The 134,006-nt window shown below is 43.6% G+C and overlaps 1 protein-coding gene across 3 annotated transcripts; it reads left to right on the forward strand.

Annotated features, from left to right (window-relative positions):
• Positions 1–37,248: 37,248 nt before the first annotated feature.
• Positions 37,249–103,943, forward strand: LOC147026848 (sulfotransferase 1B1-like). 3 transcript variants are annotated; one of them, XM_085882697.1, is made up of 14 exons: positions 37,249–37,381; positions 50,213–50,373; positions 66,367–66,504; positions 66,592–66,726; positions 73,373–73,470; positions 74,579–74,705; positions 77,815–77,909; positions 78,029–78,209; positions 90,077–92,751; positions 98,206–98,290; positions 99,302–99,634; positions 101,270–101,360; positions 101,626–101,737; positions 103,694–103,943. In XM_085882697.1, the coding sequence occupies exons 3-9, from the start codon at positions 66,420–66,422 to the stop codon at positions 90,187–90,189; spliced, it is 834 nt and encodes a 277-aa protein (XP_085738823.1). In that variant the 5' UTR covers positions 37,249–37,381; positions 50,213–50,373; positions 66,367–66,419; the 3' UTR covers positions 90,190–92,751; positions 98,206–98,290; positions 99,302–99,634; positions 101,270–101,360; positions 101,626–101,737; positions 103,694–103,943. The 3 variants fall into 3 exon arrangements, with proteins under 3 accessions (XP_085738823.1, XP_085738821.1, XP_085738822.1); XM_085882695.1 differs by lacking the exon at positions 66,367–66,504 and having other exon boundaries at positions 37,268–37,381; XM_085882696.1 differs by lacking the exons at positions 37,249–37,381; positions 50,213–50,373; positions 66,367–66,504; ... (4 more) ...; positions 78,029–78,209; positions 90,077–92,751 and having other exon boundaries at positions 92,763–98,290.
• Positions 103,944–134,006: the final 30,063 nt, after the last annotated feature.

A 134,006-nucleotide genomic window follows, 5' to 3' on the forward strand; every position in this document is an offset into this window, starting at 1 on the left:
CCCTTATCATTGAGTTCAATCAAATCAGCGGACCAGATATAATCAACTTCCTTGGAATAAACTTTCCTTCTCTGAAACTTTGTGAATATTGGTTTATGTAATTCATCAGCTAATTGCTCTTCAGTCTTAATGACATCATTAGAGCCTATAAGTTTTTTGAATTTCCAAGTCCAAGTTTCAATTTAGCACTGATCATCTTCTTCACAATGAACCGATCAACTTTTTCTCTCAAGGTTGGATTTTGTATCAGAGACAAATTATACAACATTTCTCTGTCGGCTTCATGTTTTTCTTCCAACGTTATGGTATTCCCATCATCAATACGTGCCTCATGCACACTTCATCAATCCTATTGATGGGTTTGCTCCATGGTTTAGGATTGTCTGCCTCATCTAATCTTTTATCCAAGTTTGTGTCTGGACCACAGAAAGAATACCCTGGTAGATGTAATTCCCCCGATATTCCAGTAGTTGTAAATTTACTTCCTGATAAAAACTTTTGTATATCTCCTCCGAGTTTGTGTTTGGAGATAAATTGATTTTTTTTTTGAACCACACACCAAACATATACCTTTTTGTATAACCCTGTTATTTTTACTTTTAAAATACGAGATATTTTTAGTATCAGTTTTCTTTTTACATTCGAGACAATAACTCATTTATTTATGAGAAAAATTCCGACAGAGATCGAAAACCTTTTTAGTTTCCAACATGCACATTTGAATCTTAATTTTTAAAACATAAAGAATCATTAGAAATGCCTTCACTCTCTCCTCCATTTATTTAAGAAAAAAAAATAACCTTTAATTAACATCAATATCCTCTCCCTGAAAACGATGTCAAAGGTGTTGTCGAAAATACTGCTAATAGACTTGTCAATTCTTTGTTTTCCTCCTCGGTGGGTTGAGTTATTTTCTGTAATACCACCAATCTTTTTGTAATCTCACTGGTTTCCATATTTATATATTTATTCATTCTCACTCTTTGCTCCCTCTCCTCCTTCCTATCCTTGAATCGCTTACACCCCATAGAATATCATACATATATTCATCGGGATTTCTTGTTATTCCTGTATCCAAAATAATTTTTTTTACAACAGGAAACCAATAAAATTTATTTTGAATTTCTAAAAGAGCCTTACGTTTTCTTAACTTTTTCATTATTTAATATTCTAATTAAATCTAAAGTTGTCGGTTTATCAACATAATGCCAATCTTTTATTGAAATATACCTCATTCTTATGTTGTAGAACTCTTCTTCTTCTTCCTTCGGCTGCTCCCGTTATGGGTCGCCACAGCGGATCATCCGTATGATCCGCATAGTTGTAGAACATATTTATTAAAATACCGAATACCCTTTTCTTGAAGGTATGCTTGGACACAGAAATGATAATTTTCTTGAAGCCTTCTTGCTGTCATTTATGTATTAGAAATATATGATAGAATAATATTATGACACGAAACACCTCCCCATCCATCCATCCATTAGGACCATACTCTGTGCAGAGCGTTGGTGCCGCCGAAGCAGTCTCCTTGGCTATTGGGAACAATCCTGGACAGGTCGCCACTCCGACACAGGATACCAGCATGCTGGCACTCATTTTGCTGACCTCGGAAGGATGACAGGCAGAGTCAACCCCACCTGGTGTTAATTCAACAGCTGAGCGGGATTTGAACTCAGGACCCTAGGATCCCAAGCCCACTACCTTAACCATTAAGCCAACACCAGGCATACCTCCCCATAGTTAAATCATTTTGTATTTCCTTACTTATTATATATAATCCTGTTTTTTTCTGTTTTCATGATATAAACTAGGGCAAAACCATTATTATATTTACCATTATTAAATTCTTTTATTTGTTGTTTACTAATCGTGCTTCCACAAAACTCATTCTCAATACCAAGTGGATAATATTCTTCCTTACGAGACTGATTTAATTGTTCCAGGTCTTCTAGGTCAATTTTAAATGACCAATTATACCCTAAATCATTCATATCATACCCCCATTGTTCTATTCTCATGCAAACTATAAGCCCTTCTTTATAAAAATTTATTTTAATTCGAACTGTAAATTCTGTATGACCTGGAGATAAAATCAACACTTCTGTATCTTTGGAATACACGGCCGTTTTATTTAAGGATATATATATATATATATATATATATATATATATATATATATATATATATATATATATATATATTGTGATAAATCACTTAATCTCACCAAGTCATTCGCGTCAGTAGGGGTTGGATAATTTTTTTAATTTATTAGCATTTTTCATATTAATATTTTTTGGTTATATTATATTTATGTCATTCAGCCTGTGCCTTTGTGTAATAATTTGATAAATCAATATCCAGTTCTTGGGATACACCAAAGATAGAACCATCTTTACCAACATAAGTCATTTATATTAGATTTTAAATAATGTCATAAAAAAATTATTTTTGTTGAGTTGAAATAACACATTTCACATAATTTACCACAACACTTGGAATTTAATTCTTGGACTTGAAATGTTTGATAAATACCATTCTGTAAGAATTTTATGACTTCAACAGGTGGTGGAAGACCATAACTATCAAAATAATATTTGTCTTGATTATTAAAAATACAAACCCAATGAGAACCGTTCCCATTATTATCTTCTAAGTTCATAATAATATTCTTTGTATGTTTAGGCACGTTTGTCAATTCATCTCTCATACAAATAACCATATTATGAATTTTTAATTTCTTACAATATTTGACAAGTTGTAAATTTGATGTTGTATTCTTTTCAAATTCTTTAAACCACTCATCAATGCTCATTTATTTATTAGAAAGATATAATCCATTACCCCTTTTAGTTAATTTTACACTTGCTTGTGCGATAGAAGAAAGTATATCTCCAACTCACAATCTCGCTTCATCAGGCAGACCTTCAAGTTTTTCAGCAAAATCTACAATTACACCACTTCCACTAATTTTGTTTCTCCAACTCTTTGTGATGTCTTTCCAATTATTTTTGAGCCTTGCTTTCGTTGGCAGTTTTCACCGCTGTTGAAATACCACCCGTCAATGCTCCAACCGCACTTAAACCAGCAAATAAAGGAATTAGAAATGGGAGAAATCCTCCACTCGTCTCTCTTATTGAATATTTTTTCAACATTGGTTTTGTCATTTTAATTTTAAGTGGGCCAGTATTGTTCAAGATTTTAACCTGTTCTCTTGTGAGCAAAACATCAATTCTTACTGCTCCTTTTCTCTGAATTGTATTAACGTTAATCATACAAGGCTTTTGATTTTGAACACAAGGTGATAGTTTATGAAGATTGATTTGATTAACATATACCCCAGCTGGTACTTTGCCACTCATTTATTGAACAAAAAATTATGTGAGACTAATCATAACACTATTATCTGTATTAATCTGCAATTCTGTTTCTTCCAAAAGCAAACAATATGTATCAACTTCTTCACTCTCTCCTCTTTCAATGTACAGGGAAGTATCCACTCAATTAGACTTTATAGTTTCCTTTTGAGCGCTCAGATCAAACGCATAGGTTGTATACAAACTTTTAAATGCTGTCATATCCAAAATAGGTTCTTTATTTCCATTACTTTCGCACATCTTTTGGTAAGACTTGTATGCTTCAGCAAAATCATTTTTTTCACAATGAATTTCCAATCTATCTCTGGGTAAAATGTTCCATCCAGAGAAACACGATGTTTTCACCTTAGCATAATCACTCAATGCATTATTCTTATCAGTGGCAGTATCACCATCTGCCTTTTTAAAAGTGATCCACAGATATCATGGCTTTCCTTCCAGAACACCCAAATTCCAAGTGCAAGTGGTGGTTTGGTTGAGTTTAATGTGTTGACATCTTAGTTTGAGGTATGATACACTGAGTGGTTTCTTTGAGTTAAGTCTTCTATTCAACATCTCTTCTGTTTTAAGATTAGGAGTATATTCACTAATATACCAACTCATTTCATCAATTACAAATTTATTCTGATCACCAAAAGCATGAGCAACACCAAAAAGTAATCTATTTTCATTATAATTCCTTTGTAGTTGAAATCTAATTTTAAGACCATACAGAACTTTATAATGATCACAAAATCCAAATATACCTTTAAGAGGAACTGCCACAGTAAAACTATTACCTGCTTTTGTATCATCATTATACATTCCTTTCCTTTGATTATATCTAGGGTCTGTGTTTGTTCCCGTTAACATATCAGGAATAAACCTTTGACAGCCCCCTTTCCCATTCTATCACCGAATGAATATTGTGTAAATTTCATCATTTCAGATACAGCAGAGACATAATCAACCGATTCAACTTCTTGTGTTACAATATACAAACGATCACTATCAAATCTTTTCCAGAAGAAATCATTTACGAGTGTAGCGTTTGTGTTATTCCCAACCTTAGTGAATGTAAATTTACACAAGAAACTCTCGGATAGATTCAAATTCTGATTCTGATTAAAGAAGGAATTCTCACGAGAGAGGAAATTCAAACAAGGAATGAAATTCAAAGTAAAGAGAAAATTCTTACAAGTCAGGGAATTTATATTTATGATTATATGGATTCATTTATGAGATTTAAAGAAACACAACTTCCTTCAAAAGAAAGTTTCTATAACCTTTATGAAGAAGAGATAAGTGATAAGGAATATAAACATGCACAAGAAATTTGGAAAATATTTAAGATAAAGAACCTTGGAGAATATCATGATTTGTATCTAAAAACAGATGTTTTATTGTTAGCTGATGTGTTTGAAGCTTTTAGATCACTCTGCCATAATAAAAATTGTTATGGATTAGATCTTGCCCACTATTTCACAGCTCCTGGTTTAGCTTGGAGTGCAATGTTGAAAATGACAAAACAAGATATTAGATTTAATCAGTGATGTAGATATGCTTTTGATGATTGAGAAGTCCAAGAGAGGTGGAATATCACAAGTTTGTTAAAAAAGATATGCTAAAGCAAATAATAAATATCTTCCAAATTATGAGTGAAAAAGATAGTAATTATTTGATGCTAATAATTTGTCTGGATGGGCAATATCTCAATCTCTGCCTTATGGTAAATTAGAGTGGGTGGAAGAAAAGGATTATGAAAAGGCTTTGATGAATATTGTTATTTCTTCTCAAGAGGAATTGAATGAGGAAGAAGAAGGTTATTGTACTGTATGGGCGTAGCCCGGGTTGCGGTTGGTGGTGGTCACGTGGTTGGGGCTTCATATGTCACGACTTGCCCACTGGGGGCTTGTAGCACGAGTGGCATCGGAAGGAGCCTGTATGGCCATTAGCAGTGGCCTGTGGGTCGTGTGCCTGTAGAGTGCATCAAGTACGTAATAAAGCGGAGTTACGGGCATCGTACGCTCACACTCCCGCTCGTGGCAATAAAGCAGGGTTGTGCTATCCCCTGGCTCGTGTCTGCCTTGGCGCACCTCTACCATGACATTACAGTTATTATTTTGAAGTTGGTTTGAGGTACCCGAGTGATCTTCATAATAAGCATAAATACCTTCCTTTTGCATGTGAGAAAGAAACCCCAAAGAAAGAATGGTTAAGTGATTATCATAAAAGTTTTAATATTAAAGGTAAATCAACAGAAAAGTAATTAACAACATTCTATGATAACGAGGGATATGTTTTGCATCAAAGGAACTTGAGACAATATTTATCTGCTGGGTTGAGAGTTGCTAAAATTCATCGAGTTTTAAAATTTAAACAAAGTCCTTGGATGGAAAAGTATATTAAATTCAATACAGATATGAGAGCAAATACAAAAGTAAAATTTGAACGGGACTTTTATAAATTAATGAATAATGCTGTATTTGGAAAGACTATGGAAAATGTTAGAAACAGACAAAACATTAGATTCGCAACATCTTGGAAAGAAGCTTCGAGATTGATAAATAAACCAAGTTTTGAGAGAGAAGAGGTTTTTTCAGAGAACTTTTCTGCTATTCATATGAAAAAGGAAAGTATTGTCATGGATAAACCAATTTATATTGGAACAGCAGTTCTTGATTTATCAAAAGATATTGATGTATGATTATTTGTATCATGACTTAAAGAAAGAGTATGGTGAAAATGTTTCATTGTTGTATATGGACACTGATAGTTTTATTCTAGATATAAAAACTGATGATGTTTATAAAGATATGAAGAAAAATATTGGAGTATATGATACAAGTAATTTTAGTAAGAAGAGCGAGTTATTACCAAAAAAGAATAAAAAGGTTATTGTTAAGTTTAAGGATGAGTTCGGTGGAAAAGTAATGAGTGAGTTTATTGGATTGAGAGCAAAGGCATATGCTTATAAGTATGGTGATCAGATTGATAAAAGGTTAAAGGGAATAATGAAATCAATAACTTTTAAATTATAATTGTTATTATAATTGTTACAATCAATAAATTATTATAATTGTTTGATGAATCAGAAAGAAGAATATAGGAAAATGAATACAATAAGAAGTTATAAACATAAGATATATCGTGAAGAAGTAAATAAAAAGGCATTAGGAGCCTTTGATGATAAGAGATTTATTTTAGATAATGGAATAGATTGTGTTCCATATCGATATTGTATGATAGAGTATATAGAATAGATTGTGTTCCATATGGATATTGTATGATAGAGTGAATAGAATAGATTGTGGTCTATATGGACACAAGTTTTAATGATGGGAAGATGGGTTAGGGTTTTTAAGGGCTACTGCTGCGTTTTTCACAATATATAAATGGTCGAAGCAAATATTAATCAAACTAAAGAGTGGAGAAAATCTCAGTCTTGGTATATAAATGGAAAACGTAATGAATGTGAAAAAATAACTAAAACAAAGGTAAATAAAACAATTAAGCGAATCAATTTAAAAACCAATAAGTTGGAGGATGTAAAGAAAATAATAAATATCCTTGAATGGACTGAAAACTTTGATGGTTATCAATTGAACAATGGAAAAAATAATTTACTACAATCTCAAAATGATATGCAACTCAGGGGGTGGTCAGATGAGATCAATGAGAAGTTTATCATTTCATAATGACACAAAAGGGGTATCTTGAAAAATATAAAGATTCAAAAGTTTTATTTTTAAATATTTTAGATGGAGATTATTGTGCAAAGAAAATTAAATTATTGAAGGAATTTGAGAATCAACAAATCTTTATAGGTTCAATGAGTGAGCTAAACAATATGCATTGGTTATTTGAAAAAGAGTGTCCCTCGGCTTACATGTTTCAGATATTTATTGAGAATCACCTTTAACAAATCACATTACTACTTTGCTACTTGAACAAATCTTTATCTTGTTGCATTGGTTATTTGAATAGAGTGCCCCAAGGTTAAAAGGGGAGACAAATAAATACACCTTGGGCTAAAAAGGGGGTTTTTTTTTTAGGGGAAAAAAATGAATCGCTGAAAATCCCCCATTCACTTACATGGGGAAAAGTGAGCCAGAATCAGAAAACTGACCCTACTTTCTGTATTTTCATCAGAAACACATGCTATGCTTCAGGGAAATTTGGGTAAACAAGGAAATCCAACACAGGTGGAGGCCATTCAGCCCGTCATGCCTGCATGAACACAACACTAACCCATTCATACAAGATCCAAGGAATAAAATGCAAAAAAAGTTTTTAATGAATGAAATAAAAAAAAATTGTGTTTGCTTGTTTTTTTTGTAGTTGTAGTTTTTCTATTTATTTTTCTTCCGCTCAGGGGAGGGGGCATGAGCTTGGTTAAAAACACACATCAACCACACAACCCCTCTTGACAAGACTCCCAACAAGACCCCACTCCATACACATGTACACAATCACCCATCAATGCTCAAACTACTGAAAAGTCCTACCAACTTTTCTGGCACTGAGAACCCTAGTAACTTCCAGGAAACTATCCAATTCCAATTTAAACTTATCTACTTTTTCTGCTGCCACTCCCTTTCCAGGGAGGCCATTCCATGCATTAACTACTCTCTGAGTAAAAGCCCCCTGCCTTACTAACATCTTAACTCTCCTCTTCTTTACTCTCAGGATATGGCCCCTGGTCCTATCACTGTCTACTCTGTTGAATAATTCATCTGCACTTATTTTATTTATACCATTCATTATCTTAAAGTGCATTTCCACAGCGCCGACACAACAAAATACACAAAACGCTTTCGGACTGGAAACTTAGCTTTAGAAGGACTGGAAGGAGAGCTCATCACCCAGTCATCCACGTGCGCCGATCTCTGAACCAGAAGTCTGGAAGTGACGTATCAACATTTATTGATGTTTGTATCAACACTAGTGCATGCCCGTAGGTGCGTAATTCCGAACACCCATCACAGATTTTGCAACCAACAGATTTTGAAGGATCTGATGGATGACGTACCTACGGGCATGCCCGTACGTGAAAATCCCCCCCCCCCAAAAAAAAAGAAAAAAAAAAAGAATTGTGACGTCAATCGTGACTTCATAGCACTGTGTCCTGTCATTGGTTTGCTAAATAAATGGCCATAACTTTGGAACCACGTCCGATTAATATCAAACCTTGAAAAGGCACATCCAAAGGGCCCCAGCAATATACCTGGCAAGTTTCAATTAGATCGGACCAGCGGTTGCCGAGAAACAGCGGTCGCAGATACACAGAGATTGCTAGAATTATAGATAGATCAAACGAAGAAGTGACGTCAATCGTGCAAAAAAAAAAGAAAAAAAGAAGAAGAATTGTGACGTTAATCGTGATGTCATAGCACCGTGTCCTGTCATTGGTTGGTAAATCAATGGCCATAACTTGGGAACCACTTGTCCAATTAATATCAAACCTTGAAAAGGCACATCCTCAGGTCCCCAGTAATATACCTGGCAAGTTTCAATTAAATCGGACCAATGGTTATCGAGAAACAGCGGTCACACACACAATTATAGATAGATAACATATGGGTGTTATTCATTTATTCCTACATGCAGATTTGCTTAACCCATTTTATCTTGATGGGGTGTGGCCAACACTCCTATGTTCATTTCCATCATTACCGCAATTGTCACTATGTACAGTAAATTGTTCCCACAGTAGTTTCTTTTACGAGGGAGGGTGTCACTGCCCACGCCTGGGAATCAGCCTTAGTGGCTTGGAGGGAGACACAGAATGAAGTTGCCCCCGGTGTTTTATCATCACAATTATTAATACTAGTACGTGCCCATATGTGCGTGGAGGTACGTGCAAAAAAAAAAAAAGAAGAAGAAGAAGAATTGTGACGTCAATCGTGATGTCATAGCACCGTGTCCTGTCATTGGTTTGGTAAATAAATGGCCATAATTTGGGAACCACTTGTCCGATTAATATCAAACCTTGAAAAGGCACATACTCAGGGCCCCAGCAATATACCTGGCAAGTTTCAATGAGATTGGACCAGTGGTTGTCAAGAAACAGCGTTCACAGACACACACAGATTGCTGGAATTATAAACAAGTACGAGCCCATTCGTGCAAAAAATAAAAAAAAAGCTTTCAAACCGCGTGCCAGAAACAACAACCACACAGGCCGTTCCTTCGCTCTCGCGTGCCCGTACGTGCAAAAAATAAAAAAAATTAAAATAAACCAATGTCACCCGCAGGGTGACCCGTATCTTGCCAAAAGGTGACCATGTGTGACTTCTTTAAGGTCACACTGAGGTGAACAGTGCTGCTATCCACCAGGAGCGACTCCTTGACGAATATCTGCCGACGAGAGATTCCGATGAGAATCGTTCTACAGAGTAACCATGAAAAATATGCGTTTGCCTCATAACATCACCAAATGACGTCATAATGTCTCAAGCTTGACATATCTAGAAAGCACTCATCGAGGTGTTCAATTTGAGGTACTCCATGATATGGTTCCTAAAACTTGAAAATTTGACCTTGGGGTCAAATATGTTTGACCTCAGGCGCTAACCATGAAGGTCAAGGCCAATCGCCACCAAAAATTAATGAGCTGAGCGCCAGACCATGAACTATATTCCCATGAAGTTTGAAGACGATCCAATCAAAATTACTTTAAAAATAAGGGTTTCGTCGACTCCCCTGATTTGCGACAAAGTGACCTTGATGTTCAAAATTTTATGCGCTGAAAGGGACCTCTATAGGCCTCTGATATGCGAAGTTACAAACATTTCCAATGATAACTGTGCTCTGCAGAGTGATTTATACGTGATTACAGACCAAAACAAAAAACAAAAACATCTGAAGGTCAAGGGCAATCGCCACCAAAAATTAATCAGCTGAGCACAAGACCATGAACTATATTCCCATGAAGTTTGAAGATGATCCGATCAAAATTACTCAAAAAATAAGGGTTTCATCGACTCCCCTGATTTGCGACAAAGTGACCTTGACCTTCAAAATTTTGTGCACTGAAAGGGACCTCTATAGGCCTCTGATATGCGAAGTTACAAAAATTTCCAATGATAACAGTGCTCTGCAGAATTTTTATACGTGATTACAGACAAACAAACAAACAAACAAACAAACAAAAAACATACAAGCTGACTAACATACTTTGCAAAAACTTCGTTTTGGCAAGATAAAAAGAAGAATTGTGATGTCAATCGTGATGTCATAGTACCGTGTCCTGTCATCGGTTTGGTAAATAAATGGCCATAACTTGGGAATCACTTGTCTGATTAATATCAAACCTTGAAAAGGCACATACTCAGGGCCCCAGCAATATACCTGGCAAGTTTCAATTAAATCGGACCAGTGGTTGTTGAGAAACAGCGATCACAGACACACGGACACACAGACACTGCTGGAATTATTGATAGACTAGTGCGGGCCCGTACTTTCAAAATAATAATAAAAAACTTTCAAACCATGTGCCAGAAACAACCACACAGGCCGTTCCTTCGCTCTCGCGTGCCCGTACGTGCGTGGCCGTACGTGCGTGGCCGTACGTGCAAAAAAAAAAAAAAAAAAAAAAAAGAGAAAAAAAAAGAATTGTGAAGTCTATCGTGACGTCATAGATCCGTGTCCTGTCATTGGTTTGGTAAATAAATGGCCATAACTTGGGAACCACTTATCCGATTAATATCAAACCTTGAAGAGGGACATACTCAGGGCCCCAGCAATATACCTGGCAAGTTTCAATGAGATCGGACCAGTGGTTGTCGAGAAACCAGTCACAGACACACAGACAGACAGACAGACACACACAGAGATTGCTGGAATTATAGATAGATGTCACAAAAAATTGAAGTAATGATTACAGGCCTCAATTAGGTCCCATCCAGGTCCTGGGGTAGTTACCCCGCCTGCCTCTCCCTCTCGGCACCCCAGCACTGAGTTCTGCATCCACCCTGCACATCATGGAGACAAAGGGAAGTCCCACCTGCATCATTGTCTTGTTGTACGATTGTGATTTCTGGCATCCAATGGGTTAGGTTTTGCAATTCATTTCTTCTTCTTGCACATAAGTTTGCATTTCCCCATTCTCCTCTCTGCGTCTTAACTCGCTTGGTTTGTTCCATTTATTATAGCGTCTTGTCGACCCTCTTTCCTGTACTTTACTTTTCAAATAAACCCTTTAAAAGGTAAGAAAGCGTCTTTCAGTCATTTGCTTTCCGTATGTGGTTGCCGTCAATTTTTGGTTAATTTGGGTGACCTTGGAGAACAGTAAAGTAGAGAAATTATTGAATGCAGTGCCATAAAAGACCGTTTTGACAATCTCTCAGGAGAAAAGGTCCCGACTCTGAGGAATCCTGTATTAACAGGTACTGGATGGGATAGTCCTTCGGTATAAATAAGAAAAAACTGAATTGCTAATTGAGATGTCAGTACCCAACGATGTTTGCCAAAACAACAGAAAAATCAAGAAAATGACCAAAATATCAAGACCCCAAAAATGAAGTGAAAAAATCCTGGAATCTGAAGAGCACCAAAATTGTACCAGTGATCATTGGAGCAACGGGAATGATGAAGAAGAACCTGATAGAGATCTTAAAAACCATCCTTGGGAATATTAATACAAATGAACTGCAATTGGAAGCTATCCGGGGCTCGTTGATAATCCTGAAAAGAGCCGGCGGAACAAAACTTGAGAAAATAAAATTTCACAGCTTGTTCCATGAAATCCCCCCACCCCCACCCCTTTTACTTAAATGGAGGAAGATACTTCCAGACCTGGGAGGACTCCACATAAAACCAGAGAGTTGGTGTCAAAGCCACCCAATGCTCCCCTGTTTATACATTTATCGTTTTTAAAAGACGAGTCTAATAATATTTTTTTATAAAGCATTGCAGTGAAGTCTGATCCAAATAATTTTAAAGCAATATATGTATATCAGTAAAAAATAGTGTGGTGGATAAAAACATTAGAAAGGAAATAAGTTGCACCAAAAACTTTAACATTTTCACGCTCACGCTGACACTCAAAGACTAGTCTAATATTTTTTTATAAAGCATTGCAGTGAAGTCTGATCCAAATAATTTTAAAGCAATATATGTATTTGTATATTGTAAATCAGTAAAAAAAAAAGTGTGGTAGATAAAAACATTAGAAAGGAAATAACTTGCACCAAAAACTTTAACATTTTCACACTCACGCCGGGGGTATCGCTCTTGCTCTCTGTTCTTCGAACAGGCGAGCTAAAAAACCAGAGTGGTGTCAAAGTCACCCAATCCTCGCCTGTTTATACATTTATCGTTTTTTAAAAGACTAGTCCAATAGTATTTTTATTAAGCATTGCAGTGAAGTCTGATCCAAATCATTTTAAAGCAATATATGTATAACAGTAAAAAATAGTGTGGTGGATAAAAACATTAGAAAGGAAATAACTTGCACCAAAAACTTGAACGTTTTCACGCTCACGTCGGGGGTATCGCTATAGCTCTCTGTTCTTCAAACAGGTGAGCTAAAAAACCAGAGTTGGTGTCAAAGCCACCCAATGCTCGCCTGTTTATACATTTATCGTTTTTAAAAGACTAGTCTAATAATATTTTTTTGATAAAGCATTGCAGTGAAGACTGATCCAAATCATTTTAAAGCAATATATGTATATTGTAATCAGTAAAAAATAGTGTGGTAGATAAAAACATGAGAGAGGAAATAACTTGCACCAAAAACTTTAACATTTTCATGCTCACGCTGACGCTCAAAGACTAGTCTAATAATATTTTTTATAAAGCATTGCAGTAAAGTCTGATCCAAATAATTTTAAAGCAATATATGTATTTGTAATCAGTAAAAAATAGTGTGGTAGCTAAAAACATTTCAAAGGAAATAACTTGCACCAAAAACTTTAACATTTTCACGCTCACACCGGGGGTATCGCTATAGCTCTCTGTTCTTCGAACAGGTGAGCTAAAAAAACAGTGGTGTCAAAGTCACCCAATGCTCACCTGTTTATACATTTATCGTTTTTCTTTTTTTAAAAGACTCGTGTAATAATATTTTTTATAAAGCATTGCAGTGAAGTCTGATCCAAATCATTTTAAAAGCAATATATGTTTATTGTAATCAGTAAAAAATAGTGTGGTAGATTAAAACATTAGAAAGGAAATAACTTGCACCAAAAACTAACATTTTCACACTCACGCTGATGCTCAAAGACTAGTCTAATAATATATTTTTTTATGAAGCATTGCAGTAAAGTCTGATCCAAATCATTTTAAAGCAATATATGTATTTGTATATTGTAATCAGTAAAAAAATAGTATGGTCGATAAAAACATTAGAAAGGAAATAACTTGCACCAAAAACTTGAACATTTTCATGCTCACGCCGGGGGTATCGTTATAGCTCTTTGTTCTTCGAACAGGCGAGCTAAAAACGAGTGAAATTAATTTTGGGTGAATTTTTCAATCATTTTCACCTTCTGTTCAGCTATCTTTCGCTTTCCAGTGCCATTTGGGGTAATTTCGTTTCATCTGGAGCTGTGGCTGACAGGATGGCTTGAAGGTATGCACACTCCCCTCCAAGTTCTCTCGCCTGGGTTTGAATCCTGACCCTACTATAAACCGTCATGCTTGCGTTTCACACACAGGATGATTCATCAATGTGTGTCGCGGTCTCTCGGAGGGATATTAAACGGGCGTCCTATCTGCCAGCATCCGTTGGTGGATGTTAAAGATCTCACGGTGTCCTTTGTGAAGAGTGGCACCTTGGCTAAATTCCAAGTTACTGCCCTGAACCAGCAGAGGGCACTGCATCAGCAGCACAGCTGTTCTCATCTCAACCAATGATGCTTCTCTGCAACCTTACGCTGTGTGCGAATGAAGAAGAATCTTTGTAGCTGCTCCAACACACTTTTTTTTTTAAACTCAACGTTCTGCCGTGACGCACGTGGGTTAGTCCATTCACTCATGAGGGGGTTGTTTTGTTGATCGTTCAGTGAATCGTGCTGCGGATTTGCTCACCAATGTCGTTTTATTTCGACATTAGGCGGTTTCCTTATTTTATTATCATTGGTGTTGCATTTGTCAACATTCAAGGCAGTTATTATTACACTTAAGCTGCTTCATCTACCAATCTCACTACCGAATTTTGTGATCGTCTTGTCCAGTTAAACAACAGGGGAAAACTTTTTTTTTTCAGATTCATCACGTGACATTCTTTTTCCCCGACTTGGAGTGTTCCTTTGGTACTGTTTAATACCCACTCACAAGTTGATGCTTTTTTGTCAGCAAAGTGAGAGCCACCACCATCAGGGGTGTCCCATCGAGAAAGATTGTGTCCCACAATCGGTCACATGGGGGCCGAGCGCCACCTTTATACACACACACACACACACACACACACACACACACACACACACACACACACACACACACACACACACACACACACACACACACACACACACACACACACACACACACACACAAACACACCCCTTCATGATGATGCAAACTATTAACATGTAATATTTGATTAAATTCATTCTTTGTCTTCAATCATTAAGCAATTAACGTACTTCCAATTGAATTGTTTGAAGACCGTTGTGTTGAATGTATCATGATCTCACTCCCCACATCGGCGACCGGAGTCTCCAAATCCAAGACTCCCACCACCTCGGTTCGGAGATCCCAGGGAGGATCACACACCACCTCGGTTCGGAGATCCCAGGGAGGATCACACACCACCTCGGTTCGGAGATCCCAGGGAGGATCACACACCATCTCGGTTCGGAGATCCCAGGGAGGATCACACACCACCTCGGTTCGGAGATCCCAGGGAGGATCACACACCACCTCGGTTCGGAGATCCCAGGGAGGCTCACACACCAGCTCGGTTCGGAGATCCCAGGGAGGATCACACACCACCTCGGTTCGGAGATCCCAGGGAGGATCACACACCACCTCGGTTCGGAGATCCCAGGGAGGATCACACACCACCTCGGTTCGGAGATCCCAGGGAGGATCACACACCACCTCGGTTCGGAGATCCCAGGGAGGATCACACACCACCTCGGTTCGGAGATCCCAGGGAGGATCACACACCATCTCGGTTCGGAGATCCCAGGGAGGCTCACACACCACCTCGGTTCGGAGATCCCAGGGAGGATCACACACCAGCTCGGTTCGGAGATCCCAGGGAGGCTCACACACCACCTCGGTTCGGAGATCCCAGTGAGGGTCACACGACTCACACACCACCTCGGTTCGGAGATCCCAGGGAGGCTCACACACCAGCTCGGTTCGGAGATCCCAGTGAGGGTCACACGACTCACACACCAGCTCGGTTCGGAGATCCCAGGGAGGCTCACACACCAGCTCGGTTCGGAGATCCCAGGGAGGCTCACACACCAGCTCGGTTCGGAGATCCCAGTGAGGGTCACACGACTCACACACCAGCTCGGTTCGGAGATCCCAGGGAGGCTCACACGACTCACACACCAGCTCGGTTCGGAGATCCCAGGGAGGCTCACACGACTCACACACCACCGAGTTGGTCCCCAGAACTGCACTGACGGCGACGAGATGGGCACTTTAAAACCGATAACTCACAACAAGGAATAACAAGGAATTCCAACACATGTGGAGGCCATTCATCCCACCATGCCTGCGCGAACACCACACCAACCCGTCCACACAAGATCCAAGGAAGAAAATGCAAAAAAAAGTTTTTCATTAATGAAATAAAAAAATTATTTTTTGTTTTTGTTTGTTTGTTTATTGTAGTTTCTGTAAAAAAAAAAATTCCCTTTCTTCCCCTGGAGAGGGGGCATGGGGTTGGTTAAAAACACACATCAACCACACAACCCCCCCTTATCAAGACCCCCACCAACAGCACTCCATACACAATCACCCATCAATACTCAAACTACCTAAAAGTCTTATCAACATCCCAAGACCCCACCATCTCCATAACTTCCAGGTAACCAATCTAATTATAATTTAAACTTATCTACTGTTTCTGCTGCCACTACCTTTCCAGGGAGACCATTCCATGCATTAATTACTCTGAGTGAAAGTCCCCTGACTAACTACCATCTTAACTCTCCTCTTCTTTACTCTCAGGCTTTGGCCCCTGGTCCTATCACTGTCTACTCTGTTGAATAATTCATCTGCACTTACTTTATCTATACCTTTCATTATCTTAAACATCTCTATCACATCTCCTCGTAACCACTTCCTTTCTAGTGAATAAAGCCCTGTCTCCTTCAACCCCTCTGCTATCCACCTAATACCTCCAAGCTTTGTGTCATCCACAAATTTTGAAAGCTTACTCTTTACCCCATTATCTAAATCGTTGAAGTAAATAATGAATGCTAATGGTCTGAGTACTGATCCTTGAGGTACCCCACAACTTACATCCTCCCAGCAAGACATCCTCCCACTCACAGCCACTCTTTGCTTCCTACCACTGAGCCAATTTGCAATCCAATTAGCTGCCTTACCAGCCACTCCACAAGCCCTCACTTTGGCCAACAACCTCTGATGTGGTACGTTATCAAATGCCTTCTTAAAGTCTAGATATACTATGTCCACTACTTTTCCCTCATCCACCCAATCAGACACTGCCTCATAGAACTCTCTAAAAGATTTGTTAATCAGGAACTACCTTTGGTAAACCCATGCTGACTACCTTAAATTAGTTTGTATTTATTTGAGTGGTTCCTCATCTGGTCCTCAATTAATATCTCCAACACCTTCCCCACAACTGAAATCAAACTAACAGGTCCAGAGTTTCCCAATTCTTCTCTGGATCCTTTCTTAAATAATGTTGTTACATTTGCTCCTCTCCATAGCATGGAGTTGTTGCATAAAATGGCGGTGGTGACGCATCGTGAACGCAAGTGGTGATTTGTAACATTTGTAAACGAGTTGAGGCCCAGCAACGTGGGCTGAGAGGAGCTCCAAATGTTCAGGTGGGGATGTGGTGATGTGATGTGTTGATGTGGTGATGTGATGTGGTGATGTGTTGATGTGGTGATGTGGTGATGTGATGTGTTGATGTGGTGATGTGATGTGGTGATGTGTTGATGTGTTGATGTGGTGATGTGTTGATGTGGTGAAGTGTTGATGTGGTGATGTGGTGATGTGGTGATGTGATGTGGTGATGTGTTGATGTGGTGATGTGGTGATGTGATGTGTTGATGTGGTGATGTGATGTGGTGATGTGTTGATGTGTTGATGTGGTGATGTGTTGATGTGGTGAAGTGTTGATGTGGTGATGTGGTGATGTGGTGATGTGATGTGGTGATGTGGTGATGTGATGTGGTGATGTGTTGATGTGGTGATGTGGTGATGTGTTGATGTTTTGATGTGTTGATGTTTTGATGTGTTGATGTGTTGATGTGTTGATGTGGTGATGTGTTGATGTGGTGAAGTGTTGATGTGGTGATGTGGTGATGTGGTGATGTGATGTGGTGATGTGTTGATGTTTTGATGTGTTGATGTGGTGATGTGTTGATGTGTTGATGTGTTGATGTGGTGATGTGTTGATGTGGTGAAGTGTTGATGTGGTGATGTGGTGATGTGATGTGGTGATGTGTTGATGTTTTGATGTGTTGATGTGGTGATGTGTTGATGTGGTGATGTGGTGATTTGGTGATGTGTTGATGTGGTGATGTGTTGATGTGGTGATGTGGTGATGTGGTGATGTGTTGATGTGTGATGTGGTGATGTGTTGATGTGGTGATGTGGTGATGTGGTGATGTGGTGATGTGGTGATGTGTTGATGTGGTGATGTGGTGATGTGATGTGTTGATGTGTTGATGTTTTGATGTGTTGATGTGGTGATGTGTTGATGTGGTGATATGGTGATGTGTTGATTTGGTGATGTGTTGATGTGGTGATGTGGTGATGTGTTGATGTGGTGATGTGGTGATGTGGTGATGTGTTGATGTGGTGATGTGTTGATGTGGTGATGTGTTGATGTGGTGATGTGTTTATGCGGTGATGTGTTGATTATGGTGGTGTTGAAGTGGTGATGTGTTGATGTGTTGATGTGGTGATGTGTTGATGCGGTGATGTGGTGATGTGGTGATGTGTTGATGTGGTGATGTGGTGATGTGATGTGTTGATGTGGTGATGTGATGTGATGATGTGTTGATGTGGTGATGTGTTGATGTGGTGATATGGTGATGTGTTGATTTGGTGGTGTTGATATGGTGATGTGGTGATGTGTTGATGTGGTGATGTTGTGATGTGGTGATGTGTTAAAGTGTTGATGTTTTGATGTTGATGTGGTGATGTGTTGATGTGGTGATGTGGTGATGTGATGTGGGGATGTGGTGATGTGTTGATGTGTTGATGTGGTGATGTGTTGATGTGGTGATGTGGTGATGTGGTGATGTGTTGATGTGGTGATGTGGTGATGTGTTGAAGTGTTGAAGTGTTGATGTGGTGATGTGTTGAAGTGGTGATGTGGCGATGTGGTGATGTGTTGATGTGGTGATGTGTTGATGTGGTGATGTGTTGATGTGTTGATGTGGTGATGTGTTGATGTGGTGATGTGTTGATGTGGTGATGTGTTGATGTGTTGCTGTGGCAATGTGGTGATGTGGTGATGTGTTGATTCGGTGATGTGGTGATGTGTTGATGTGGTGATGTGGTGATGTGGTGATGTGTTGATTCGGTGATGTGGTGATGTGTTGATGTGGTGATGTGGTGATGTGTTGATGCGGTGATGTGTTGATACGGTGATGTGGTGAAGTGGTGATGTGGTGATGTGTTGATGTTATGATGTGTTGAAGTGGTGATGTGTTGATGTGGTAATGTTTTGAAGTGTTGATGTGGTGATGTGTTGATGCGGTGCTGTGGTGATGCGGTGATATGGTGATGTGTTGATGTGTTGAAGTGGTGATGTGTTGATGTGGTGATGTGGTGATGTGTTGATGCGGTGATGTGTTGATGTGGTGATGTGTTGATGTGGTGATGTGTTGATGTGGTGATGTGGTGATGTGGTGATGTGTTGATGTGGTGATGTGATGTGATGTGATGTGATGTGATGTGTTGATGTTTGATGTGTTGATGTGTTGATGTGGTGATGTGTTGATGTGGTGATGTGGTGATGTGGTGATGTGTTGATGTGGTGTGGTGATGTGTTGATGTGGTGATGTGGTGATGTGGTGATGTGTTGATGTGATGTGTTGATGTGATGTGATGTGGTGATGTGTTGATGTGGTGATGTGGTGATGTGTTGATTGTGGTGATGTGTTGATGTGGTGATGTGTTGATGTGGTGATGTGTTGATGTGGTGATGTGGTGATGTGATGTGTTGATGTGTTGATGTTTTGATGTGTTGATGTGGTGATGTGTTGATGTGGTGATATGGTGATGTGTTGATGTGGTGATGGTGATGTGTTGATTTGGTGATGTGTTGATGTGGTGATGTGTTGATGTGGTGATGTGGTGATGTGGTGATGTGTTGATGTGGTGATGTGTTGATGTGGTGATGTGTTGATGTGTTGATGTGTGATGTGGTGATGTGTTGATGTGGTGATGTGGTGATGTGGTGATGTGTTGATGTGGTGATGTGATGATGTGTTGATGTGGTGATGTGGTGATGTGATGTGTTGATGTGTTGATGTTTTGATGTGTTGATGTGGTGATATGGTGATGTGTTGATTTGGTGGTGTTGATGTGGTGATGTGGTGATGTGTTGATGTGGTGATGTGGTGATGTGTTAATGTGTTGATGTTTTGATGTTGATGTGGTGATGTGTTGATGTGGTGATGTGGTGATGTGATGTGGTGATGCGGTGCTGTGTTGATGTGGTGATGTGTTGATGTGGTGATGTGGTGATGTGGTGATGTGTTGATGTGGTGATGTGGTGATGTGTTGAAGTGTTGAAGTGTTGATGTGGTGATGTGTTGATTCGGTGATGTGGTGATGTGTTGATGTGTTGATGTGGTGATGTGGTGATGTGGTGATGTGTTGATGTGGTGATGTGGTGATGTGTTGAAGTGTTGAAGTGTTGATGTGGTGATGTGTTGATTCAGTGATGTGGTGATGTGTTGATGCGGTGATGTGTTGATACGGTGATGTGGTGAAGTGGTGATGTGGTGATGTGTTGAAGTGGTGATGTGTTGATGTGGTTATGTTTTGAAGTGTTGATGTGGTGATGTGTTGATGCGGTGATATGGTGATGTGGTGATGCGGTGATGTGATGTGGTGATGTGTTGATGTGGTGATGTGGTGATGTGGTGATGTGGTGAATTGGTGATGTGGTGATGTGTTGAAGTGTTGAAGTGTTGATGTGGTGATGTGTTGATGCAGTGATGTGGTGATGTGTTGATGTGTTTAAGTGGTGATGTGTTGATGTGGTGATGTGTTGATGTGGTGATGTGGTGATGTGTTGAAGTGGTGATGTGTTGATGTGGTGATGTGTTGATGTGGTGATGTGGTGATGTGGTGATGTGATGTGATGTGATGATGTGTTGATGTGTTGATGTGTTGATGTGTTGATGTGGTGATGTGGTGATGTGGTGATGTGTTGATGTGGTGATATGTTGATGTGGTGATGTGTTGATGTGGTGATGTGATGTGGTGATGTGTTGATGTTTTGATGTGTTGATGTGGTGATGTGTTGATGTGGTGATATGGTGATGTGTTGCTTTGGTGATGTGTTGATGTGGTGATGTGTTGATGTGGTGATGTGGTGATGATGTGGTGATGTGTTGATGTGTTGATGTGGTGATGTGGTGATGTGTTGATGTGGTGATGTGGTGATGTGTTGAAGTGGTGATGTGTTGATGTGGTAGTGTTTTGAAGTGTTGATGTGGTGATGTGTTGATGCGGTGATGTGGTGATGTGTTGATGTGTTGATGTGGTGATGTGTTGATGTGGTGATGTGGTGATGTGTTGATGCGGTGATGTGTTGATGTGTTGATGTGGTGATGTGTTGATGTGGTGATGTGTTGATGTGGTGATGTGTTGAAGTGGTGATGTGGTGATGTGTTGATGTGGTGATGTGTTGAAGTGGTGATGTGGTGATGTGTTGATGAGGTGATGTGGTGATGTGTTGATGCGGTGATGTGAAGTGTTGAAGTGTTGATGTGGTGATGTGTTGAATTGTTGAAGTGTTGAATTGTTGAAGTGTTGATGTGGTGAATTGTTGATGTGGTGATGTGTTGAATTGTTGAAGTGTTGATGTGGTGAATTGTTGAATTGTTGATGTGGTGATGTGGTGATGTGATGTGTTGATGTGTTGATGTTTTGATGTGTTGATGTGGTGATGTGGTGATATGGTGATGTGTTGATTTGCTGATGTGTTGATGTGGTGATGTCGTGATGTGTTGATGTGGTGATGTGGTGATGTGTTGATGTGGTGATGTGGTGATGTGTTGATGTGTTGAAGTGGTGATGTGTTGATGTGGTGATGTGGTGATGTGTTGATGCGGTGATGTGTTGATGTGGTGATGTGTTGATGTGGTGATGTGTTGATGTGGTGATGTGGTGATGTGGTGATGTGATGTGTTGATGTGGTGATGTGATGTGATGTGATGATGTGTTGATGTGTTGATGTGGTGATGTGGTGATGTGGTGATGTGTTGATGTGGTGATGTGTTGATGTGGTGATGTGTTGATGTGGTAATGTTTTGAAGTGTTGATGTGGTGATGCGTTGATGCAGTGATGTGGTGATGTGGTGATGCGGTGATGTGAAGTGGTGATGTGGTGATGTGTTGATGTGGTGATGTGTTGAAGTGGTGATGTGTTGATGTGGTAATGTTTTGAAGTGTTGATGTGGTGATGTGGTGATGTGGTGATGCGGTGATGTGTTGATGCGGTGATGTGTTGAATTGTTGAAGTGTTGAATTGTTGAAGTGTTGATGTGGTGAATTGTTGATGTGTTGATGTGGTGATGTGCTGATGTGGTGATGTGTTGAAATGTTGAAAGGTTGTTGTGGTGAATTGTTGAATTGTTGATGTGTTGATGTGGTGATGTGTTGATGTGGTGATGTGTTGATGCGGTGATGTGTTGAAGTGGTGATGTGGTGATGTGTTGATGAGGTGATGCGGTGATGTGTTGATGCGGTGATGTGAAGTGTTGAAGTGTTGATGCGGTGATGTGTTGAATTGTTGAAGTGTTGAATTGTTGAAGTGTTGATGTGGTGAATTGTTGATGTGGTGATGTGTTGAATTGTTGAAGTGTTGATGTGGTGAATTGTTGAATTGTTGATGTGGTGATGTGATGTGATGTGTTGATGTGTTGATGTTTTGATGTGTTGATGTGGTGATGTGGTGATATGGTGATGTGTTGATTTGGTGATGTGTTGATGTGGTGATGTGGTGATGTGTTGATGTGGTGATGTGGTGATGTGTTGATGTGGTGATGTGGTGATGTGTTGATGTGTTGAAGTGGTGATGTGTTGATGTGGTGATGTGGTGATGTGTTGATGCGGTGATGTGTTGATGTGGTGATGTGTTGATGTGGTGATGTGTTGATGTGGTGATGTGGTGATGTGGTGATGTGATGTGTTGATGTGGTGATGTGATGTGATGTGATGATGTGTTGATGTGTTGATGTGGTGATGTGGTGATGTGGTGATGTGTTGATGTGGTGATGTGTTGAAGTGGTGATGTGTTTATGTGGTAATGTTTTGAAGTGTTGATGTGGTGAAGTGGTGATGTGGTGATGCGGTGATGTGTTGATGCGGTGATGTGTTGAATTGTTGAAGTGTTCAATTGTTGAAATGTTGATGTGGTGAATTGTTGATGTGGTGATGTGTTGAATTGTTGAAGTGTTGATGTGGTGAATTGTTGAATTGTTGATGTGGTGATGTGGTGATGTGATGTGTTGATGTGTTGATGTTTTGATGTGTTGATGTGGTGATGTGTTGATGTGGTGATATGGTGATGTGTTGATTTGGTGATGTGTTGATGTGGTGATGTGGTGATGTGGTGATGGGGTAATGTGTTGAAGTGGTGATGTGTTGATGTGGTAATGTTTTGAAGTGTTGATGTGGTGATGTGTTGATGCGGTGATGTGGTGATGTGTTGATGTGTTGATGTGGCGATATGGTGATGTGTTGATTTGGTGATGTGTTGATGTGGCGATGTGGTGATGTGTTGATGTGGTGATGTGTTGAAGTGGTGATGTGTTGATGTGGTAATGTTTTGAAGTGTTGATGTAGTGATGTGTTGATGTGGTGATGTGGTGATGTGTTGATGTGTTGAAGTGGTGATGTGTTGATGTGGTGATGTGGTGATGTGTTGATGCGGTGATGTGTTGATGTGGTGATGTGTTGATGTGGTGATGTGTTGATGTGGTGATGTGGTGATGTGGTGATGTGATGTGTTGATGTGGTGATGTGATGTGATGTGATGATGTGTTGATGTGTTGATGTGTTGATGTGGTGATGTGGTGATGTGGTGATGTGTTGATGTGGTGATGTGCTGAAGTGGTGATGTGTTGATGTGTTGATGTGGTGATGTGTTGATGTGGTGATGTGGTGATGTGGTGATGTGATGTGTTGATGTGGTGATGTGATGTGATGTGATGATGTGTTGATGTGTTGATGTGTTGATGTGTTGATGTGGTGATGTGGTGATGTGATGTGTTGATGTGGTGATATGTTGATGTGGTGATATGGTGATGTGTTGATGTGGTGATGCGGTGATGTGTTGATGCGGTGATGTGTTGAATTGTTGAAGTGTTGAATTGTTGAAGTGTTGATGTGGTGAATTGTTGATGTGGTGATGTGTTGAATTGTTGAAGTGTTGATGTGGTGAATTGTTGAATTGTTGAATTGTTGATGTGGTGATGTGGTCATGTGATGTGTTGATGTGTTGATATTTTGATGTGTTGATGTGGTGATGTGTTGATGTGGTGATATGGTGATGTGTTGATTTGGTGATGTGTTGATGTGGTGATGTGGTGATGTGTTGATGTGGTGATGTGGTGATGTGTTGATGTGGTGATGTGTTGATGTGTGATGTGGTGATGTGTTGATGTGGTGATGTGGTGATGTGGTGATGTGTTGATGTGGTGATGTGGTGATGTGTTGATGTGGTGATGTGGTGATGTGATGTGTTGATGTGTTGATGTTTTGATGTGTTGATGTGGTGATGTGTTGATGTGGTGATATGGTGATGTGTTGATTTGGTGGTGTTGATGTGGTGATGTGGTGATGTGGTGATGTTGTGATGTGGTGATGTGTTAATGTGTTGATATTTTGATGTTGATGTGGTGATGTGTTGATGTGGTGATGTGGTGATGTGATGTGGGGATGTGGTGATGTGTTGATGTGTTGATGTGGTGATGTGTTGATGTGGTGATGTGGTGATGTGGTGATGTGTTGATGTGATGTGTTGATGTGGTGATGTGATGTGGTGATGTGGTGATGTGTTGATGTGTTGATGTGGTGATGTGTTGATGTGGTGATGTGTTGATGTGGTGATGTGTTGATGTGTTGATGTGGTGATGTGTTGATGTGGTGATGTGTTGATGTGTTGCTGTGGCAATGTGGTGATGTGGTGATGTGTTGATTCGGTGATGTGGTGATGTGTTGCTGTGGCGATGTGTTGATGTGGTGATGTGTTGATGCGGTGATGTGGTGATGTGTTGATGTGGTGATGTGTTGATGCGGTGATGTGTTGATATGGTGATGTGGTGAAGTGGTGGTGTGGTGAGGTGTTGATGTGGTGATGTGTTGAAGTGGTGATGTGTTGATGTGGTAATGTTTTGAAGTGTTGATGTGGTGATGTGTTGATGCGGTGATGTGGTGATGCGGTGATATGGTGATGTGTTGATGTGTTGAAGTGGTGATGTGTTGATGTGGTGATGTGGTGATGTGTTGATGCGGTGATGTGTTGATGTGGTGATGTGTTGATGTGGTGATGTGTTGATGTGGTGATGTGGTGATGTGATGTGTTGATGAGGTGATGTGATGTGATGTGATGATGTGTTGATGTTTTGATGTGTTGAAGTGTTGATGAGGTGCTGTGGTGATGTGATGTGTTGATGTGGTCATGTGTTGATGTGGTGATGTGGTGATGTGTTGATGTGGTGATGCGGTGATGTGTTGATGCGGTGATGTGTTGAATTGTTGAAGTGTTGAATTGTTGAAGTGTTGATGTGGTGAATTGTTGAATTGTTGATGTGGTGACGTGGTGATGTGATGTGTTGATGTGTTGATGTTTTGATGTGTTGATGTGGTGATGTGTTTATGTGGTGATGTGGTGATATGGTGATGTGTTGATTTGGTGATGTGTTGATGTGGTGATGTGTTGATGTGGTGATGTGGTGATGTGGTGATGTGTTGATGTGGTGATGTGTTGATGTGGTGATGTGTTGATGTGTTGATGTGTGATGTGGTGATGTGTTGATGTGGTGATTTGGTGATGTGGTGATGTGTTGATGTGGTGATGTGATGATGTGTTGATGTGGTGATGTGGTGATGTGATGTGTTGATGTGTTGATGTTTTGATGTGTTGATGTGGTGATATGGTGATGTGTTGATTTGGTGGTGTTGATGTGGTGATGTGGTGATGAGTTGATGTGGTGATGTGGTGATGTGTTAATGTGTTGATGTTTTGATGTTGATGTGGTGATGTGTTGATGTGGTGATGTGGTGATGTGATGTGGTGATGTGTTGATGTGGTGATGTGTTGATGTGGTGATGTGGTGATGTGGTGATGTGTTGATGTGATGTGGTGATGTGATGTGGTGATGTGTTGATGTGTTGATGTGGTGATGTGTTGATGTGGTGATGTGTTGATGTGGTGATGTGTTGATGTGTTGATGTGGTGATGTGGTGATGTGTTGATGTGTTGCTGTGGCGATGTGGTGATGTGGTGATGTGTTGATGTGGTGATGTGGTGATGTGTTGATTCGGTGATGTGGTGATGTGTTGATGTGGTGATGTGTTGATGCGGTGATGTGTTGATACGGTGATGTGGTGATGTGGTGATGTGTTGATGTGGTGATGTGTTGAAGTGGTGATGTGTTGATGTGGTAATGTTTTGAAGTGTTGATGTGGTGATGTGTTGATGCAGTGATGTGGTTATGTGGTGATGCGGTGATGTGAAGCGGTGATGTGGTGATGTGTTGATGTGGTGATGTGGTGATGTGTTGAAGTGGTGATGTGTTGATGTGGTAGTGTTTTGAAGTGTTGATGTGGTGATGTGTTGATGCGGTGATGTGGTGATGTGTTGATGTGTTGAAGTGGTGATGTGTTGATGTGGTGATGTGGTGATGTGTTGATGCGGTGATGTGTTGATGTGGTGATGTGTTGATGTGGTGATGTGTTGATGTGGTGATGTGGTGATGTGGTGATGTGATGTGATGTGATGATGTGTTGATGTGTTGATGTGTTGATGTGGTGATGTGGTGATGTGATGTGTTGATGTGGTGATGGGTTGAAGTGGTGATGTGGTGATGTGGTGATGTGATGTGTTGATGTGTTGATGTTTTGATGTGTTGATGTGGTGGTGTGTTGATGTGGTGATATGGTGATGTGTTGCTTTGGTGATGTGTTGATGTGGTGATGTGGTGATGATGTGGTGATGTGTTGATGTGTTGATGTGGTGATGTGGTGATGTGTTGATGTGGTGATGTGGTGATGTGTTGAAGTGGTGATGTGTTGATGTGGTAGTGTTTTGAAGTGTTGATGTGGTGATGTGTTGATGCGGTGATGTGGTGATGTGTTGATGTGTTGAAGTGGTGATGTGTTGATGTGGTGATGTGGTGATGTGTTGATGCGGTGATGTGTTGATGTGTTGATGTGGTGATGTGTTGATGTGGTGATGTGTTGATGCGGTGATGTGTTGAAGTGGTGATGTGGTGATGTGTTGATGAGGTGATGCGGTGATGTGTTGATGCGGTGATGTGAAGTGTTGAAGTGTTGATGCGGTGATGTGTTGAATTGTTGAAGTGTTGAATTGTTGAAGTGTTGATGTGGTGAATTGTTGATGTGGTGATGTGTTGAATTGTTGAAGTGTTGATGTGGTGAATTGTTGAATTGTTGATGTGGTGATGTGGTGATGTGATGTGTTGATGTGTTGATGTTTTGATGTGTTGATGTGGTGATGTGGTGATATGGTGATGTGTTGAAGCGGTGATGTGTTGATGTGGTAATGTTTTGAAGTGTTGATGTGGTGATGTGGTGATGTGTTGATGCAGTGATGTGGTGATGTGTTGATGTGTTGAAGTGGTGATGTGTTGATGTGGTGATGTGATGTGATGATGTGTTGATGTGGTGATGTTGATGTGATGTTGATGTGATGATGTGGTGATGTGTTGATGTGGTGATGTGGTGATGTGGTGATGTGATGTGTTGATGTGGTGATGTGATGTGATGTGATGATGTGTTGATGTGTTGATGTGGTGATGTGGTGATGTGGTGATGTGTTGATGTGGTGATGTGTTGAAGTGGTGATGTGTTGATGTGGTAATGTTTTGAAGTGTTGATGTGGTGATGTGTTGATGCGGTGATGTGGTGATGTGGTGATGCGGTGATGTGAAGTGGTGATGTGGTGATGTGTTGATGTGGTGATGTGTTGAAGTGGTGATGTGTTGATGTGGTAATGTTTTTAAATGTTGTTGTGGTGAGGTGGTGATGTGGGGGTGCGGTGGTGTGTTGGGGAGGTGATGTGTTGAATTGTTGAAGTGTTGAATTGTTGAAGTGTTGATGTGGTGAATTGTTGATGTGGTGATGTGTTGAATTGTTGAAGTGTTGAATTGTTGAAGTGTTGATGTGGTGAATTGTTGATGTGGTGATGTGGTGAATTGTTGAATTGTTGATGTGGTGATGTGGTGATGTGATGTGTTGATGTGTTGATGTTTTGATGTGTTGATGTGGTGATGTGTTGATGTGGTGATATGGTGATGTGTTGATTTGGTGATGTGTTGATGTGGTGATGTGGTGATGTGTTGATGTGGTAATGTGTTGAAGTGGTGATGTGTTGATGTGGTAATGTTTTGAAGTGTTGATGTGGTGATGTGTTGATGTGGTGATGTGGTGATGTGTTGATGTGTTGATGTGGTGATATGGTGATGTGTTGATTTGGTGATGCGTTGATGTGGTGATGTGGTGATGTGTTGATGTGGTGATGTGTTGAAGTGGTGATGTGTTGATGTGGTAATGTTTTGAAGTGTTGATGTAGTGATGTGTTGATGTGGTGATGTGGTGATGTGTTGATGTGTTGAAGTGGTGATGTGTTGATGTGGTGATGTGGTGATGTGTTGATGCGGTGATGTGTTGATGTGGTGATGTGTTGATGTGGTGATGTGTTGATGTGGTGATGTGGTGATGTGGTGATGTGATGTGTTGATGTGGTGATGTGATGTGATGTGATGATGTGTTGATGTGTTGATGTGTTGATGTGGTGATGTGGTGATGTGGTGATGTGTTGATGTGGTGATGTGTTGAAGTGGTGATGTGTTGATGTGTTGATGTGGTGATGTGTTGATGTGGTGATGTGGTGATGTGGTGATGTGATGTGTTGATGTGGTGATGTGATGTGATGTGATGATGTGTTGATGTGTTGATGTGTTGATGTGTTGATGTGGTGATGTGGTGATGTGATGTGTTGATGTGGTGATATGTTGATGTGGTGATATGGTGATGTGTTGATGTGGTGATGCGGTGATGTGTTGATGCGGTGATGTGTTGAATTGTTGAAGTGTTGAATTGTTGAAGTGTTGATGTGGTGAATTGTTGATGTGGTGATGTGTTGAATTGTTGAAGTGTTGATGTGGTGAATTATTGAATTGTTGAATTGTTGATGTGGTGATGTGGTCATGTGATGTGTTGATGTGTTGATGTTTTGATGTGTTGATGTGGTGATGTGTTGATGTGGTGATATGGTGATGTGTTGATTTGGTGATGTGTTGATGTGGTGATGTGGTGATGTGTTGATGTGGTGATGTGGTGATGTGTTGATGTGGTGATGTGTTGATGTGTGATGTGGTGATGTGTTGATGTGGTGATGTGTTGATGTGGTGATGTGTTGATGTGGTGATGTGTTGATGTGTGATGTGGTGATGTGGTGATGTGTTGATGTGATGATGTGGGGCTGTGTTGATGTGGTGATGTGGTCATGCGTTGATGTGGTGATGTGGTGATGTGATGTGTTGATGTGTTGATGTTTTGATGTGTTGATGTGGTGATGTGGTGATGTGTTTATGCGGTGATGTGTTGATTATGGTGGTGTTGAAGTGGTGATGTGTTGATGTTTTGATGTGTTGATGTGGTGATGTGTTAATGTGTTGATGTTTTGATGTTGATGTGGTGATGTGTTGATGTGGTGATGTGGTGATGTGATGTGGTGATGTGGTGATGTGTTGATGTGTTGATGTGGTGATGTGTTGATGTGGTGATGTGGTGATGTGGTGATGTGTTGGTGTGATGGGGTGATGTGGTGATGTGATGCGGTGATGTGGTGATGTGTTGATGTGTTGATGTGGTGATGTGTTGATGTGGTGATGTGTTGATGTGGTGATGTGTTGATGTGTTGATGTGGTGATGTGTTGATGTGGTGATGTGTTGATGTGTTGCTGTGGCAATGTGGTGATGTGGTGATGTGTTGATTCGGTGATGTGGTGATGTGTTGCTGTGGCGATGTGGTGATGTGGTGATGTGTTGATTCGGTGATGTGGTGATGTGTTGATGTGGTGATGTGGTGATGTGTTGATGCGGTGATGTGTTGATACGGTGATGTGGTGAAGTGGTGATGTGGTGATGTGTTGATGTGGTGATGTGTTGAAGTGGTGATGTGTTGATGTGGTAGTGTTTTGAAGTGTTGATGTGGTGATGTGTTGATGCGGTGATGTGGTGATGCGGTGATATGGTGATGTGTTGATGTGTTGAAGTGGTGATGTGTTGATGTGGTGATGTGGTGATGTGTTGATGCGGTGATGTGTTGATGTGGTGATGTGTTGATGTGGTGATGTGTTGATGTGGTGATGTGGTGATGTGATGTGTTGATGTGGTGATGTGATGTGATGTGATGATGTGTTGATGTTTTGATGTGTTGATGTGTTGATGTGGTGATGTGGTGATGTGATGTGTTGATGTGGTGATATGTTGATGTGGTGATGTGGTGATGTGTTGATGTGGTGATGCGGTGATGTGTTGAATTGTTGAAGTGTTGAATTGTTGAAGTGTTGATGTGGTGAATTGTTGAATTGTTGATGTGGTGACGTGGTGATGTGATGTGTTGATGTGTTGATGTTTTGATGTGTTGATGTGGTGATGTGTTTATGTGGTGATGTGGTGATATGGTGATGTGTTGATTTGGTGATGTGTTGATGTGGTGATGTGTTGATGTGGTGATGTGGTGATGTGGTGATGTGTTGATGTGGTGATGTGTTGATGTGGTGATGTGTTGATGTGTTGATGTGTGATGTGGTGATGTGTTGATGTGGTGATGTGGTGATGTGGTGATGTGTTGATGTGGTGATGTGATGATGTGTTGATGTGGTGATGTGGTGATGTGATGTGTTGATGTGTTGATGTTTTGATGTGTTGATGTGGTGATATGGTGATGTGTTGATTTGGTGGTGTTGATGTGGTGATGTGGTGATGAGTTGATGTGGTGATGTGGTGATGTGTTAATGTGTTGATGTTTTGATGTTGATGTGGTGATGTGTTGATGTGGTGATGTGGTGATGTGATGTGGTGATGTGTTGATGTGGTGATGTGTTGATGTGGTGATGTGGTGATGTGGTGATGTGTTGATGTGATGTGGTGATGTGATGTGGTGATGTGTTGATGTGTTGATGTGGTGATGTGTTGATGTGGTGATGTGTTGATGTGGTGATGTGTTGATGTGTTGATGTGGTGATGTGGTGATGTGTTGATGTGTTGCTGTGGCGATGTGGTGATGTGGTGATGTGTTGATGTGGTGATGTGGTGATGTGTTGATTCGGTGATGTGGTGATGTGTTGATGTGGTGATGTGTTGATGCGGTGATGTGTTGATACGGTGATGTGGTGATGTGGTGATGTGTTGATGTGGTGATGTGTTGAAGTGGTGATGTGTTGATGTGGTAATGTTTTGAAGTGTTGATGTGGTGATGTGTTGATGCAGTGATGTGGTTATGTGGTGATGCGGTGATGTGAAGTGGTGATGTGGTGATGTGTTGATGTGGTGATGTGGTGATGTGTTGAAGTGGTGATGTGTTGATGTGGTAGTGTTTTGAAGTGTTGATGTGGTGATGTGTTGATGCGGTGATGTGGTGATGTGTTGATGTGTTGAAGTGGTGATGTGGGTGATGTGGTGATGTGTTGATGCGATGATGTGTTGATGTGGTGATGTGTTGATGTGGTGATGCGTTGATGTGGAGATGTGGTGATGTGGTGATGTGATGTGATGTGATGATGTGTTGATGTGTTGATGTGTTGATGTGTTGATGTGGTGATGTGGTGATGTGATGTGTTGATGTGGTGATATGTTGATGTGGTGATGTGTTGATGTGGTGATGTGATGTGGTGGTGTGTTGATGTTTTGATGTGTTGATGTGGTGGTGTGTTGATGTGGTGATATGGTGATGTGTTGCTTTGGTGATGTGTTGATGTGGTGCTGTGTTGATGTGGTGATGTGGTGATGATGTGGTGATGTGTTGATGTGTTGATGTGGTGATGTGGTGATGTGTTGATGTGGTGATGTGGTGATGTGTTGAAGTGGTGATGTGTTGATGTGGTAGTGTTTTGAAGTGTTGATGTGGTGATGTGTTGATGCGGTGATGTGGTGATGTGTTGATGTGTTGAAGTGGTGATGTGTTGATGTGGTGATGTGGTGATGTGTTGATGCGGTGATGTGTTGATGTGTTGATGTGGTGATGTGTTGATGTGGTGATGTGTTGATGCGGTGATGTGTTGAAGTGGTGATGTGGTGATGTGTTGATGCGGTGATGTGTTGAAGTGGTGATGTGGTGATGTGTTGATGAGGTGATGCGGTGATGTGTTGATGCGGTGATGTGAAGTGTTGAAGTGTTGATGCGGTGATGTGTTGAATTGTTGAAGTGTTGAATTGTTGAAGTGTTGATGTGGTGAATTGTTGATGTGGTGATGTGTTGAATTGTTGAAGTGTTGATGTGGTGAATTGTTGAATTGTTGATGTGGTGATGTGGTGATGTGATGTGTTGATGTGTTGATGTTTTGATGTGTTGATGTGGTGATGTGGTGATATGGTGATGTGTTGATTTGGTGATGTGTTGATGTGGTGATGTGGTGATGTGTTGATGTGGTGATGTGGTGATGTGTTGATGTGGTGATGTGGTGATGTGTTGATGTGTTGAAGTGGTGATGTGTTGATGTGGTGATGTGATGTGTTGATGTGTTGATGTTTTGATGTGTTGATGTGGTGATGTGGTGTTGTGGTGATATGGTTATGTGTTGATTTGGTGATGTGATGTGTTGATGTGGTGATGTGATGTGATGTGATGATGTGTTGATGTGTTGATGTGTTGATGTGGTGATGTGGTGATGTGTTGATGTGGTGATGTGTTGATGTGGTGATGTGTTGATGAGGTAATATTTTGAAGTGTTGATGTGGTGATGTGTTGATGCGGTGATATGGTGATGTGGTGATGCGGTGATGTGAAGCGGTGATGTGGTGATGTGTTGATGTGGTGATGTGTTGATGTGGTGATGTGTTGATGTGGTAATGTTTTGAAGTGTTGATGTGGTGATGTGGTGATGTGGTGATGCGGTGATGTGTTGATGCGGTGATGTGTTGAATTGTTGAAGTGTTGAATTGTTGAAGTGTTGATGTGGTGAATTGTTGATGTGGTGATGTGTTGAATTGTTGAAGTGTTGATGTGGTGAATTGTTGAATTGTTGATGTGGTGATGTGGTGATGTGATGTGTTGATGTGTTGATGTTTTGATGTGTTGATGTGGTGATGTGTTGATGTGGTGATATGGTGATGTGTTGATTTGGTGATGTGTTGATGTGGTGATGTGGTGATGTGTTGATGTGGTAATGTGTTGAAGTGGTGATGTGTTGATGTGGTAATGTTTTGAAGTGTTGATGTGGTGATGTGTTGATGCGGTGATGTGGTGATGTGTTGATGTGTTGATGTGGTGATATGGTGATGTGTTGATTTGGTGATGTGTTGATGTGGTGATGTGGTGATGTGTTGATGTGGTGATGTGTTGAAGTGGTGATGTGTTGATGTGGTAATGTTTTGAAGTGTTGATGTAGTGATGTGTTGCTGTGCTGATGTGGCGATGTGCTGATGTGTTGACGCGGTGATTTGCTGATGTGGTGACGTGGTGATGTGTTGATGCGGTGATGTGTTGATGTGGTGATGTGTTTATGTGGTGATGTGTTGATGTGGTGATGTGGTGATGTGGTGATGTGATGTGTTGATGTGGTGATGTGATGTGATGTGCTGATGTGTTGATGTTTTGATGTGTTGATGTGGTGATGTGGTGATGTGGTGATGTGTTGATGTGGTGATGTGTTGAAGTGGTGATGTGTTGATGTGTTGTTGTGTTGATGTGGTGATGTGGTGATGTGGTGATGTGGTGTGTTGCTGTGGTGATGTGATGTGATGTGATGATGTGTTGATGAGTTGCTGTGTTGATGTGTTGATGTGGTGATGTGGTGATGTGATGTGTTGATGTGGTGATATGTTGATGTGGTGATATGGTGATGTGTTGATGTGGTGATGCGGTGATGTGTTGATGCGGTGATGTGTTGAATTGTTGAAGTGTTGAATTGTTGAAGTGTTGATGTGGTGAATTGTTGATGTGGTGATGTGTTGAATTGTTGAAGTGTTGATGTGGTGAATTGTTGAATTGTTGAATTGTTGATGTGGTGATGTGGTCATGTGATGTGTTGATGTGTTGATGTTTTGATGTGTTGATGTGGTGATGTGTTGATGTGGTGATATGGTGATGTGTTGATTTGGTGATGTGTTGATGTGGTGATGTGGTGATGTGTTGATGTGGTGATGTGGTGATGTGTTGATGTGGTGATGTGTTGATGTGTGATGTGGTGATGTGTTGATGTGGTGATGTGGTGATGTGGTGATGTGTTGATGTGGTGATGTGGTGATGTGTTGATGTGGTGATGTGGTGATGTGATGTGTTGATGTGTTGATGTTTTGATGTGTTGATGTGGTGATGTGTTGATGTGGTGATATGGTGATGTGTTGATTTGGTGGTGTTGATGTGGTGATGTGGTGATGTGTTGATGTGGTGATGTGGTGATGTGTTAATGTGTTGATGTTTTGATGTTGATGTGGTGATGTGTTGATGTGGTGATGTGGTGATGTGATGTGGTGATGTGGTGATGTGTTGATGTGTTGATGTGGTGATGTGTTGATGTGGTGATGTGGTGATGTGGTGATGTGTTGATGTGATGTGTTGATGTGGTGATGTGATGTGGTGATGTGGTGATGTGTTGATGTGTTGATGTGGTGATGTGTTGATGTGGTGATGTGTTGATGTGGTGATGTGTTGATGTGTTGATGTGGTGATGTGTTGATGTGGTGATGTGTTGATGTGTTGCTGTGGCAATGTGGTGATGTGGTGATGTGTTGATTCGGTGATGTGGTGATGTGTTGCTGTGGCGATGTGGTGATGTGGTGATGTGTTGATTCGGTGATGTGGTGATGTGTTGATGTGGTGATGTGGTGATGTGTTGATGCGGTGATGTGTTGATACGGTGATGTGGTGAAGTGGTGATGTGGTGATGTGTTGATGTGGTGATGTGTTGAAGTGGTGATGTGTTGATGTGGTAATGTTTTGAAGTGTTGATGTGGTGATGTGTTGATGCAGTGATGTGGTTATGTGGTGATGTGGTGATGTGTTGATGTGTTGAAGTGGTGATGTGTTGATGTGGTGATGTGGTGATGTGTTGATGCGGTGATGTGTTGATGTGGTGATGTGTTGATGTGGTGATGTGTTGATATGGTGATGTGGTGATGTGATGTGTTGATGTGGTGATGTGATGTGATGTGATGATGTGTTGATGTTTTGATGTGTTGATGTGTTGATGTGGTGATGTGGTGATGTGATGTGTTGATGTGGTGATATGTTGATGTGGTGATGTGGTGATGTGTTGATGTGGTGATGCGGTGATGTGTTGATGCGGTGATGTGTTGAATTGTTGAAGTGTTGAATTGTTGAAGTGTTGATGTGGTGAATTGTTGAATTGTTGATGTGGTGACGTGGTGATGTGATGTGTTGATGTGTTGATGTTTTGATGTGTTGATGTGGTGATGTGTTTATGTGGTGATGTGGTGATATGGTGATGTGTTGATTTGGTGATGTGTTGATGTGGTGATGTGTTGATGTGGTGATGTGGTGATGTGGTGATGTGTTGATGTGGTGATGTGTTGATGTGGTGATGTGTTGATGTGTTGATGTGTGATGTGGTGATGTGTTGATGTGGTGATGTGGTGATGTGGTGATGTGTTGATGTGGTGATGTGATGATGTGTTGATGTGGTGATGTGGTGATGTGGTGATGTGGTGATGTGTTGATGTGGTGATGTGATGATGTGTTGATGTGGTGATGTGGTGATGTGATGTGTTGATGTGTTGATGTTTTGATGTGTTGATGTGGTGATATGGTGATGTGTTGATTTGGTGGTGTTGATGTGGTGATGTGGTGATGAGTTGATGTGGTGATGTGGTGATGTGTTAATGTGTTGATGTTTTGATGTTGATGTGGTGATGTGTTGATGTGGTGATGTGGTGATGTGATGTGGTGATGTGTTGATGTGGTGATGTGTTGATGTGGTGATGTGGTGATGTGGTGATGTGTTGATGTGATGTGGTGATGTGATGTGGTGATGTGTTGATGTGTTGATGTCGTGATGTGTTGATGTGGTGATGTGTTGATGTGGTGATGTGTTGATGTGTTGATGTGGTGATGTGGTGATGTGTTGATGTGTTGCTGTGGCGATGTGGTGATGTGGTGATGTGTTGATGTGGTGATGTGGTGATGTGTTGATTCGGTGATGTGGTGATGTGCTGATGTGGTCATGTGTTGATGCAGTGATGTGTTGATACGGTGATGTGGTGATGTGGTGATGTGTTGATGTGGTGATGTGTTGAAGTGGTGATGTGTTGATGTGGTAATGTTTTGAAGTGTTGATGTGGTGATGTGTTGATGCGGTGATATGGTGATGTGGTGATGCGGTGATGTGAAGTGGTGATGTGGTGATGTGTTGATGTGGTGATGTTATGATGTGTTGAAGTGGTGATGTGTTGATGTGGTAATGTTTTGAAGTGTTGATGTGGTGATGTGGTGATGTGTTGATGCAGTGATGTGGTGATGTGTTGATGTGTTGAAGTGGTGATGTGTTGATGTGGTGATGTGGTGATGTGTTGATGCGGTGATGTGTTGATGTGGTGATGTGTTGATGTGGTGATGTGTTGATGTGGTGATGTGGTGATGTGGTGTTGTGATGTGTTGTGATGATGTGTTGATGTGTTGATGTGTTGTTGTGTTGATGAGGTGATGTGGTGTTGTGATGTGATGGTGTGGTGATATGTTGATGTGGTGATGTGTTGATGTGGTGATGTGAAGTGGTGATGTGTTGACGTTTTGATGTGTTGATGTGGTGGTGAGATGATGTGGTGCTCTGGTGATGTGTTGCTTTGGTGATGTGTTGATGTGGTGATGTGTTGATGTGGTGATGTGGTGATGATGTGGTGATGTGTTGATGTGTTGATGTGGTGATGTGTTGATGTGTTGATGTGGTGATGTGTGATGTGTGATGTGGTGATGTGTTGATGTGGTGATGTGTTGAATTGTTGAATTGTTGAAGTGGTGAATTGTTGAAGTGTTGAAGTGTTGAAGTGTTGAATGACGGCCCGGCGAGCTGGGGAGACTGCGCATGCGCAGAATGAACGAGTCCTCCTGTGGTGTCGTTCCACAGAGCGTGTGTTCTTCACTCGGGGCGGAGCGGAAATGAAGGAACCAAACGTTTCAAAAGAGGGTGGACGGCTCGAAGTTCAATGAAAGCGGAGTTCGAGTTCGAGTTCATGGAGACGTAAGTGAAGTTTTTCGTGTAATCTCATGATCGATATCATTCCCTTTGTAACCGCGGGAATTGTAAACGTGATCTTCGTAAACTCTGTGAACTTCATGAACGTCCGAATCGGTATTGTGGACACGCAAGCCCGTCGCTGGGGGGGGGGGCATTTGGGTGCAATGCCCCCCCCATGGCGCATCTGGTGCCCCCCACTTGTACGCCACCCATTTATGCCCTGTTGCACCCTGTGAACAGCTTAGTGTTTAAGGATGAGCGCCCACTGTGAACTCCTTGCTGTTTAAGAGTTCACCTGTGTGAACTAAAACCCTTATTCCAGATGTTCAACGTGGTGAATAATAAGGCCTTGTTGGACAAACTGTTCTTTAATAATATCCTTCTTTGAATAACAGTCAAGAGATAAGTGTGCGCTTCCCAGTGCATCTCCAAAAGCAATTGGCAAGACAATACAGTCCAAGACCACAAGATAAAAGATAATAACGCAAGCACCAACGCCAGCAGCCAAGACCTCGTGTTGAATGTCGATGTTGTGGGTGGTTTTATTTATATATATATATATATATATATATATATATATATATATATATATATATATATATATATATATATATATATATAGTGGATCATTTAGTTTTAAGGAATAGCCAATCAGCGTATTCGATATGGAGACCCTATTGAGCAGGTTACCTGATTGGTTGTAAGTTAGGTATAAATGTAATATAGTCATAATATGATTAAGGAAAAGACATAAATTTACATAATTAAAGATGAAGTGCACGTGCACCACGTGACCTTCACAACCCGTCAACCCTCCATCTTACAAAAGTAATTTTATAATAAAAATTAAAAATATGTGTGTTTGCAATCGTGCTTACATTAGAAATGATGCAGATAAAACCTGTTTTTGATGGATGGATAATTTAATAAATAAAACCGTCAACCGTCAAATGTCGCGGGTCACGATGGACCAATCACAGAGCACGAGCTCGCAACAGGAGAAAAAGACGTGGATGATGGACATACGAAAATGGCTCAGAAAAGGAAAAAATGCAACCGACGAAAATGAAGAAGATGATGAAAGACATGTTGTGGGAGGAGTTGGAGGAAGAGGAGGAAAAGACGATCATGTCGATGAAATACCGACAGAAGCTGGCCAACCTGGCCAAGCCAGCAACGTCAGCCCTGCGGCTGTAGCCCCAGCGCAGACAGCCGAGTTTCCACGCTCGGCGGCGGCCTCGGGGTCGGGTGTGACTGTCAAGCCGCGTCCCGATGATCTTGGAAGTGAGAGACCGAATCAAGTTGTTCTACAGCGGTACCCTGGCCATCTGTTGCAGAACAAGAGTCGCTCGTTTGTGTCCTCGTGGTACCAGACTAATGAATGGCTGGAATACAGTGTGCAGACAGATGCAGCATTCTGCTATCCATGTAGGAAGTTCAACACTGCACATGGCCCAGTGGACTATACTTTCACAGTGCGAGGCTACCGGAATTGGAAACATGCCGTTGAGAAATGCAGGGGGTTTCACAAACACGCAACTTCAAAGGAACATTTAACTTGTGTTTTGAGGTGGAAGGAGAATGAGAGGCGCATCGATTGTGGTGAGATTTCCACACTCCTCAATGCTGACCAGCTAAATAGAAACCGGTACTATGTGTCTGCTCTTATAGATGTTGTGGGATTTCTCGCCGAAAATCAGATACCTTTTAGAGGGAGCCTTGATAATTTTGAGGATATGTCAGATGGGCACAGTGGGCTCTTCCTCTCGCTTTTAAACTACACACTCAAAAAAGACACCGAGCTGGCCGAAATAATAAAGCATATCCCACGAAACACAAGCTATACTAGTCTGGAAATGCAGAATGAACTGATCTGCACATTGAGTAATGTTGTGACGGATGCCATCATGGAAGAAGTCGGCACATCGTGGTTTACCATCAAGATGGATGGGACGAGGGACCCCACTGAATGTGAGAACATATCAATCATCATTCGCTTTGTATCCGCATCAAATGAAGCAACAGAGTGTCTACTCACAATAGCTACAGCCGACGCTGGAGATGCAAAAACATTGACCTAATAATTGCAGAGCTGACAAAAACAGGACTTGACACGTCAAAAATATTAATTCAGGTGTACGACGGGGCTTCGGTAATGGCTGGGAAGCAAGGTGGGGTGCAAAAGTTGTTACAAGAGATATTGGAAAGAGAAATCCCCTATGTGCACTGCTAAAATCACCAACTCCATCTGGTAGTTATCCACGAACTGGCAGCAGAGAAAGCTGTCACTGATTTCCTCGAGGTTTGTTGTTGCCTGTACAAATTCTTCAGAAAGCTCACTGTTGCTGCACAGTATAAAGGGGAGCGGTTAAAACGACTTCTTGATCAAAGGTGGACGGAACATTTAGCCACCGTGTCTGTGATCATAGGATCTTTTAAGGATATCACATCCTTACTGTCGGAGATTGATGCAGAGCGCGCCTACGGTGCAGAGATGAGGATGGAGGCTATTGGGCTTTTGGGGGAAGTCTCTGGGCCTGCCTTCATGTTCATTGCTATCTTTGTACAAAAACTGCTGATGTTGTTAGATGGCCCTAACAGACTCTTGCAGGCAGAGGACATGGACTTGCTAACGGGGTTGGAACTGGTGGCGAGTGCTACAGAGTGCGTGAAGAAACTCCGCTCTGAGGATGAGTTCACTGATTTGTGGAGCAAGGCCAACGATGCTCACACTTCTACACCTGCACCACCAAAACGGAGATGCACAATGCATAAGAACTTGGAACAGTTTGTAGTTTTGGAGACTACAGGACAAACAACGACAATGACAAGACGGAACTGCAGAGGGTTTTTTACAGCACAATTGACACTGTGCTTGGCGAGATCGCTCAGCGCTTCAGTGAGTGCAACACACACAACTCGTCCGTTCACTCGCTGCCTTGAATCCTGAAAATGGCACGTTTTTGGATCCCCACTTGCTCCAGCAAATCATGACATTAACAAAGTCAACCATCAGTGAAACAGAGTGTGTGGTTGCAAAGCAGTTTATTCGCTCACAGACAGAAAAGCAGCCAAACGAGAGATGGACAACACAAAAACTCCTCTCAACATACCACAAAACGCTGGAAGCCATGCCAAGTGTAGTGACTGCTATGAGACTTGGACTAACATTTGGTGCGTCCACTGCCATGTGTGAAAACTCATTCTCAACATTGAGGAATGTCTTCACTGACCATCGACGGTCCATGCGCCATGTACGCAAGGCACAACTGGTACAGCTGGCCTTCGAGAGAGACCTCACACGTAAATGCCTGAATGAATGGAAGGAGAAGGTCCTCACAAGATTCCACACCGAGACACGTCGCCTGCAGCTCTTCTGACAGCGAGTACAGTGGTATAAAAACTATACGAGGAGTTCAGATTGTGTGTTTGACTGCTGGTGATGCGTGTGTGATTGTGGTTGCAGTGTGGTTGTGGTCAGCACCCGCCGTGGTCAGCTGCTTTGTACTTCTGATGTTGAAGTTAAATGTTGTGTTTGGTGCTTTGCATATCCCATATCTAGTGCTTTGTGCATAACCTTACCTCTGTGTAATTGACTGCTTTAAATGCGGACTTTGTGCTATCTTCAGGCTGGTCGTATTTGCTGTTGGTAGTTCAACGTGATGATCGCAGGTCATAGCCTACTGTATCTTATTTCAAAGTGCACTGATTCTGGTGCCAACCTCCCCCGTTTAGTCAATGTATCTCTGGTGTATTAATTTTCTGATGCCAATTCTTGACAACACCTTGTATAAGTACACCCGAATTGGTGCCAATTGTCTAATCATTGAATATCTGCATTGTGAATGTGCCAGTTTGTTGCGGCTCTCCTGCATTCGAATAATTTTAGGCCAGAAACATCGGAACATATTAAATCTTGCTGAGATCAATTTGGTTAGTTTGTGACGGCAACCTCAGTATAGATGTGTCAATGCTGCATGAATACAATAGTATACCGGCTTCTCAAAAATATTAAATATAATAATTGTGCCCCCCCCCCATCCAGTTTATATGCCCCCCTTAATGCTGAGCCCTGGCTACGGGCCTGTGGACACAACAGATCGTTGTTTGTACATGTACCAGGCTGGGTCTGAAGGTTCTTGTGTGGAGGATCACTCGATACTCTTACCATGGCACGTCTCGGGGGTCGTATTTCAGAGGTAACACCTGAATTTGAACTCGTGTCGGTGAGATTTCTCCCAGCCTTATGTTGTTTACGATCGAAATACATCTGCGGGTTATAAAGTCCATCGCAACCGGATGTTGCAACACAAGTAGTACCGCCCTTGCGTGAAGCTGGATATCCCTCCCTGTGCGAGAATTGATTAGTGAACGTTAAACATTAACATGTGGTCTCTCGTGAAGGGAAGGCGAGTTATCACCGGCATCCGGAACAATCAATCAATCAATATTATATATACATACATACATACATACATACATACATATGATATGATCGTGGGCATCGGCGGCTCCTTAAAAGTGGGGTGGAGTAGGGTTGGGTAGGGGTAGGGGATGGTGGGGTGGAGTAGGGTGGGGTGGAGTAGGGTTGGGTGGGGTGGGGTGGAGTAGGGTTGGGTAGGGGTAGGGTAGGGTGGGGTGGAGTAGGGTTGGGTAGGGTGGGGTAGGGTGGGGTGGAGTAGGGTTGGGTAGGGTGGGGTGGAGTAGGGTTGGGTAGGGGGAGGGTGGAGTGGGGTAGGGTGGGGTGGAGTAGGGGAGGGTGGGGTGGAGTAGGGTTGGGTAGGGTGGGGTGGAGTAGGGTTGGGTAGGGTGGGGTGGAGTAGTGTTGGGTAGGGTGGGGTGGAGTAGGGTTGGGTAGGGTGGGGTGGAGTAGGGTTGGGTAGGGGGAGGGTGGAGTGGGGTAGGGTACGGTAGGGTGGGGTGGAGTAGGGGAGGGTGGGGTGGAGTGGGGTAGGGTGGGGTGGGGTTGGGTGCTGTTAGGGTGGGGTGGAGTAGGGTGGGGTAGGGTAGGGTGGGGTGGAGTAGGGGAGGGTGGGGTGCAGTGGGGTAGGGTGGGGTGGGGTTGGGTGCTGTTAGGGTGGGGTGGAGTAGGGTGGGGTAGGGTGGGGTGGGGTTGGGTGCTGTTAGGGTGGGGTGGAGTAGGGTGGGGTAGGGTGGGGTGGGGTTAGGTGCACATTGAAAGTGAAAATCGCGGAACTAGTAGTGATGAGCCGGGAAGTCTATCCACTACAAAATTGAGTTGTTCCGTTCAACCGCTTTGTAAGGCGCTTTGCAAGCGATTTTAAAAGAGGTGCTTCGTCCTGTTAGCATAATTAATTGACCGTAGCAGTCGGATTCAAAACAACACCACAACTCATAAAATGTTCAGAGAATCAGAGAGAGGCATACCCGACCCTCGTTAGACAGACGTATGTATAGTATACTGATAATATTGTTGAAATGCACATTTCATAATTTTTTGTGACTTGGAAACGTGACAACGACGAATTGATTCCGTTTTGGTGAAGATTCGAATCCAGATCTTGAGAGGAGAATATATATTTTTTTAAACTTGATCTTCACCATTGAGAGATGCGGTTAAAAACTACGTGTCGCATGGTCTCAAAAAGTTGTGCATGCATTCGGATGAGACTTGGTGGAAATGTTGGGAGTGTGACAAGGACGAATTGATTCAATTTTGATCCGGATCTGGAGAGGAGAATTTTGTTTTTTTTAAAGTGATTCTTCACCATTGAGATATGTGGCCTAAAACTATGAATCGCGTGGTATCTCTGAAAGACAATGAGGAATTGATTCGATTTTTTTGTGAAGATCCGAATCCGGGTATGATCCGAAAATTGTTCAAGTGATTCTTTACCATTGAGAGATGGGGCCGAAAAACGATATATCGCACAATATCACAAAAAGGTTGTGGATGGATTCCGCAGCAAGTTTGTGTCCAGGTTAGGAGTGTGACAAGGACGAATTGATTCAGTTTTGATGAAGATTCGAATCTGGATCCGGATTCCAGAATTTTTCAAGTGATTCTTCACCATTGAGAGATAGGGCCAAAAACTACGTATCGCATGAGATCTCAAATTGTGGATGAGTTGTGACAAGACGAGGTGGAAGAGTTGGTTGGGTGACGAGAACAAGCCGATTCGATTTTGGTTCAGGTCGGGATTCAGATCCGACCTATCGGTGGCATACGAACTGAAAACTGTTCAGCCTGGTGGAGGTATGTTCTACACCGAGTGCTGTTCCGTTTCGCCAAGTGTTGCTCTGAATGATTTTTCATTTGTCTGGCTGTCTATCTGTCTGTCTGCCTCTCATTTGTCTCTTTGTTTGTCCACACACAACTTTTGTGTTTTTATCCACAACCGCTTGTCAGATTGAGACAATTTTCATCATAAGTGCGAATATTCATGGAGAATGTTTTAATCATAACTGACATCATAGGTCATGTGGTGTGGCAGCCATGTTGGAAAGACGGAAAAACTTTTAACCCAAATCTCTGAAACCGCACTGAGGAAAAAGTTGAAACTTGGCACATAGCAATTATTCCTTATAGGGAATGTGATTTTTTTTAAATGACGTCATTGGTGCCTTCTTTATGACGTTACAATTGCATATGCAGAACGCTACACCTCATACATACAGAAAATTTTTGAGGGTCATCTTGGGATAAAATGGTCCACAGAAAAATAATTTAATGACGTCATCAGTCACGTGATTCGGCAGCTTTTTTTTTCTTTTTTTTTCTTAAACCTTCAAATATAATCTCTGAAGTGGCTGAACAGATCGACGCAAAACTTCACTCATGACAGCTTATCCATTAGGAACAAAAGATTCACACATATGACATAATAGGTCACGTGGTTTAGTAGCCATATTGGATTTACCCTAAAACCTATAAGAATTCTTCTCTAGAACAGCTGCACAGATCAAAGGGAAACTTCACACAAATGTTCCCCAAGCCTTGGGTGTACAAGTTTGTTGAGGAATATTTGATAGGTCACACGGTTTTGCAGCCATATTGGATTGAAGAAAAATATTAAATAATGCTTTCTATGGAACCATTTAATCAATCGACATGAAACTTCACAATTATGATCTAGTTGTAATTGGGAATACATGTTTTAAATTTGTACTTGATTGGACACATGGCCTGGCAGCCAGAATTATTTAATATTTTTGATATGGGTTCCTTTTGATTTTTTTTTTAATCCTTTTTTTATTTCTTCCTTCTTTCTTCGAATGTGTGTGTGTGTGTGTGCGTGTGCGCGTGCGCACGCGTCTGTTTTTTTTGTGGAGTTCTACTGGGGCTTTCTGATATGGAATGTGATGTACCAAAATGATCATCATGATCTCCTGAGTTGATTAGGCTAATTCACTACAATGAACAAAGAAGAATTCCTATGTTTTAAACTAGGGTGTGATTTGAGGTTGGGGGGGGGGGGATTTCCATGTTTTTTGTTTGTTTGCTTTTCCCCAGGGCACTGCTTTTGAAATTGCCATCCCAGTTGTTGACTGACTTTGGAGGCCAGGTTGGAAATGTGGCTTTCACAGGAAAGATCATAGCAGATAGTGAGACCTAGAAGCTTGAATGAAAGGATTTCTTCCAGAGGATTGTTGAGAAAGTAGATGGGGGGGGGAGGGGGTTTCTAAACGGTCCTTTTGGAGAGACATAGTGTGAGTTTGAAATTTGTCAGGATTGAGACATGTTCCACGTGTTGGACCAGTTTATGATTTTACCCAGATCTGCAGAGAGCGAAGAAGCTGCGGCTTGTTGGTCTGAGGGATGACAGAGGGTGAAATCATCAGCAAAGACATAAACAGGATTTTCCAGAGAGTCGAATAGATCATTGATGAAAACCAGAGAAATAACAGGGCCCAAAACGCTGCCTTGAGGAACTCCAGCCTGGACAGGAAGAGGGGATGAGAGAACTCCATTTAGGGCCACACGTTGGCTGCGACAGGAGAGGACGTCTGCGAGCATGAGTGGAGATGGCCTTGAATACCATAGGAAAAGAGTTTGGTGAGCAGGGCAGGGTGCCAGACCATGTCAAAAGCACGTGATATGTCCAGGGAGATGGCTCTGATTTCACGTCTGGCATTGAGTACCTCCGTCCATTGTTGGGAAAGCAGAAGCACATATCCAGGGTAGAACGACCTGGTCTGAAATTTTTGAAGGAGTTTATGCGATATTCGAAAATATTTACTTCGCTCACAATTTTGACACACTTCCAGTCATGTGAATGGCATGACCTCTGCAATTTAACATAATGACCCTGTCTTAATGTAACCCAAATTTGGTAGCATTCTAATGGGTGGGTCTGGAGAAGAAGATTTTTTTTATAGGAATTAATGCTATTTTCCCAAAAGTTGACTAAATTGGCCATTTTGACACACTCCCGGTCATGTGATCTGCATGATTTCCACAATATAATTAACATCCCTACCCGACCATAATGTTTCAACCCAAATTTGTTAGCAATCTGACAGGTGGGTGGAGAGAAGAAGATTTTGGAAGAAATCGAATCTGTAAGTAGCCGGGTACCTCAGGCATCAGTACTCAGACCATTACTCTTCATTATTTACATAAACGATTCGGATAATGGGGTAAAGAGTTAGCTTTCCAAATTTGCACATGACACGTCCCTAGGCTGGGATGGTACTATTCTCCTAGATTTAAGCTGCAACTTCAGAGTTGCTTCCACAAGCCTGTGCTCAGTATTGAGGAACTCAGCACTCCGGTAGTCCCCGCAGTTCTGGATCATCCTCCAGTGACCATCAACGAGCACATGGTCAATCTCCTTTGCCACACTGATAGCGTTGGGATACCAAGTCCAGCGATAAGCCTGTAGGTGTGAAACCATGAACCAGCCACCCTAAGTTCATGACTTCTTGCAAAGTCAAGGAACTTCATGCTATTCTGGTTCACAGTTCCAGACCCATGGGGACCAACACATGTCTCATAACCATCCCTATCGGTTCCAGTCAATGCATTGAAATCCCCAAGACCAGAAGAGTATCTCACCTGGGGCGCTGATGAACCATAGACTCGAGTGTGGCATAAATCACGTCCTTCTCGTTGAGGTCACTCACCTCAGTCGGAGCATATACAGAGACCAGGGAAATGACACATAAGGAGTGACGAATCCTTAGTCTCATCATATGCTTGTTGACTGGTGTTACCTTATTGGAGTCAGCTTATTGGACACAGCAACAGCAACTCCTTGGGCATTGTAACCATCAGAGCTACCAGACCAATAGTCGGTGCAACCACCCACCCTGATCTCAACGCAATCGGGTCTGCGAACCTCAGAGTGCTGCAATACCGATATCCAAACACTTGAGCTCAGATGATAACAGAGAAAGGTGATCATCCTCTCTTAGGGATAAGACATTCCAGGCACCCACCCAATGGAACCGCCTCAGGTTAACCCAAGGAGACCGCCGTCTGGTGGATGACACCTCAGCACCACCCTGACACTCACTCCCGCAATTTGACCTGGGAAGGTTACCCCATGGTTATTCTTCCTATCATCAAAGATTGGGGGTCCCGAAGGCTTTGCCCCAATTCCGTCATCTGGTGAGCTGCCCTGCGAAGGGGCAGCTCCATGAGAAGGGCCGCTGCACAGGAGGTACTCCCATGGAGTGGGTTTTCATATTTTGTTTTTTAATGCTTTTGGAATGTTTTGCAGAATGAAGGGTTTTTCGGTGGCCGGAGTGCAAATCCTGCTAAAAACCTCCTTATAAAAAGTAACCCAACTGCAGGAGGATGTCCGCAGACACTGTTGGCACTATATATGGCTGGCCGTTGGCTCACAAGGAGCTCCTCCACTCTTTGATAGGTTTTGTTCTTCATCCTGCTTGGTGTCCATGTCATTCGCCCTTCTCACCAAGAAACTTGGTGGGGGAGACGGTTTAGTTGCTGACAATCCTACCATGGAACAGGTTATTACAGGTTTACATGTTACCTGTAGCAAGTCACAGATCTAACCTGACCTGACCTGACCTGACACAAATGTGAGGAGGGCTGCCCTGAAAAGAGTTAAGAAAATCCCTGTTGATTCAAGATGACATTGAGTTTAAAAGGAGAAGAGCGCAAGCCCTTCAAGCCATCAAACGAGCCAAGACTACTTCTTGGCACTACTTCTTTTCATCCATCAATCAGGACGTTTCTCTTCAAACCATCTGGAGATGGTTAAAATGTATGAACAGAAGGCCAAGATTGAGGGAGAATCATCCCCGTACTTGTCTGCACCAACCAAACCTGTCTGAACAGAGATGAGGCTACCGCCCTGGGAATACACTTCTCTCACATCATTGGAGACACGAACACTGGCTGGAGTTCAAAGTGAATAGGCATCATTTTGACAACCAACATAAAGATATTCTCAATGATACCTGTGCTGTGAGCTCTATGGTCAACCTGGCCTTCACTTTGGGAACACAAGCAAGCCATTCTGAAGTCCAAGAATAGTGCGCTTGGTCCTGATCACCTAACCTCCTCTTTGTTCATGCATGTGGATGATAGGATAGTGGGAGTGTTTCTTGAACTCATAAACAAGGTTTGATATTCAGGAAAGCTTACTTGTGACTGGAATCACTCCACTGTCCTACCCATCCACAAAGTAGGAAAAGATCCCTCAAACCCATCCTCCTACCAACCAATTGCATTCATCTCTGTTGTCAGCAAAATTATGGAGAAGATGGTCAATAAATGTCTTATCTTCTTCCTGGAAAAGAACAACCTATTGTACAAGTACCAGAGTGAGTTCAGAAAGGGACAGTCTAACATTAACCACATCACCTCACTGGCCAATGACATCAGGAAAGCTTAAAGAAAAAAATATCATGAGTCATTGTTTGGAGTATTCCTTAATATCCACAAGGCCTATGACTCAGTCTGAAAAATAAGGCCTTCTTTACAAGGTATACTGATTAGTAATCGGGGATAGAATCTTCTGGTGGATCTGGGACTTTCTGTCCAACAGATCCTTCCAAGTGAGAGTAGGTCAATTCCTGTCCACTGTATTCCTCATGGACAATGGTATTCCTCAGGTCAGCTGTTTAAGCCCCACTCCATTCAACATCATGATCAATGATACAGCCTCTCCTTCAGCGCTCCGTAGAAGAATATCTCTGTTTGCAGTTGACATTGCTATGTGGACCCAGAGCTGAAACCCATATTTTTAGCCAAAAAAACTTCAGGCTGATGTTTGTAGAATCGAGCAGTGGGCCCTAAAATGGGGACTTACTATTTCTGAATCAAAGTCCAAGTTCAAATTTTCACCCGTAAAAGGAAGGCCAAAGACATATTGATAAGCCAATAGTACACCCCTTGAAGCCTCCTTGGAGTTTCTGAGTTAGTTTTGACAGGGGTCTATCCTGGAACCCCATATCAAAAAACTATGGAATTTCAGTGGGAGACCTCCACCAAGGGGAGATGGTGTAATAAGGTGCACCCTTTGATTGAATCCTCCGTCTCCTTTCCCCCGACTCTCCTGAAGAGACCAGGTAATCCTCTACAGGCTCAGACTCAGACATTGTGCTCTAAACTCCTATTTACATACAATAGAGTATCACCCAACGTGGCTTTGCGAGCGGTGTAAGGTTCCCGAAGATTTGACTCACGTCTTAACACAATGCCCTTGGTACGGGGGACCCAGATCAAACCTATTCCACTCTGCCTGAGAGATGGGGATCAGCTGGTCGGTTGTACCAGACACATTGTGCCGAATGAGCCGGAAGCATCCTCAACTCTGCAAATTGTTCTTGAAATTTATATAAGAAACGGGTCTAAGAATATAAAGTCCCCCATACTTGGCAGCTCCAGCCGAAGTGTTTAGGTGTTTGGCGTATATAGAGCCTCATGGCTCTGAAAAGACCATTAGAACCAAAAGAACAACAGCAAGAAGCACACTGGGCTTGGTGAAAGGCAAGCTAATGCTTTAGCAGTATGGCAGGCATGTATGCTGCAAAGCCATGAAGACCAATGAAAATTTGGTCCAATGGACCAAAGGGCTACTTGTAAACTAAAAATGATGGCCGGACAGCATTTGTTCGAGTACCACGTGGGAATGCATTGTTTATATGGAGACCACCATACATGTTGTTACTATGGTGCCGAGCACTCCTTTCCATTTGAGTGCTTATTTGAGCTTTTTGAATCAAGTAAGTGATAGCAAGCTGCTTGCTAATGGAACACACCCCTGGTGTTGGTACAGCGCAGGCATGATGGGCCGAATGGCCTTCTCCTGTGACGGATTTCCTTGTTAAATAGATATAATTGTAAGCGTTAATCTACTACATTAATCCATTGATCGTTTATCAAGTTGGTCTGAATGGATAAACACCAGAGGTCCTTTTGACACTGGAGGATGCTCAAAACATCTATTCTTGCTGGAGAGGACTGCATGTGGATCGTTAGCCAAATGGTTTTCTCTGAACATCATGACCTGTTTTCACAGGTGGCAATGTCCCTTTGGACTTGTGATGTATACTAATAGTTATATAGATAAATGGTGGGTTGTTTTTCATGTGATGAAATGTGTACACCGATTACAGTGGAAAGATAATTTGAGATAGTACCAGCAGTTCCCTACACAAGCAGATTTTGAGATGTAAATTCGGACCGGGCACATCTATCCTACACCCCATAACTCTTCAAACAATCCATTAATCCCACTGAATCAAGATAGAACACAAAATGATTGGGTGGCTTCCTTGTTTGGCAAGTTTAATCCTGCAGAGAATCCTTGGTTATCCTCATTTCAACACAAACCTAATTTCTCATCATTTGTTTCTTCTTTAAATTCAATTCTCTTACACCCATTACGTGTTCAGTGCAACAGATCAATCCACTCCTCCCTTCGTGCCTCCTCGAGCCAAGTTGGTTGATCTTGATGGCGTTCCCATGAATGAATATTTTGCATCCAATTGGGAGAAGAAAAGCAACTTTCAAGCTCGACCGGATGACGTTCTTGTGGTCACCTATCCCAAATCAGGTGAGCTTCCAATTACTCATTCTCCTAACACTTGAACGTTTTAATTTATAAGAATAAAGCATGTATTTAATATCCTTTGTTCATAGATCAAAGACATGATAGCATGATGAACTGTTTGAATGCTGAATCTTTCCAGGATGCAAAACGAAAATATGGTATTTGTTTTTCAGGCAAACTCAATAAAATGTAAGAAGTTCGTTATTACCCTCGCCGGAGGAGAGAGTATTGCATTTGGGTCCGTTTGTTTGTCTGTCTTTGTTTGTTTGTCCGCACAGAACTTGTTTTTCTCCGCAACCGCTTGTTGGATTGAGACGAAATTTTCACCATTGGTATGACTACTCATGTAGACTGTTTTAATAATTATGACATCATTGGTCATGTGGTGTGGCAACCATGTTGGAAAAACGGAAAAAAACTTTTCACCTCTGTATCTCTGAAACCGCACCAAGGAAAAAATTGAAACTTGGAACATGGCAAGTACTCCTCATGGGGAATGTGTGATTTTTATGACATCACAGGTGCCTTTGTTATGATGTCATAATTGCACATGAAGAATGCTAAATCTGATCAGTATGAAAATTTTTGAGGGTCATCTAGGGATAAAATGGTCCACAGAAAAAAAAATTGTTGACATCATCGGTCACATGATTTCGGCAACCATATTATTTTTTATTTTTTTATGAACCTTCAAAAATCTTTTTCTCTGAATAGTCTCGTCAAAAAAATGAGATATGTAGCTAAAATAACATGCAAGAGGCATTTATGAGTAAAAGCTGGCAACCAGTTAATTTAACCTAATTTGGGTGTGCTGAATTCAAATTTGCTGTCTGCCAAGCTGTATCTTGACCGCTTGACCCTCAAAATGACGTAATAAGCCACGCCCCTTTTTTGCCGAATGCGAAATATAATTCTCCTTAAAAATGGCATCAAAACGATCATGTGTGGTATCAAATTAAAGCTAATGACATGTACATTGCATTCATACTGTCAATTAATTAGTTTTGTATGATCTTTGGTCAATGAAATGTAAAAAAGGTCATGATTTGTGTGAAATATACAATCAAAATTAGATACACATTTATGATCCTGTCATGAAAAAAAAGAGGAAAGTCAACTTCTACTTTAATTAAAAGTTGGTCAGGTTTTGATAAAAAAAAAGGATTAATATGCATTTAATGTTGTTTGTAAGTGTGACCCATCTTGATCTCTGAAAAAATATATAGCTTCTCCAGAGGGCGCTAAGTTATCATATTGTGGCTACAGGCTGTCTCTACTGCACACATCAGCACATGTAATTGGACAAAAGTTACTCCATTGTTATCTCAACAACCTTGTCAATTATATACTATTGTGGTAAGTTTTTAATATTTTGAGCACCAGTTTGATATTTTGTATGCAACAAGGCATCTGTGAATGCAATTATTCACATAATATTTCATGAATTTGAGTCCTTCCCTTGTATCACGTAATAAAATAACAGTTGCACCAAACACCACACTAAGTTGAGATTTGTTGTGTTGTGTTCATAATTAACGACAAAATCTAATACCCAAATAATTATATCAGAGTGTATAAAAATTAAAAAAATAGTAGCTCTCGGATACAAGATAGACTGGTTATGTCAAATTTTAAAAGTACAGAAGGCCTTATAAAACAAATGTGATGACATTTTTAATATCAGTTGTAATGGTTACGACAAATTAAAAAAAGTACGGAAGGCCTTATAGACCGGCAGCCCAGAGGGTTTTGATCATATGAACGTGGTACCAATATCTGAGTACAGGGGTTTTTGGGAGTAACCTGACGTATGCAGATATGGATTTCTGCCGGGCACCACCTGCTGCGTGTGGCCCCTGGGGACCCTCAAAGTGGCCCTTAAAATGGGCTAGATCAAACATTGGAGGTACCAGTTAAAACCAGGTTTAAATGAACAAGTACATCCCCCAGAGTGTAGAATGGCCCATGCAAGAAACTTTGTCCACTGCATAATGGTCGCCAGAAGCCCATAAAGGGTCCAAAAATTTGTGCTAGATCAAACATTGGAGGTCCCAGATAAAACCTAGTTTAAACCTGTTTTGGGTACCATTCTAGCATTCCACGCACTTACGGGAAGTGATACTACCTCGTACATTTCAGGCCACAGTAAGAAAACAGCCTGGATGGTCTTCCAAGAGCACCATGAGCTGCTGCAAAACCTAGGAAAAGGTGAACTCGCAGATGAAATTGCCAAGGATGCTGAACAGTTTGTTTGAAGGGTGTACAAAGACCAAAATGTAAACACTGTTGATGAGGCTCGACCAATACTGTTCATCAAGTCTCATGCACCTGAGTCCCTTCCACCAACAAGTGACGCTTTATCCTTCTATGTTAAGTGATCTCACTACCAGGCAGCAGTGTGGAGGCAGGCACATCTGAACTATCCTGATCTACCATCCCCAGAATCAATGGACTGGAGGTATGAGGATGACTTTCTTGTTCCAGTACTTATGTCTTTGTCACCAGTTCCCGATGCCTGCAGAGAAGTTGTTTCTTGCGGCTGCAACACAGGGTGCGGGAACTTGTGCTGCAAATGCAGGAAGTCTGATCTGATATGCACAGGAGCTTGTAAATGCAGGAATGTTAATGATAACTGTCGCAATACCTAAGAGCAAAAGACTGAACATGAGACTGAAGTAATCCAAAATGACATTTGGTTTTATAAAGGTATGAAACACGTGTTCGAGGATTACTTCTCAATGCATTCAAAGGCACAACCTTTTTATGAAGCTAGAAAACATGGCAAGTTTGTGACGTAGAAGAGACAAATTTCAGCAAGATTGTTACTGTTTTTAAAAATTCCGGTAATGGTTCTTATAATGACTAAAGAATAAGATTCATGTTATTTTTGGTCAAATTAATTATGTTGATTCCCTTTAATTTGACCTTCCTAAACAATATAGATTTACTTCAGTCAATTTGTAATTCATGATGTTTTCGTATTGTATCAGTCTTGTGTAGCCTTTGGAACTTCTACTGTTACAAACAGCCCTGAATAATATCGTTTTGTAACCTTAACCCTCAAGCGTACCTGGGGTCAATTTGACCCAACATGCAGGTTTTTTGTGTGTAAAAAAAAAAAAAATAGCCCGATATCAGCCCATGGTCTCTGTTTATCCTCACCCCATATATGTATGTTATCGCTGTAAAATTTAGCGAATATAGGATAATACATATGGGAGATATTTGCAGGAGAAAATAGTGGGATCTATATGACCCATGCTGGGAGAACTCCCAAAAAACATTTACATTCATAACTATGAACACTTTATCCCGTTTTCTTTTCTGGAATTGTTATGATTTCTCAAATAACAATAAAGGTGTTTCCCAATTGTTTTCATAGTTATAATCTGTATCATTCTGTGACAAAAAGGGGATTGGAACGGTTCCGAGAATTGCTCTTTCCTGGAAATGGGATATTCCAGAAATCAAAACTGCAGTTCATAACGCTAGTTTATTAGCATTTTCCTTCAAACCATGGCCAACCAACGGAGAGCACGGTATTCTGTTGCTGATGTTCTTAGACAAATATTAGAAGATGAATGTGACAGTGAGTCTTTATCTGATCCAAGCGATGATGATTCCTTCATCCCAGATCACGCTGCAGTCCGTGATGCATCAGATGAAGATCAGGTTTCTGACGTTGATGAACAGCCAGATGAAATATCTGCTGATTCTGGACATTCTTACAATCAGTCTGATAATGAGAATGCTCAGCAAGGCCAGGCCATAGCAGAAAAGCCACGTGGTCGCAGTCGTGCCAGGGGTTGAGCTGTGGGCAGAGGTCGTGCTCCTGGTCGTGCTGAGGGTCGTATTGTTCAACCAGCTGCCCCTACTGATAACCATTTGACAGGAAAAAATGGCAAGGTTAGTGTACCATTTTGTCTAGCTAATTGGCATCTGAGCCTAATTGTGTTAATTGGTTTGCGAAAGTTTGATTGACATTTTGTACGTCGAAATCTTGTGTCATATTGAATGTGATAATTATGGTATTTTCAGGTATGGGATGTCAATCCACCTGCACCACATAGACGAGAATTGCAAGACATTATAGTCCAAGAGCATTAGGTCAAAATAGGCCCTAACCTGGACATTTTTGGTAACAAGCTGATTTTTTCAGGATAGGTCCAGGAATGTGTGTGAAATAACATACTAAAAGTCCTCATGAATCCTCCTTGAGCGTTTTCCGCAATCCAAGATGGCGTCCAAAATGGCCGCCTCTTCTGTTTTTCTCATAACTTTGCAAGCAGGTTTCCCCAAAACACACTTTAAATGTCTACATATATGTTTTGAAGTATGAGGAACTCATTAAATACATCTTAAGAGATGCTGAAGCACGCAAGTACCAATAAGTACGCAAGTACCCCACCCATCAAACGCACAGTGAAATTGCAGTCGGCTGAGAAGGTTGGAGCATTTGGGCATATTCCAATCAAGACATACAGCAAACCTGCTGTTCCTGGCTTGCGGTCTGTTGTAATAGATGAAATGAAGACGAGAGAAGAACCTTCAGAGTTTAGGCTTTATTCCATTTGATTGAAGCCGCTTCTACGGGCACACCAGGAAATACAAACGCAGTATGGAGTACAAGCAGTAAGGTACACACGCGCAACTAATCACCGCAAAATAAATCAGTATTATATATCAATCAGTGTTCTCACCATTCAATGAGCACCAAGTGAGCCGGCGACATACAACGGCAATGCCCCAGGGACAAAACCCCGCGGCCGAGCCGAACCTCAGCTTTATCTCTTCTGTGCTCGAGCCGGGCATCACGTGGTCACACGTCACGACCTTCCATTCACCACATTCTCTCCGTCTTTAAAATGTAACTAGAGGCCCAGCTAACGCACCAGGATTACTTCAGCGCTACAGGAGTATACATTTCAAGCAATGCGAACTATCTAATCTACAGAAGCATACATGCCAAGCAGTGAGGATTATTTGGAGTTGTAGGAGCATGGTAATGAGCATCGATATATTATGTAATGAGCATATAGGGGCATGAGCATCGAGGATGCCGATAATCCCCTTTACAGATTGAGCCGGCGAGGGGGTATTATTCGCCGGCCTCTCCGGGAGTAGATGGCGGTTTCACTTGAGGGAGGCTTCCGATCCTTTTGGTGAGCCTCGACTCGAGCCGGAGATGACTCCCCGATCGCCCCCGGGTGGAACGCGGTAGCTCCGCCATCACCCTTCTCGGGTGGAGTCCCTGGGGGGGGGAAACACCTGGGGAGGGAATGTCAGAGGGAGGTGTGCCAGATGGTGGTGTACCGGCGGGGGGAGTACCTGAGGGAGCCAAATGACGAACCGACACAGTGGTCTCCCTGCCATCCGGGAGCCTGACATGAGCGTATTCTGGATTAGTATCGATGAGTTCGACCTCTTCCACCATGGGTTCATACTTGCTTTGTCGTACCGGGCATTTCATGAACACTGTTCCGGGATGGGTTAGCCAGTCGGGCACCGATTGGCCGTCAACATAACGTCGTTGGTGAGTAAACATTCGTTCGTGAGGAGTCGCATTGGTGGACGTGCAGAGCAGAGAGCGTATGGAATTCAGAGCGTCGAGAAGGGTAACCTCCCACCGCTCGGGCCCCAGTCCTCTTGATTTCAACGCCAGAGTTACGGCTTTCCAAATAACTCCATTATATCGTTCTACCTGACCATTACCTTGTGGGTTGTAACCCGTCGTTCGACTAGTTGCGATGCCGTGCTCTAATAGGAACTGTTTTAGCCCGGCCGACATGAAACACGGCCCTCTGTCTGAATGTATGTAGGAAGGTTTCCCAAACATAGCGAAGAGGTCAGACAGACATTTCACGACAGTGCCCGAGGTCATATCCGAGCACGGAAACGCGAAAGGGAACCTTGAATACTCATCAACAACAGTGAATATGTATCTGTTGTCTGTCTCGGTCGGCAGGGGCCCTTTGAAGTCAATGTTTAGTCTCTCGAAGGGAGAAGTGGCCTTGATCAGTCTGCCAGAAGCCGAACCATAGAATCTGGGTTTTAGTTCAGCACAAACAGGGCATGAAGCATTCATTTGTTTAATATCTTCAATAGAATAGGGCAGGTTCTGTCTGCGTACGAAATGTGCCATTCTGGTTACCCCGGGGTGGCACAGAGACACATGGAGGTCTTGCAAAGCCCGACCGATAGCGGCCGAGCAGTAGACCCGCGAGAAGGTGTCTGCAGCAGGGTTTTCCCTCCCGGGCCGGTAAACAATGTCGTACCTGTAGCAGGCTAGGTCTATCCGCCATCTCATAATTTTTTCATTCTTAATTTTCCCGTTATTTTTCCCATCAAACATGAATGCCACGGATCGTTGGTCCGTAACGAGCGTGAAGTGGTTTCCCAGTAAATAATGTCTCCACTTACGCAGCGCTTCGACGATGGCGTACGCTTCCTTCTCTATCGCTGAGTGTCTCTGCTCGCTTCCAGAGAGAGTTCTCGAGAAGAACGCGACGGGTCTCCCAGACTGATTAAGCGTAGCAGCTATCGCGTGATCTGAAGCGTCGGTCTCCACCACAAAGGGCACCGAGCTATCGATCGATAAAACCACGGAATTACTGATATCGTCTTTGAGGTTGTGGAAAGCTGTTACAACAGCGGCATCTGGTGGAAAGTTTTTGCAATGCACTAGGGGATGTATTTTCTCGGAGTATTGCGAAATCCATCTCGCATAGTAAGCAAACATGCCGATCACCCGGCGCATTGTCTGCAGGTCCTGTTGTGGGGGTAGCTCACGAAGTGGGCGCAATCGTTCAGGATCAGGCTTAATTGTGCCGTCGGCTATCGTGTAGCCGAGAAGGTCAATTGACCTTGCCGAGAATACGCATTTCTCGTAGTTGAGAGTCAGATTATATTTTCTAGCAATGCTCAAGAATCTGTCCAGATTCATATCATGTTCCCCCTGATCCCTACCGCACACTGTGACATTGTCCACGTAAACGAAAGTGTCTTTGAGGTTTTCATCTGAGATAATGTCGTCCATAACCCGTTGGAAGCAAGCTACCCCATTCGTGACACCGAAAGGTATTCTCCTGAATTGGTAGAGGCGCCTACCTGCCTGGAATGCAGTGTAAGGTTTGTCTTCCTCTCGGATGGGAATTTGGTGATAGGCGCTTTGCAAGTCGATGGTGCTGAATACCTTATAATTGGCCACGCGTTCGACCATCTCGTCTATGCGCGGCAGGGGGTAGGCATCGAGTTGGGTAAAGCGATTGACCATTTGGGAATAATCGACAACCATTCGTTTCTTATGGTTCTGACTGCTGGTTACTAACACCTGTGCGCGCCATGGCGAATCGCTCGGTTCTATAATTCCTTCTTCCAGTAATCGCTTGGTTTCTGAAGTGATGAAATTCATGTCAGCAGTGGTATATCGCCGCGATTTGATCGCTATCGGTTTGCAGACCGGCGACAAGTTAGCGAACAGCTGGGGGGACGTTACCTCGGCGGTGGTCAAAGCATTTAAAATTAGACGAGGTTTGCTTCCTCCAAAGGGTATTTCGACGCTCGTGTGCTGCTTGAGGACATTATGACCCAGAATTACGTCTGCGCACAAATCACGAAGCACCAGTACCTTTACATCCCGATGCGTGTACCCTTTTGCGTCCAATTCGACTTTGCAGTACCCTCGTACGCGGGACTGTAGTGAGGTGGCGGCCATGCATACCGTATTGTCTGTCGGGTGGATTATCCATTTCCTGCCCTTCACTAGCGAGCTGTTGACGAAACTTTCAGAGCTACCGGTATCAATCAGTGCCTCAGCCATATGCCCGTTAATTCGTACGTTGATGATAGCCTTGGATAGATTCCCCGGGGAGGCTGCAGTTAATTTATTTTGCGAGTAGAGAGCCGCAGAAGTGGGTTTATTTCTCCTTCGAGTAGATTTACATACCCTGGCATAATGCCCTTTCTTGTCGCAATTCATGCATGTGGCATCTCTGGCGGGGCATCTTTGACGGGGGTGCCTTTTGTACCCACAAAAGAAGCATTTACCAACCGGAGTAGCTGTTGGAGTAGCAGCTGAGGAGTTTGACGTGGCCTGTGTATCCGGCTCCTCGGGTGTTTCTCCATCCCCTATGTCTGGCTGTGTCTGTGCCAGTGGGGTTCCTCGAGTTCCCATCGTAGCAGCGTTCATTAGCAGCATCGGTGTCCCAAATGACTCAGATTGCTGCTGTGCTGTGCCGAGCATCACTCGAGCCTGATCGACTACCTTGTCAAGAGTGGGTTGCGCTTTCTCTAGTAAGCGTTGCCGTATGTGGGCTGATCTGAGTCCTTTGATGAATGCCTCCCGTGTCGCTTCCTTTCGGTGTTCCTCGGCGCTTACGGCCCGGAAGCTGCAGTCTTTTCCCAGCTGATTCAGAGCTTGCAGGAACTGATCGATTGTCTCCCCGGCAGCTTGCCTGCGTGTGTTGAGAAGATGTCGTATGTATACCTCGTTCTTGCGCTTCACGTAGAGCGCCTGCAGCACGTCGATCGCTGCTTCGTAAGTGTCGCACTCCGAGAAGAGCCTGTACACGCTGGGCGAGACATGATTCACGAGAGCGGCAAATTTGTCAGCTCCCTCTTCGATGATGGTCAGATAGTGTGAGAAGGAACAGAACCAATGCGACCATTTCATTTCTGCGTCAGTCACGTTTGGGTCTGCGTCGAACCTCTCTGGTTTGTAGATCTTGTCCATCGTTGGTTGAGAGAGCCGAGAAAACCAAATGGAATAAATTGAAATGAAGACGAGAGAAGAACCTTCAGAGTTTAGGCTTTATTCCATTTGATTGAAGCCGCTTCTACGGGCACACCAGGAAATACAAACGCAGTATGGAGTACAAGCAGTAAGGTATACACGCGCAACTAATCACCGCAAAATAAATCAGTATTATATATCAATCAGTGTTCTCACCATTCAATGAGCACCAAGTGAGCCGGCGACATACAACGGCAATGCCCCAGGGACAAAACCCCGCGGCCGAGCCGAACCTCAGCTTTATCTCTTCTGTGCTCGAGCCGGGTATCACGTGGTCACACGTCACGACCTTCCATTCACCACAATAGATCCCCTCAAGATACCTGACCAGGAGCTCCTATCTCTCAGAACCGCAATTGCCATAGACTCCCTCTGGGTGGCTGGCTACGTTCTGGAACTAGACTTGTGCCCTTCTTGGAGTGGTCTCATGAAAGTTGCCATGCAGACTGACCAGTACGAGAGGACAAGAGTAGAAGCTCTCCCCTTCATTAATTTGGACCCGTCCAATCCAAGTACCATCTACACGGCACTATGCTTTGCACAGTCACAATGTGAAAAGCATGACTTGAAAATATGTGCAGTAACATTTGACCAGCCCTTGTACATCAAGGCAGCAGAGATCGTAGCTTCCTCACAAGACCTAGACAAAGTAATCATTCGTGTTGGTGGATTTCACCTCCTCATGTCATATCTTGGTAGCATAGGCCACATCATGGACGGAAGTGGACTTGTAGAGCTATGGGAGACAGTGTACGCCAAAGGGTCTGTCATTCATATGCAGTCCGGTCATGCATTTTCCCGTTCTCTTCGTGCTCACATTCTTACTGCAGCTGCCCTCATTGGAGTGTTACTGGATACACCTGGCATCTTAGACCGCATAGATAAAGACCACTTAGCGAATCTTTACGTTGCACTTCTCAACCAGGACAAGAAGGCAACTGATGTAGCTGAGGAGGCGTGTGTGAAACAGCTAAGTCTGATAATTTCACAACTCCTTGACCAGGCAGCAGGACAAAGTAGAACAGGGAAGCTTTGGGTGCAGTATATCAGACAAGTGACTCTTCTGCAACGTTTCATTCGAGCTGAAAGGACAGGTGACTGGAATCTCCATCTCAGCTGCGTGAGGGACATGATACCGCATTTCCATGCTGCAGGACATCTTCCTTATGCCAAATCTGCCAGGTTGTATTTGCAACAGATGGAAGCCCTAGAGCAGACCATGCCAGGAAATGAATACACACTGTTTGCAAAAAAAGGGTACTTCACTATCCGCCGTGCTGACTCATTCTGGGGTGGAAACTTCTCTGATCAAACCATTGAACAGTTTCTGATGCGGCAGCTGAAAACATCTGGAGGACTGACACATGGACGTGGAATCACAGACAGTACGTTGGCAAAGTGGGTTCATGCTCTTCCTCGCTGTATTCCTATCTGTGATGCACTGGAACAGTTCACCGGAGTACACACTGGTACATCAGAGCAACATAAAGACATACGACAAAGTACCAGGTCAAGAGACAATAAAGACAGATGCATCTTTGTTGGATGGCTGCAGGCACATCCGCCATTTGCTGGGTATGAAACTGATCGCCTGGTCTCCCTGTCAACTGGTATCGTCGCTGACCCGTCTGTCGATTGTGATAAAGCTGTAGAGATTGGCCTTGCAGCGGCATCCGAAATGAATGGTAAGAAGTTCACAGATATCAAGCTACATCGAAAGGACAAGGTGAAGACCATTGGTGCCAAGAGTAAGACAGTGAAAATCAGGGGACAAAGCACAGAAGTCAACTCAATGCTACTCTTCAATAGAATCACATGCGTCCTGAATAACAGCACTGAGATGGAATTTTGGACGCCATCTTGGATTGCGGAAAACGCTCAAGGAGGATTCATGAGGACTTTTAGTATGTTATTTCACACACATTCCTGGACCTTTCCTGAAAAAATCAGCTTGTTACCAAAAATGTCCAGGTTAAACCCTAATGCTCTTGGACTATTATTCGCAACCCACCTGGTGTTACAAGAGCAGGTACCGTCCAGGAAATGGAGGCATCATATGATCTTTTCAGAACACCAACTATTTTGGATATCACCATGAGAGAAACTAATAGGGAAGAAACTCGAGTTTATGCTGAATGGAATGCTGCAAATCTCAATAATGTGAAACAGTGGACGCCTCTTTCAATCCCTGAGTTGAAGGCCTTCATTGAGTTGTTACTCGTTGCTTGTCTACACCAAGCACATATGGAACCGAAACGTGAATCATGGTCTCCTGAGAGTGGAAGACCCATTTATGCTGCGACAATGTCTCTAAATCGCTTCAAAAATCTCTTGAGATTTCTGCGATTTGATAATAAAAACACCAGAGCTGTAAGGAGAGCAACAGATAAGTTGGCCGCATTCCATGATATATGGGAATTATTCCAGGATCGTCTGAAGTTATGTTACATTCTTGGACCAGATATGACGGTCAATGAGCAACTTGTCCCATTTAGAGGTAGATGTCCTTTTCGGCAATACATGCCAAGCAAGCCTGCAAAATATGGTATAAAAATATGGTGGAACTGTGACGCAGAAACCTCTTATCCACTAAAGGTCGAGGTATATATTGGTCGACAACCAGGTCAGGCCAGACAAGTTGGTCTCGGTTCAACTGTGGTGTTGAATACTACTGGCCCTTGGCTTCACAGTGGCAGAAATGTTGTATGTGATAACTTGTTTACGTCCATTCCTCTGGCGGAAAATTTGCTTCAACAACATACCACAATTGTTGGAACTCTGCGCCATTACAAAGCTGAAATACCACCTGAAATGCAGCCTGCAAATAACAGACCCAAGCGTTCGTCTTTGTTTGGATTTGCTGGTAATCTGACAATCACATCATATGTTTCTGCTAAAGGTAAGGCTGTTCTGGCATTATCCACCATGCATCACGATGAAACTACAGAAGGGGAAAAACAGAAGCCATCCATCATCCTTCACTATAATGCCAAAAAGAGCGGCGTGGATACAGGGATCACATGGCGACATTACTGTCCTGCAAGCGCAAATCAAACCGATGGCCTATGGTCTTGTTTTACAACCTGTTGGATGTGGCTGGAGTTGCTGGATTTGTCATATGGATGTCTCTAAATCTTGAATGGGCTGCAAATGACAGAAAGGGTCGACGTCGTAAATACCTCAAGCAGTTGGCATATGGCCTCACCAACGACTGGATTGACTTGCGCACTCAGAATGTTCATGTTCTCCAGCCGGCTGTAGTGACCGCATTACATCAACTTGGAAAGGTTGCTGCAGCAATCCAGAGACCACGCCAGGCTAGAAATCCTGCCAGGTAACGATGCCAATTATGCAGAGGGCCACAGGACAATAAGACCTCAACTGTCTGCTCAAATTGCAACAAATATGTTTGTGGTACTCATTCAACCACTGTTACTACTTGTACAAATTGTGAAGAGTAACTAGAACAATGAACCTCATAAATCTCGACACTACAATGAAAAATGACTCGTATTGCTTTCATTATTATGGAAACTGCCATATTTTAGTTTTGTATGTTATGCTGTTGCTGCTTTCTGTGTAAAAAAGTTAATTAGTAAAATGTGTAGCCATTCGCAAATTAATTTCCGATTGTTTTTGTTTCGGATATCACTAGATATTGAATACATTTCATATGTATCATCAACTTCTCAATGTTTTACACTGTTTTGTACTAACTAGGTATGATATATTTGACGAATGTTGCAACATTTGGCTTGTGTATCGACCAAATCAATGACCGTTTTGAATGGGGTCAAATTGACCCCAGGTGTGCCAATGTGTGAGTTTTGGTATGCGTGTCGTTGAGGGGGAAACAAATTAACAAATCGAAGAGATACTATAAATCTAACTAGTTCCACGTCATCAAAATTAATGATTAGTCATATTTTTAAGACCATCAAAGTTGTTTTGCCCCACTTCCGATTTTATTACTGGAAGAGGGATGGAGGGATCAACACTCTAACAAAACTAGTTACATTTAAAGGACTTCATAAATCTTTTGATTTGTTCCCTACCTAAATTATCCAAGATAATGCAATACATACTTCTTATCAATGAGTTGGCAATGTTGAAATCTTGCCATTTTGTATGATACCAAACATGATTATTATGTTTATCTTCACGAAGAAGGTAACCTATGGAAATGGGTGTGGCTTATAATGTGATGTCAGGATACAGCTTGACAGAACTTTTTAAAATTCAACATATAGGGTAATGTAATTTATCTACCATGTACACCAAAATTTTTTTGTCATATTTTTTTTTCATATTAACAAATTATGCTTCAGGATAAGCCGGCAAGGCCGGAGCAGTAGGGGAGTTCTGACTGGTATTTTGACGAGAAGCTTCTCGATTTTAATCTTGATTTACATTAAAATCGAGTTGCTCCTTGTCCAAACACTTGTTAGATCACCCCAACGCTCCCATCCCTGATGGTTTGTACTGAATAATTATTCCTAGGAATGAAAAAGAACGATATGAATTTAGTCCTGAATTGTCTTTATAGAGCTATGTAGAATTACGTAATATGATATTATGACCTCATTTGACCCAAAATGACCTCTAAATGACCCCACATGATGTAATATTTATTTATTGATCATGTTTTAGCAATGTTCATGTCATTACCTTTCATATGATACCACACATGATATATTTACAGTAAACTGTATTGCAGAATATGCAAAAAAGGGGCGTGGCTTATTACATCATTTTGAGGGTCAAGCGTTCAAGATACAGCTTGGCAGACAGCAAAATTGAAATCAGCATACCAAAACTAGGTGAAGTAAAGTGTTTGCCAGCTTTTCCTCAAAAATGCCTCTTGGGTTGTTATATTCAGAAAACTTGACTAGTCTACGATGGGTGTTTACTTTGACCTCCATCTCTTACCATAGCAAGAGCGGGCGTCAACTCCCACATCAGCTCAATGGCTCTTAATACCAGAAATTTCAATGGAGGAATCAATCCCGTAAATGACTCCTCGGCTCTCCCTCAGAGACTGAGGAATCTGGCTCAAGACTCGAACACCACCAAAATAAAAGGCTCTCAGCACTCTCCCGTTGGGCGACTGATTTTCACTCGATTAAACAGGTCCTTTTAAATTAATGAATCTGAGCTTTTTGTCACTGGAAATGTCTCCGAATTATTTTTTTTGATCAATAATGCCATCTTGATTAGGTTGTGGGGCTCAATGGTTTGGAGCCGTTAAGAGTTTGGAATGGTGCTCTTCTGGGATAGGCAGGGCCTAAACTACTTTGGGCAGGTCCGACTCATCAGTACTCTCCCACCAAGGCCTGCCCCTCTTCCTAGCTCGCTTAGTAATTGGTGATGGACCTTTGTCGTCTTCACCAGACAAGTTGTCCATCATCAATCACCTCCTCCTGACACCCTGGAGAATTAGATTAGGCTACATTTGATCAAACGTGGTACAAGTAGGATAGAATACAGAATAGCAGAAGAATGGCGAGACACTCTCGACTCTCAAAACCGTCCTGATTGGCCAAGGATCCGTCACGTGATCTCTCCCCAGTTTTCCATCCATCAAAGCTTTTAAAATCAAGTACGGTCTGTGTTTAAGGATTGTAAAAACTTTTCTTCGATTTATTGGTGATAAACCATTTTTGTTTTGTTTTCCCGATGTACCAGTGTATTCAGAATTTCAATACCGGTATATTGATATGTCGCTGGACCCCAATCCTCTAAGCCAATTAAGCTGGTTAATCACCAACATCTGCCTGACATCGCCATCAAAACGGACAGGATAAGTCTATTCTTTCTAACCATGATTTTTACTGAAACAACACATGTATTTGCAGGCAGATTCACAAGAAGTTTACAGTCGTATGTGTGCAGGCATGTATACAATTTCCCCTAATTGACACACGCATGCCATCGGATCCTTGACTATCACTTAGCACCCTACGTTAACGAGCACCAAAATGCATCCAATTTGAAGAGAGAGAGATGGGTGAGGGGTAAGATGGAGATGCTAAATAATGATGGACGAAGACCGAGATAGGATGAGCTCCTGCACAGCTTGAGCCTTTGCATCGCTTGAAAATAATATGAGCCCGTGCACCGCCCAAAAATTCTGGCTCCAATGTCATACTCGTCCGGAACCCCCCACATTCCACTCCAGTCCTGCTCTCTGCATGGTCATCGTGCTGATCCTCCCCATGTCCTCAATGATGTCACGAGCGGCACAACCTGGGCGCAAATTTTGGTGGGAACACATGAGCGATGATGTGACGAAGGGGGTTTGGTGACAGCCAGATAACTCTGGTGGAGTGAATGTGAAGGCGAACAAGAGCAGAAGGTGAAAGGTGTGTGAGGAAAGTGAAGCATCAGAGAATGAAAGGGAAAGTGAAATATACAGAACAAAAGTAAAAAGATTCAAGCAAAAGGTGCAATGGAACAAAGTGAAGGAACAGCGGAAGCCAAATGAATGAAAGCCCAGACTGCTCGACTCCAAAACGAAGAAGCAAGAATTCTGAACAAGACTGCAGAACTGAACTGAACCCGAAGTAAGACTCAAGACTGAACTTCCTCACTCATGTGTCCCTCTTTTATCCTTCACTTTCCCTGCCCGGCAAAACCCCCACCACTGTCATTGGTGGCTTACCGGCCCAGAGGACTCCTCTTCTCTGCCTGTCATTAGAACCTTTGCCAACCTGCTGCTCACCAACAATCTGGAAGTGGTTCCCCATGAGTTGGGTGTGGTGTGATGCCAGGAATTATTTTGGTGACTTGTCATCCCAACAATGATTGATGGGGTCACCTGGCATGCAGTCCTTTTACATGGTGATAATCAGCTGGTTTGAAGCAGTTTCGGGGGTGGGGGGCTTCCCTAGGAGGGTCGGGATGGAGGGCAAGGCTGCTGCGCTGATGGCAGGGAGCTGGCAGGCCGCAACCCTGCGCATATCCCCACACTGACCCACCGGCCCTTGCAGCCCCCATGCCCGCCTACCGCAAGGAAGCAGCATGTATCATGATGAATCGAGGTTTTCACACCCTGTACATGTGAGTATATATGTATATATTTTGTCCCTCATATTTTTTTTCTTAAAACAAAAAAATATATATAATTAATCCTTTTTTTTCTTGCTTACAAATCACCAAGTAGCATCTCTTGCATGACAACTCAAATAAACATTATAGTTTCACAGGTCACCATGACAAGTCACCAAAATAATTCCTGGCATCACACCACACCCAACTCATGGGGAACCACTTCCAGATTGTTGGTGAGCAGAAGGTTGGCAAAGGTTCTAATGACAAGCAGAGAAGAGGTGTCCTCTGGGCCGGTAAGCCACCAATGACATACATTGTGTTATTGATGTCTTTCTGCAACACAGTTGACATTTTATTTAAATGGATGTTTCTGGCTGAAGGCACAACGTGGATGCAAGAGATTGCTGACTTGGTGCACTTCAATGGTGACATAGAGTTTGCAAAGCGAGCACCAATTCAAATACGTGTGCCATTTTTTGAGATCACACATCCAGATGTGATAAAAAGACCAAACGGTAAGTTTCACTCTGTTTGAAAATTGCCTGTTATTGGGGGGGGGGGGGAGGACTGTGGTGAGATAAGCGTATCATAATGGAGTAACGCTTTGCTTGCTTCGTTTTATTTCTAATTTTTCAGGACATTTTCTTGCTTCATTATTTACTATTTTTGTTGTCTTGCCCATTTGACGACTTGAGAATGTACTTTTGTCACTAATCTTGGATGTAATATGTGAACCGAACTCCGAGAACTTCCGAATTATTTGTTTTTCCATTTGGTCTCCTTTACACCATTTCAGAACCCTTCAGACCATTCAGAGTTTCGTTTATATACTTTATAACCCTTTAGACCTTTCATTTGCAATCAATGACCTTTCATTTATTTGTGAATTGGATTCTGTTCCACACAAATATACACCAGACTGTTATTAGTCTCGGCCCAAAGGGGTTGCGAGATTTTTGGTGTGTGTGTCATTGGTTGTCATCTCCACATGTGGATTTTAGAAAGTGGAACAGAGCCCTTCCAGATGGTTGTTTATCCATGGTCTATCTTTTTCAAATGCTTTGGGTCAAGGAAGGAAGGAGAAAGTACCATTCTACATACCTTTTGTATGACTCTACTGGCGTTCGAACCACCAACATTTCAAGCTCAGAGTGAACACTTCAACCATAACATCACTGAGTCTGGCAGAAGACACGACATTTGAGATTGACTCCTGACCCGACTATAAACTGTCAGATTGGTCCTTCGTGGACAGGGTGTTGAATCAGTTTGCTGGCTCTTGAAGGAACTTTAAGCCATATTATCTATCTGCTATCATTATAGTGTGGAAATTGAAGATCATACACTGTGCTTCATAAAGAGCAGGTAAGTTATTGCTGGTACCCTGAACAAATTCCAAATTCCTGCCCCTACTGCGGGCAGCAAGTGGTCTGGTCTTCTTGGATTTGCCTCAACTCCAGGTTGCACTGCTTGCTGTCTCAGTGTGGTGTATGGGCTACACATCATTCCTGATGAATAAAGCCACCACCTAGGTGTTCACATGTAATATGTGAATGGCCATCTTTGATTATGAAGGGTAAACCAACAATAATTCAGTGTTCCGCCTCATTTGCTACCATCTTCATTTTCAACATGTGCATTGAAGAAAGAAATCTGAGATTTTCCGCATTGGTTACTGTTATGGATTAATAATATGCCACATGATTGGAAATGTCACCAAGTATATATTGTGGAAAAGGCAAGTTAAATTAAATAAGAATTGTGGTTTCTGTGTGAAAGGACACTTATGCCGACACCTGCATGCACATGTGGCGCTCAGCAGATTGCTGTAATGTCAGGATTGCGTTGTATCAGCTAAACTGTCCACGTGGCTGGACAAATCAACTTATACAAAGTAGTGCTTGGATTAATGTGTTCAAAGTCACTCCTACATGAAAAAGGAATGGACTGGGAGAAAGACTTATTATGGGACATGTTGATCCAGGTCATGTACAAGCCTCTGCACAGCCAATTAATGCAGACCCCTTGTCGCCAGGCCTCAGAATGCGCTTGTGTACAACATAATTAAAGGTGACACAGAGTCATACGAGAGGAGAGGGAAACTCAATTTGAACCAGAGACAGAGAGGAGGGAGAACGCGATGTGGACTGTGAGAGATGGAACAGCTGCAGCATGTAATAGTTCATTTTATGAAATCGGGCTCAAACCAGCAATGAGGGTGCTGCAAGGGTTGCATGTTGACCACAGCCCCAATTCAAACTTGTTGCATCTTTGCAGATGCTGGTTTATCTTACCTGCTGGCCAGTTGGTTTCTCGACGAACCTATATTATCCTGCTGCGGTTACAGGGCTGACATCCAAGCAGATGACTTTATCCTTCTGGTGTTACAGAGCCGATATCCAAGCAGACAAACCCTCTCTGGGCATATCGACAAAACCAAGGTCAAGTTCTTCCTCGTCCATCAACATTGCTGGATGCAGCATGGTCCTGAACGGTGAGTGGACATCACCAGTTGGTGTCACCATCACCATCACCATGGCCAGTTGGACATCACTTTGTGCGAACTCGTGCACTTATCGGAGCAACAGAGCCTGCTTCGAACAAGAACGCAACCGACGTTGACACCAAGTCGTATCCTAATGGCTTTTTTAAAATTAAAATACATGAGATAAGTTTCCTACTTTAAAGTCGTGAGTTTATTCAAGGCTTCATGGATATTTGTGCGTATAACTATGGCTCGTTTAAAAAAATCATTGAGTGTTTCTTTTAAAATCATTGTGATGGAGCACTCCGTGGGTGTCATTTTCCTCGTGTCTGCATATGCTCCGACTGAGGTGAGTGATCTCACCATGAAGGACGCATTCCATGGCACTCTCAAGTCTGTGGTTGATCAGTGCCCAAGGCGAGATACTCTTCTAATCTTGGGGGATTTTAATGCATCGATTGGAACCGATAGGGATGGTTATGAAATGTGTATTGGTCCCCATGGGTCTGGAACTGTGAACCAGAATAGCAGTAATTTCCTTGACTTTGCAAGAAGTCATGGATTTAGGGTGGCTGGTTCATGGTTTGTGTCCACAGGCTCATTGCTGGACATGGTATTCCATCGCTGGTGGTGTGGCAAAGGATATTGAGCATGTGCTTGTGGATGGTTGCTGAAGGATGGTCCAGAACTGCAGGGTCTATCAGAGTGCCCAGTTCCTCAATACCAACCACAGGCTTGTTGGAGCAACTCTGAAGTTGCAGCTTGTATCCGGGAGAATGGTCCCATCCCAGCCAAGGCTGGATGTTGGCAAGCTCAATGATGAGAGGGTAGCTGAAGCGTTTGCGAACAGGCTGAGTGGAGATTTGGGAGGTCTCTGTGCTTTGGGGAATCCTGAAGAGTTGTGGAGTGCCTTCAAGACCACCGTCCTTGATGTTGCCAGTGGATGTCTTGGAACTCACCGTAGGGTGAAGAAGAATTTTGTCTCTCGGGACACTGGATACCATTGACCAGAGTCACAGAGCCAGGCTGAATGGCTGAGCTGAGCTGTTCAGGCAGCTGAGGCATATAAAACTGTATCTGTGCTAAGGGTGGACAAGGAGGACTATGTGCAAGGAATCTGTGAGGGGGTAGATCATCACCTGTGGTCAAGTGATTCTCATCCTGCTTACAGCGGAATTCATGCATTGCATTCCTCAAAGCCCATCCCTCAAGGTACTGCAGTTAGAGCGGAGGGTGGTGGGCTCTTGACAGAGCAGTCCGAAGTGAAGGCCCGGTGGGCCGGTTATGTTGAGCGGCTGTACCAGACTGATCCACCCGCTGTTGAGTTGTATGTCAGGGGTGTTACTATCCCTCTTGTTGACCCTCCAATCAACTGTGATCTGCCTTCGTTTGTGGAAGCACAGGCTGCGGTGAACCGGTTGAAATGGGGTAAGGCTCTTGGGATCTGTGGCATCCATGCTGAATTTCTCAAGGCTTGTGGAAATGCTGTATTTGTGTTGATGCATGCAGTTCTCTGCTCTGCCTGGAACACAGGCATCATCCCAACTGACTGGAAGAGGGGCCTTGTTGTCCCTCTCTGAAAAGGGAAGGGTGATCGCCAAGACTGCAGCAACTACCGAGGATGACGCTGCTCTCAATGCTGGGCAAGGTCTTTGCTCAAATAATTCTTGATAGGGTTCGCCACCATCTGCTTGATCACCAGCGTCCAGACCAGTCAGGCTTTACACCAAAGAGGTCAACGATTGACCGTATCCTTGCTCTTCGGGTCCTCACCGAATACAGATGAGAATTTTGGCAGGGGCAGCTTGCAGCTGATATTGATGTCTGCAAAGCGTTTGACTCAGTGAGTCGGGATGCCCTCTGGAGGATTCTTGGTCTTCGTGGGGTGCCACCAAAACTGATCAATCTGATGTCTGAACTATAATGTGGTACTGAGAGTGCTTTGAGATGTGGTGATACCATCTCTGACTTATTTCCAGTTGTTATTGGAGTTCATCAGTGGTGTGTGCTGGCCCCCACACTTTTCAGCACTTTTATGTACTGGATTCTGGGGAGGATGACTGAGAGATCAAGCTGCGGTGCATAGTTTGGGAATGTCAAGATCTCTGACCTTGATTTCGCAGATGATGCAGTCATCTTTGTGGAGACTTGAGATATCCTTTTGGGGGCCCTTGAGATGCTAAATCGGGAGTCGGAGCCGCTGGGATTACGGATTTTCTGGGTCAATATTAAGATCCAGGCTTTCAATGACATCTTGGATGCAGCTGTCCTGTATGTGCCTGTTTGTGGTGAGGATGTTGAGGTCATGGAGAGATTCACTTACCTTGGCATTGATATTCATGTCTCTGCTGGCTGTGAGTCAGAGGTCAACAGACGTCTTGGTCGAGCCTGGGGAGTCATGGATTCACTGGATCATGGGTGTGGCACTGCTGGTACCTGTGCGGGAGGATGAAAGTCCAAGTCTTCAGGTCATTGGTGCTTCCAGTCTTGCTCTACAGATGTGAGACTTGAACTCTGACAAGGGATCTGAGATGGCGACTTAATTCCTTTGGTACCAGGTCTCTTCAGAGGTTCCTTACCTTTCGCTGGTCGGACTTTGTGTCCAATGAGCGGTTGCTGAGAGAGACTCAAATGAGATTTGTTGCCTGCATAGTCCATGAATGTCCTCTGCGGCTGTATGGACATGTGGCTCATTTTCTTGACGCTGAACCGGCTCACCAGATGCTCAGTGAAGGAGCCTTGTGAGTGGAGGTGGCCAACGGGCTGACCACATCTCTCATGGTAGCAGCAGGTTGATCAGCATCTCAAGGAGATGGGGGATGGGCTCGGCATTTGCCTGGGGTTCGGCCAGATGGATGCCCCTGGAGTTCCGGTGCAAAGTCGACGCAGTGACGCCCTGCTCTGGCGCATGCTCCCATACCTGACCCTGGCCTGATCTGACGTGATGGAGTCTTATTAAATGGTATTGGCGTTTGAAAGGTAAACAGTAGGGATGAATAAATTTCATATTAAATATCCTGTTTTGTGTCGTGTGCTGGTTTCACCGATTAGACTTTTCTGCCATGCTCCCCTTTGTGTAACTGGGGCATTCTCTCTGGTGCATGGAGACGGCATGTAATATTACCAACACTGCAAAAAGCACTTGCATTCTAAAATGATTAGTCTATACAAAGGGTGTTTCAAAAGTTACAGTGCATTGAACAAAATACTTATGTCATGTGTTTGTTAATGATAAAACTAAAATTTATGGTTGTTTACTTGAAGGTACGTATCATTGACTCACTGAAGTGAGATAACCACCAGTTGAGACAATGCAAGTGAATTTCATCTTGCCAGATGTTAATGATTTATTCCTCAGGCAACCCATAAAGAATGGTCCTAACATTGGAGGAAAGAGTGTTTTTGCTGCAGAATGTTTTTCGCATTAACGAGAAGTATACTATTGAGGTGCAGATTTGTTTTTCGAGAAAATTTTTGAAGGATGATTGCCTCATCGAAATTGTTTAAAAACATTGATTGAAAAGTTGTGCGAAACTGGTAGTGTTGCAGACAAGTCTCTAAGTGGTCAGCTGATGTTATGACAGATGTGGTCTTGCAGGATATTGGCAACCTTTTGTAAAAAAGCCCAAGAAAAATCACGAAGGTGCTTGTCATAACAAGTAGGTGTCTTACTAATCTCCATACAGAGCTGTATGGAATAAAATGTTTGTTCTTGAGAAAGTGCATGTTCTTCATGAACTTGCACTTGGAGACACAGAAAAGGGGGGAATTTGTCAATAGCTCCAAATTTCATCACGGAAGAAGGGGATCAAGTGTTAAATTGCACGTTCTTTACGAATGCGGCATATATGTCTGGCTATTTGGATAGCCAGAACACCAGGATTTGTGCCACAAGGAATCCCCATGCATTGGTGTACGGTGCACCCTTTCAAGAGGTGTGTTATTGGGCCAATATATTTGAAGATACCATAGAATCTGAATGGTAGATTAATGATATTCCCCAGAAGTTTTTCAACGAACTAACTAAAGAAGAGCAACGGGATGGATGGTTCCAGCAAGATGGTGTAAACTGCGCACATAGTGCGCACATGCAGTCAGTACAGTTTTTGAATATACATCATTTATCAGGGCTTGTGGCCACCTCGATCTCCCGACTTAACCCTCACAAACTTTTATCTGTGGGGAACGCTCAAAAACACTGTCTATGCAAACAATTCCCAAATGATAAAATAGCTGAAGGCTAACATTCCAGAGTCGATCCATGGCATCCCGGCTGATGAACTGCAGCGAGTATTTCAAAGCATGCGTTGTATTTCAAAGCATTTTATATACGCATCTAACATTGCTTAAATATGAATAGTTCACACTTTCAACAAGTGCTATAAATTTTCTGCAACTGTTCAATAATTTTCACAATAAATCAAATCTTCTATTACCTCTGATATGTCATTGTTTTTGACAATAAATGCTTTTATCTGAAAGACTTGTCTTTTTGCATAAGAGATGTTAAGTTTTGACTGCACTGTTTCTTTTGAAATGGTCCACTACCCTTCCCTTCCTTTTATAGACTAAAGCCCACATCACATTTGAACCACTGTTATAATAATAATAATATACAACGTATCTTTCCATCAGCAATGCTTTTGATTGTTATTTTTCTTTGTATGGATTTGCAGGATTAGATTTGATTGCCGAGATGAAACCCCCACGATTTATCAAATCACATCTACCATACAAGCTGCTGCCAAAATCATTCTTTGAGAATGATTGTAAGGTAAGGGTTCAAATTCTAACCTTGATAAGAACTCGCATTTCTTTCTTACTCGGCAACTTATGAAAATCATTTTTGTTTTTTCAAACTCTGAAGGATGAAATGTCTGTCGATTTTTCTTGAAGAGAGAGAACTTTTCCTCGTTTGTTGTGGTCCAACCTGTGTTGTGACGAGAAAAGCCTCTTGTTAGAAATTCTACTTTTTCCTTCTTTGTAGTGAATGTACATTGTGAAATGAATTGTAATAAATCTCTTGCTCAGGATAAGACTTCTTTCCACTCTGTGGTTTAATCTGCACTTTTCCTTAATAATTATGGTAGTAAATCACAAAACGACATCATCATATTGCTGGGGCAATCAGGATGGCCTAGCTCGAGGTATGCATACTCTCCTCTAAGTTTACTAGCCTGGGTTTGAATCCGAATCTAGCCAAAAACTGTTATCAGGTTTCAGAAGCAGGGTGATTCATCAATGTGTGTGCCGTCCTTCGGATGGACGTTAAACTGGACGTCGCATCTTCCGGCATAAGTTGGTGGACATTGAAGATCCCATGGTGTGTTTGTGAAGAGTGGGTGAGCTATCACCAGCACTGTGGCCATATTACAAATTCCTGCTGTAACCTACAGAGGGTACAGCATCAGTGGTATAGCCACGCCTTCAGCCTATGATGCTGCGCCACAGCCTTGTGCTACACACGAAAGAAGAAGTATATATTGCTTTCTATATCATTATATAGCATTTTAAAAAGTGATTTCTAGACCATGCGTGTGCCACTTCCAACTCTCACGTCCAACTCAATAGGACAATCCACGAGCACACTCACCCTCCATGATACCACACATAACCCAATCGCTCAATCCGTGAGTGCATTCATCCATTAAGACACCAATTCCATTTGCCCCAGAACTCAAATCAAACCTGGCATCCACTTTCACGGGAAAGGGAAAGGTAAACAGGAGGGTAAGGGTGTGTGTGAGGGTGTTGAGGCACATCACAGACAAGATATCAACAATCACAACAAATAAGGATTTCGTTTTATTTGGGGGGAGGAAAAGGTATCTTATACACTCGACCCTTTTTGGTGTGACAACATATGTCATGTTCTTTACCAGATCATATACGTCGCTCGAAATGCAAAGGACGTTCTCGTGTCGTATTACTACTTTGAGCGAATGTTGCAGTTTGAACCGGACCCTGGGACCTGGGAAGAGTTCTTCATGAACTACCTAGCTGGACGCGGTATGTTAAAGCTTGCACTGCTCGTACTCTTGTCAATTTGTCTTTGTTACATTTTTGTACAGGGTTTGCTTTTACCGCCCTTTGCATTATTCACGAACAGAGGAAATTGTACAAAATAACTCGAAGAACCATTAATTTGGTAAGCCTGGTGTTGGATTAAAGCGGAACCAAAATGCTCAGACCACCTTGATTCCAATCTTTTCCTAATACCCAATGAAATAGATATGATATCTTTTTCCAATTTAAAAGTAGGTAATTTTGTGAATAAAAGTTGAAATCTTCACACTTAGCCGTAATGACACACCTCGAAGTTGACTGCCAGATTTGTACCGTCTCTGGGTTACATCGCGGTACAATTTAACTCAAACTTTCGATTTTACACAAATATGCCGAGTCGATGCATCCTTGGTGGTTGCAGTAATATAAAATGAGGTGGTTTCATGCTACACCAATAGCCGAAAGAGCCTAAGTTTGCCAGAAATTGGACGAGGTTTGTCCGAAATACTCAAGTGTGGATCAGGCTTCGAAAATGTTTGCTTTAGCGCTCGGAACATTTTACAGAGCACCATTATGAAACAACAGAGATTGCAAAATGTTGTGGTTAACCACCACAATTGAGAGGGGATGCCATCCCCATGATTATGTGGAAGAAACAGCCACCACTCAAAACTGTAAGACCATCTATATCCAGCTACCAACACATGTACGTGGACAATTTGAGCGGTGAATCAAACATCTGTTGCCATTGCCCGGCAGTTACCACAAGAGCACCTGGAAATAATTATCCATTATCAACACAAATATCTGCAAGTCAAATGAACCACAATCTATTTATATTGGAGAGAAAGTATGTATGTAACATCTATTCCTCCAAGAGGATGTGACTGGGGATGCTGAAACTTTCAGGATCCTCCCCCTTCCACTCCTCTTTCCCCTCCACAATCCCCCATCAACCATCACCCCTACAATATCCACCATCATCCCACACCCCCCCTCTGCAATATCCCATCAACCATCATTCCCACAATGCACACCACCACCCCCCCCCTCCACCGAGCACCACTCACCCCATCCACTGGGGCAGGACATTGACACCGCATGGACATGTCACGACCACAGACACAAATGGCGTCCCAGGAAAGTATGAAACGGGATGATCCATAACATACAAGACAACTTGTCAGCCTGCGATGGTAGGATAAAGCATTCATCTCCCATTTTGCCGTGGTGTCCGTGTCATGCCTTGCCATGCCGTGTCATGTCTCTGGTTGAATAGTATAACTGATTTATTAATTGATACAATAACACTTATAAATCGTCAATTGAACAGCAAAACAAAAACCTACCAATCTGTAGTGAACATGTGACCGGCGTTTTCGCCTTCACTAACACCACCATTATTGCCATATTCGCCTGAATCACTCACACACGGCTCAAAATGATACGGCTCCATAATTCTCCCCAAAAGCATTTCCATCACTAATTTTGTTTCCAATAGTTTCTTCCAAATCCCCCTTATCGGTTTCAACATACTGAGAACCTTCAGAGTTGCTAATGATGGTGGAATCGGAATCTGAGCTTGAAATACACCGTTTCTCTCTGCAAGCCGCCATTTGGATCAAGGTGGGTTCAAGGTGACGTCACTGACGAAAATCGAAAATCGACACTTTATGGCTTTTTTTCAGCACTTTGTGATTGGCAAAAAAAAATCATGAATAATGAGTAGGTGGAGATGAATCACAAAAGTACCAGGGGAAACATAATGCTAATTAGCTGAGGGCTAGTTGGGGGGGGGGATGGAGGGCTGGTGGTTTCCATGATGACTCAATGTTGACTGTGGTGGAGTTGTCACACAGTCAAGCCATCATTGTCAGAATAGATATAAAGTTCGGACAAATTTGAGCTTTATATCTATTCTGACTACGATGGCTTGACAGTGTGACAACTCTACCACAGTCAACATTGAGTCATCACGGAAACCATCACCACCGTCCCCACTGGCCCTTAGCTAATTAAAATTGTTTCCGCTGGTACTTTGGTGATTCATCTCCACCTAATCATTAAAAAAAATTCCCTCTCTCAATTCTCTCTGGTGAGGGCTTCACCACCTGGTATAGATTCACGTTCCAATCATTTGCATTTTATATATGTACTCGTATTACAATCGTAAGTACTCCATAGGGACTTGCTGGGATTAATTATTATTATGATTAATGGTTTTTAGAAAAAAACAAAAAAAACAATTTGCCTTCCCCTTTAACGGTTACGGTGGCTGGCTTAAGATCTTACGATCTTCGGGTGTTGAGTTCAAGCCACTGATGAGCTATTCATCATGTCATCCTTCCGAGGTTGGTGAAATGAGTACCAGTTTTCTGGTAACGGGGGGCATTGCATCATTAGCACATCAGCACCCCCCAGAAAAATGATGTAGCCAAGCAAGCAGCCACAGGATGCATACAAATTAATTAATTTACAAAGTGCTGAGGATTTTTCATTCATGTTGTTATGTTGTTACCTCTGCCACATAAGGTGGTGGTGGTTATGTTTTCACCCCTGTCTTTTTTTTTTAATGTGATTTTTTTATTTTTATGTGATTCTTCACCATTGAGAGATCGGGCAAATATTATATACAACAAGATATATCAAAAATTATGGACAAATTTGAACGAAACTTGGTGGACTGATTAGGTTTATAACAAGGATGAATCAATCAAATTTTGGTGAGCATCCCAATCCGGATCTAGACACGAGAATTTTTTTGTGATCCTTCACCATTGAGAGATGGGGCCAAAAACGATACATAGCATGATATTTCCAAAAAGTTGTGGATGAGTTTGTTTAGGTGACATGAACAAGCCGATTCGATGTCGGTTCAGGTCCTGATCCACATCCAACACATTAGTGGGATCCAAAACATTAATTGTTCAGCCTGGCAGAGGTATGCACCCTACCGAGTGCCGTGGTAGTTTTGAAATGTGATCACACCTTTAACAGAAATCAAATTTTCACTTCACTTGCAAAACCCATTTGGTGATCTTCCTTTTTTCCTGAAATATTTTACCATGTCCATGGTAAATTTCACTCTTATGGAGAGAGCACTGTTTTGCAGTTAATTACGGCTCATGGTGGGACCACGTGAGAGAATGGTGGGAAAACAAGGAAAAGCATCGAGTTCTTTTCATTTTCTTTGAGGACATGAAAGAGGTTTGTGTGAACAAAAGTCTGGGAAAGCTAATCGGATGCGATGACTGGTCATAATAATAAATATAAATCAAATAAAAGCAATCCTAACGATAGTTGTAATATATCTGTTTTCATACCAGAATCTTCATAGAGAGGTGACGAAGGTGGCAAAGTTCCTGGATAAGGATCTTTCGGAGGATGCTCTGGATCGAATCGTTCACCACACAAGCTTTTCCAAAATGAAAGATAATCCAATGACCAACTACAAGATGGCACCTTCTTGGGTCATAGACCACTCTATTTCATCCTTCATGAGAAAAGGTTTGGTCAAATGAACTTCCTTTCTTTGTAATGTCACTAAAGCGTTCATGCATGAGTGACTCAATCTGTCTTAGCTGTATGTGGTGGTTGGCAATAACTGTTGTAACTGTGTGAGCAGCACCATCTTCGAAAGCCTGGTGTTGACTTAATGGTTCAGGTGGCTGGCTTAATATCTTAGGGTCTTGAGTTTGAGCCCTTTTTCGTTTATTAACAACGGGTAGGTTGACTTGGCCTGTTATACTTCCAAGGTTGGCAAAATGAGTACCACCTTACTGGAAATGGGGCATTGCATCAGCAGCTCAGCCACGCCCCCAGATAATGATGCAGCGAAGCGGCGACAGGCTGCATGCGAATTACTAAATAAAACAATCCTAGATGTGTAGATTTAACAATAAGTTGTTTTTTATTATTTTATTTTTGTACACCTAGTCAAGGCTCTTGGAAGAGCTAGTACTATTGCACTGAACACATTAGAATGAAACAGACCAAAAGGAACAGTATAGAGAGGGGGAAACACCAACAGCAGAGTTGAAGGTCGAGATAGAGACAGACTTGGACAAACAATTTTGTTTGGGGGGGAATGGGGGGCAGGGGAGGATGCATGTGGCAGACAAGACTGATACAGAAGGGAGAACTGGAAATTTGGAAGGAGGAGGAATTGGGGTTAGGTTAACGAGGGTAGAAAAGATCATGCTTTTGGATTGGTGACGATTTGAGATGGTGGTTAACAGCTGTTTTGAAGAATTGGAGGGAAAAATGAGATTGAAGAGAATGTGGAAGTTGGTGCCACAAGTGGGGAAAAAGAGTTACGAATGAGTGGAGCTGATCAGTGATCCTGGATTTTGGTAGTTTCACAAGAAGGGGTTGATGGTAGACCATGTGTGCTCTGCAGAAACATGGAGGGGGGGGTCAAAGCCTGGAAAGGGCAGAGGGTGCAAGACCAGAAAAGTGGTGGTAGATGGCAGAGGGACCACCTACTTTCCTACCTTCATTACTTCCTTCCTTCCACATAGGTGCTGCTTCATCAGGATGATGATTACCGCACTGCCTGGGATGGCAAAGTGATAAGCCGATAGACTCTGTTTCATCGCGGGCGATTCCAAGACCATGGTTTCCAGGGCATCAAGCTGAGCAAGGTGTGAGGCAGGGGAGCCAGCCCAGAGGGAAGAGCAGTGCTCCATCAACCTGCAGACGAAGGCCTTACTGGTGGATAGGGGTTCACGAGTGCCACGACGGAGAACGCCCAGTCATTGTCTGGCTTTGGAGGCCAGCTTTGAAATGTGGCTTGCCAAAGAAAGATCATGGGTGATAGTGAGACCCTGGAGTTTGAATGACTGAACTTCCTCAAAAGGATAGTTAAGAAGGTAGATGGGGGTTGCCAGATGGTCATTTTGGAGTGAGTGTGAGATTTGTCATCCAAGTGTTTCCAAGTGTGATTTTGGAAAGCCCACATTCCAAGTGTTTGACCAGCTTGTGATATTGTCAAGGTCTGAAGTAGGCTTGGGCGAAATAATCGATTCCCTCCATCGGAACCAGCATCAAATCCTAAATTATACAGTCAATTACCCATCTGTAGTCCAGTAGATTAAACAAAAATCATTCAGATTGTGAAAATTGGCATACATGTCCATTTTTACATGTTCTACCATACAAGAGCAGGACACACCTGATCAGAATACATTTACGGCCGCCATCTTGAATTTCAAAATGGCCACCACCGAAAATAATAATTTACGATATCTCGGTTACCAAGAGACCGAGCAAAATGAATAAAGAGTCTAATCCAATGTTTTCACACACAAGGAATCTAATAAACACACTTAAAATGCTCTATTGTCAGTCTTTCTGCTTTAAAATGACACATTCACTGTCCCAAGTATAGTTCATCTGGTCTAGATACAGTTCTGACTTCAATCTGTCTGATAACATGTTCCTGCACAATGGCAAAGTTCAGTGCACGGGAGAGATACACAGAAACATTTGCATGGTGGTCTGCATGCCTTTTTGCAGCCGCATTTGATAAGCTCTGTGCAGGATTTGGCCGCCTCGGCAAGTGCTGTCCAGAAAGGTATTCACTGTTCAATGGCGTTCTTCGTCCATCCCCAGTCGCATGGCCTTGGAAAGTGCTGCTTAGATATCAGCGCTTGGCCCCAGATGTGTCCTGCCTGGTATGTCGACCTCTTGATATGTTCCGTGAGGGCTGCCTTTGTGGAGGGTAGGTGATCTATTTGTCTTCCTTTTGCGAACACAAGCTTCCTTGCCTGATTCACCTCGGTGCATTCCCTGGTTCTCTCATAAAGACGTATGACGAACCTTTCCAGTTGACACACATTCTCATCAGAGACTGATGAAGGCTCTTGGGATAAACTCAAGGAAGTGTCCGTTATATCAGGGAAATTGGTCCAGGTGTCCCAAGCAGTTTTCTTCCCAATAGCACTGAATGACGACAACGTGTCACAGCCAGTGAAGGCATGGAAGAACAGAAGAGCTTTGGCCTTATTTTTCACCAAGACTGTTTGTAATTGTGTGAGCCAGTATTAACCTGTCGTGTTTCTTGATTCCATATGCAACCCATAGTTCGTCAAGGGATAATATAAAGCGTGAAATGTGACAATTGCGAGGACAACAATGTCAGGTGTCGACTGACCTGATCAGGATTCTGTGATGGCCATTTTGTGCACAATGGAGAGCATGCAAGAATAACCTCGTATCGGCTTCTTCATGGTTGCATGGAGCGAGAGAAGATTCTATGTTGCACTCTTGGGAAGAGATGACATTGGTATCTTGTGTGCTATATAGCTCCTTCTCTTGTGTGGATAACTTAGCGACGCACTGTGACAGGAACTAAGTGGATTGCATCATCATCATCATTGTTGGAGCAAGCTATTTTAATCGCTTCTCCAATGTCGGAATTAAACATGAGGACCACATCTCTTCCTTGAGTTTGAGCTCTCATATCTGGGATTAAGCACAACAGTCTCTCCTTCAATCGTGTTGTATTGACCTTTCCAGAAAAGTCTGGATCTTCTTCTCTTAATATGGACTCGTAAAGTCGACCCATATCTGACAATCTGAAGACTGGCAACGTTTCATCTTGGCAGAATTCTTTTATTTACGAAACTAGCTCACCAGGTATTAGACGATCGACTTTCGTGCTTTGGGTGTCTCTTACATGCTGAGCATTATGTTTTCGCACACTGTTGGTGACTGAAGTCAGACATGATAGATGATACCTCGCATCTAAGGCATGCATGTCACCTTCGGAGAGCTTTCCCAACAGTTTCCTATCTTGTAACACATGTGCATATCGACGAACTCGAATATCAATTTTGTCAGTCCTTGCATCATGGAGATACTCTTTTGTATCATCTTCTTCACAAATAAACAATTAGATGTCCTTGCCATTGAACCCACGCTGCGTCGCCTGGTCTTATCAGGACTTGTCTCATATTCCAGGTTTTCTTTTGACTTCTTTTTCTGAGCACGTTGGAGCTTTTGTTTGTCAAACCTGTTTATGCAGCTTTTTTGCCATACTGCCTGGTTTGTTCTGAGCGTGGCTTCAATGCCATCTCCACTGTCCCACTTCACAATGTCAATATCCTCTGGTACGGCATCAATTTGATGAAACTCCAAAATATTCTCAGCAAATAGTTTGTAGCCACATTCTTTATCACTTCCTCTATATTTAGCTATGCTGGGATTAACAAGCTTTTCTTCAGTGTCCTGTTGGCAAATTGCACACAATTTCCAGTCAATCAAGGCTGTTTTCTCTGGGCATTGTCTTTTAGAAGATGCACCTTCACCAGCATCGATTATCTTGCACTTTTTGGACATCGTTATAGCATTTCAGTGCAATGGTATCACCGTATCAAATGTCCTGAAAAAAGGGGGAAAAAATGTTAGTCCACCACCATTACAATTTATAACATATATTTCTACTTATACACATCTATATATGCATACATCTCATTATTTTCAGACAGCAACTGATTTTTAGTGCATCAATGGCAATACAGATCATATTCATGCATGCAAAGAGTGATAGTGATTGACCCACGCACAGGGACGTTCTCTGGAACGCATGGATTGACTGACAGCTGGAACAACCGCTGACCATAGTTTCAGAGCGAATGACAGACAGACTCTTATAATTATAACACCTTTCAAAACATTATATTGGATAAAGCCATTTCAACACGCTCATAGCATTTGGATATCAAGCATCGAGCAAACACTTTAAAGTATTTAGTTGTTTATGAAAGGGTCTCATTTTGATTTTAAAGCAGAAAGACTGAAAATGGGGCGTTATAAGTGTGTTTATTGGATTCCTTGTGTGTGAAAACATTGGATTAGACTCTTTATTCAAGTGCTTAGGCCTCTTGGTGACCAAGATATTGTAAAAATAGTTTTCAGTGGTGGCCATTTTGAAATTCAAGATGCCGGCCGTAATTGTAGTCTGATCATGTGTGTCCTGCTCTTATATGAAAGAGCATATAAAAGTGGTCATGTGTACCAGTTTTCACACTTTTTTCACATTTTGAACGATTCTGGTGAAATGTTGACTTGATCTCCTGTACTACTGTAAAGGTTCCAAGTCTCCGGAGTCCATTCCTACTCTGCCTTTTCTTGCTTCGCCCATCGAGAATCTGTTTGTTGGTTCAGCAAATATCAAAAAAGCTTCTCCTGTCATTCTTAATAAAACAAACAGACAAGTCCGTTTTTTTGTGTCTGGTTTGTTCAAGTTGTGAAGAAAATGAGCAGACATGTACTCATGAACATGTCTCATGAACATTCTCCTTCTGGCATCTGACAGACACCATTTATGGCTATAACATCTTTATAAAGTATTGTGAAATTCCAAAATCGTCTTTTTGTTTTTAACTGCAAAGACATCACGGCATATTTCCTTACTGCAAATAAAAAAGTCTGGTGTGATTGAGGAGCAATCTGTTGCCTTATACTGTACACCGCCCGGGTAAACCGGGTTCAATTTTTATTTATTTAATCTATTTGAAAAAAAAAAATTACAATTTCCCTGGAGGTTTGGATTAATTCGAAGCAACTTTATTTAAGTCACATAATTTATATAACTAGTGGTCCTGTTGGTCCATTGGACCAAAGTTTCATTGGCCTTCACAGCTCTGAAGCATACCTACTTGCCATACTGCTTGAGCATTAACTTGTCTTTCACCAAGCCCAGATGTGCTTGGGCCAGGGTGGGGATTATACGTTTGTTATTGTTATTGCCAAATTATACTACAATTATTGTTGTTAATATTATTACTATTTAATATATGCTTTGTTACAATGCTGTCATTGTTTTTGTTGTTTGTTTTGTAATTAGAATGCCATGCCGTGGAAGGACCTATTAAGCTGCTGTATATACCTTAACATGGTGTACAGTTAAAACATGGGAATTCTTCCTGATTCTTTGTAGTTAATTAGCCTAATCAACTCAGAACATCATGACTATCATTTCGGTGTATCACAATCCACATCAGAAAGCTCCATTAGAACTCCCAAAAAACACACACACACACACACACACACACACACACACACACACACACACACACACACACACACACACACACACACACACACACACACACACACACACACACACACACACAAATATTGTATTTATAAGAGCCTTCACAGCTCCCATAGCTCTCTCCTCCCCCACCCACTACATGATTAATAATAAAAATAATCATTTTAAACTTACCCAGTACATTTTCAAGTCCCAGATATGTCCTACCCTGTTCACATGTAACATGTGAACCACCTGGTCATTTTGTTTAGGGTGCTGAAGCTGCTGTCCAGACAGTAACCACACTCTGAGATAGCAAGAGACGTAACCTGGTTTCGATTAACGACCAAGAATACCACAACACTTGTTACCTGCAGTCCAGGCAGCATTTGTAATTTGTTCAGGGTACTGGCAATAATTCACTGACTTTTCATATTTTCTTGTTGATTTTGATTCAGCCAATCACTACATTTCTAATATGCAACTAAATGCTCCACTTGTGGGCACTTTGACATCAGGATAGGACATTTGACATGTCATCCAATAATCTATCTCCCAATTTAAAATGTGTGGGTTGGATGTTTTCCATTCAAATGGAAGTTTCAACAAGGAATGAATAATGAGAAGTATGGAAACGGTAAATGATGAAAAATCCTTCCATTTCTCCAACAACCTCATCTCAGATCACCAATTTGGTTTCAGACCAGGTTACTTCACCTTGGACGTGCTGCTTATACTCACCCAATGGATGGAGGCACTCATTGTCAAACATGAAATCAGGGCCATCTCTGGACATATCTCATGCTTTTGATACAATCTGGTATCCTGCCTTACTCTCCAAACTATGGCATCCCAGGCCAACTCCACAAATGGTTTCCTGACTTCCTCTACTCTTGGAGCCAATGTGTGGCTCTCAACAGAATCCCTTCTTCTCCTCTCCCTGTCAAGGCTGCAGTGCCACAAGGCAGTGTTCTGGGCCCCATCTTATCCCTGATCTTCATCAATGATCTCACTGACTGGAAAATCCTATATTTGCTGACGAATCCACCCTCTAACACGACGTCCCTCATCCTTCAGAAAGGCAGGCTGCAGCCTCTTCCCTCTCTTCAGACTAGGCGTGGGCGATTCTTAAAATTTGAGAATTGATTCTGAAAAGAATCAATTCCGATTCCTCACCAAAATCTAATCAATTCAACCTCATCACACACCCAACTTGCTCAACCTGTCTCATCTGAATCCGTTTATAAAACTTATTGAGATATCTTGCACACAGCCAAACGGGTGAAAACATGCTCTCTGGTGGCAGAGGGAATAACGAGAAAGAACTTGAGCTTAAAATTTCTGTTCACTAGTAAATTAAATCAGTGGCATGATATATCGACTATAAATGGACAAGGTGTGTGTGTGTGTGTGTGTGTGTGTGTGTGTGTGTGTGTGTGTGTGTGTGTGTGTGTGTGTGTGTGTGTGTGTGTGTGTGTGTGTGTGTGTGTAACATTGCACGAGGGTGTTCGCCAAAGCCTGACAGTACTGGGTCACCAAGTCCCATCCAGCTGCAGGGTCAGGCCGTGTCTCAAATGCATGTCGAACGGCATCATACCGGGTGCCTTGTGTGCACGTTGTCAAATAAAAACTGCCATTTTCAGCTCTGTCTTTACTGTCTTTGTAACTGATGTATTTGACGTGGCCCTTAGTCCTTCTATCCCAGGTGAGAGGGGTGCAGCAAATCATGCCGCCGTGTGTGTGTGTGTGTGTGTGTGTGTGTGTGTGTGTGTGTGTGTGTGTGTGTGTGTGTGTGTGTGTGTGTGTGTGTGTGTGTGCGTGCGTGCGTGCGTGCGTGCGTGCATGCGTGTTTGGTCATAAAGCATAACATTATCCTTCCTCACTTACCCCTTCCTCGCTCCACCATTCCGATCTCTCTCTCTCTCTCTCTCTCTCTCTCTGTCTCTCTGTCTCTCTGTCTCTCTGTCTCTCTGTCTCTCTGTCTCTCTGTCTCTCTGTCTCTCTGTCTCTCTGTCTCTCTGTCTCTCTGTCTCTCTGTCTCTGTCTCTCTCTCTCTCTCTCCCCCTCCTTGTGGAGCGTGTAGCAATGTGATTTGATGCATCGCTGTCCCCTCCTTCCTCACCCCTTCCTTGAAACCCCATTTCCTAGCCCCTCCTCTCTCTCACCCCTCTTCTTTCTCTTTCCCTCCTCCCACATCTTTTCTCTCTCTTCCCTCTCTCAAACCCCTCCCTCTCTCTTTCTCTTGCTCACTCCCCCAGAGATGTCAATAGGGGGTTGAGAGGGGAGGGGGTTTGGGAGGAGGTAAGCATGAATTGAGGTACAGGGAAGGAAAGGTGGTGTGAGGGGTGGGGAAGGGAATGTAGCATGAGGGGCAGGGAAGGGTGATAAAACTTGCCCAAACTGCAACTTTTGTTTTTTTAACCACCAGGTTCTACATAAAACTGGGTGGGAGCATTTAAAACCAACGCCATCTACCTGGAAAAGGCCTGCCTGCATGCCCGCACATTCAGCGACCTTTGCATTCCTCCGATTGGCTCAATCCGAATCTGATTCAGATACACGACATGATGGCGAAGCAGGTTATAATTCAAAACAAAACCATCAGTCCTTAACAGTCAGAGAGAGAGAGAGAGAGAGAGAGGAGCTAGGAAGGGGAGAAGGGTGAGGAAGGGGGGGGGTGGGTGGGGAGAGTGACGCTTCACCAAATGTTGCTATACACTTCGGGAGCAAAGAGGATGGGAGGAGAAAGGAGGGGGAAGTGGGGAGGGAGAGAGGGTTTGGGAGGAGGTAAGTGTGTGGGTAGGGATTCTCAACTTGCATTTGGTTGTGGGACATGTTGAGAAAAAAGGGGTGGGGAGGAGTAGTACAGGATTGAATGAAATGGGGTAAGTTAAACCAGCACGTTAATGCAGCATGCAGAGACCAGCGTGAGATGTCCATGGTGGGGTGGAGAGTGGAGGGGGTTTGGGAGGAGGTAAGAACTCGAGCAAGCACTGCAATTAAATGGTTGATAAGGAACGGCTGGCTTGGCAAGCGATTAGTGAGGGGAAGGGGAGGGAAAGCAGTGTGACGGGAGGGGAGGGGAAGGGAAGGGTGGTGAAACGTGCCCAAATGGCAGCATTTTCTTTTTAACCACCAGGTTTGATATAAAATTGGGTGAGAGCATTTAAAACTCGTGCTATCTTCCTGGCAAAAGCCTGCCTGCATGCTTGCACATGCAGCAACCTTTTCACCCCTTCAATCAGCTCATTCTGAATCCAATTTGGACATGCTACATGATGGAGAAGACCTTTTAAATTCAAAACTAATCAGTCAATCCTTAACAGTCCACTTAATAGAGCAGGAGGAAGGTGGGGGAGGGGTGGGTAGAACGAGGGCATGGAGAGGCGTGGGTAAAGCGAGTGGAGGGGGAGAGATTCTGGCAGACGTGACATTGATGAATCGCCCTGCCTGTGAAACACAGGGATGACAGTTCATAGTTGGGTCAGGATTCAAACCCAGGCTAGAAAGCTTAGAGTGAGTGTGTGTACCTCTTGGCTATCCTGCCATGATGTGGAAATTCATTGCTTTGTAACGACTGAAAATATGTTTTACTCATTGTAATCAAACTTATTTTGCCTTCCTAACTTCGGGAAAAATAAATCCCACGTATAACCGTGCATCGGCATCGGCATCGCCATCGCCATCGCCATCGAAGGTTGAAGAGCACTTGCCAGGGTGGCCAACAAGTACACTCAAAGCAAGTATTCCAATGAATGGTTGAAGGAACATTTGAAAATGAAACTGATCTATCTACAGTATGCTGAAGTGACAGGTCGTATAATGAAAGATCGTACACAAAGTGGAAGCGTGGTGTAAAATATAATTGCACATTTTCAGCCAGCAATCACCGTCTGATGCACTGCACTGCCTAACACTGGCGAGTGGGCCTGGAACTTTGTTCAAGTCGAACAATATATTCAGTGACATTGCGAATATTGTAGAGTACTTGCTTAAGTGTAGAGCACAGGTGGCTTTAGCACTCGAGCAAGCACTGCAATGAAACGGTTGATCAGGAACGCTTGCGTGGCAAGCGATTAGTGATCGGCAATCGGTTATTTCAACACCACACACCTGGAGACGCTCAGAATGTCAGGCATTGTCCGAATTGGAAAATGAACACTTTTTTTTTTTTGGTAGCACTCAGAACGACTGCTGAAGTCAATAAAGAAGTTTAAATTTTGTAATTTGGCATAGATCTAAATAAGCATTGCAATGTATCCAGCGATTTGTACGTATGATGATCGGGCATTCGATGATGTGAGTGAGGAAAGTGTTAAAAAAAAAAAACTGTCATTAAGAAATCATTGTGACCTATTCCAACTTGAGGCATTATTGAGCAGGCCCCCAAAAAATGGTGAATTAAGACCAGAGCGAGGGAGAGCAGGTTGGCCAAGGATAAGCCTTGATAAAGGATAATTAAATAAGGCCGTTAATTATCTTCAAAAGGGGTGTTTAAATTAACCCAAACACCCAATTTTTGTCATGCACTCCCCTGGAGCTTCCTTAGTATGTATACAAAGTGTCAGGCTGCTATGTTTCATGGTTTTGGAGTTATGGAGGACACACACACTGACTGACTGACAAACTCTCACATTTATTAGTATAAATTGCTCATCCATTTATTTGGCCAGTGTATTTCCCAGACCGCTAGGTCGATCATTCTTGAAAACAAAATAACCCGGCTTATGTACATGAAGCAAAAACATGTCCACTGCTCAAGTGAATTTATAATATATCGTGGTTATATAGCTCTGACAATTCAAATTGGCGTGATAACAAATTAGCCACTTTTGGTAGAAGCTGCTAATATGTACTGAGTAGGTCATCACATGGTAAAACTGGCAGACATTCCAGGAACCCTACAATGGGTAAATACAATATTACCTTGTGGGAAATCCTCAGTGTGATGATGCAAGTACTGTATTTTTAAGTCGAGTTTTGAATTGAATCAAGTTTGTTTATATGCACTTGTGCAGTGTGTGCCAATAATAGAAAGTGATGTTACATCGATGGATGAAGGCAAGCCTTGTAAAGGTTTCTGATGCTGAAGTTGGGAGTAAACGTTTTCCTCGAAGCACAATTCCAAACATTCCCCTTTGCTTCACATCAATGCAATCTGAATCTTTATCACAGTTGAAATCAGATGGAATTGTTACACCAATATTTATTTCAGACTTTTCTACCAAAGAATTTTGGTCTTTGTAGCATTATATTTTATGCAAGGATTGGAGGTTTTCCTGCAAAGGAGTGCAAGATGTATTGTTTAAGTGGCTTCCTGATACAACGTTATGTCATGTGATGTGTCGAGGAAAACTGCCCAGTGATCCACATGGTATCATGGTCGGAACTGTGATGTTAAGGATTCCTTATCGAATGATAATCATGAAGCTGTTGATCTTCGCCTCAGAGAAGCCCTCCTATGAACAGTAGTATCTCATCCTGATCTAACTGGCACTTGGCCCTACTGCCACCCTCGAGCCTCCCAAGTGTGATAACTCCGAGGTTTCGCCCTCGTATTAATTGGCTATCCAAAGTTAGGTATTCAAACATAACTAGCGACATCACTATTTGTTAATGAGCAAAAGTTATTAAGTTATGTTAGGGTGGTGGCAGCATATGTGGCTTGTGGTTGTTGTGGCTGTAGAAACTTCTTCATTTGCGAGAGTCCTTATTGTGTAAGACTTTTCTTTTTATCGAATGACAAAACTTCCCTTTAGCCTTTTTTTGTCTTTGTATAAGCTCTTGGTGTAAGCTCAAGGTTGCAGCTCACCACCATTTTGAGGAATGTCTCATTTCCATTGATGATCCTTTTTATTGTTGCCACTAACCTGCCACCGTATACCCAGTTTCATGCACATCACATTTGTACATCCGTTGAGTATCCACTCATTCCATTCTGTCCTTTTTGTGCAAGTTCAAATCCTCTCCTCCTCTGTAGTTTTGCTCTTGCATGAGCCTTGACTTTGCATGTAAATGATAACTGCAATGACTCGTTGCATATCGATGCTTCAGCTGCCCCTACAGTATTGTCATAAGTTGTGACCGAATGTTGATAACATATTTTGACAAAAATTCGAACTTTAACTGTAAAATTTTGGTCAGCAGGTAATATTTATCAGAGTTGAAGAATAAACAAATTCTAAGACTGATAAGTGAACGTTCCTTCTCCAGTGTAACATCTTCACCATGTCCTACCAAACAAATCTGTTTAATCAGTGTTGTAAATGAGATGGATGTTCCAGATAAGAAATGCAAGTATCTCTTTCCCCTCTCCCTATAAAAAATGTTCCAGGTGAAGTTGGAGACTGGAAGAATCATCTGACTGTGGCTCAAAACGAGATATTCGACGAGGTTTACAAGAAACTCATGGCAGGAAGTTCTCTAACATTTAAACACGAGCTTTGATAACACTGTTCCTTGGCTAACATGGTTTGAATCCTCTTGGGACTGGATTTATGCATAATCGTCGATTATTCTGAAATTCACTTGGTGGAGGAAAATAATTGTATTCATCAAAACATGTTGCATATCATTTATGTAGATTTTAATCTTGCATTAAAAAAATGAATTGTAGAATTTAAGAAGATTCTTGCCTCTTTTTAAATGAAAGAAACCGCACATCATTTATTGAAAAATCGAAAACCTGACAAGCCTATCTCTATTCAGGATTTTCTTTGTGCCATTCTCACAAAAAACTGAGCTTATTTAATACAAGCGAGTTCATAGACCACCTTACTGGATGCAGTCTTGATAAAAATAAAAATAAATTAAAAAACATATTGGTATGTTCTGTGTGCAGCAAAAGTATGTTCTGTGTGATCTGGTCGAGATGATGTAAAATGCCATATTATTTCTAAACAAAATGTTTTTGAAAATGTCAATGAGGCGATTTGTGTTCTGTAGTGTACAAGTATATAACAATTGAAATGAAAGATTTTAAAGGTTGAAGGAGGAAAAAAAATTGGAAGTTTACCAGTGCAGGCGGGTATGCAAGGTTGGGCACAGGCAGGCAGGCAAGGGTGGGCGGGCAAGGTCAGGGGCACAAAGGCGATGGTGGGCGGGCATGCAAGGATGGGCATGTAAGGGTGGGTGTAGTTAAGCAAGGGAGAGTATGCTGGCACGGGCATGCAAGGGGAGGGTACAGGAGGGCAAGTGCAGGCATGCTCACATGGGCTCGCAAGATTGGGCATATATGTGAAAAGGTGGCAGCTCATTGGTGCGCAGGCATGCAAGAATGTGCTCACAACGATAGCCAGGCAAGGACGAGCTGGCAAACTCGCAGGGGTGGGCCAGCAAGCACAAAGGGGTTGGCACTTGGGCAGGCCAGCAGGCACAAAAGTGGGTCTGTGCTTGTGTGGGTACGCAAGTGTGGGTGTTCGGCAAATAAGGATGGGTGCACAAGGGCAGGCATGCAAGGGTGGCACAAGTGCGATTGCTTGGGTGTGCTCATGTGGTTGTGCAAGGCCTTTTTCACCTTGACTGGCACATTTGGGCTGGCAGACGAGGGCGGGTGCTCTCACGTAAGGACGGGGGCAAGGTTGGGTGAGCATTTGAGCAAGGACGTGCTCTCAAGGGTGGGGGGCGGGGGGCAAGGGCAGGTGCACAAGGACGGGTCTGGGTGAGTAAGATCTGATGTGCAAGGGTGGGAGCACAATGGCAGGCATGCAAGGACGGGCGAGCTTGGTTGGGTGGGCGTGCTCATGGGGGTGTGCAAGGGCAGGCATGCAAGGACGGGCAAGCTTGGTTGGGTGGGCGTGCTCATGGGGGTGTGCAAGGGCAGGCATGCAAGGACGGGCAAGCTTGGTTGGGTGGGCGTGCTCATGGGGGTGTGCAAGGGTGTGAATGAGGGCAAGTGAACATGCACAAGCTTACATGAAGTCTTTTCTATTTTGTAATTCCTCAATAATAGCTAATCAGTTTGGTTATAATTCCAGTTGGTGCTTGTAATGCTGCCTCTTCTAATTCTAACAGTGCTTGGAGACTTTCAAAAAACATGGCTGCCAGTATTCTTCCGATACAATAAGTTTCTGCCAATGCTATTCAATGAATTCTCACCATGTTGGCAGAATTTCTTCACACACAAACAGCTGGTTGCTCTATTATTTTTTTTCCTCTGATATTTCTGTTGGCAGCTGCCAGCTCCAAACACATCAGTAATCTTGTTACTTCTCTGGATTGGTCCTCTTTCAACGTTGTGGAAGACTTCACCCTGTGCTGTACGTACAACTTGCCACCCAGAGATGGGCAAGCTTTGACAGCATTGCAGCTTTTGAACTTTGGAAAAGATCAAGAACAGGTCCACCTCCAGGAAAAATATTTTCAACCGAGGAAAGTCTCACACCCATAATATGTTTTCATAAGAAAAGTCACTTGGAAAGCCTTGCGATGTTATCCTCCCTTGCATTCATGGAGTGCAAAGTAAACGTGAATTTTTCATGACAAAGCCGTTTAAAGTACAGCAGTGTAAGCATTGCTAATTCCAGGTTGGGAGTGGTCAATTGTTCCAAAGGCACAATAAAATTCATGAACTAAAAGTCAAACCAGGCAAAATGACTGTCAACAGGTATGATTCCAGAAATTACAATTTTACCAAGTTTTTTTTTTTTTTTTTACTTTACAATTTGCATAAGACTGTTTTGCCTGCAGGTAAAACGGTCGTAATTATGTGTTGCAATTTTAAAAGTCGATAAAATCACCAGGGTGTTGACAGAGGTATGCTAACTGCCTTTCTCAGGGACAGTTAACCCCCAAAACGCCAGCTTCTCCTTGCTTCCCACTGTGGTTAGCTTTCTTCAATCAATGCCATGTTGATTTCGTCCATAGTTCTCATCAAATGAAAGACCAAATACTGCCTTGGAGTCATCAGAAGGAACCCCGGAATAAGCAAAGAGCAAATATAGTCATCAGGAGGAACCTGGATATGATACCTCCTCCGATGCGGAGGCAGATCAACACGGACCTTCACCTGTAAGATTATTTTTTTCATTATACATTGTTGAAATGTACTTTAGCTTTGGAGGAGTTGATTTAATTTTTTTTCTGCATTAGGAAATCATGGGTGACTAGAATCAGGATATGAGGTTTAGAACTGGAATTGCACCATCATCGGGTGAGTTATCAAATCGGAAAGTGAAACGGGCCAAGCCATATGACCAGATATTGTTGTGCCGAGTCAACCATTTTAAAACAGGAACAAAAGGACATAAAATGTCATAGCCCCTGTGGTTTTAGTAATTTTTGCTGTGTGGAGTTAAAGGGCGAGCCCATATTTACAAAATCCAAATGTATGCGCTACTGACTTGGGTGGTCATGTGACATGGAAGATTGTGTGTGATTCGGTTATTCAGTCATTAATATTCATGATGTGGGTCACGTAGTTATATTGTGTAAGGAGATTTATCATGTAACATGTGTGATGTTTTCGATTGGAAATGCAAGTTTCGCACAGGAGGGATTGAACGTGTGGCCCTAAATGGAGTTCTTTCATCCCCTCTTCCTGTGCAGGCTGGAGTTCCTCAAGGTAGCGTTCTGGGCCCTGTTCTTTTTCTGGTTTTCATCAATGATCTCTCGGACTCTCTGGAAAATCCTCTATTTCTCTTTGCCGACGACTCCACCCTCTGCCGTACCATCTGTCATCCCTCAGACCGGCAAGCAGCAGCTTCTTCGCTCACTGCAGATCTGGATAAAATCACAAACTGGTCCAACACGTGGAACATGTCTTTCAATCCAGACAAATCTCACACTCTCACTATGTCTCTTCGAAAGGACCGTTTACAAAACCCCCCCCATCCACTTTCTCAACAATCCTCTGGAAGAAGTCTTTTCTTTCAAGCTTCTAGGTCTCACTATCTGCCATGACCTTTCCTGGGAAAGTCACATTTCCAACCTCGCCTCAAAAGCCAGTCGCCGACTGGGAATCCTCCGTCGTGCTAAGTCCTTCCTCGGCCCTCTTGAGCTCCTGACCACTTACAAAGCTTTTGTCCGTAGCCTGATGGAGTACTGCTCTCCCCTCTGGGCTGGTGCTCCTGCCTCCCACCTTTCTCGGCTTCACGCTGTCGAAACCAGGGCATTTAAGATCATCGGCATCTCCCGCAATGAAGCTGAGTCTTTGGGCCTCTCCCTCAATCACCGCAGGTTGGTCGGTGGTCTTTCTGTCTTCTACCGACTCCTCTCCAGCCTTGCCCCCCCTGCTCTCTCTGCGATTTGTCGCCACCACATTTCCACAGGGCGCTCAAGGTCCGCCAACAACCCCCTTCTGGTAAAATTACCAAAATCACGAATCACTGCTCATCTTCACTCTTTCATTCCTCTTTTTTCCCGCCTTTGGAATAAACTTCTTCACACTATTCTTTCCCATTCTTCCCTCCAGGCTTTCAAAACAGCTGTTCACCACCACCTCTTATCTTCCCCCATCCAAATCCTCGATCTTTTCTACCCCCGATAATCCACCCAAGCCCACTTCCTTCATTTCTCCTGCTTTCCTTCCTGAAAGTCCCTGAAATGACCATCTTCTCTTCGCCATGTTCCCCGTCCCATCCCCATCCCTCTCCCTTCCACATTTCACCTAATGTGTCTGTTCCCCACTGTTTTGTCCCTTCCACTCCCGCCCCTCTTGTCTCATGCCTCCTTGCTGTGAGTTGTGTGTTAGCTCTCATACGAGCCTCGACCAAGGTATACAAAAAAAAAAAAAGAATGTTCATATATTTTGGGGGAGGCATACTGAATTACACAAACAGGAAAACATTTATTTGTGTATAAAATAAATTAAATAGCTGTAAACAAGAGAAAATTATCATTATTTGAAAATGTTGTATGATCAGTTTTTGCAAACTACTTAAAGGTGGTTGGGGTGAAATTGAAAGGAGTAATTAGTTGTTTTTTTTTTCATGAAATATGCTTCATGGTATAGGTATGAAAAAAAAATATTGCACAGGCACCATGCAATTTTGTAAGAAAATAGGTGTTCAAAAGTGAGTGAAAAGTGGCCTCGTTGTCAATTCAAAACGTTTGGGTAACCAAATGGCCGTCGGTCTACCAGTCGGCCACCTTTGATCAGATCGCAAAATAAGATGAGGTGCCTGTGTATGCCATCATGGACTGTGCTTGTGCCAAGTTTGACCAAAATCGGACAATGCATGTTCAAGACATGGTTTGGGACACATCTAAGTAACAAAATGGCCGCCAGTCGGCCATCTTGGATCTGACCTCCAAAAAAAAAACGATGTGCAGATGTAAGCCATCGTTCGTTATCTGTGTGCCAAGTTTGAACAACATCAGTAAATGCATGTCCGAGAAATGGTTGAGGGAGTTTTCAACATCATGTTTTTTTTTTTTTTACAACTAAAATGGCCGCAAGTCAGCCATCTTTGATCGCATCACGAACGAAAATGATGTGCATACGTATACCATCATGTGTTGTCTTTGTGCCAACTACAAATAAAATCAGTCCATACATGTCCGAGATATGTTGCAGACGCACATGCATGAAAATTGAGACCAAATCCATAAGCCCACGTTTCGACCTTAGTCCATCGGAGGATAAAACTTGTCTGTGATTCATTTATTAATGGGCACAAGCCAGAAGTCTCGAAGGAGGCTGCTGCTTGTATCATCTTGCACTTGGACAACCTTGTGCTGATTAAATGTCTCCAAAACGTAATGTCATAACAGCCATTAGAGGGTTAAATCAACAAACATTTAAATGGCATCTTTTGAAATTTCTCCAGTGGTATCTGCCATTATCATTACATCCACATGTTTAAAGCAATTGACTCTGTGATTCCATAAATGCACAACATTGCAAAGATTCATATATACATACTACTTACTTCTGTGGACAGCCACTGCGAAGAGGTGCAATTCTCAGAACTCCTTGGCCTCACTATCTTTTGTGGGAGTCTCATATAATCAAGCCAGCAAAAAAATGCTAATTTCCATCTGGGTATTCTTCGTAGACCAAACACTTTCCTTAGCTGCACTGACCTCATCACAGTGTACAAGTCTTTCACATAGAGCTCCATAGAGTATAGCTCCCCACTCTAGGGTGGTGCTCTGACTTCCCACCTAGCGTCTGTTAAGGTGGTCGAAAACAAGACCTTCTACACCATTGGTATCTTTAGGCAGGACACGGATTCCAAAGGACTGTCGCTCTCCCACCAGTAGCAAGTTGGTGGACTCTACTTTATCCAAGTTTACATCTGGCCTTGCTCCTTCTGTCTCTCCAACCTCTGGGTACCCCAGGCCACAAGCATTCTTCCAGAAACGCTCACCTCACCTTCCCCAAGGCCCAGCTGGTTGCTCACTTGCATACATTCATTCCCTTATTCTCTCGATTGGGGAATAATCTCCGTGTCCGTTGTCTCGCCCTCCTCACTTCTGTCCTTCAAACATGCTGTCCCATCACTACCTAATGTGTTCACCCATGATCTCTTTTACCCTCGCTGATTATTTCCCATCATGTCCTTCCACAGACAATTGTTACTCATTTTTGTGTTATTCTTCCTGACCTCCTTGTGTATGTCTCCCCAACCCACCACCTCCCCTCCCCCCCCCCTCCCATAACCTCTGTTCGTTTCTCAACCTGCTTCCTTTTGTCATTTATTTACCTCCTCCTTCAGGATCTCGATCCTTGTATTGAGAAAAACGAACTATCTAATTCAGAAAGCAACAAAAATAGATTTTCATGTGTTGTTGACTTCTTGTCTCGATGATACCAGTGCTCCTTAAACGAGTTTACCACAATCCGATGAAATTTCAGCCAGTTGGTTAAAAACTGCTGCTCAGCTAAATTTAGAAATACAACCACCTAATTCTCACAGTTGAATTGCATTCTCAACAACTCAGAAACGCATTAAATTAAAAACTCTGAGATGCCATTTAAAGTCGGTCTTCAGGGTCATGCATGGTCTTTCTTCAGTCTTCATCACTCCACTGCTCTCTTTATATCCCCCCCCCCCCACTCACCCCATGCTTTCACAGGCCCACCTGTGCCCTGCCTGACCCATGAACAGGCCAAAATTCTCCTGATAAACGTTTTTCATTGTTCGCTCTGAGCTATCTCTTCACATTCTCTGTTTTCATCTTGTCTACACCGGAATCCGGATGGCCTCTTTAATCCATGTCCTTCATGGAGCCAGGCAGTCAGTCGGTGGGTTCATTAACATTTTTTTTCGTTTTTCCCTTCTCCTCCGTGGCGGCTCAGCGGGTCGTTTTGAAACTGTGATGATGGATTCCATGACCTTGCTGATTATTGGAAGTAAGCTGATAGGCCTGTCGTTGAGGAGATCAGTTTTTGCACCCTTTTTTTTATGTGGTGCAGTGATGTTGGTGGATTTCCCAGCAGACAGAAAATGACCTCGGACAAATGACAGGATGAAAAAGGCAGAGAGAGGATGTGCAAGAGCAGCAAAGCATGAGGTTTTTGGAAAACGTGAGAAGATACCGTCCATCTAATAGCAGAGTCGAGGATTGAAAGAACCTTCTCAGGTGCAAAAGACAGAGTCCAAGAGCAGTGGGTATGACAGGGAAGGATGGGTACTGAGAGTGAGGGGCTGGGGACACAATATTTCAAAGCAAACACAGAATTGAGGCATTCGGCCTTCGCACGAGTTGTCGGTTGTGATGCCATTTGAAGACAGGGAATGGATGGATGGGGAGCATACACCAGAGACGGACTTAACGAGCCACCACCAGATCTTAGAGAAGGAAGACAAGTTTGAAAGTCCATTCTTGAGGTTGGAAAGAAGGTGTTTTCTCGATCTCTTGAGGGTGGACACACTCCCTTCTCTAAGGGCTTGCTTGAGTGCTTAAGTTGCATGTTCTACATTGCCAGCAGCCACGTCTGCCGAACCTGAAGTTGTGTCGCCATCGTCTTTGTGTCGTTTCTCTTTATCCTTGAAGTATTGGTTTATCGTTGGTATCTGTTTTAACAAAGCAACTGCTTTAACCTCCTTTGTTTGCTTCACCTTTCTCTTCGAGTTCCCACCTAAGTACTGCTGAGCCATATATTTTAACCTCCTGTTAATTCTAATGGAAACTGCCATCTGACCGATGATATCGCAAGTCTTTTGGCTATTGGAACATGAGTTTGTAAAATGTTTTTTTTTGCCTACAGACTTGCGATTGTTTAGTCTATTGCTTGACATAAATTACCCCAAAAAATAGTGTTAGGTAATTTTAGAACGGCCCCACGTTTTGGTTAAACAATTCCTGACTGTGTGACGACGAATCAGGTCATTCTGATATAACCGTGGCGGAGGCTGACATGGATGAGAGGTGTCGAGTTAATGTTTTAACAGCATTTTAAATGTGTGTTTCCCAATCGGCCCATTACCGGATTCTGTTGCAAGTTGTGACCACAGTGTGGTCATTTTGTTGTATAATCATTGTACTATCAAGTATTGTCTGGTTTTGCACCTCCAGCGAGACTCGACGGTCACGCAGTGCTTGAGCGCAGAGAACCCCGCAACAGTATGAAGCCGAAACCAGCCCTGAAACACCCCGAACGGTAACTCCTAACTGCAAACATAATATTATAGTGGTGGATCTGGTATAGAATACTTTAACAACAATATGTATTTTTCCCCTGGGCCCTGCGCACGGGCCCTGTGTGCCTGTGCGTTAATCCGCCACTGGGGCATTTTACAGCTCTCCCCCTGCCTCCCCACCCTCCAACCCCAAGAACTCTCCCGGGGGCTGCACAAATCGGGATGTCTCAGTAGTTGGTCATCACTGCCAGCAGTTATAAAATGGCAGTTCTAATTATCATTGTTATCATTATTAACATTATCATTATCCCCACACTTTTTGAAAAAAAAAACGGGAGGATATTGTAATCGGCTCCGTATGTCTGTCTGTCCATCCGTCCATCTGTCATGTTATATTCTAAGGACTTAAACGGTTGCGCAGAAATTCTCCAACCTTGGTAGTTACGATCACCACATGGCAAGAATGAACAAGGGCAGTGCCATTTTTAGCCCTGTCCGAGGGTCAAACACCAAAAAATGCAATTACGTGCACATTTTTGAATGAAACTTTGTTTAGCAATCAACATTGAGGGAAACATAAATATGTAACCATTTTTTTGAATTGACCCCCGGAATTGACCCATGCCCCATGGGTGGGAAATTGAGTTCACAGGGGACAAAATGGGGTAAAAAAAATTTAAAGTCAAAATTTGATATTAGGACATCCTGGTGGAACGTTTTTCCTTCTTCCAATCTTGCTTTCGGTGGGAAGTGATGGGATTTGCGATAAATTTCCATTTAATGACTTCCTTCTGGTATACTATTATCATTATTTTTTATTATTATCATCATCATTTTGAATAAGTATCATTATTGTTATTATTTTTATCATGTGCTATTATCATGATGTACCATTATCTGTATGTACCATAATCCTGGTGTTGACTTAACGGTTAAGGTGACTGGCTAAAGATCTCAGGGTCTTGAGTTTGCAGCCCCTGTCGACCATTAAATAACACCAGGTGGGTTGACTCAGCCTGTCTTCCTTCCAGGGTCGGCAAAATGAGTACAAGCTTACTACAAACATGGGGCATTGCCTCAGTGGCACAGTTGCATTTCCAGCAATGATGGACCCAAGTGCAACACCCCCTTTAGGGAGGATAATGAGCTTTTGACCTCAATCCTTGTGCAATCAACATCTGTTCTCTTATCTCGTTTATATGTGGAAACGCCACAAGGTTGATCAACATCGATCTGGTTCAAAAGGTCAAAAGGGGAGAGAGAGATTAAACCTGTATAAAAGGACGACTTTTGTCCATTTTGAGCTAGTGCAACGCAACTCTTACTTTCATTAAGTGGTGGAGCGACTGATACACGGAATGATGGTGAGTGTTTTGCATGCTTTAAATCCTTCACATTCACGTCGCTCTTTCATATATCTATGAAGCATTTGGTCACTTTAAGAGCAGACAGGCCTGCTCAGGAAACTTGGAGGTCTTCCGTAAGAGATCCCCATCGAACCTGACAACTGAATCCTGAAGATTATCTGTGAACTGCATCGTGACATCATTTTAAATGCTTTAGATTTGTTTTTATTTTTGAGAAGCAGAGATAGCTCTGCGAGATCGTATTAATCTCGGGTGTGACAAATGTTTTTATTTTTTAATAATAATTTTGGATATTGTGAGAAAAACGGACGTAATGTCAGTGTTCTGGTAAATCTCCAGCAATTCGAACCACAGTAAAACATGGGCTATTCAGCATTGATTAAGGAGTGGTTGAAGTTATTTATGGGCGATTCCATTCCCATGTGACACAAACTTGATGAGTTGAACCTGAAGGTAAACTCTCGTCAACAGTGAGAAAAAATGCTTGGGATACAAACGGACAAACAGCCTCAGTGTATCTGGCCAGCTGTATGGACTCGAGCCATTCCAACCCAAGATGGTGTTCCCCTGGGTACACTCATCCGTACAGAATAGGTATACGTAGGGGTACACCGATCTCGGGTTAATATAATAGCGTTTATCACCGTAGAGACATGTAACTCTTCCAATAACCACCACACTATAGTATAGTCTAATGATGTAAATGTTTGGGTTCGCCTGTTTAGTGTTTTCATCAGAACCGATGGCTCATTTGTGCTGGAAATGCAACTTTCCATCCACTAAATGTATTTTTCCTTGTCTATGACTGTCCTTGTGATTCACATGAAAGAACACTGATACCTCCTGACCTATCGCAGGCAGATTCAGGACAATTAAATTCCCAAACATTACAGTGCTTGTAGAAAGTCTACACCCCCTTTCAAAACTTTCACCTTTTGTTACCTTTATAGACTGTAATTAAATTACATTAAATCAGACTTTTTCTACCTTTATTTACACATCGTAACCCACAACTTTCAAGTGAAAAACAAATTCTACAAATATAAGAAAATTAATTAAAAATATAAAACTAGAATATCTTCCTTGGATAAGTGTCCACCCCCTCAGCTAATACTTGGTGGAAGCACCTTTGACAGCAATTACAGCTGTGTCTGTTGAGAAAGGTCTTTACCAACTTTACACACCTTCATTCGGCAATATTTGGCAATTCTTCTGAACAAAACTGTTCAAGCTCAATCTAGCTGCGTGGGGGGCGTTGATGGACAGCAATCTTCAAGTCATGCCACAGATTTTCGATTGGATTTAGGTCGGGGCTCTGAATGGACCACTCAATGATAATTATATTTTTGTTCCTTAGCCACTCCAGTGTAGCTTTGGCTGTGTGCTTCGGGTCGTTGTCATGCTGAAAGTTTCATGTACGCTGATGGACAAGAAAAAAACGACTGATTGTGGATGAAGGTTTGCCATTGTGGATTAGGGCTGTGTACTTGTGGATGTGGATTAAGGGTGGATGAGTCATTGCTATTGTGGATGGTGGTTAGCTTAACAGAACCACACCTCAAGATGAAAGCACAGTAACACCTCTTAAATTGAGGATAAAGTGATCAATTCCATTGCATCCATTGCCGACAGCAAGTGTTGCTTCCTCTCAACCTGTTGCTGCTCGGATTCCTGGCATCATGCGATGGAGCATGCTTCAATGATCGACTGAAGAATATCAACGGTAAAATTCCCACACTCGGTCACTTCCAGCTTTATATCTCTGACACTCCTTCCTCTCATGAATCCCCCCATCTGACTTGTTGAAAACCATTGTGAAGTATTCATGTGGTTTAAGCATAATCCACTCCATGACCGGGACCCCAAAGTATAAATTTGATTCTCGGGAGCACAACATCTATTTCAGCAAAACCACAAAATAAAGCTAATGATGTGTGTGAGCTCCCAAACATATGTCTCTTGGCCCCACCCTACATTCCACTCCCAAGGTGAGGAGATGTGCGAGCACTCGGAGGTGAGGCATTCCATTGGCAACAAGTGGATATCGGAAGACTGCATGGAGTGCAGATGCAGAAGGGATGGACTCCACTGCTGTTCCACGTGTGTATCAGGCCCCATAGGCGTTTCGTTCGTCACATGTGATGATGTTTTTAGTGAATATAAATCCACATGAATGTATCATCTATACATTATCATTGCACAGTTTTTATTTTTATTTAAACAAATGTATAATACTTGTTGGTCCACAAATGTCCCCATATGAACTCCATGGTTACATGATGAGAGCCCAGAGCCGAGGTTCAAATCCCATAAACAGTATTTTATTTCCCAATGTCTACAAATGTCCTTTTAATTCATGTACGCTGATGTTCATGCACGTCTTTGTGCTGCCTCTGATTTATGTACAAACAAGATCAATGGAATCTCTCACGGTGATGCTGAGTCGATGGGCCTGTCTTTTGACCGTCACTTGTGGGTCGGTGGTCTCTCTCTTCTTCTGCCCCGTTCCTGGTCTTTCACCCTCTGCCCTCCACATGCTTTGTCTTCTCCCCCCACCCCCCCCGTGTCTACAGTGCACGTGAGGTCCACCGGCAGCCCCCTCCTGGTGAAGGTGCCTCGGTCTGGGGACACTGCTCGCCTCCACTCATATTTTCCCCTGCACTCATATTTTCCCCTGAGGAGCCACTTACACACTCTCTTTGTTCTCGTTATTCCATCTGGGTCTTTGAGTCGACTGTTTGCCATCGTCTTGGGTCATCCCCCGTCCGAGACCATGATCTTTTCTCCACCCGTTGAACTGCCCCCCACCCCCCACCCTCCCAAGATTTTACTTTTGCACCCATCTTGTCCACGTCTTGGGTTCTCTCTTACCCCTCATCATTATAACTGCATCTCTTGTTTGTCTATCTCCGTCTAGTTTCTCCTTCTGCCCTGCTCGTGGCGTTTCCCCTTTCTCCCGATATTCTTTTGTTATGTTGTGTCCTGATCTTTTCTGTCTCCTAGCTCTTCCATGAGCCGAGACCATGTATATGTTATATAAAAAAACTCCTCCGTGAATCTTCTTAGAACAATGTAAAATAATAATTTTCTATGTTCGAGATAACACCATGTAATGATGGGTATACAGGTGTCCCAGTGTCATTGCATGAAAAACATTTCAAACGTCTGACTTCAGAGCAATGTGATGTCATTCATCCAAGGGTTTTTTTTGAAAGTGTCCCATATAGCATGATTCAAAGTACCCAATCCCGTGGTGATGTTCAATGAAGGAAATATCGTTATTTATAATGAAATACAACTAAATGAATTTGTGTGCAATCGCCGATGAGCTGTCTCGCCTGGGTTTGAATCCCGACCTAGCTATAACTGTCATTGCGGTGTTTCACAGCCAGGGTGATGAATCAATGTGTGTGCCGTCCCTTTGATGGATGTTAAACTGGTGTCCGACCTGTCTGCTGACAGTAGTTGGTGGATGTTAAAAATCCTACGGTGCTCCTTCGCGAATAATATCCCGGCGTCATGAACAAACTGCAAATTCTTGTCACCTTCACCTGAATGTTACTCCTCGCCCGTCAGTCCATGAAAGACTGGAGCCAAAAACGAAATATTTGGGGCCGTTAATGAAGCTGGGTGAAGTCGTGGAAATTTCACGTCGATGAAGTCTGGACCCTTTTCCCTTTACCCGGTTTCCGAGTCAAAGTATGGTTTGTTCCATTAAATAAGGGGGAAGTTCTTGATTTTACCATTACAAAAAAAGGGTGGGGGGGGGGCTCAATAGTAACAGCTCTTTCTGGGGTCGTGTTTATCAGAGTTCGGTTTGCTTCCCTGGAGAGCTCTTCTCACCTTGAGACATTATTTTGAAATGTACTTTTAAGCAGAGCAGTTTTTTTCTTTTTAAAGTGAATATTATTTTGTAGAGTAGGATGTGCACCACTTAGTCCAATTTTCAGGGATCGTTGTAGTCTGAATTTGGTGATGCGGTGGCCCCAGGACGAAAATGAAATGCAGTTGTTTTTTTGGTGCAATCCCATGACCCATTATGTTTCTTATCCATAGATATGCAACACCTACCAACTTCCCTTCGGATTGCGTGGCTGAACTTGATAAAAAGAATTGCAAGTACGTGGTTCACAAGAAGGACGATCCAAAGATCCTGTGTCCGATTTTTGGTAGCGTGGGGTGAAGATGCATCACGTGCCCACCATGGCATCTCAAATGAGCACAATTCCTGGAATCCAAGTCATTTTGTTCCCTGATTGTCTTCTTGGCTTGTGAATCAATTTTGAACAATAAAAACGAATCCACACTTTCCTGGTTTATTAGTTATATCTCGTATCGTGCAGCAAGCTGTTTGGTCTGTGCTAACAAACTGTAATGAGGTAATACCAGGTGTTTGTGTGTTCCGTCAGTCAGCAGGCAGCTTGCTATCGCTTGCCAAGCTAGCCAATCCGTATCAAGCGCTTTTCCATTTGAGACGTTATGTGAGCCAAAATGACCGCCGCACATGGATTCACCCCGTGTGGATCGACACTCTTCCATGAGCCTCGACCATGTATATAAATAAAAAGTTGGATCAGCTTCTCAATGGACACAGTATAATTTACATGATCAAAGGCTTTACTAAGGTCAATGTTGCATAAGTTCGCATAATTTCCAAGTTTGTTAACACCTCCATGAATGCTGTCCAGCAGACTCACAGGGTAGTGCACATCTCAACTACCCTTCATGTTGCCACACTGTTAGCAATCAATGTCGTGTTGTGTATATTCCTCATCAACCAATTGGGAAGAAACCTCTCAAATCCTCATGCAATTTCAGTTGTGACAGAGATCAGGCGGAGTTGATCGTAATTAATAACAGGTGTCCTCTTCCAAACTACCAAAATAGTTTTCCAAATCTGGTTAAAACATCCAGAACTGAGACACAAATTAAATATTTGAGTGAGTGGTTCCGATATCTCATTCGCTGATTCCTTTTGAGCTCGTGTTGGACAGTCAGTTGTAAGTGTTTGAACATTTGGACTACACATCGCTCAATGATTTGGGGGGTAGTCCAGGAGCAAGGACCTGAAAAAAATGAAATTGTGCAATACTCCCTACAGAAAAGGTTTGACTTGACAGAGTGGTAGATGAGACCCTTTCGAACACCTCCAGGTAGTATGTGGTTTCAAATTGTGGTATCATTAAAATTCTACAGGCCATTCTACATACCAAGGGTACTTACCAAGAGGGTCACTGTGGGCTCGCAAAATTTAGGGGAGGGGTAACGTAAACGTGAATATCTTTGTCGAGACTCAACCAATTTTCAATATTAAGGTATCATTGGCTTCGTATTATAATTCTCCTTCAGAATATGTACAGAAATGTTGATATTCATTCAACTGTACAACCATAAGAGGTAAAAATCACAAAAAAATCAAATATTGAGGTTTATTTTTTTATATTTTAGGCATCTTTTAGAGCATACCAAGTTGTCAAGTCAAACTTTTCTGCAGTGGGTGTTGAACAATTGAATTTTTCACAGGTTCATGCTGCTGGACTAAAAAATGCTGTGTTAGTCTATTTTTTTTTTTAATGAAATTCTTATGGACTAGATAATTACAAAAATAAAGTTTTAAAATGTCATGTTAATAATGATGGTAAAAGAGGCTGTGGGTTAACATAGTTGCTTTTCTGTGTAATTCCAGATTGAACATCTGAAAGAATCCTACTAGCCAACTGAAGCAATGGCCAGTTCAGAGAGTCAGGCAGTAGTGCAACTTTTACCAGTAAAGAGACGGAAGTTGACTAACTTTCACAAGTGCATAATTTGTCAGATGGGCTCAAACGAGACACTGAGGAAAGTCCGAGATACCTCCATACAGACACTTGTTGCAGCACTGGAACTCTGACAAGATGAAGTATATGAACGTTTGGCAACCGCGGATGTTAAAGGGCACTCAAATTGCTACGAAAAATGGACAAGCAAAGAAAACCTGCGTTACATGCAGAGGAGAAGATCTGCATTCTCACCGACACCAGCAGAAGAATCTAAGATTGGCACACAATCTGAAACAAGTTTGACTGAGACCTCCAGGGTATCCAGGTCCCAGTCAACATCCACTGACTGGACTATGTGCCTCTTCTGTAAGAAGAAAACATACAGAAGGGTAAAGGAGATGACCATGGTCAGAACTTTCCAAGCCTGTGAAACTATTGTGCAAGCAGCGACCACAAAGGGCGATGAGGACATGTTACGGACTACTGGTGCTGTCAGTAACGATCTAGTGGCAGCAGAAGCTCGATACCACAGAGCTTGCCATGCCTCATACATCAGCAAAGCTAATCTGCAGTATGCTGGTTTCCATGAAGGGAGACAAGAAACTTGTTACGATACGGCATTCAAGCAATTGGCTGAAGATATCTCTGCTGACCTGAATGGTGGGAAGGCCTTTGATATGACAATTCTTCTGGACAGATACAATCATTTTCTGCGTGGATAGGGAGTGGCATTCGACAGCTCCACTACCCAGCGACTCAAACTTCGACTAAAGAAGCACTTTGGAGATGACATTGTCTTCCATAAGCCATATGATCTTAGTAAGTCCGAGCTTTTGTACTCAAGCTCCATATCCTTTCAAGATGTCATCAGCTCTGCCTATCAGTGTAACACCGCAACAGCCATGGGTGTACCAAGAAAACAGCCCACAACAGTGATGGATGATTGTGACAGGGTGAGTCTGCTGTACCGCACTGGGAAACTCATCAAGTTGGAGATCAATGAATGCCAAGGCATATCAGTCCGACCACCTTATATCATGGATCTAACCCTGCCAAAATCCAAATCTGTGATACCAGACAGTCTTTACTGGCTACTATGCTAGGTTATTGCCAAACCAGAAAAGGAAGATGAAGATGAGTTTTCAGCACCAGAATGTAGCAACTCATCAGATGAAAGACATGTTTTGATGCTTGCTCAGGATGTTGTACACTGTGCGACTCATGCTACAACTAACATGCCCAAGCATTGGCTAAGTCAAAAAAGGGTTTGACCTAGGACAAATGGGAAGAGAAATCAAACCTGTGGTAATATCTTATGACAAGCATGGTAAATAACATATAAAAAATCTAATGCAAAATATTTGGTGGAACATCATTTTTGGGGGGTCCCTAGAAATTGGTAATTTGGGACCTGGCGAAATTAGGTTGCAAAAAATAGTGACCACAAATATGATTACAGCTGGATTTACTTTGCTTCTTATGATACTCTGATAATGTCCCTTTACTGTCTTAATGAATAAGAATGACTGAAACAGCAGTCTGTGGCTAAGGGAGCCCCAACCCCAGCCCCCCCCCCCCACCACAGGCCCTGATACAAGGTTACCAAGACTAGATTTATTTCACATTCGTTCAATAATCACTTCAATTACCAAAGAGCTCATAGGCAATCATATTAACATCCAGAGTTCATCAACTGTGGGGAGATGCTGCCCCGAGTCTGAAAAATATTACCAAATTTGGTACTCTTCCACTGTAAGTTGATGATGACAAAATGCAGTTCACGTCAAATTGTATGTGTCATCCTCTGCATTGTCATCGGAGTTCTCGGTTTTCTTATTCTCACAGATGCCTCTGCATTCACTGCAAGCTGGTGTGCATTCCAGATCAAGTCCTCTGCATCCACAACGTTTTCCGCACCCTGTCTTGCATTTGCATCTTATGACCTCTAACAGTGCTTTGGGTGCCACATCCAAATCTGTCATTAGAGGAAGCATCTTCCCTTCAAAAACTTTCCAGCCCCAGTCCTCTGCCTGCAAGTTCATGCCCTTCCACTCCTGCACTTGGTGATAGACATGGAAACTGTGGTACTTCATTGCTCCTGAACTTGGTGCCAATACCTTTGGGTGCACCACCTTTTTGCTCGTCATGACTACTTCTTGGAATCTGTGGAATCTTAGCAAATCTAGACTGTCATTGGAATTTGTCTTGTATAAACAAAGCATAGCTTTCTGTCCTGCCTGAATTATCTCCTTCTTACTGGATGCAGAATTATTAAAAACCACAGCCTGCTCTTGAAAGCATTCACTGTTCTGGAGCAAGTTTAAAGCCACACCCTTCCCAAAACCAAACACTCGTGAAGTAGTGTCACATCCGAGAATACCATGCACAAATAGAATATTCTCACAGACAGTCTCGCCAAGGTGCTCACGTACACATCTGATGTTCAGAAATTTTTCAGTCTGTCCCTATTTTGGCTCAGGTCTCCAGAAGACATCATGGCCTAAGTTCTTTGCATGGTAGCAGAGGAGTACCAGAAAATCTGTGTCATCTCCAACGAGAACCACCTCATGCTGAGCAGCAACTTGTATTGCTGTCTGCACGATAAGCAAGTCAGCGTCGCCTGTGGCGTGATGAACTTCACAAACTGCTGCTTCTAGGGAGTTGCTCAAAAAGTGAAGAAATTGCTGCTTATTTGCATTATTTGATAGAAATTCTTCTTTTTTGAGTTGGAGGGTCATCTGTGGTTGAAAGTGAACTGTTTTGCTTTGGTGCTTTCCAATTCGTCTCTGATGAGTGCCATCTTTGGTAGATGGCCCGCTAGTGTAGCCATCAAAGACAACAACTGCCTCTCTATAATGCTTCCTCACATAGGTCACGTATCTGTCCAAAATTGACTGAAAGGCTTCTCCGATTTGCCATGGGATCCTGTGAAGTAAAGCATCACCATCAAGAACATACTGGCAGTTCAGAGGTACAGAATGTTGCTCCCCCTGTGGTAGGGTAGCCCAAATAGCTTTCGCAAGAGATGGTTTGTTTGCTTTCAATAGCAAATATTTAGTCTCAAACAAAGCAGGTGGAAATGAGCATAGTTCATATTGAAAGGCATACTTTAGATTTTCAGCCTGTGAACCTGCAATTACCAGTCTCTGAAAGAGCAGTTGTGGATCAATGTTTACTTTCTCTCCATTTATTCTGATTGTAGACTTCGACTCAGGAGTGATCACTTGATTGTTTTTCTCCTGAAGACATATTGCTGAACATGTTGCCCCTTTATTTCATTCAGAATTTTCTGCCCAACTTGCTCTGCTTGTTCCACATTGACATCATCCCTGGTTGCTACACCGGTTACAATATTGTGCAATGTGGCGCTGTCTTCAAATGGATTTCTTTCAGCTAGGATGGAAATGAGTTTATTTGTATCATCCATATCTCTCATCTGCCAAGCTTTTGACAAGTCCTTGTGTTGCTCACTCGTTGAATAGGTGACTGAGGTTAGTAGCTGCATGGCATTGTTCACCTCGGCACAAAGGTCTGGACAGGCACCATACCAGTCGTTGAGTTTCAGTCATGTCCCGTCCCCTTGTCAAACCACCAGTTGTTTTAAGGCTTCTCTTGAGAACCTGTTCTATCACAAGATCAGGTGACAGCCCTGCCCAAAAGCGATCCGACCTTCGTACAACGTGAAAGCCATCCATAAACTTTGAATACACGAATGGGTTACTGTCCTGCAGCTTTGTCATTTTCTGAAGGTACAGGTACACTGACTTGGTATACAAGTTGTGCCCTGAGGCAGCAAAGTAGGGAAGCATGTCTTGGAGAATCTGTAGATGTAGCTTCCAATCACCCGTGAGTTCTGATCGTATGAAGTCCCGTACTATGTCTACACATTTCATATACATACACCAAAGTTTCCCAGTTCTGTGTTCAATTGCATTCAATGCATTTGAGACCTTTTCTCTGATGATTCACAAAATGCTTGATAATTCTATCTTTCGTCCAGTCATCAGGAACCACTTTAGATTAATTAATGCTCCCTCGTTCTGAATTAAAACAATTCACCTTTCAGCATGGTCTGCTGGATGTTTTGCATGCAATTTATTTGGAGTTAATGATTACATCTAGTCTGAACTCTTGCTTCAAGAGATTCTTTATCTTAAATTTTACTTACCTTTCCTCTTATTCATTCATTCTTATTTAAAAATAGGCAAAATATGCTGATTTAGTGAAATTGAAAAGGCATGTTTCTTCAAGTTGAAAGGTGCTGCCATCTATTGATAGATATTAGCAGGGAGTACTCAATAATTCTGAAACCCTGAACTCTCAGAAAACACCAAGAAACAAATCATAATGAGAGCCAGGTCTTATAGAAACAAACCAGATACCAAAATGGCTGTATTAACCTGCTATCTTTAGCTTCTGAGATATGAGGATTTAGCATTGAAATGATGTAATAAATCATTAATATTTTCATATTTTAGCCCTAATAATCATTGATACCACCAGCAAATGTGCAGTGACACTAAACAGGCTGAAATAAAGGATTTGGTTTTTGATCAAACTACAGAATTATCTACCTGTTTACCTTTGGAGAGCTGAATTGACATTTGGGGGTGGGGACCCCCTGGGAATAAGATAAGGAACACACTAAACTGTTCAGTCTTGTGTTTATTTGAAAGATTCGGTACAAAAACATGGGTAAACACACCAAGATTGTGGATGTAGCTTAATTATTCACAAAGTTATCGTAATTTCTTCATTTTAGCCCGTTCGACAGTTGCGAATGGATGACAATTTTCAATCATTAAATACAATATGTTCCACCAAAAATATTTTATTAGATTTTTTAGTATGTCATGCAGCAGACCATTTCTCAACAAATAAAAGTGGTTTAATTTATATTCCAATTAGTCCTAGGTTACACCCACTTTTGGACTAGATTGCCTCGCCCACATGTGGCCCTGGGAATTGCAGTTCGCCATATGATGAGGTCAAAACAGCTCATTACTATGCTGAGCAGAATGGGCCACTGTGACTCCTATGATTATTATGTTAAGGCAACCAACACAAGCCTTGCACAGGAGATCCTAGCCAAGAGCGACATCTTTGGTACGGTATTGCCATCAAACATCTCCCCATGCGTCTTTGTCCAGGTGGCAGCAGACAATAATGACATGACTGAAGAGACTCTTGATGGAAAGAGGACAACTCATGCCATGACAGTAGTCCTCTATCAACGAGGGCACTTTGGTCCAGTCCCCGAGCCGAGGGTTTATTCAGACCAGACAAAAAGAAAACGGACACTTGAATCCACTGGGATGTGCCAACCCATCAGAGAGTACAGTGCAGACGGAAAGCGGCCTGCTGTTACCAGTTACTTCCGGGAAGATACAAGCTGAGTGGTTCAAATGCTCTGAAAGCTTGCATTCGGCAGCTTCTAAGATGGACCTTGCTTGGGCATTGATAAGGATGACACCAATGAAGCTGTTTGAGGTGGAGCTCTTCACCACAGAAAAACAAAAAGTACCCAGCTGGAGTGGCTTCAATTCTGTGGTACACTCCTGTGTTCCCGTTCGCACAAACATCGGCTACTGCCCTATGATCGATGGTTCCCCGACAGAGTTCAGCACCGTCGACACAGTTATGAAGAATGTGTAGTCCATGATGACAAGCCTTGGCCAGAATGACAGCGTTATTACATTTGACCTTGCTATATATGTGAAGGCCAAAGAGATTCAGTGGTGCCCACAAGAAGAGTTTGAAGACATGGTGATATGCATAGGAGGCTTCCACATTGCAACGAATCATCTGGCTGTGCTGGGTAAAAAGTACCAGATGTCAGGCATCCAAGATCTTCTGATAGAATCTGGCATGTATGGCAGTTCGACAACCTCGACCCTCCTGAAAGGGAAGTCTTACAATCGTGGAGTGAGAGCCCACAAGATAGTCATGGAAGCCATGTTTCGTCTGCAGTTGCATGCCTTCGTGAAGTGGCACTCCAGGCAGGAGAGCAGTGATGTAGATGAAGATGCTGTGATGGAGCAAGTGACAGCATGCCAACTAGCTCTGGAAGAAGAAAAATATGTCCAGAACACCACGTTGAGGACTGTACAGAACACCATTTGGTGATGCCATGGCAAAGGCCATTTTCAAATAACTGGACATACTCTGATAGAGAATTATAGCCTGGTGTTGGCGCAGTGGTTAGGGCAGCGGCTTGGGATCCAAGAGGTCCTGAGTTCAAGCCCCATTGAGCCACTGAATTAATACACCAGGGGGTTGACTCAGTCTGTCATCCTTCCGAGGTCAGCAAAATGAGTACCAGTGTACTGGACCGGTGTATACCCCAGTTAAAATAGGTGTACCATATCCCTGTGTCGTAAGAGGCGACCAGGGTTGCGTCAGGAAGGGCATCCGGCGTAAAACATGTGCCAAATCATTATGCGGATCGTATGGATGATCCGCTGTGGCGACCCCTAACGGGAGCAGCCGAAAGAAGAAGAAGAAGAAGACTCTGATAGAGAATTATAATAGGAAGCCAATAATACCTCAATATTGAAAATTGGTTGAGTCTAGACAAAGATAATCACGTTTACGTTACCCCTCCCCCTAAATTTTGCGATCCCACAGTGACCTTCTTGGTAAGTACCCTTGGTATGTATAATGGCCTGTAGAATTTTAATGATACCACAATGTGAAACCACATACTACCTGGAGTTGTTCTATACGGTCGATTCTACCACCCTGTCAAATCAAACCTTTTATGTAGGGGGTGTTGAACGAATTTCCTTATTTGGCCTCATGAGAAATGGCTGCTGGACTAGGGGTGGTGCTGACAGGTATTAACGGCTTTAACAGAGATAAATGGAGAGAAGGTAAGCTTGAACAAATTTGACAAAGTGTAGATTTATTTCACTGGGAACCTCAAAGGAAGAATTTATTATATTACTTTCAGGAGCTAAATGATGCATTTGTTGATGCCATTGCCCTGGTTCTGTACTTGTTTGAAGCGTTCAATATTTCAAGTATCGAAACTAGTTTTCACAAACTTTATTGTCCTTTGCATCATGATGCAGATATACCTTTGCATCGTGATATACCTTCGCAGATGTACCTGCATCGTGATAGCAATTACCTGAATCGGTGAATATCTTGTCCAGAACAGCAGGACCCCTTGTAGCCTTGTTAACCATTTGTAACAATAAAGTATGCTGCATAAAAGAGCTTAGCAGTAAGTATGGATTTTGGGAGTAACAGAAGGAAGGGGTTGCTATAAGAAGACTTTTTGCTGGAAGGAAGGGGTTTCATGAGGAGATGGGCACAAAACAAACAGGCCACCAACCTGTCTGTGATTGAGAACAAGAAGCTTCTGCTTCGCTTCATTGTCAGAGATTACACAACGATACAAGAAGATACAAAAGGAACTTTGGTGCAGGAGGAGCCCATTCGGTCCATCATACCTGTCCTGCACCAACCCCAACATCATCACCCATCCACGTACAAGCTACCTCTCATGCACAAAAGCCAATATCCCCAATTCCCCTCTATCTCCAAAGCATCCAGGTCCCTATCGAAATCCCATTTAAGCTTATCCACCCCCGATGCTGCCAGCACCTTCCTGGGGAAACCATTCCATGCATTAACCACTCTGACCCCCACCTTAAAATTGTCTCAACTCTCATCTTCTTTACCCTCAAACTATATGGCCCCAGGTCGAAACCCTTTCCACTTAGCTAACAACAAAACTGCACTGCACCTATCTTATCGACAACCTTCATTACCTTAAACCTCTCCATCAGTTCCCCCTCGTGATCACCTCCTTTTCAATATATAAAGTTCTGTCTCTTACAAATGCTCCACAAAGCTTTGTCTTGTGAGCCCTGGAATCATTCTCGTAGTTCGATGCTGTACCCGCTCTTTGGCCTTCCTCAGATGCGGTGACCAAAACTGTACACAGCTTTCTGGACGAGGACTCCCTAAATTTCTATAGTGTGAACACGACCTTTTTTGATTTATGAATTATCCCCATATGAATGCAACCAAAAACCATGTTAACTTTACCTATGGCTACCTGGCATTGTCCTGTTTGCTTGCCCCCCCCCCCCCATGTCTTTACAACCCCCAGATCCTTCGGTCTCCTGTGTGACATGCTCTAATTGTAATGACTCATCAAAGCAGCCTCCTTTTGCAGATATAACAGCCGAACATACTCGTGGCATTCTTTCTGCAATGGAAATCAAATATTGTTCGGAAAGTTCTTCCCAATACTGTTGTAGAAGTTCCCACAAATGTGTTGCACTTGTAGGTTGCTTTGCTTTCACCCTTTTGTCCAGTTCATCCCAAACCAGCTCGATGGAGTTTAAGTCTGGAGACTGTGCTGGCCATTCCATGATTTGAAGCCTACCGTCTTGTTCTTTTCTTCAAAGGCAGTTCTGACATAGCCTGGAGGTCTGTTTTGGGTTGTTATCTTGCTGTAGAATGAACCCCTGACCAACTAGCGTAGACCAGAGGGTATTGCATGGTGCTGCAAAATGCTGTGGTAGCCCTTTTGGTTCAGGGTGCCAGTCACTCTGTGCAAGTTGCCGACTCTGGATCCAGCAAAAGAGCCCCAGATCATCATGCTTCCTCCTCCATGTTTGACAGTTGGTGTCACACACTGGGGAACCATCCTTTCGCCTACTCGACGGCATACAAAAACCCTGCATGATGAACAGAAGATTTCAAATTTTGATTCATCGGTCCATAAGACCTTCCAGTTTTCAGTAGTCCACTGACGGTGCTTCATGGCTCAAGCAAGGCTCTTTTTCTTATTTTGGCATCTTAGCAATGGTTTTCTTACTGCCACTCGACCTGTCAAACCTGCAGCTCGAGTCTTCTCTTCACAGTTGAAACTGAGACTTCCTTACTTCGACCAGTGTTAAACTGTGCTTGAAGCTGCTGTCATGTGAACCGCCTATCACGCAAGCTGTTGAGTCTCAGAAACTTGTCTTCTGATTGCGTTGTGGCTTTGGGTCTGCCAGACCTCTTCCTGTCAGGGTTTCTTCCAGTTTCCAAGTGCCTTTTGATGGTGTAGGAAACTGTACTCACTGACACCTTGGCTTCCTTTGCAAGTTCTCTAAAGGAAACACCAACACTTTTAAGGGTTATAATGGTCTGTCTTTCTTCCATTGTTATTTGTATTTTTCTCACCATTATGATAGGAAGATACCACTTCCTGCAGTGCAATATTGTCCAAATAATTCTTCAGAAGGTGCAGCAACACAGTCTGTTCCAACACTATTTTAGACAGACAGAGGGTTTGTAACTAATCAACAAAAGCTGGGACACCTGTAGGAATTGTTTGCATCAACTTTCAGGGCTAAATTTACTTCCATTGCTGCAGAACAGCTGCAGTTGCTAACCCATTACTTGTTTCCTGAAAAGGGCCTTTTTTCAACTCTGAAATTTACATTATTTTTCAGTTTTTGGTGACCTAAACTTTTTTTTTTTAACCTCTGGCAGTTTACCGCTTAGCTTTGTTTCATTTCAGGTTATTCACTGGACTTGAACTGCTTAAATTTCAGTAAAAACTGGAAAAAAGGGGTGTTCTAAAACTTTTGACCGGTCGTGTGTGTGTGTAATATATATATATATATATATATATATATATATATATATATATATATATATATATATATATATATATATATATATATATATATATGTGAAAAGGAACACAGATCGTAAAAGTTAAATAACTTTTGACTTCCAGACCTAGCGTCCGATGAGTTGAAATTTAAAACTACATTCCCTATCACAAGCAGATTATAATAGTGAAGTTTCACGTTGATCAATGAAGCGGTTCAAGAGAAAGAATTTATTTTTTTAACATTTTAACTCAATCCAATATGGCTGCCAGACCATGTGCCATCAATTCTTTGTGAATACCCTCATATCCCCAAGGATCGGGGAACATTTGTGTGAAGTTTCCCCTCGATCTGTTCAGTATTTCTGGAGATTTTGTCGGTTGAGGGTAAGTCCAATATGGCTGCCAAACCATGTGACCTATGACGTCATGGGTGTGAACATTTTGTTCCTCATGCGTGTGGAGAAGAGGATTTTTGAAGGTTCTTTTTTTAAACAATATGGCTGCCGAACCACGTGACCAATGAAGTCAGAATTTTTTTTTTTTTTCGGTGGACCAATTTATCCCGAGATGACGTTCAAAGTGTGCTTCGGATATTGTTGTCACATGCACACGAGGCTGTCACATGTGACAAGTCTTTTCCATGAAGGCATGTGGCTCTTTCAATGTTGCCATTGGCCTCTTGATGGTCTCTCTGATCAGTGGGCATTATTTAATAGCAGAGACCGGTATAGCGACTCACTAATTTTCTCAGTAATTCCTTAATTTTTCAAACACGCAAACTCTCGTCACCAATCAGCTGCAACCTTCCAGAGCCAATTAACGCACGAGATGTTAAAAAGTTCGAGAACTCACGGGAGCTGGTCTGAATGACATGTCGGAAGCTTGGTGCCTTTACGTACAAGCCTTTTTCATCCCTATTCACGAGTCACTCAACACGTCATTATTTCATCGTGACGAAATCCAGCGACGTGGATTTCGTTTGTTTGGCTAAACAACCACGACTGCAACGAACGAGCATTCCTTTTCTGATTATCATTTTTGATGCCATTCGAAAGCCATAGCGGCTCCGTGCCATTTAACCTTTTCTTTCTTCAACAACAGCTGGAGAGACGACGAAGGAGAAATCATCAGCCGGATTTCATTAACAACACGTCATTGCATTGTTCATTGTTCATGTGAGTGAGATTTCTCTTGTTCTGGTTTAAGTGTCATCATCTTAACCAACATATTGAAAGGGAATAATCACCACACTGGTATGGACTTGTGCACGTCGTGCTGGATTCCATGAGTCGGAGTATAAGCACGGACTGCAGTTCATGCGCTGAAAATGCATCACATGACTGGTGGAGGTGTTGGGTAAACATTCGCGCTGCAGTGAGTGCTGTGTCCAAGGTTTCTTCTGAAGGGGCCTCTTTGCTCACCCACTGTGCAATACTAATATAATGCAGCTCCTGCTCCGTGGAGGAAGAAATGTTCCATTGAATGCGGTGTGAAAAAGGTCTCTATTGTTTATCCATTCAGACCTGCTTGATAAATGACAAATATCTCAGGGGATTAATGGAGGAGGTAATTAACGTTTATATTTTTATGTGTTCAACAAGGAAATCTGACATAGGAGGAGGCCATTCAGCCCATCATGCCTGTGCTGTGCTGCGCTGTGCTGCACCAACACCATCGCATGGTCTCACTCAGCAGGAATTATTCTCGTCATTCTACGCTCAACCCTCTCTACCTTGTGGCAGCTCTGTCCTTCCTGAGTTGTGGTGACCAAAGCTGCACACACTGAACTTCAACAATGTGATTCAAAGAACAGTAAAATTTATCATTAATGTAATTTAATATTGTTGATTAAATGATTCTGAAACATGTCGCTTCATTAAAATCTCAACCTCCCTGCCTCCACCCCAAACGCACGCTTCAACCGCTCCGCCACCCCAAAACATCAACACCCCCTCTCCAATTGACTGAGTTCAAGGATCACTGATAAAACTGATTGAGTTGGCCCGCTGTTCAGATATCACATTTGTCTTCAAAGGATTTAAGAACTGGAAAAAAAGCAATGAGAAATTCAGAAACCATGAAAAATCAGCCACTCACAAGCTTGCCGCGGAGAATGTAGTGTTTTCAAGAAACCAACCTGATATCAATGTGAAACTGAACTACATAATTCTTGAAGAACAATCCTCTTCCCGGATGGTATTCCTGAAGATTATAAGTTCGCTGCAGTATTTGGTGCAACAAGGCCTTGCGATTGGAGAAAAGGAAGCCTCAGACGGTAACTCTTAGAAGCTGTTGCAGTTGCGGGCCGAAGATGATGAACATCTGAAAAAGATGGCTGTCCAGCAAGACTGCTTTTACAAGTAGTGAAATCCAAAATGAGATGCTACAATTGATGAGCCGTGCCATTTTGTGTAATATCTGCAATGATGTTAACAAAATGTCAACTCATTTTGGAATCATTATTGATGGGACACAAGACATTCATGGGAATGAGCAGGAGTCTGTCTGTGTGTGTTATATAACTGATTCGTTTGTTGTTCAAGAGGATTTGTTGCACCTTTACCAAGTCTCATCAACAACAGGAGAATCTCTCTGTAACATGTTGCAGGTTGTTCTGATACGGCTACAACTGCTTATTGAACACCTCAGAGCACAAACCTACGACGAAGCAAGCAACATGTCTGGGAAATACAAAGGCTGTCGGGCCAAGTTAAAGAAGATTCAACTGCTGGGGGTGTATGTTCACTGTGGAGCTCACATTACACACCTGATTACATCCAAAGGTATGCAAACTGCTCCATTTATAAGAGGTGCTTTAGAGTTTAGATCATATCCAAGAGCTGGCAATCTCCACAACAGATCTGCGAAATAGCTCAGTGGTTAGGGTGGCGGCTTGGGATCCTAGGGTCCTGAGTTCAAGCCCCGTCAGCCGCTGAATTAATACACCAGGAGGTTGACTCAGCTTGTCATCCTTCCGAGGTCGGCGAAATGAGTACCAGTTCCAGTGTGTGTACTGGTAGAGGGGCACTGCATCAGCGACACAGTCGCGCTTCAAGAAATGATAGCTACCCCAGCAGCTAAGCTGCCATACGACTACCCAATCTGCGAAGTTCAGGCACCTGTACTTGAATCTCCATGCCGATGATACTCACAGCCTTTTCCCTACATATGTGAAGCCCATTTGTCCAACACAGCTCACGCATTCTTCTGATGTAAAGTCTGTCTTGCAGAATGACGAAGCTGTGCTGGAATCCCTGAAGGAAGCAACCGATGACTTTGGAACAAGTACTGCATCACGTGCTAATGGCATTCATAGATGCCTGTTTTCAGGAAAGTGTGTGCTTTGCTTGTTTGCTTCTATGCTGCGAGCATTTCAACAAGGTCTTTCATTGATCACATGTGACAGTCTCTGGAATGCTTGCTGCAGCAGAAGTGGTCAGAAGTAATCTCCAAGTGCTCCGCTGTGACCAAAAGGTTCGGGAAGTCTTTGAAGCAGCAGAAATAAAAATCATCCCATGCCAGATAGAACCCCTAACTGTACCATGCAGGCACACGCTCCCAAATATATGATGGACGTACACAACAATACACTGCCAACTCTGTAGAATCATTCTATAGGGTCGATTTATATATTATTATTTATTTATTTATTCAAGTTCATTGACAATGCATATGTGAACTTGAAGGAATACTTTAGCTCCAGCAACCTCATGTTATCCATCCATCCATTGGGACCATACTCTGTGCAGAGCATTCGTGCTGCTGAAGCAGTCTCCTTGGCTATTGGGCACAATCCTGGACAGGTTTCCACTCTGACAGAGGATACCAGCAAGCTGGTACTCATTTTGCCGACCTCAGAAGGATGACAGGGAGTCAACTCCACCTGGTATTAATTCAACAGCCGAGTGGGATTTGAACTCAGGATCCAAGGAACGCATGCCCACCGCCCCTAACCATTAAGTCAACACCATGCATACAACCTCATGCAATACAGGGACTTAAATGAAACCCTGCTGACTTTATCACTTCAGCCAGGAATCTTTCAGTAGTATCCAGAACTGACCGAATCCCTGGAACAGGAACTTGAGTTTTTCCATAATCAATTTACCGGGTCGACTGGCGAAGAATATCGGCAGATTTTCATTGATATGGTCCCAGAAGTGTGCCGCATGTTTCCTCAAGTGGAAAGACTTCTTCGATGACTTCTTGTCTCCCCAGTGAGTCCATGTGAGGCAGAGTATTCATTTAGTGTGCTCAGACATAGCTGCGCAGCACAATGGTGGTTTGCTATGTGCACAGAAACCGGATGACAGAAATCAACCTGCAAACCATTGCTCGGGGATTCATCGAATGATCAGCCGAGACTCGCCGTCATGTTTTTGGGAAGTTTTATGGGAGGTGATGTGTAGGAGGACATTGACCTTTTATTTCAGCATTTTATTTCTCCATACATCTGGACATTCCCATGGTAGACAAATGTAGTGAGCAACATGCCTGGGAAATACATAGGCTGTCAGGCTGAGGTGAAGAATATCCAAATGCTGGCCATGTATGTTCATTGCGGAGCTTACATTACACACCTGATTACACCCAAAGCCAAGTCTCCTGCAGAAGAATATTGGCAGATTTTCATCGATATGGTCCCAGAAGTCGCCACATGTTTCCTCAAGTGGAAAGACTTCTTAGATTTATTATTGGTCATATAGTAACACACATACACACACACACACACACACACACACACACACACACACACACACACACACACACACACACACACACACACACACACACACACACACACACACAGTTTTGTAACCATCCCTACCTTGTTGACACCTTTTTGTGCATCATCCCTACATCTTTTAATTTTTAATATTTTTTTAAATAATTTTTAAAGATTTTTATTACTTGTTTCTGGACTGCACTTGAAAAAAAAAAATTCTCAGACTGGAGAATGCAGTAATGATTTTTTTGAGGACTTGTGGTGCATTTTTAAAACGCATAGAATATCCATGTTATCCCGACGTAAGAAGTCCTACCGACTTACTGCTGCACCCACGGTTCCACCACCACCACCAAGCTGATTGACAGCCAGTGTCCCACCCACCACTCTTGGCACTTCATTGCCCAATGCGTAAGTATGCAGTTATGCCGATGTTATGTGGAATCCTTCGCATTTGAACAAAGTACTGAGCTTAACACAATTTGGAGTTACTGTCTGAAAAGAAGAATTACAAAACGGGATATTTTTGTTTTGTCAATTTTGATGTTCAGACTTCAGCGATGCTATCCAAATGTTTAACCCTTTACGAGCTGCTATCGCAGATTTGTCACAAGATGAAAATGAAAACGACAGTGATTATTTATTAGTTCGTTATTTATTTATTTTTTGTTTAATTTTTGGAATAAAAAAAATGATTCAGCACACAGAGTTAACAAGTGTTATTTGATGTGAAATCCTCCACAGACTAACTGTTAGGTAATTCTATTGGTTCACAAGTTTGTATCTTGGCAGATTTTTTTTTTGAACAATTGTGTGTCATTCCCACATAGAAAGCTTTCTGACTTCCTGATATATCGTCAATTCAATTTGAAGTTTGATATCAGATTTCAAATTGGATACTATTCATCTGATTATATCGAATTCATGAAAATGACCAAAAAAATTATCATTTTCTTCAAGTCACTTCAAAATCATTTTCCCGGAAAATATCCCCTGCATTTTTAAAAAGCGATCAGCGCCTCTGGAGCCCGCTGATACAAATCATAATCTGGAGGAGAAGTCGCAAGCACGACGGTTCTCTTTCAATGTTGAAAATGACCAAAAGTCACTGGGCGCAAGGTCCGGTGAATATGGTGGATGTGGTATTACCATTTATAAAGTAAATGGAGATTCAATCTTATCAGGTCAGGTCAGATTAGATCTGTGGTTTGCTGCAGGTACCATGTAAACCTGTACTAACCTGTTTCATGGGAGGGTTGTTGGCGACTCAACTGTCTCCCCCACAAGGTTTTTTGGTGAGGAGGGTGTTTGGATATGGACACCCAGCAGGATTAAAAATAAAACCTGTCACAGGGTGGAGGAGCTCATTGTGAGTCAACGGCCATCCATATCTAGTGCCCAACTGTGTCTGCAGATGTCCTCTAGCAGTTGGGTTACTTGTTTTGTTTTTTAGTAGGTAGGTGGCAGGATATTCACTCCGGCCACCGTAAAACCCTTCACTCCGCAAAGCTGAAAAACATAAAGAAATGTGAAAACACACTCAGTGGGAGTATCTCCTGTGCAGCTGCTCTTCGCAGGGCAGCTCACCAGATGATGGGATTGGGACAAAGACTTTGGGACCCCAACTCTTTGATGATAGGAGGAAAAGCAGGGGGTAACCTTCCCAGGTCAGATTGGAGTGGTGTGTGGCGGATTGGTGCTGAGGTGTCATCCACCAGATGGCAGTTTCCTTGGGTTAACCTGAGGCGGTCCCTTCAGGTGAGTGCCTGGAATGTGCTATCTATAAAAGAGGATGATCACCTGTGTCTGTTATCATCTGAGCTCAAGCGTTTGAACATTGGTATTGCAGCACTCTCTGTGGTTCGGAGACTGGGTAGTGATGAGATAATGGTGGATGGTTACATTCTATGCCATTTTTGAGTCTATGGTTGATCAGTGCCCCAGGTGAGAGTCTTCTCATCTTGGGGGATTTTATTGCATCAATTGGAACAGTGGAACTGATAGGGATGGTTACGAGACATGTGTTGGTCCCCATGGGTGTGGAACTGTGAACCAGAATAGCACCAAGTTCCTTGACTTTGCAAGAAGTTATGGACTAAGGGTGGCTGATTCATGGTTTCAGCACCCACAGGCTCATCGCTGGACTTGGTATTCCAACGCTGGTGGTGTGGCAAAGGAGATTGACCATGTGCTCGTTGGTAGTCACTGGGGGATGATCCAGAACTCCAGGGACTACCGGAGTGGTCAGTTCCACAATAGCGAACACTGAACAGGCTCCTCCCACCTCGACCAGTGGGAGGTGATGACGTATCAGTGGAGAACATCCAATCAGAATTGACTGTAAATAGATGTCTATTAGACTGTTATTTTTCCTTACCTCATTCACTTTGTGTGAATTTCACCAGAAGAGAGCACAACCAAAAGCTTTGTGGTTTTCTTTTTAGTATTTTTTTTTATAGTAATGTCCTTCAAATGTCTGTTTATGTCTACGCCTATTTATGGTTCCGCACCTAATTCTGAATGTTTTTCGCATCCATGGTTGACTCACCACACATGACAACCAGCTGGCATTGAATGTTGCCCACTTCGACATAAAAGTTTGGATGAAAACACGGCGACACGACACGACACCTTGCTCAAGTACACACTGCACATAGAATGCCACCAATGACACGTCAGGTGATGTTTGCTTCTGCCACATGTACAATGACTCAATCAAAACATTACACTGGTAATATGCATCCACAACCAAAGTTGACCATATTTTGTTGACCGCAGGCCGAGGCCCTTGTGAGAAAAAGATGAAAATGGACTCTTCTGAAAGTTCTGGCCAACACAATGTTCAGGATAATATTTTAGTGCTCATTATCTTCTGTATTGTCTGTTGTGCCACACCGCTGACACGCCGCATATGATAGAGATGAGAAATGGTGCAAACCTAATTTTCTTGAGCTTGAGCTCAGAAAAGCTTTAAAACAAATAGAGCTCAAACTGCTGTGTCTTTTGGGTAAATCATTTCCCAGGAATTCCTGGGAAATTAAAGGAAATAGATTTTGGTTTCCTGCCTTTTCTCGTTTTTTTTTTTTTTTGGGGGGGGGGCTAGTCTCGGAAAATTTGGGCTCGAACCATCTCATGTAGATGTGCTTGCATTTGTGTAGTGTGCTCTCTGTACCTCCTTTCCCTCATCCACTTGTATTGTACATTAAGGTACACTTAGGAAAGACTCATCAACTTGTATTGAATGGCCTTCAAAGCCATCCTACAACCAAGTTGACTAAATGGGAAATGTGTGCAATGGTAATAGCTCGCTTCCGACGAAGTTGCAAGATGACTGGATGTAAAATGTGGCCAGCATTCCAAAATGTCTGTTTTCTGAAGGCATGGGTTGCAGGGTGTTTCATGTACAGCATCAGTAATAAACGGTATCAAGTTCTCGTCGCTCGGCTTCAACCTAATTAACGAAGTGTGCAATTGGATCGTTCGGTTACCATTCACGCATTCTGGAATTATGAAGTGGGAGACCACCTGAATTTTTAAGTACGAGACATGAATTATGAAGAGACCTTCACATTTGTCCCACTATTATGCCGCAGCTCCACTGTCAGTTCATACCATCCATCACCTTACTCTTAAATTAGCCTCAATCCTGTAATAAAAGCAACACAAACGGTTTGGCGTGGTGCATTGCCCGGGCAAACCTTTATGGAGATTCTTGAATAAGACCGGCGTTTGAAAACACACTTGTGCAATTGGCAGTCGTCAAACGATAAAATAAAGGAAATTCAAAAAGCACTAAATTTACCAAAATATATATTAAAAGATCCAACACATCACTGGTTCAAATCTCTTCCTCCAATCATCAACATAGATGAATATTAATTGAAAATGTAAAGTTGACAGTCGATAAGGAAAGTATAGTTTGGGGAAAACCCATTGAGTCAAGTTTTACAGACATTTCGGTCGAAATGGAGATATGTGAATTGAGAAACAGGTGGTGAAGGTGAGTTCATGAAAAATGATGATCAGAAAAGTGGAATGCAAATGGAAGTTTGTAGAATAACAAGGAATATTTATTTGCGACAAACATCAGATGTGTATATACATACATATATATATATACATACATATATATATATATATATATATATATATATATATATATATATATATATATATATATATATATATATATATATATATATATATATATATATATTGTTACGGATTCGCGCCCGCCGGCGTGCTGACGGCCACGTAACTCGAATCGCGGCACGTCGCCCACCGGACGGACAATCCAGTCGTGACCCTCTCGGACTAACGCCGGGAACCAGTCACGGGTGGACCTTTCGGTCTCACCGCGATCGAGCCAATCAGCCCCCGCGTGGGATAGGGTTGCTCGCCAAATTCGACCTACCTAAGTACCCACGCGGAGGGTAGACCGGGCGATCGCACCTCGCCGCAGGTCGACTTCGGACACGGGCCACTTAAGCGACCCGTTCCGTACTATCGGGATAACCGAGCGGTGTTATTCGTCGACCTCGACGGTTCGATTAATTATCGGGCGTATTCAGCCCACTACCAACCCTTTACGTGAAGCAAGATGAGGATTCAATGAAAGAAACGACGAAGCGAAGCGGGAAACAGTTCAACACAAAGCACATTGATTCGCGATGAACGGAAAGCACACATATTCAATTCCACCAAAAGCACATAGAAAAGAAAAACACAATGCAATTTACACAAAAAGCAAATGCGACAATGCAGATCTAATACCGATTACGCGAGCACACGGCAACACTTATACAATTTTACTTCACAGACGGCGCCGACAACACATACCCAAAACCAAGGAAAAGAACACCCTCAAAGATGAGGCGGGCCTGAGGCAGAGACCGGGTCGGGCCTACCCGTCTGGTGATGAGACGCAGAGCGGCGATGGTGCCTCAACTCCGCGGGCCTCGCGGGCAGTGTCTGGTAGGGGGTGGGAAAGGGGCCCCCTTGGTCGCACTATCTCAGCGCGGGGGGAAACAGGAGGGGGTTGCTGATGCTCGGGGTATAGAGGATTTCCACTCTGCCTCGAGTCCCGCGACGAGCGTCTCCACCTCGGCCAGGTCGCGCCGTCGGCCTCCCTGGTGTGCAGCTCCCTGCACGACGCGAGCACCCCCTCGTCTGCCCTCGCCGCCTCTCCACAGCTCCGTCCCCTCCGCTCAGACTCCAACGCACACGACGACGACCAACTCCTTCTTGCTTCTTCTTCCCAACTCCACCGCCCGCGAAGTCTTAACTCCTTGTCCACTTGACTGACGAACGCGTTCGCTTATATCAGCCCCGTGGCTTCGCTCTCTCATCTTTGACCCCCTCCCTTCGACCTTTCACCTCGCTCCCCATTGGCCCGAGAAAAAGTGGGCGTGAATGCTTTTTGATCCATAAATTTGCATATATCGATCGCCCTCCAACGCCCTGGGGGCGGGGCCAAATCGCCCCTCGCTCACCGATTGGACGGAACAAAAGTGGGCGTGTGTCGTTTTTGATCCGTTTTTGAAGTGGAAAATCCGTGGTTTTGTACACGCTGTTCGGCGCGCGCCCTGCACGAGTCCAACACCGGTACCCACAAGCGGCGCAAGAACGGTGGCGATGTGACGGTTGCGAGGTGTGACGTGAAGCGGCGCCGCGGTGGGTGGTTGATGTTGTGGTTGGTGGTGGTAACAATGGCGGTTGGTCCAAAATAAAGATAGTAAAAGAAAAACGGCTATCCTGAAGAGTCGCAGCACGCATAAATGACATGTATTCCCACTAGACAACGGGTTTGGGCCTAACTACACATGTACTTACCGAGATATCTCACCTAAGGGACCTGAATGGTGGTTTGCGAATTTGGTAACCACAACACTACCCCCTCCCCTTTTTACAGACTCGTCCCGAGTCGTCAAATTTTCGTGTGCCATCATGTGTAGTTTTCCCCTAGTACATTTTACCTACGGATCCCTGAGTGCGACATTCATGGTATTCGTGTCCCCAAAATAAATAACCTGAGGGCTGCGTAACTACCTAAACAAACTCACTCACACGGACGACTTAAATAAAATTGCCGGCGCTAGGACAGACATGCCGGGGGCGCACTCATATTTACAGTACATCTTACCTTAACTTACAAATTTTACACTAAACCATGGCCCAGGATCATTGAACTCTGCAAAAGAAAACAGTTAGCAGGGAGCCAGGCTGCCCACATGCAGTCTCTGGCTCAAAACAATGCAGGTGACAGGGAACGTGGCTGGCTGCTCACACGCAGTCCAAGGCCTTCCCTTTTGAACTGAACGCGGTGAACCACAACGGTGCATGGGCTGCACAAATGCAGTCTCCGTGCCAGCTCAAGTGGCACACGCAATGAACACAACGAATGGATGGATGAACACAAACACGGTGCACGGGCCGCCACTGCAGGCCCGTGTTGTAGCTGCCAACAGGGCAGTTCTTGCAGCTTGCAAACTGTTGCCTTGATCCTGGCGCACATGGCAATGAACAGGGGGGGCAAAGCAAAAATTGAACGGGGCTGGTGAACCTGGGCAGTGGGCATGGCATGGCAAAGGTGAGCAGGCAAACACAGCCCGCAGAAGAAGGCTGCTACAGGCAAACACAGCCGGCAGATGAACTGGCCGGCACAGGCCTTGCAGAAAAACAGCCAGCAGATGAACTGGCCGGCACAGGCCTTGCAGCACAGCAGCTGCAGACGATCCAGCCGGCACAGGCCTCGCAGCAAAACAACAGCTGCCGATGAAGTTGGCCGGCACAGGCCTTGAAGAAAAACAGCCAGCCGATGAAGCTGGCCAGCCTTTGCCGTTCAGTGGAGGTTGGTGGAGGGGGTGCGGTGGTGCTGGCCACTCGGAAGGCGGGCTCCGACCTACCGACCTGTCTCCCTCCAAACCTATCGCCTTTGCCTGTCACTGTACATACCCACTCCCTTAATTTGTCAAACCCCAATTTAGCCCCAACTTATTTTTTTGTTGTTTTTATTTTTACTCCCCCACTATAAATCGTCCCCTAACCCCCTTTATCGTCCTTGTTCGGCTAACCTATCCTGTCACCTAGCCTACTCCCAACCCCTACGTTCCCTTCCCGGAGGGGAATAAGGGAGAGCTAACGTCCTGTGTCGAGGCCCAACTCAAGCCTCAAAATGGCCTCCCCAGAGTTCGGCGATCTATAACCAAAGTGGGTCCAGCGGCCCACAACGAGAGCGAGGGGATGGATGGTGCGGAGGGGTACATCTCCTAATCTACCCTAACCATTTAACTGTTAAACTACCCCGGGGCTTTCAACAAGCGCCTCTCGCTTAAACTATTGGTTCTAACAACCCAGATTCCCGTCGCCTGTGTTGGTGTCCTCACAATTTCGGGCCTCGCCCCCCAATTTTCTCTCCGTGCCCTCACACGGTCTCCTGGCTGGGACACGTGGCTCTCTCTGGCAGGCACGACCCTCTGCCGAATCTCCCGCTATGGCACCCCCGGGCACTACACTGCCTCCGAGCCTACCAGCTCCCTAACACCGGGGAGTGCCCCCATGGCACCTCCCCTGAAACGCACACGTGGCAGGCCGGCCTCCCGGGCCCCTTTCCGAGGGTCACCCGTGCCCACAACACTGCCCACGCGGCTAATGGCGCCCCGGGCCCCCGCACCAAGCAGGCGCACCCGTGCCCACTACGCTATCCCGGCCCCCCATGGGCCCATGGCCTACCGCGGCCGACAAGCCTGGTGCCCGGGGTACCCACTCAGCGATACTCACCTTTCGCAGCCACGCTCCCAAGCCCGTCAACAGGGCTCCTGCACCCCTCCAAATGGGTCTCGAGCCTACTTTCCCACCAACAGCAAAACGACCTCCATTTTTCAATTTGACTAACCCAGCTAACTCACTTTACTCTGACCCCGGGGTCCCTTGGGCGGGAGTCACTCCTCCCCCCAATCACTCATCGCACCATGCATTCCCCATTCACTCCATTCACACAGACCCGCTGGCCTCACTCACTCAACATGTACACGTACTCACCTCACGACCCACAACTCTTCAACACACACACCGCTGAACTCTGCCATCCTTCTATCTGCATCCCCTAACTAACTCGTGCTCCCACGTCATCCCTTACACTATAGCACGTTCCATTTAACACTACGTAGCTAAACTACGTCCCCTCTACACATTCACAAGTCTGTCCATGTCCTCAAAATAATCCCATGAATCAATTTCCCAGGGGGGAATTTCCTCCCTCCCTACTGGGCTCGTGAACTCGTTGCAAGGCTCTGAGAGCGTTGCGCCTCTGCGGGAGCGGCTGTTCCAGCACCGACTCCTCCGGCAAGACATATCCATGAGGGCGTAAGGTCGCCCTTGTAAGGCCTCAGGCGGTCCGCGTGGACGATCCGAGGGAGGGCTCGTGGTCCCATTTTAATTTTTAGGACCACGTCACTGACTTGCGCCAGGACGACCCCCGGGCCCTGCCAAGGTGAGGTGAGCTTCGGGCATCTGCCCTTCCTTCGCCAGGGGTTAAAGAACCAAATCTTCGCCCCCGGTGGGTATTTGCTCACCTGGCTCCGGTGGTCGTACCTGCGCTTCATCTTTATGCCCGCCTGTTGGAGCTGGTGTCGTGCGAAGGCGTGGACCTTCTCCAAGCCTTCCTCCAACCGACGGGCATAGCCCTCCCCCGGGGGCCTATCAAGCCGCTCAGGCGTCGGACCGCACAATAAATCGACGGGGCTTCTCAGCTCCCGTCCATACATCAACAGCGCCGGACTACATGCGGTACACCCGTGCTGGGACGCGCGATAGGCCATCAGGAGGTACGGAAGGTGTTCGTCTCAGTCCTCCTGGTTAGTGGCGGTGAAGAGGGCTAACTGTTGGACCAGGGTCCTGTTGAACCTCTCCACCATGCCATCAGACTGTGGTCTCAGGGGCGTTGTCCGTATTTTTCGAATTTCCAGGAGCCTGCACACCTCTTTTAGCAATTCACTCTCAAAATTTCGTCCCTAGTCCGTGTGCAGCTCCTGCGGAATCCCATACCAGCATGTAAATCCTTCTACGAAGGCCTTGGCCACAACCCCTGCTTCCTGGCTGGGAAGGGCAAAGGCTTCTGGCCATTTGGTGAAATAGTCCATAATTACGAGGACGTACTTATTACCCTGGCGAGTGGGGGGCAGTGGTCCCAAAATGTCCATGGCCACTCGCTCAAGGGGAGCCCCAACCTGATGTAGTTGGAGTGGGGCCCTCATCCTCTGTGGCGGTCCCTTTTTTGCAGTACAGGCGTCGCATGCTCGACACCAGTCCTGTACATCACGCCCCATGTTAACCCAATAGAACCGCCGGCGGGCCCGAGATTTTGTTTTGGTCCTGCCCAAATGGCCGCCGGCACGGGTACCGTGCACCTGTTTCAAAATTTGGGTCTTAAACCCATCAGGGACTATCACCAGCCAAGAAGTTTGTTCAGAAGGAATCTCCACCCACTTGCGATATAAGATGTTGTCCCTCATTTCTAGGGTCCTCCACTGAGCCCAGTATGCCTTTGTTCGCGCCCCGAATGGGGCGATTTCCTCCCCACTGGGCCTCCTGTTTTCCTGGACCCATTTGTACACTGGCCCTAGCACGGGGTCTTCCCGCTGGGCCGTGCTCCATGCCAATCCACCAAATTCCTCTCCCGCGGTTAGTGGCAAAGTCGGGCCTACCACCCGGGCCGCACGGACTGGGAGTTTCGGGGAGGCGTCTGCCAATTGGTCCCTCTCCTCATGTCTCGTGCAATATTTGCAGTTTTCCCTCAGACAGGGGCGTCGAGAGAGCGCATCGGCATTCCCATGAGCCTTACCGGCTCTATGGACCACACTGAAATCGTACTGCTGCAATTTTTCCAACCACCTTGCAATTTGGCCTTCCGGTTCCTTGAACCGCAAGAGCCATTGCAAGGAGGAATGGTCAGTTCGAACCAAAAATTTCCTCCCGTACAAGTACGGGTGGAAATGGCTCACGGCAGACAGCATAGCCAATAGTTCCTTGCGAGTTACGCAATAATTTCGTTCGGGCCTACTCATGGCCCGACTGTAATACGCGATCACTCTTTCCACGCCCCCCTGTGTCTGGGACAAGACTGCTCCCAATCCTTCCTGGCTTGCATCCGTGTCCAGGGTATACATCCCGTCATCGGTGGGGTACGCTAAAACAGGTGCGGATGTCAAACACCCCTTTAATTTGAGGAAGGCCTCCTGGCACTCCTCCGTCCAATTAAATCTCAACCCCTTCTCCGTCAACCGGTGAAGGGGCCTGGCTATCTCCGCAAAGTTTGCCACGAAACGCCGGTAGTAGGAGCAAAGTCCCAAAAAGCCCCGTACCTGTTTGACAGTTGTAGGTACGGGCCACTCCTCTACCGCTGTAATTTTTCCGGGGTCGGTCTTCACCCCCTCACGGCCTATCACGTGTCCGAGATAGGCCACCTCTGTCGCGAACAAAGTGCATTTCTCTGGGCTCAATTTCAGCCCTGCCTGCCTGAGGTGCCCAAACACCTGGTCCAAATTGGCTATCTCCTGGGTGAATGTTTTAGCGTGTACCAGGACGTCATCCAGATACACCAGGCATGACTGCCACGGCATGCCGCCTAGTACACGCTCCATCAGTCTCTCAAAGGTGGCGGGGGCGTTACACAAACCGAACGGCATCACAGTGAACTGATACAGTCCCTTCCCTGTGGAAAATGCCGTTTTCTCCTTCCCCGTCTTATCCATCTCCACCTGCCAATACCCACTCTTGAGGTCCAAAGTTGAGAACCATTTAGAGCCTGCAACGGCATCGAGGGTATTGTCAATTCTAGGCAGGGGATAGGAGTCTTTGAGTGTCACGTTGTTCAGCTGGCGATAGTCCACACAGAAACGCGTGGTCCCATCCTTCTTTTTAACCAGCACAACTGGTGACATCCAAGGACTTCCCGAGGGCTCGATGACACCTGCATTGAGCATCTTTTCAACCTGTTCATCAGCCTCCTCTCTTTTGCTCCATGGGAGCCTTCGAGCAGGCTGACGGACAGGCCGGGCCCCATTGGTGTGGATCTGATGTTGCACCAGGCCCGTACGTCCAATATCCTCGGGTGACAAGGAGAAGATCCCGATGTGTCGGTCGACCAGCTTGTATAAGGCCTCCCGCTGGGCCTCCTCCAAATCTACACTACTCCGATTTACCATCTCACAAATGGGACCGGGCCAATTCCTAATCGAGTCTGGAGACCCCTTCTGGGGCCGGTCCGGCTCGACGTTATCGTCCCTCAGCTCTGCGACCTCTTTTACTGGGGTGCAATCTGCCACCTTCGTGCCCTTCCTGATAGTGCGTGGTTCCGTGCTAACATTTATCACCCGCACGGGCGCTATGGGCCCGTCGGTACTTACCAGGGTGCGGCCCACGACTAAGCCCGGTGTTGACGGCCCTGCCGGTAGTTCCGCCAGGCCGCAGGGGCCCTGCCACGTTGGGGGTGCTCGCCACCGGGCCGGGACCACCGCCTCGGCACCCGGGGGAATGAGCACAGAGTCAGGAGCCTCCAGCTCCACCCTCTCATCCGTGCTCACGCCTCCTAACGGCAACTCCTCACCACCCAACTGCATGACCCCCCGGCCCAAGTCGATCTTACAACCACCGGCCGTCAGCACATCCAACCCTATTAGACATGGGTCGTACACCTCTGCCACCCAAACCTCTATCTTGGTTTTCACGGTGCCCAATTTAAACGACACGAAACCACGTCCTATGATAGGGGCCGTTGCCCCGGTAGCTAGCTGCAAACTATGGTTTTGCAGACGGTGGATCTCATCCCAACCGTCTACACTCGAATCAAGGACCACAGGGCTGATGATCGTGGCGCTTGCTCCTGTGTCCACCACGGCGTCTACCCCTACGCCGGCAATCTTGCACCGAATTGTTAAGCTACCTTTGCCAATTTGGCCACAACTGATGACCTGTCGCAGTTCTGAGGGCTCTTCTCCGTCTGAGTCTGCCGAACACGGCCCTACATGTTCGGCACTTCTTAGTTTCCCGGGGACTGGTGGGGGGGTGATGGTTGGGCCTGGCTATCCCTATTGACCCGGGGCGGAGTTGGTGGTCTAGGGGGCCGTGGCTCTTCTCTTCGCGGGGGCCTTTCCCTGCGCGGGGCGTTACACCTCCGCTGCAGGTGGTCCCCTGCGCCACAATTATAACACCTCTTCTGGGAAGGTGTTTGCCTCCAGTACGCCGAATTATACCCCCCTCCATTCCGAATTGGGGTACCCCCCGATGGCCCATCTCCCGCCCTTCCCGGGCCCGACCGCCTCTCCACAGGTCTCCCGAACCGGCGGTCGAACATGCCCTGCACCATCCTTTCCATTCGCGCTTGGTCGCCCAGGGTTGCCCCGGCTCCCAGCGCACTGTCGTGCACGGGGTCCACCTGTCGGACTGCCACCGCGTGGCGCCCAGCCCCTCCCAATGGCGTTCTGGCTGCCTCCCAGCAGGCAGCAGTATCAGCCGCCTTCTGGAGGTTGTCCGGGCGCCATACGGTGAGCAATGCTCCGACATCGGTGCCCCTATTGCTCGAAGGAAATGGTCCAGGGCAATCTCCTCCCGGTACTCCGGTGGCATGTTGGTGTGCGCGATCCCCACCAAGCGGCGAATGTCATGTGTCAATTCTCCCAGTGATTCCTGGGGACGTCGTTTGCGCCCGTTGAGCTGAGCTTTAACAAGCTCGCTCTGCTGGTCCATGCCAAATCGGTTTTTTAGGGCCGAATGGAGATCCTCCAGGGTCGCCCCTCACTGGGTACCGTGGTCAGGACTTCCAAAGCCACGCCACGCAGGGCCGCTGTGAGTTGTGCCACACCCTGCACCTCGTTCCAGCCATTGCCTCTGGCAACACACTGGAACTGGGCCATATATGCCCTCAAGTCCGTCTTGCCATCGTACGGGGGTAGCGGCACCCTCGGTTCTTTCGAGGTCTCCTCCCGTTCCCTAGGGACTCCGGGAGGAGTGTACCTCCCCAGTCCCAACGGTGCCTCACTCCCGCAGGGTCCGAGCCATTTGCCCGGGGGCTCCACCACCCTTGTCTGCGTCTGTCCGTGCCCCGCGTCGTCCCGCTTACTCTCCCAAGCCATTGGACTCGCACTCTGCACACCCCCTGGAACAGTCATTCTGGGTACCCCCATTAGGCCAAAAGACCCCGCGGTCTCTACCCTCCCCAAGCTTGGCATGCTCACCCCCGCATCGGGCAAGCCTCCTCCTCCGCCTTGTGACACCGGCCCCATCTGGGCACGATCCGCCTCGAGGGAGTATATCCTCTCCCCCTGTTCCCGAAGGAGGCCACCCTGCTTCTCACACCGGGCCTCCACCCTATCCGTCAGTCTCTTCTCCATTTCCTCCATTTTCCCCTTTATTACCCCATTTATTTCCTCCCCTATCGTTCCTAACGACAGTTCCCCGACGTTTTCTCTTATTTGCTCCACCTCCCCTTGTACCTGTGTCACCATCTTATTTGTCTTGGATATTTCCTCCCTCGTTGTCCTAAACTGCTCTTCTGTCTCGCCCCGGTTTTTTCCTATCTGTTCCCCCAGTTCCTCTGTCTTTTCTCCGGCTTTCCGCTCCATTTCATTAATTACCTCCTCATGTCTCTTTCTACATTCCTCCGTCACCTTTTTTAATCCTTTCTGTGTCTCCGCTTTTACCTCCTTTCGCAGGTTTTCAACTTTGTCTGTCATTTCCCGATGTCTTTTCTCACAGTCCTCCTTCACGGCTCCCAATCCCTCCTTTATTTTCCCTTGTTCTCTTTTTAATTCCTCTATCGCCGTCGTGTTCCTCCCTATTTCCTCCTTTATTTGGTCTTGTCCCTGTTTTACTTCTCCCAATCCTTTTCCTACTTTGTCTATTTTTCCCACCACCGTCTTTATTTCGTTTACCCTCTCTTGTTTACTTTCTTCCATTGCGACTCCCACTCCTTTTACTTTCTCTTTTAACCCGGTCACCTCCGCTCGTATCGTGTCGACTTCCTTTTTCATTTCGTTTTTTAGTTCTTCCAAGCTTCCTTTTAGGCTCATTCCCATGTTCTGCGTCTCACCCCGCAGCTCTTTCACTTCTTCCCTCATTTGCTGTGTATTCGCATCCATTGTCGTTTTCACTTCATTTGTATTTGTATCCATCTTTTCGTTCATTTGTTGTGTATTCGCATCCATCCTCGCTGTCATTGCCGCCAGCATGGCGAATAGCTGGGCCATGTCGGGTGCGCTTGGG

The sequence above is a fragment of the Eptatretus burgeri genome, chromosome 5 (genome assembly GCF_056783735.1).
Source record: "Eptatretus burgeri isolate ZD-2024b chromosome 5, Ebu_testis_v1, whole genome shotgun sequence".
Lineage (NCBI taxonomy): Eukaryota > Metazoa > Chordata > Myxini > Myxiniformes > Myxinidae > Eptatretus > Eptatretus burgeri.

Bases quoted from the DNA above. Each gene is read 5' to 3' on its own strand.
- LOC147026848 (XM_085882696.1), top strand. From the start codon at position 93,257: ATGGAGTTCTTTCATCCCCTCTTCCTGTGCAGGCTGGAGTTCCTCAAG.